Source organism: Capricornis sumatraensis, chromosome 23, assembly GCF_032405125.1.
Source record: "Capricornis sumatraensis isolate serow.1 chromosome 23, serow.2, whole genome shotgun sequence".
In the NCBI taxonomy this organism is placed as follows: Eukaryota; Metazoa; Chordata; class Mammalia; order Artiodactyla; family Bovidae; genus Capricornis; species Capricornis sumatraensis.
In genome coordinates this window covers 32,334,654-32,478,832 of record NC_091091.1, presented here as the reverse complement: position 1 = coordinate 32,478,832, position 144,179 = coordinate 32,334,654, and positions in this window count along the sequence as shown.

Sequence of the window (144,179 nt, the reverse complement as noted above, 5' to 3'; positions counted from 1 at the left end):
TCTGAAACCACAATGGAAACAAAGGGATCCGTGGTCAAATAAGTTTAGAAAACTGACTAAGCTCTGGGGGAGAGAAGGAATTCATCCTAGACGTACGTCCTGTTTCTGACTCTTCGGAACCAGAGCTGTTTCATTTTTGGTTCTCCAAAGCAAATCGAACACTTAATAAATGTTTTGTTCAGTCACTCAGTCCTGTCTGACTCTTTGTGACCCCATGGACTGCAGCACGCCAGGCTTCTTTGTCCTTCTCTATCTCCCAGAGTTTGCTCAAACTCATGTCCATTGAGTCAGTGATGTTTTTTAACCATCTCATCCTCTGTCGCTCCCTTCCCTTCTTGCCTTCAATCTTTCCCAGCATCAGGATCTTTTCCAATGAGTCAGTTGTTTTAAAATGTATGGAAACTGAAAGACAGATCTCGCCTTGGAACCAGCTTTCCTGTCATCAGTAGACTCAAGACCGTCCCTGGTACCTTGTATCTCTGTTTCCATCCCCTGGCCTGCCTTGACCATGAGGTATTCTCTCTCTGCATTACCTCTACCTGGCTGCAGCTCCCCTGCCGCCCCTCACACCCCTCTACCCCGCAATGTCTCCTGTTTAGTCTCCTCTCCTATACCTTCTTGCTTGAGTCTCTGTTAATAATCTGGCAGCAAGAAATCTTTACATTAGCTCCAGGCTCTCTGAATATCCAAGAGAGCTTTTGGCACTGTGCTGCTGCTGCTGCTGCTGGTAAATCACATCAGTCGTGTCCGACTCTGTGAGACCCCATAGATGGCAGCCCACCAGGCTCCCCCATCCCTGGGATTCTCCAGGCAAGAACACTGGAGTGAGTTGCCATTTCCTTCTCCAATGCATGAAAGTGAAAAGTGAAAGTGAAGTTGCTCAGTCGTGTCTGACTCTTCGTGACCCCATGGATTACAGCCTTCCAGGCTCCTCCATCCATGGGAGTTTCCAGGCAAGAGTACTGGACTGTGGCCCCCAGCAAATGATTCTTTTAGAGCCAACTGATCTGAAGCAGAAAAGGTTCTTTCTGGGAAGTTGCAAGTCTTTGGTGGCAGGAAGTACAGACATACAGGATAAAGTTTTTCCCATGAAATCTTGAAAGGATCCATGGAAGATCTGTGGAGGAGGAACTGTGTTCTAAATCAGCAACTTTCAAGCATATTCATTCTACGGCCTTCCATCATGTTTTTCCACCTCAAAATGTTTTTATTTTCTTTCATTTAAATAATCATGCACTTGTTTTAGATTTGTTGTTGTGGATCAGTCACTCACTTGTGTCCTTTGCAACCCCATGGACTGCAGCACCCCAGGCCTCCCTGTCCTTCAGTATCTCACGGAGTTTGCTCAGACTCATCATGTCCATCAAGTTGGTGGTGCCATCCAACCATCTCATCCTCTGCCGCCCCCTTCACCTTCCCTGAATCTTTCCCAGCATCAGGGTCTTTTCCAGTGAACTGACTCTTCACATCAAATGGCCAAAATATTGGAGCTTCAGCTTCAACATCAGTCCTTCCAATGAATATTCAGGGTAATCCAAACCCTTAATTAAAGATGACAGAACTCAAATTTGAGTAGTCTTAGCAAAACACAGTTGGTTTCTGTAGCTGGAAGGGATGGAGGAGAGGCTTGCTTGAGGTGTGACTGAATCTTGGAACCTAAACAATAAATATTCTCTGGGCCTCCCATCTCTTGGCTCTGCCTTTTCCTTTTGCTTCTCTTTATTGATTTCATTTTCTTCTTTTGCAGATGTATTCCCTCCCAGTAGATGTGACTTGGATGTTAGCATTTCTGGGGGTCACAACCTATCACCCAGGGTGGAGAAGGCTTCATGTCTGAACACTCAATTATAAAATCCCGGAGTCACCTGTCCATTCAGGATCAGAGAAGTGAAATAGGGTCATCATACTAGATCATGTGACACCCCACCCATCTTCCCCATCCCCCTTACAGCCAAGATTTGGGGGAATTGTAAACTAAGGCCCCACCAGAACTACTTGGAGTCAGAGAATATTCAGGTCCTCAAAGGAGGGAAGAGATGGTGGACTGAGTTATAGAACACACGTGTCTTACAGAATCCTGTAGGGGAGGGGGCAACGCTTAAGACAAAGACATAATAGAACTTCAAATAAAAATGAGGCAGCAAGTTTAGATTTTATTAACTAAGATCACTCGAATTACTCAGTATAAGCTAAATATCATGTTTGTCTAAGGAACTGACTGGTCTTGCTGATGAAAACCACTGTTTAAGTCACCTTGATCTAAGAGAAAAAGCGAATTCCCCACATTTTCAACACAAGGGTGCATTTTCTCATCACAAACTCGGCCTTGCTGATGAACCCAAGTCTCGTCTCTCTCTGTCATTTCTCATAATAAAATGTCTGCCATTTAATAAATGTTTAATGCATATTAGTTATTTCTGTCACTTTGACTTAGATTATTACAAGAACAGTCTCATTAAATATTTATAATCACCTTATATATATAATAACTTTATGTTATAATTGCTCCGAGTCTCACATGAGGAAACTGGGACTCAGAGACTTTGTGATCATAAGATCATACCATTAGTAACGGTGGAGCTGATATTATCCAGTTTTATCAGACTCCAAAGTCAGAGCTCTTGATATCTACATAATGAATTTGATCGCAGGTAGTTGGGAAATGAGAGGAGAAAACTGTCTTTCTTGACCTAACTCTAGTACAGGCCCAGAGCAGTAATTTGTACCACCCCAGCCTTTAGGCACTGTCTCATTGTAATTGCAAAGCATCCATTATACAAGCACTCTTTACTTAATTTTTAAGACTGTTGAGTAGAAGATGCTGTCTTGACATCCCAATCCAATAACATACAACAAAATCTCCCCACTGACATTTCTTGCTTATATATAGATGGCATATCCTATTTAATTCGAATGGCAGAAACATGATTGGGCTAGTTTTTAGCAGTTCCATTTGATCCTTTATTGGTACCCTTTTGTTAATAATCATCTCCTCCTGTGTTGTGGATAATTTCAGCATTACTGAAGCTCCAGGTTATCTCACTTCTGCTGATGCTGGTTGCCCATGCTTGTTCATTTTCTGCCCTCTGCCAAGATGTTCATCTTCATTTTGTATGAGTCAGCAGCTTGAGAGCCTTGAAAGATGTAACTAAGGTTCTTGAAAAAAAGAAATATATCAAATTCACTCTGGTTTAGGCAGTGACTGGGATTTTTCTTCCGATACTTACTTGCCTCTTAAATCCTTGCTGACCCACAGCTATATATGGAAATGGCATTAACACTTGTAAGAGAAAGCAGATTGTCTACTTAAAAATCTTGGATCAGATGTGTAGTTTAAATATCTTACAGTTTTATTAGTCAATGATATTTCAATAAAGTTGAAAAAAATCTTTGGATCAGAGAGTACCATGGAGTCCCCCATCCTGGGTCTCTTCTTTGGAACTTAATGGTTCTCTTCCCTCCTCCCTGAGTCCTTCTTAGTGTCTTTCCCCTGGCTTCTCTAGTCTCTGTCATTCCTCAGGTTCCTGTCTGGTGTATTAGGATGTTTCAATTGCAAATGACAGCTTACATTGTAAGGACATGTGTCTCTCATGTCAAGAAATCCCCATTTCAGTCAGTTTCAAGTGGGTTCATTCAGGAGCTCAGGTCACTTCCCTCTTTTGTTTTGTTCCGCTTGTTAGGTGCCTTGGTTCTCAGGCTTGTCCTCTTGTTGCTGCAATTGACTTCGAATTCCAGGTGTCACATGATACAATCTGGCTAGCTGAAAAGACACGTTTATGTCTTGCCCTCTTGTCGTCATTGAGGGATGCTCTCCCACAAGACCCCAGCTCTCACTTCAATGGAAGGAACTGCAGCCCAGGCTCGTGCCTGAACCTTGCAGTTTTAAACTAAAAAGGATTTATTTTCTGTGATGGGGAAGAGGCCTTGCTCTGAATACCTAACCATGTGGGGTGAGAAGAACAAAATAACTGGGTTCTATCACTAAAAGAAGTGAGATACAGAAGGTAGAGTCTGTTTCACTCTCTTGGGCAGACTAGATATGGCTAATGACCTTGGCTGTAACCAGCAGGGTGAGGATTTCTAGTTATTTATTGTTAGCCTGGGTTTCTTCTGAGAATCAGAGTGGAAATTCCAAATACCTGCTTAACTCTTCCATTTAGATACATAGTTCTTGCATTTGGGTAACCTACAAACCTCTAGTCATATACAACTCAGATCCCACAGGCTCTTTCCTTGAAAATGTCACATGACTTTTCAATTTGCCTCTTTAATTTTTTGGACTGTATCCAGGCTAGAACCCTAAGCAGAGGTTACTCAAATGAACAAAGGTCATGGCAGTGAATCTCATTCTCATTCCAGTGTGTGCTATGAGCAGATTTTATGAGGCATTGTTTTTCTATTGTGCCTTATGTGAGCAGAATTCCTTAGTGAAAGATCAGGGAAATACAGGAAGTCTTTACATGGTAGTGTGGGGCTGTAAAAATGGCCATGCAAACTCAATCCACACAAAATGGTCTTGATAATATATGAGAAATTATACTATTGTTTTGTGACCTTTAAAAACATCTATTGGAAGATTGGGATGACTTACATAACACTACTATGTATAATATAAAATAGATGACTAATAAGAACCTATTATATAACGCAGGGAACTCTACTCAATGCTCCTTGGTAACAAAGAGGGGAGAAGTGAAAGTCACTCAGTCACTTTTGACTCTTTGCAACTGTATAGTCCATGGAATTCTCCAGGCCAGAATACTGGAGTGGGTAGCCATTCCCTTCTCCAGGGGATCTTCCCAACCCAGGAACTGAACTGGGGTCCCCTGCGTTGCAGGTATGAGCTACCAGGGAAGCCCTCAAAGAGGGAACACACACACACACACACACGCACACACACACACACCTCTGATCCACTTTGCTGTGCAGCACAAACTGATATGACAGTGTAGAGCAAACAAACTCGAATAAAAATTTATCTATCTAAACATTAAAACCTCTCTTACTGTTACTTATAAAAATATATGGATATGGAAAATTAGTAGAACTGATATTCACTTAATGTTTTTTAAATTATAAGAAACGTTGAGAATCAAAATGTTGCGTTTCTTTAAAAAAAAGTTATAAAGAGTAGTGTGAACAGTGCCTGCCTTCTTCTCATCATATAATTCATAATACTGTGTCAAACTCTTTTCTGTCTTGCTTCTTTCTAAGTTTGAAGTAGCTTCCAACATTCTATCCTTTGCACTTTTAACATTGTGAAATAGCGCCAAGAGTTCTTTTCACGAGGTTTTAAAGGCACCAATTTCTTTAGGGTATTTTCATTGTTTTCTTCATTTATGTTGGTAAATTGCCTTCAGTAAGTTCCTCTGGCTGCCTTTCTAGAGTTTCTCCAGTTGCAGCAGTCAGCATTCCACTGTCAGCTATTGAGTTGGCCAAAACGTTCATTTGGGTTTTTATATAAGATGGTATGGGAAAATCCAAATAAACTTTTCAGCCAACCTAGTATTACTATGCTATTTGCATTCAATTGATGCTTTTGAACTGTGGTGTTGGAGAAGACTCTTGAGGGTCCCTTGGACTGCAAGGAGATCCAACCAGTCCATTCTGAAGATCAACCCTGGGATTTCTTTGGAAGGAATGCTGCTAAAGCTGAAGCTCCAGTACTTTGGCCACCTCATGTGAAGAGTTGACTCATTGGAAAAGACTCTGATGCTGGGAGGGATTGGGGGCAGGAGAAGAAGGGGACGACAGAGGATGAGATGGCTGGATGGCATCATTGACTCGATGGACGTGAGTCTGAGTGAACTCCGGGAGTTGGTGATGGACAGGGAGGCCTGGCATGCTGCCATTCATGGGGTCGCAAAGAGTCGGACACAACTGAGCGACTGAACTGAACTGAACTTGCATTCAATCTGAATTTTGCTCTTAGTGTTTTTATTTTTTCTTTGCTGCGCATTCCTCTTTGTTGGCCAGACTCCTCTTTTGATTACCCTTTTTTGTCAAATGTCCCACGGGTTTATCACTGAGAGACAAAGAGACAACACCACTCCAAGGTTTGCTGGCTGTGAATGAGCTGAACTACAAGTGCATTGATCAGTCACTGCTAGCCTTTGTAAGATGTGAGTTGATTGACCCCTGTCTTTGAGGCATATCTGTTATTGATATATTATAGTGATTTGTGGACAGATGAGTCGGCAGCACAGTTTCAACTTTGTTCAATGACTCAGAGTTAATATACCATGGTAACAGAAAATCGAACTGTGTTGTTCGGGGTCTGGTGTTACTGAATTAAACTGTCACATCTGAAATCTGCACACCAGATTTCAGACTCTGCAGAGTGAAGAGTGCCTCTGTTGTAATTCAAGACATTTCCACTCATTCACTGGCCACTCCCTGTGAGTGTTTCTTTCTGCTCTATACTTCTGAGACACCGCAGGTCAGCATCTTACTTCCAGGTGGCTATGACGTAGGCAGAGCATAGCTTTCATCAGATGCCCATCCCTTGATGGTATATCTCATCTCTAGCTTTAGCAAGGATGTGATTTTAGCCTTGAGTCTGTGTAGTAGGCATGGACTGGAAACAGCTGTTATTTAGGGGGGTGTTGTGCAATGTATCACTGCTGAGAAGCAAGAATGCCATTAGCAAGTTTAATAAGCCACATGACTGCCCATGTGTCAGCCAAAGATGGTAAAGGGAACAGTTATGCAGTCAACAGGTTTTCCTCTCTGTCTGTGGTCCTTTGGTAAAAGTGAAAATTCACCTTCTTGGTGGATAAGCTTTCAAACTCTAGTCTAATCCAATCAAATAAGCCAAGCCCTAGGAAAAGGCCTGGAAGACTAGCCCTGCCTTGCTGTGTGACCTTGCACAGAAATCTTAACCTTTTACCTGTATTATGTTCCTCCCTTGGCTTTCAAATCCTCTCTGTGCCTCAGATACATTATAGTTCCTTTGATACTCTTCAAGGTAAATTCTGCCGCAACCTCTGGTGGTTTGCAGTAGTGAGGAAAATCTGGAGCTTACTGACTTGGAACTCATTAAGATATCACTCTCTTAGTAAAAATAGAGGGTATATGCATCTCCTGTTTTTTTCTTGTATTTACTTAGTTATATGCTTCCTTTTATGTGACAAAGAGAACCATTAGGTTATGAAAAGAGCACAGATTTTGGAACCAGACAGGGCTGCATTGGAACCAGCCTTGTACCGAGTATACCTGAGATGTTTTATGTCATCTCACTGAGAATGAACTTGGTATGTAGTGGCTACTGTCATTAACTGGTCATAAGTTGATGTGTGGGTCATATAAGCTGATGTATATGAAATATTTCACATAATAACTGGAACATTAAATGTGTTCAAAATTCTATCTTCATAACTTCTCTATTCTTTCTACTTGAACTTTTAGTAAATTCAGAGACAAACCTCAGTTGTTCAGTTATAATGATTAACCAATCCTAAACATTTGATGTAGCTAGCTTTCTGCATTTGGAGAAGGAAATGGCAAACCACTCCACTGTTCTTGCCTGGAGAATCCCAGGGACGGGGGAGCCTGGTGGGCTGCCGTCTATGGGGTCGCACAGAATCGGACATGATTGAAGCGACTTAGCAGCAGCAGCAGCTTTCTGCATTCCATAACTACTACTTTTTTTGAGTGGGTTTTATTCTTAATTGTTTCCTTTTGAATGTACTTTAATATAATATTAGAACCCCCCTCAATTATTTGTGGATATAGATAGGAAAACAAAAAGGATGAATGAATAAATAGTTGGTGTAGGCATACCTTAGAGATACTGTGTGTTCAGCATTTCTATGGTAAAGTATCTCTACCACCACGGTAAAGTGAATATATTGCAATAAAGTAAGTTAGATTACTTTTTTGGTTTATCAGTGCATATAAAATTTATGTTTACACTACACTGTAGTCTATTAAGTGCAAAATAGCATTAGGTCTAAAAAAATGTACATACCTTAATTAAAAAATACTTCATTGTTAAAAAAAAAAATTGCCAAGCATCATGAGTCTTCAGTGAGCATTTTACCCACAGTAGAACTTCTTTAAAAATGGAGTCAGTCATCTCTAATCTTGTCATTGCTTTATCAATGAAGTTTATTTTATATTCTAAGTCCTTTGTTGTCATTTCAACAATCTTCACAGTGTCTTCACTAGGTTTATATTCTATCTGAAGAAACCACTTTCTTTGCTCATCCATAAGAAGAAACTCTGGTTCCTCTGCCTTTTCTAAATCCAGCTTAAACATCTGGAAGTTCATGGTTCACGTACTGTTGAAGCCTAACTTAAACAATTTTGAGTATTACTTTGCTAGCATGTGAGATGAGTGCAATTGTGCAGGAGTTTGAACACTCTTTGGCATTGCCTTTCTTTGGGATTGGAATGAAAACTGACCTTTTCCAGTCCTATGGCCACAGCTGAGTTTTCCAAATTTGCTGGCATATTGAGTGCAGCACTTTCACAGCATCATCTTTTAGGGTTTGAAATAGCTCAACTGGAATTCCATCACCTCCACTAGCTTTGTTCGTAGTGATGCTTCCTAAGGCCCACTTTGACTCTTGGATGTCTGGCTCTAGGTGAGTGATCACACCATCATTGTTATCTGGGTCGTGAAGATCTTTTTTGGATAGTTCTTGCCACCTCTTAATATCTTCTGCTTTGGTTAGGTCCACACCATTGTGCCCATTTTTGCATGAAATGTTTCCTTGGTATCTCTAATTTTCTTGAAGAGATCTCTAGTCTTTCTCATTCCATTGTTTTCCTCTCTTTCTTTGCAGTGATCATTGAATTTTTGAATTGATCACTGAATTGATCACCATGAACTTCCAGATGTTCAAGCTGGATTTAGAAAAGGCAGAGGAGCCAGAGATCAAATTGCCAGCATCTGCTGGATCATTGAAAAGGCAAGAGAGTTCCAGAAAAATATCTACTTCTGCTTTATTGACTATGCCAAAGCCTTTGACTGTGTGAATCACAACAAACTGTGGGAAATTCTTAAAGAGATGGGAATACCACCTGACCTGCCTCCTGAGAAATCTGTATGCAGGTCAAAAAGCAACAGTTAGAACTGGACATGGAATAACCAACTGGTTCCAAATCAGGAAAGGAGTACGTAAAGGCTGTATATTGTCACTCTGCTTACTTAACTTGTATGCAGAGTACATAGGCAAAATGCTGGGCTGGAATATCAATAACCTCAGATATTCAGAAGACACCACCCTAATAGCAGAAAGTGAAGAACTAAAGAACCTCTTGATGAAAGTGAAAGAGGAGAGTGAAAAAGTTGGCTTAAATCTCAACATTCAGAAAACTAAGATCATGGCATCTGGTCCCATCACTTCATGGCAAATAGATGGGGAAGCAATAGAAACTGAGAGACTTTATTTTGGGGGGCTCCAAAATCACTGTAGAAGGTGACTGCAGCCATGAAATTAAAAGATGCTTGCTCCTTGAAAGAAAAGTTATGACCAACCTAGACAGCATATTGAAAAGAAGAGAAATTACTTTGCCAACAAAGGTCCATCTAGTCAAAGCTATGGTTTTTCCAGTAGTCATGCATGAATGTGAGAGTTGGACTATAAATAAAAAAAGCTGAGCACTGAAGAATTGATGCTTTTGAATTGTGTTGGAGAATACTGTTGAGAGTCACTTGGACTGCAAGGAGATCCAACCAGTCAATCCCAAAGGAAATCAATCCTGAATATTTATTGGAAGGACTGATGTTGAAGCTGAAACTCCTATCCTTTGGCTACTTGATGCGAAGAACTGACTCATTGGAAAATACCCTGATGCTGGGAAAGATTGAAAGCAGGAGGAGAAGGGGACTATAGAGGATGAGATGGTTGTGTGGCATCACTGACTCGATAGACATGAGTTTGAGTAAGCTCTGGCAGTTGGTGATGGGCAGGGAGGCCTGGCGTGCTGCAGTCCATGGGGTTACAAAGAGTTGGGCATGACTGAGTGACTGAATGAACTGGACTGAAGAAGCAACTTAATTCCTTTAAGTTTTATAAAAATCCAGCACTTCAGTTACATCCTTGGGCTCCATTTCTAATTCTGGTTCTCTTCCTGTTTCTACCACATCTGTAGTTACTGCCTCTGCTGAAGTCTTGAACCCCTCAAAGTTATCCATGAGTTCTGAAATCAATGTCTTCCAAACTGTTGTTAAGGTTGATGTTTTGACCTCTTCTCATGAATCATGAATGCTCTTATTGGTATCCAGAATGATGAATCTGTTCCATAAGGTTTTCAGTTGACTTTGCCGAGAGCCATCAGAAAAATTACCATCTCTGGCGTCTATACCCTTACAAAATTATTCCTTGATCTGTGGACTACAGAATGGATGTTGTGTTAACAGGGATGAAAACAGCTTGTACATCTCATCTCCATCAGGGATTTTGGTAACCCAGTTGCATTGTCAATGAGCAGTAGTATTTTAAAAAGAATCTGCTTTTTTTTTTTTTTTTTTCTGAGCAGTAGGTCTCAACAGTGGGCTTAAAAGTTTTAGTAAACTATGTTGTAAACAGAAGTGTTGTCAGCCAGGCTTTGTTATTTCATTTATAGAGCAAAGGTAGTGTAGATTTAGCATAATTCTAAAGGATCCTAGGTTTTTCAGAATGGAATATGAGCATTGGTCTCAACTATTCACTAGCTGCATCAGCCCTTAACAAGAGAGTCAGCCTGTCCTTTGGCACTGATGTCTCTCTCGGTATTAAAATATTCAAGGCATCTTCTTCCAATGTAAGGCTGTTTTGTCTACATTGAAAATCTATTGTTTAGTGTTACCATGTCCCCCAATTATCTTAGCTACATCTTCTGGGTAACTTGCTACAGCTTCTACATCAGTATTTGCTGCTTCACCTTATACTTTTGTTATGGAGATGGCGTCTTTCCTCAAATCTGATGAATCAACCTCTTCTAGCTTCAAACCCTTCTTCCACAGCTTCCTCACCTCTCTCAGTCTTCATAAAATGGAAGAGAGGTAGGCCCCTGCTCTGGGTTAGACTTGGGCTTATGGGGATGTTGTGGCTGGTTTGGTCTTCTATCCAGACAGCTACAACTTTCTTATCAGCAGGAAGGCTGCTTTGCTTTATCATTCATGTGTTCACTGGAACAGCACCTTTAATTTCCTTCAGAATTTTTCTTTGCATTTACAACTTGGCTAACTGTTTGGTGCAAGAAGCTTAGCTTTTGGCCTGTCTTGGCTTTCAGCAGACATTTCTCACCAAGTTTAATCATTTCTAATTTTTTTTAAGTGAGAGATGTGAAACTCTTCCTTTCACTTGAACACTTAGAGCCATTGTAGGATTGTTAATTGGCCTTATTTCAATACTGTTGTGTCTCAGGGAATAGAGAGGCTCAGAGAGGGAGAAATTTGGGGGAATAGCTGATCTATGGAGCAGTCAGAACACACACATTTGTTTGAGTTCTTCTATGAGCACAGTTTGTGGCACCCCCAAACAATTATAATAGTATTTCAAAAGTCACTAATCGGAGATAGCCTTACAAATGTAATAATAATGAAAGAAACTTGAACTATGGTGAAAGCTACCAATGTGTGACACAGAGACATGAAGTGAACAAATGCTGTTGGAAAAATGGCACTGGTAGGCATATTTGATGCAGGGTTGGCACAAAGTTTCAATTAGTAAATAACACAAGATCTGTGAAGCACAGTAAAGCAAAGAGGAATAAAATGAGGTCTGCCTGCATTGCATGTCGGCCCCAGCGAGGTACAAATCATTTTTGCCCTCCTTACATTCTTCAGCTGGTGGAGGGCTTTACTTCTGAAATAGTTTAGTTTGCCCTACAGATATTCAGTTGCTGTTCTACAGCTGGCACAATATCAAGTCTGTGACCATGTTGTTTTATCTGCTAGCCCCTCATTGACAGCCTAGAATAAGAGCTGGTGCAGTTTGAAATGGCAGAAATAATGCTTTGTATTCAGCAATACCTATCACATTTATTCTTTCTGGCTCACAGGAAAACTACCTTTGTTTACAATTAGGTTGAAGTCGTGACTGGGTACACGCAAATAAGATGTGGGTAGAAGTGATGACCTGGCCAAGAAACTTTTCCAGAAATTGATATCATTATGTTCTGATTTCCTGGTGACTTTTAAGGCTGTGTGTGTGTTTGTGTGTGTTTAATGGAGACAGATAATATAGAAAGGTACTGGTTATCACTCAGGAAAACCACCTCAGAGACCCATATAAACCTGCATCAGAAAATAATATGACATAAAATCAATCTTTGTTGAGTTAAACTTCTGAGCTATCAGGGCTTGTTTGTTATTGAGGCATAGCCTAACCTATGCTGACTAAAACACTCCCCTATCTAATTCGCGAGATTTTCTGGGGAGAAAATGATACTATCCTCCTGTTAGTACTTTAAAAATGTATAAGAAAACAATATGTGAAAGTATCACATTGTTATTTGTAGAAAGTGCCCAGGTTTGGGAGGTAAGAGACCAAACTCTTATAAGGATGTCAAGTCCTCCCATCTCTCTTATCCTTTTAGCCCCTCAGCTGTGGAGTAACAGTCCTAATCCTTGTCACGACTACTTCTCCAGGTTGTTACAAGATGTAAAGGAAATCATGGACCTGTGAGAACCTGGTCAACTGTAAAGTTCTGTCAAATAAAAGGCCCTGGAATGATTTCTCTGGAACTTCGACTCTCTCTGAGGATTACCCTTTTCACACAGACGAGGGATGTCTCACTACCCCCAAAGCGTTACTGCTTTCTAGAATGCCAGCACAGACTCTTGTCCAGCAAAGTATGAGCCCAAACCTCCCGAATGTAATCCGAACCATTTGGCAGGCATTTTCCTGCCTGGAACATCTGCTTGGAGCTGAAAATAAAGGTGGCTGTAATTCTAAACACAGACTGTCTGGAGGGAAGAAAAAAGAACCTTGAACAGAGCTTTGATCTCTCCTAAAGACAAGGGTAGAGACAGAGAGGAGGGTGTGTGATCAGGGTATGGCATAGGAGAGGGAGAGGGGTCAAACTTTACTTGGAGGACAGCTCATAGAACCCAGAAAGACCAGGGTATGGTCATGGCTACATACTCAGCTGTCTACAGTAAGCATTTGCAGGAGCAGATGTCCCCAGGATTACATTCCCCTCTGTAGCTGGTCTCTGAAAATTCCAGGGTAAAGTGTCTATCTTTTTAGCTGGCAGCATTGCTTCCTATCAACCAACATTCAATTCAACTTGAACAGTCTTGTTGTGGGGGTATTGTGCCAGAAGTTAATATTGTCCTAAGGAGACTTTGGAGGAATGTGGAAGCTGAGATGTGGTTTTGATGGCATGGGGAGACAGAGTGATTCACAGATGAAACTTTGGAGCCAAGATCAACCAATAGTCCCTTAACCCGACTTTCCCATTTTAGGGCCCCTCCACTGCAAGGACCTCAGTGTTCACTTTTGTAGCTCTTGCTGCATGCCAGACACCCTCAAGTGCTTCACAAATATTAGCTATTATGACAAAAATTAGTCATAAAAAGACCCTGGGAAGTATGTACTATTATCATCCTCATTTTAGAAATGGGGAAACCAGAGCCCAGAGAAGTTGAGTTCTGGGACACAAAATAATAATAAGTGGCACAGCTGGGGTTCAAGCCCAGGCAGCAGGCTCTGCAGTCCTTGCTCCAAGCTCTGACTCTGCCAGCTCATCCAGAAAAGGAGCCGAGCTTGTTCCTGAACCTCAGAGCTTCCCTGGCCTTCTGCATCCTGGAATTTCTCTGGCTTACACCCATTAGAGGAGATTCAGTTAAAAACAAAATCAAGCACAAAAGCCACATCTTGACCAGTTCATGTTGTACAAATATGTGCTTTCAGCTAACAGAAATAAATTGCAAATCCTCTTTGCCAGTTCCTTGCTCCTGGATACAGCGCCTCACTCTTTGAGGCTCCGAAGCGAGTCAAACACATCCATTGGTGACCCCCCAGGACCCAGAGTATGGAAAGCCAGACCCGAGTGAGCTCATTACTCATGACTTGGTTGTTGGCTGAAATAAATATCAATCAATAAAAAGAAAACCCTCTGGAGTTATGCCTGCAGTTGGGCATGCTAACATTCATTAGCATATCTTCATAAAAATGCGTGTCTGCTGCACATGTTCATTGCTCATCACAATGGTTATTCGCACCTCATTAATTACCAGTTGCCTTTAGGCGTTTACTTGAAGGCAGTCAAGTACTATGTAATCGAGTAGAGCTAACAAATTACTTTTGTGAGGAATCTGGAAAAAGGAAAATGTGAGATTAGCAATTAGTATTTGTCTCCGACTTTGCCTGATGGCTGGTTGCTTACCTTGTAATGATTTGAGCATTGCACAACTGGGTTTCAGTGAGTCTTCTCTCTGGACTCTCCATCTCCATTTCCCAAATGAGTATTTCTCTGCCATCTTCTCTTCTTATGACTAAGTCAGCGTTGTTCAAAGTGTGGCCCAGACCACCTGCATCTGGTTTTGTTCAGGGGGTCTTGGTTAAAAGTGGGGAGTCCCTGGCTCCAGCACAGGCCACTGAATCAGAAAATCTTTACAAATGAAGCCTAGGCGGGCTGACAGCATGAACCAGTCTGTACCCATTAGTTCAGAGTTGCGTTCATTTTCAGGAGGGTTCTGATTTTGATAACAAACTCCATGGGTACCCCAGGCCTGAAGTTACGCATTGTCACATGAGGCCGGGTGATTCTTAAGCATATTAAAGTTTGAGAAGCACCATCCTAAGTGTGGTAGAGGGATTGGATGGGATAAAACTGCCAGTAGTAGTGAGTTTGATGGGAAAAAAACACTCTCAGTTGTCATTTGTAAGAATCATATTACAAATATCACTTGTTTGGGATAGAAGAAAGATTCTTCTATAGGGAGAAAACCATGCAAAATACACTATCTTGCATACTAACTATGAGACTGCTGCTCTGATTGGCCTCAAGTCAGGAAATGTGGCAAAACCCACATCAGGGAACACAGTAGAATTCATCCCTGCCTAGAAATTCTCTGAAGACAGATGTGGCCCGAACACAAACTCACCAGCTTCTTTAGAACTGGCTCCCAAGGAGTGGCCACCATAAAACAGCATCAGCCTTGTCCATGGGGCTAAGAAACTTTGCCGGCAACGGTCACAAACTAGCCACCCACAGCTATGTTCTGCTTTGCGCATCATGACTTACACATTTTATGTCATTTTCATATATTTAAAAATCATTGTCCAAACAATTATCCCATCTTCTCTTGAAATATCAGAGGGATTGGCAAACGTGTACTTTGTTCCCACGCGGCAGGAGTTGACTAGCTTAATAGCGACTGCCCTCTTTGGACAGAGCTTAGGTTTTTACTTCAGTGTGGTCCCCAGGCAGCTTGCTTCTTCCATTTCCATCTCCTGCCAAGCCCCATGGCTGGGATGTTGCTGCTTCTGCTCTGTGACCTGGGAGTTCTCAACCTTGGCTACATGTTGGAATGAACTTGAGAGCTTTAATTTCTTAAAGAAGGAGGAGGAAGCAGGAGAGGAGGGAGGAAGGAAGAAAAAAGAGGAAGAAGAAAGCAAAGCAAAAGGAAAACCATGGGCTTACCACAGATTACTGCCATAGAACCTCATGTGTAGGGCCTAGGAATCTGTATTTTTAAGCTCTCCAGGTGATTCTCTGCTGAGAGGGTTGAGAACTACAGCTTCACCCTTAGACCCTTTACAGAAGCTGCCTCAAGGGAGGATCCCAGCAGATTCTTGTGTACCTGATGGCCCATCTGTAACTAGTTTATTTAAGAATCACTTGGTGAATTTAACCTTGAGATAGTACCCCTAGAAGATTATATTTAAGTGGGTGGTGTGGGGTCAGAGTTTGAATTTTTCCAGGCACTTTTGAGGCAGGTAGTTCAGAGCCCACACTCTGAGTGGAGTACTTGCTCAGAACTTTTCTTCTCTTCCTCCTAACAGTGAACTTTAAAAGAATCTCACCCTTTTCTTCTCACCTGACTTCTGTGAACAGCTGGTCTCTGAGGATGAGGTGTTGATGTTTGAAACTTAAGTGCCAGGAACAGTTCTTGGCTAGAGCTAATTTATCCCTCTCTGCCTGTTTGGTGCCATTTGAACTTTCAGAAATGCTGTCTCTACTAAGATAAAATGGTGCAAATGGAAACTTATCAGAGGAAAGGCCACTCAGGTTTTCCCTGACTCCGATTCAATTTGCTTCACCTTGTCATTCTGCGTGTGGCTGAAAGTCTTGATAAGTTTTCATTCGATAGTTCCTTTCAAGGTCTAAGAAAGAAAGAGAAATGGGAAAACATAGGAGAAATCCTTGTGACATGGGATTAGGTAGAGATATCCTAGGTAAGCCACCAAAAGAGTAATCTATTTAAAAAAAAAAAAAGATAACTTGGACTTTATCACAACTAGGAATTTCTGGTCTTTGAAAGTTACCATTGACATGGAGAAACTATTTGCAAATCCCATGTTTGATAAGAACTATATCCAGCATGCATAAAGAATTCTATAATTCTCAAATATTGAGAAAACAGCCCAATTTTAAAAGTAGGCAAAAGATTTGACTGGACACTTCACCTTATAACAAGATGAAAACTAGTCATGTAAAAAGAACCTCATTATCTTTACTCATTGGTGAAATGCAAATTAGAACTTCATTGCAATGCCACTTTATATATTAGAATGTCCAAAATTAAAAAGACTGACCACATCAAATGCTGGTCAGGATGGTGAGGAACTGGAACTCTTATGTGCAGCTAATGAGAATTAAAATGGTACAAGAACTTTGACAAAGAACTTAGCAAAGTTTTGAGTGATTACTCCAGTGCAAGAGGATCCAACCATTCTACCTCTAGGTATTTACCCAAGGGTAATGAAAGTATATGTCCTTATAAAGACATACCTGAATATCCATAGCAGCTTTGTTTGTAATCACCTCAAACTAGAAACTATTCAAATGTTCGTTAACAGGTTAACACACACACAAACTGTGGCATATGCCAGTGGAGTACTACTCAGTAACAAAAATAAACTAAGGATACATGCAGCATATAGATGAATTTAAAAGTAAATATGCTCAGTGAGTGAAGTCAAGCCAAAATAACAGTATGTACTGTATCAGTTACAGTTATATAAAATTCTAGAAAATGCAATCTATGACAGAAAGCAGATGGGAAAAGGGTGAGAAAGAATAGGAGAGGGAGGGATTATGAAGGGAGAAGAATAAAGTTTTGAGGGAAATATGTTCATTATTTTAATTGTACAGATGGTTTCCTGGGTATGTGCATAAATCAAACCTTATCAAATTTTGTATTTTCATTATGTGCAGTTTATTGCTTTCAGTTTTACATACAACTGTTTAAAAAGAAAAGAAAAAACTGAACAACAAAAATCAGTTTTGTGATTGTTGTTCAGTTGCTCAGTCATGTCTGACCCTCTGCCACCCCATAGACTGCAGCACACCAGGCTTCTCTGTCCTTCATCATCTCCTGGAGCTTGCTCAAACTCATGTCAATTGAATCAGTGATGCATCCCCTTCTCTTCCTGACTTCAGTCTTTCCCAGAATCAGGGTCTTGCCTAATGAGTCGGCTCTTCTCATCAGGTGGCCAAAGTACTGAAGCTTCAGCTTCAGCATCAGTGAATGTTTAGGATTGATTTCCTTTAAGATTGACTGATTTGATCATATTGCAGTCCAAGGGACTCTCAAGAGTCTTCTCCAATACCCTATCAATTCTTTGGCATTCAGCCTTCTTTAACATATATTTTTTTTAAGTTTTTTATTTTATTAAGATTTTTCTGTTGTGGTAGAAAGTTGAAGGCAAGCTGGCATGGGTGAACCTGAGTCCTCTGGAAGATGTTTGCCTCATTAGAAGGAATAAAAGTGAAATTAAGGAAGCTAAAGCTCAGAAAATTTTCTGTTCAACTATTCTTTTCCTTCTGGCATGGTCAGCAATAAATGAAGTTAACTCGCCTTCCCATTTTCTTTATAAAAAGTATTGTCTTCTCAAAGACAGAATGAAGCAGAACTTCTTGGCTGGACATAAGATGAATAATCCTCCAGCAAGAGGGCATGACTGTGAAGCAAGGGAAAATGTCTTTTCTCCCTTTCATCAAGGTCTTTGGATAAGCTTTTTCTTTGTTCTTCCTTTTGCAGAAGGAAAGGTATAGGTCAATTACTTAGAAGGCAGGTCATACTGAAGAGCTGGAAATTATAAGGAAGCTTAAAGGATCTGTGAGAGCAAATTTCTTCCATGGCTCTGGATACCAGACTGTGGTGAAGAGACACCATGCCCTTTTACACCTGTCAGTGTGCCATTTGAAAGAAACCTTTCCTTTCAGTCATTAAAGACAAAGGACAGGGCAATGGAAATGTCCAGACAGCCCATGATGTAAGTGAGCAAGGAAATGCTCACTGCTAAAGAGAGGGGTGAGTTTTCAACTCATCTGGTCCCTGGGAAATGGGTGTTAAAAGATCCACTGCATTAATAAACAAGTCAAAACATTAAGAGAACTCAAATTTTTCAAATAAAACTTGAACTTCTAGGCAATTATTGCTCCCCCCAGAAATAGTTAGTATTATTATTTTTTTTTAATCATTATCTCCATTGTGTAACAGAAGAGATAGTGACTGCTCCGTCCAGCATCCCCCTAGAGAAGTTAATCCACCACAGCTCTGGAAAGGTTAGCCCTCCACACTGCATGACCTCGAACCTTGGCCACAATGATGGATGCTGTCACTCATTGGCTTAAGAATTGGTAAAACCTCAGGCACCAAGTCGGTGAATGCTACATGGCCTGAAAACTCAGACCAAGAGGGGAAATGCATGTAATTTCTGGTAGAGCTGAGGCTAGAATTCACATCCCTTCACTCCTGTGCTGTGCTTAGTCGCTCAGTCATATCCGATTCTTTGTCACCCCATGGACTGTAACCTCCCAGGCTCCTCTGTCCATGGGGATTCTCCAGGCAAGAATATTGAAGTGGGTTGCCATAACCTTCTCCAGGGGGTCTTCCTAACCCAGGGATCCAACCCAGATCTTCATTGCAGGCGGATTCTTCACCACCTGAGACACGAGAGAAGCCCAAGAATACTAGAGTGGGTAGCCTATTCCTTCTCCAGGGGATCTTCCCCACGCAGGAATCGAACCAGGGTCTCCAGCATTGCAGACAGATTCTTTACCAGCTGAGCTACCAGGGAAGCCCTTCCATGCTCCTAGGCCTATGCTTTCTGCCATACCAGCATCTTTTGTCCTTCTAGCCTCTATTATTGAGAATACTCTTTCCATCATTTATAGGAGTGACCTCAGAAGGACTAGCAAACATCTATATTACTCCCATTGTTAGATCTTCCCTTATCTGTAAAAAGAAGGTTCAGAGAATTCCAGCCCACCCACCCAGCACCACTCTGTGACTAGGGAGAAGTGGTGATGTGTGGATTTCCCAGGACGGGCCTGACCCTGGTGACTGAAGCAGCAGGAAGGCCCAGGGAGAGTGGCTCAGGATGGGACTGCATCTCTGCCTCACCCCTGAGGCCATCACTAATTCCAATCTGCTTTCTTGCATCCTTCCTAAGCCAGCATAAGGTCCACAAGCCAGAAACCCAGGAGTGGGTTTGGACTAATTGATTGGCCTGGGGAAGCCCCTGTGTTGACTTTTACAACCTCCAGAAATAAATACCACGTGAATGAGACATGATTAATGTGGCTGCAAATGCCAAAGAAAGTAATAAAGATTTGACACTTATTAGAAAGTGTTGCTAGAAAAGCATGAATGATTATTTTAATATATTCAGTAAATGCCGTGCAGTACATATCCCCTGCTTTCCCTTCATTTCCCCAGAGATAGGCTGCTGTGCTTGGCATCCCTTGTGAAGCAAATGAGAAATTATATTTGGAATTAAACTTTCCAAAGGAATTGCAATTGTTTTAGTTACAAGTCACCTAGGGTGGGTCCTGAGCTAGCCAGGAATTGGGGTGTCAATATTGGCAAGGAATTGAGCTCCAAAGCATGGGACTTGACTTTGCAGCAGACACTTAACGCCACTGCTCACCTCCCATGGGGAGGAGCATATCTGTTATTATTAAATGTAAAAGCAGGTTGAGAGCCTTTTTCATTCTAGCATCCTAGGCCTTCCAGCTATGTAAATCCTATTAAAACTAACAGGACTCCTCTAAAAAAAAAAAAAAAGAATTTGTGCTTTAAATCCAGAAGATGCTCTTCAGGGCATATCGTGAGGGTACCTCTTGATGTCTTTTGGCTAAATAATCTATATATTAAGAAGCTCTTAATTTACCATTAGAATTCAAAAAGTCTCCTCCAACATACGTACTGAATTACCACTAGAATAGGAATTCCAAAGTAAGTCATAACCCTTTCTTCAATTTTTATTGAAATATAGTTGATTTGCAATGTTAGTTTCAGGTGTACAGTACAGTGATTCAGTTATACATGTATATATATTCTCTTCTGTTACAATCAATATCTTTCAACAGCCTAACCCTTTCTAATTCAGCATAATTGAAATAACACACTCATTCTTCTTACCTTATGCTTACTTCTCCTCTTGTGCTTTTTTTAAATTATGATACATTTTTATCAGCTAGATAAAGTAATATGAAGAATAATGATAGCCAGATGAATTATTTTACTTATTAGTAAAGTCTTATTATAATGGCCCAGTATAATTAAAAAATAAACAGTTTGCAAAGTCATACAAAGTACTCATAAGCCACACCAAATATCACCCCCAAGGCACATGTTCTGACCTCTCCATCGGGAATCATTTTCTAGTACATTAAGAAACAAGTTTCTCAAATGTAATATCTTCTTCTTTTTTTTATTTTGATTTTTCTTCATGTATTTTTAAAAATATTTTATTTTTACTTTATTTTACTTTACAATACTGTATTGGTTTTGCCATACTTTGACATGAATCCACCACAGGTGTATACGAAAATCCTAAAGACTCCACCAGAAAATTACTAGAGCTAATCAATGAATATAGTAAAGTTGCAGGATATAAAATCAACACTCAGAAATCCCTTGCATTCCTATACACTAATAATGAGGAAGTAGAAAAAGAAATTAAGGAAACAATTCCATTCACCACTGCAACGAAAAGAATAAAATACTTAGGAATATACCTACCTAAAGAAACTAAAGACCTATATATCGAAAACTATAAAACACTGATGAAAGAAATCAAAGAGGACACTAATAGGTGGAGAAATATACCATGTTCACGGATTGGAAGAATCAATGTAATGAAAATGAGTATACTACCAAAAGCAATCTACAGATTCAATGCAATCCCTATCAAGCTACCAGCGGTATTTTTCACAGAACTAGAACAAATAATTTCAAGATTTGTATGGAAATACAAAAAACCTCAAATAGCCAAAGCAATCTTGAGAAAGAAGAATGGAACTGGAGGAATCAACCTGCCTGACTTCAGGCTCTACTACAAAGCCACAGTCATTAAGACAGTATGGTACTGGCACAAAGACAGAAACATAGATCAATGGAACAAAATAGAAAGCCCAGAGATAAATCCACACACATATGGACACCTTATCTTTGACAAAGGAGGCAAGAATATACAATGGAGTAGACAATCTCTTTAACAAGTGGTGCTAGGAAAACTGGTCAACTATTTGTAAAAGAATGAAACTAGATCACTTTCTAACATCACACACAAAAATAAACTCAAAATGGATTAAAGATCTAACATAAGACCAGAAACTATAAAACTCCTAGGGGAGAACATAGGCAAAACACTCTCCGACATAAATCACAGCAGGATCCTCTATGATCCACCTCCACTTGTGCTTTTAATATCATTAATGGCACCACCATCTACCCTGGTGGGCTCCCCTGGGGACTCAGGGGTTAAAGCGTCTGCCTGCAATGTGGGAGACCTGGGTTCGATCCCTGGGTTGGGAAGATCCCCTGGAGAAGGAAATGGCAATAGCCACTCCAGTATTCTTGCCTGGAAAACCCCATGGACGGAAGAGCCTGGTGGGCTACAGTCCACAGGGTTGCAAAGAGTCTGACATGACTGAGCGACTTTCACTTTTCTACCCTGATAGTCCTGTCTTTTCCCATTCTTAACTGAAGCAGACATCATGAATCATCTCAGCACCATTTCCTGCTGCCCTGAGATGCTTTTCATCTGGGACTCTAGCCCAACCCTGCCCAGGTACAGAATTGGCTCTCAGTGTGAAGACGTTTTCCAGTTCATCCTGATAGCTTCTCTCCTCATCCACATTTCTGACTGGTCGCTGAGTGCAATGGAGCCCACCTTCTACACAGCTCTTTCATTTGCACTTTCTTCCTACGTGCATTTTTACCACCCTCCAAAAAGACCCTCCAGAGTCTCCCATCACCTTCTGAGTAAGTTCCAAGCTCTGTAGTCTGGTAATTGAAGTCCTAAATGATCTCTCCTAATTCTCCAGCTTTTATTAACCTCATCTCTGCACTGTGTCCTTCTGAGCCATCCCAACTCACTGCAGTTCTGTAAGTTCAGGAGGTTGTTTCAAGCCACTGTGCCTTCGCTACTGCTGTGCCCTGTGCCTCCTGTATTGTGTCACAGCATTCTATTGCCACAGCCCAGGTCCCTTCCCTTAGTGATGCTATGTTTGATCCTCTACTTAAGTTGAGGACTTCCAGATCTCACCATTGTCTATTTCCCTTGGTCATTAGCGAGAAGTCTATGGGTAGCATTTTGTGACTGTGTGATGTCCTATTCTCCACCAGCAGTTTATACAAGGCACTGAAAAAAAGGTGATTTTTCCATTTCTGTCATTTGTTACATTTCTCATTTAGTTTTTCTGTAAAAAGAACTACTTTTCTTCTTTGTCGCTCTCTTACTCCAAATAACCAAATATTTTTTTAAAATAGCATTCGATGCATATAGTCCTTTACTATTACGATTTCTCTCTGATGTTTAAATTGTTCAAAATTTGACCAATGGGACCTGTTCAGAAGTCAGCTCTTACATCATTCTCACGTGCTTCTGTTATACTTGAGCACCTCTGGCACAAAATAAAATGCCAGGTTCTCTTTATTCTGTCCCAGCTCCAGACTCAGACCCAGGCACTTTTCCAGGGAACTCTGGTGATTTCCAGTGGGAATGAAAGTCAGAATCCAAGACATGAGTCCTACCAGGTATCACTGCTTCCAGGCCCCAAGTTTATGGAAGAATTTTCTATTCAATCTTAATATAATTGACATTACAAGGTCTGTTCTTACCTTCCTTTATTTTGTATGAACATTTATAACAAATATTCTACTTCTAAGAATGTGTTTACTTTATCTTATTTTCCATCATAAAAGAGTTTTAGGATTACTAAACTCATTTTAATACAATAAATGTATTTAAAGTTCCAGGATTCTTTGCAGTTCTTTTAGATTAAAAAAAAATCGTTATAGATTTATAGGGAGTAAAAAGAGGTCTTGTGTATGCTTCACCATATTTACCCCACTGGACACAACTTTCTTAACTTTAGCGGAGTATCAAGACCAGGAAATTAACATCAGTACCATCTACAGAGTTTATTCAGATTTTACCAGCTTCTCATGCATTCATTTGTGTGTGTGTGTGTGCATGTATGTATAGTGTGTTAATTTCTTAGTCATGTCAGACTCTTTGTGACCCCAGGACTCTAGACCACCAGGCTCCTCTGTCCATGGAATTCTCCATGCAGAAATGCTGGGGTGGATTGCCATTCCCTTCTTCGCTCTATGTAATTTTATCACATGTGTAGATTTTTATAATACATTCAAAATACAGAACTTTCCCATCACCACAGAACCCCCTCATTTGCAGGTTTATTTTTGTCTTAGAATTTATCCCTCTAAATTTTTATAACTAGAGAGCTATGTTTAGAAGTGACTTGAATTAACTCTTTTTCTATGGGCTGTGCTATTGACTTAACACAGTTTCATCAATTTCTATTTGACTTCAGTTTTAGAGTTTGCATTTTTTCATCTCTTTGATCTCAACTCATTTCAAAACCCAAACTACAACTAGGTATACTTGGAGAATTCCTGCTCCCATTCCTGTCTTCCTCAGCACATTCCCACCTAGCTCCTAGAGGTAATAGCCTTTAATAGTTTCTGATATATTTTCCCTATGATTCCTTTTGCCAAAACAAGATACATGCTTTCCTTTTATTCCTTACACAAAAGATAGCACACCATATTTTCTTTCTTGCAGCTTTGTAGCAGGAGCTCTCAGACCAGCTTCAGTCAGACCCATGGCTCCACAGTGTGCCCAGGGTACCTGGGGATGGGTGAGTGGGTGGGTGGTGAAGAGGGGAGGCAAGGCTGGGCTTCAAGCTTATTATCTCTGCTGCTACCTTAGCTGTTCACTTGGCCACTTGGCTTGTGTGATGAGATTTCTGTGGAATACTTTGTTTAAAATAAAAGATTGAAAATCACTGATAGAGATTGAAGAAAGAACAGTTTGCAAATACAAAAAGTTAGGAAATCAGGGCACATATTTGCTTTTTCTGGAGAAAACCCAATTTTGTCATAAAGGATAAGTTTAGATTGGCAGGAGCTGGCAACTGGCTATTTCTGACTATTCTTCATTGACCACACCACCCCCAGATCTTGTCTCTCTTCTCTGCTCACCCTGTGGCCCAGGTGAGGATGATCTCTGGAGACTATACCACAAGGATTCTCTTGCCCTTTGGTTTCTGTTTGAGTCTGAAAAACAGAAGGCACTGGCCAGAGTTTGGGGTGGCAGAGGGGGTAAGGGTGGATAATAAGAGGAGAGAGGTATAGAGTTGCTAAATTTTGCAAATAAAAATACAGGATCCCATAGAAGCTCCCGAGCTTGATACCCTTCTGCAGCTTGCTCTGTATTCCTCTTCATTTGGCTGTTCATCTCTGTCATTTACAGAGCCCTTTATAATTAACTGGTGTTTGTGCTCAGTTGCCTAGTTATATCTAACTCTTTGCAGCCCCATGGGCTATGGTCTTACAGGCTCCTTTGCCCATGGAATTTTGCCATTTCATACTCCAGGGGATCTTCCTGACCCAGGGATGGAATCCTCATCCCTTGAGTCTCCTGCATTCATAAGTGTATTCTTTACCACAAGTGCCGCAGTGGGAAGCCTATTGTTGTTTAGTAGCTAAGTCACGTCTGACTTTTTTGTGACCCCATGGACTGTAGACTGCCAGGCTCCTCTGTCCATGGGATTACCCAGGCAAGAATACTGGGATGGGTTGCCATTTCCTTTTTCAGAGGATCTTCCTGACCCAGGGATTGAACCTGTGTCTCCTGTATTGGCAGGCAGATACTTTACCACTGAGTAACCAGGGAATCTGGAAGCTCATAGTTAACTGATAACAGTAAGTGATGTTTTTCCCTGAGTTCTGTGAGCCATTATAGCAAATTATCAAACCCAAGGAGAGGGTTTTATGAACCCCTGATTTAATGTAGCCAAGTTGGACAGAACTGTATATACCTTAGGAACCAATACTTGTGGTTGAGTCTGAAGAGGGGGATTGAAACTTTAATCTGTGGGGTCTGTACTAACTCTGAGTAGTAAGTATCAGAAATGCTTGGTATGGAAATCCTACAGATTTGGTGTCAGAATTCTAGTGAGTTGAGGAATCTTGTCCTTTTATAATGGAATTATTATTAATTATTTTATGAGTGATAATTGTATGTGATTGTGTTATAGAAAGGGGGCTTCCCAGCTGGCTCAGTGGTAAAGAATCCGCCAGCCAGTGCAGGAGACTTGGGTTTGATCTCTGGGTTGGGAAGATCACCCTGAAGTAGGACATGGCAACCCAGCCCAGTATTCTTGCCTGGGAAATCTCATGGACAGAGGAGCCTGGTGCAACCTAAGCCAGGGGGTCATGAAAGTGTCCAGCACAACTCGGCAACTCAACAACAACAAATGTTAAAAAGAGTTCTTACTGCTAGCTATATACTGAAATATTTATGGATGAAATGCTATGATTCCTGAAGTTTATTTGAAAATAATACATGGGAGGAGGCAGGTAGGGATATGGATGAAGGCAATTTATGAGTTGGTAATTTATGACTTTGAGTGATGGGTACATGAGGGTCTATTATATTATCTTTTTCTACTTTTGGTGCACTTTTTCTACTTTTTAAAAATTTATGTAATAAAAGCATTACAAATATAAAAAATACAGTATCCTAGCATCTCCTGTTTCTACTCTGTTTCTGTAAACTCAACTTTTTAAATTTATCTTTTATGTAGTAGTGAGCTCACACAGTATGTCTTTCTCTGTTTAATTTTACGGCTTTATTCTGGTTAATTTTTTCCAGTTCATTCATGTTGTAGCAAATGGCAATACTTGTTTCTTCCTCATGGTTGAATAATATTCTGTTGTACAATATAGTATACAATAATGATGCATTATATACTTCAAATTTACTGAGAGTAGATCTAAAGCATTCTCATCACATGCACAAAGAAAAGGTGACTGTGAGGCGATGGGTGTGTTAATTACCCTGATCGTGGTCATCATTTCACAATGTATGCTGATAAGTCACTTCAGTCGTGTCTGACTCTGTGTGACCCCGTAGATGGCAGCCCACCAGGCTCCCCCATCCCTGGGATTCTCCAGGCAAGAACACTGGAGTGGGTTGCCATTTCCTTCTCCAATGCATGAAAGTAAAAAGTGAAAGTGAAGTTGCTCATTCATGTCCGACTCTTAGCGACCCCATGGACTGCAGCCTACCAGGCTCCTCCGTCCATGGACTCTCCCAGGCAAGAGTACTGGAGTGGGTGCCATTGCCTTCTCCTCACAATGTATACATGTATTAAATCATCACATTGTACACTTTAAATACATATAATTTTATTTGACAACTCTATCTCAGTAAAGTAAGGGGAAACATACAGGATCCTAGTGAAGTCTAAATTGTAGGTAACCAAAAACATTTTGTAATGTAACTATGTCCCATGAAGTATCTGGGACCTACTTATACTATAAAATTATTTGTTGCTTATCTGAAACTCATATTAGACTATGCACATCCTCTATTTTATCTGGTAATCCAAGAGATGCTGGACTGTTTATTCCTGTTCTTGCTGCTTCCTGGCTGAGGTTTTGATAATGACTCTGTTCTTCTGACAACAGCTCCTGGGGGGCCCCTTTCTGTGGCTTGAGTTTTCACTGGGCTCTGAAAATTCCATCTCGTTCCCTTCCCACTCCCCACTGTTTCCAGTCTCTGAGAGCCTCACCCTCCCTTGATGGAAATAGTGAAAGTGAAGTCGCTCAGTCGTGTCCGACTCTTTGGAACCCTGTGGACTGTAGCCCATCATGCTCCTTTGTCCATGGGATTTTCCGGGCAAGAGTACTGGAGTGGGTTGCCATTTCCTTCTCCAGAGGATCTTCCCGACCCAGGGATCGAACCCGGGTCTCCTGCATTGTAAGCAAGACGCTTTACCGTCTGAGCCACCAGGGAAGTCCCTGATGGAAATAAGCCCTCAGGAAAGAGTCCCTTCATAAAATTTAGTTCAATGAAATCCTTTGGAATAGATCATCTGCATCGTGTTTGACATAAGTGCCACCCCCATACAGGTCATTGTCTGGCCCCTGGTATGTGAGAAAGGGCGCCCCTAGCTTGCAGTTCACACTGTATCATTCTCCAGGGCAGCAAGTTGAAAGAGTAGGTCCAGTGATCAGTCACCAGCACACCCATAACTATTGTGAGGATTGGAATTAGAATATGGTATAAGTGTTAGTCACTCAGTCATGTCTGACTCTTTGCAACCCCATGGACTGTAGCTCACCAGGCTCCTATGTCCATGGAATTCTCCAAACAAGAATACTGGAGTGGGTAACCATTCCCTTCTCCAGGGGATCTTCCCAACCCAGGGGTTAAACTAGGTCTCCTGCATTGCGAGCAGATTCTTTACCATCTGAACCACTAGGGAAGAATATAGTATAAGCAGAAATAATCCAGGTTTTCTAGGCTAGCTATCAGACTGGATTCCAGAAACATAAGAAATGTCAGTCATTTGGTGTGTCTGTGTGTTTGCACACATAATGCGCCTACATATGGATGTATACATACACATACATATATATGTGTACTACATATACAATGTGTGTTCTATTTTATTTTGGAAGTTCATTTTAAAAGCAAAAATTTCTTAAAGTGAATTTCTAAGAAAAAGAAACTTAAAAAAAAAAAAACCTGTAAATCTATTCCTTTTCTTTAATAATCTGCCTTATCTGCTATGAAGGAAAAGTAAAGCACACCAATGGAGTTGGATGTGATCCCCTGCAGGAGGAGGGGCCACAGCTCCATCAGCTCATAATGAGCAGGCCAGTTTCAGGAACCCCCGAGGTGATGTATATCATCTATTGGGTCATCAGTATTCTTTATCTTGTCTCTTGATTTATAATTTCAGAACATATTTGTGAGATACTATTCTTCATGTTTCTAATAAAATGAAAAGCATTTGGTTTCTTCAATTTATCATTTTTTAGTTAACCATAAAATTTGAACAGGAATGAAAGATAATTTCCACAATTCCTTGCAGCAATTCATTGGTGAGATCATTTCTTGATGTCTATCTTAATCTAAGCACTCATTATATCTCCCAAGGCCCAGTGGTATCCCATCAACAATGCTTTATCACAGAAAGCACATCCTTGATGAACTAAATCGGGAAAAAGCTGATGGAACGCAGCCTCAACACTTTAGTGCTCTGGGTGATCTACGAGTCACAAGCTATGTTCAGGGCCTCTCATTCCCATTATGGGCCCCACTATCCTTTGAGGCTGGCAGAATTGTATCAAGGAATGGAGACATCCCCTTTTCTGCCCTTCTAAGCAGCTCCACAACCCACTCTCAGAGGCTTTCTCTCCAAAACCCCGCCCTCAGTTCTCTTCACTCCTGTGTTCCCTTCCAGAGACATCTCTGTCATCTTTTCCTCTGCCTTCACATTTACCCACTCAGGATTGTTGAGTCTTCAAAGAAATTAGGAGATACTCCTCCCTGAAAACTAAAAACCACACATTGGAGATCCCTGATTTTGGAGTAAGGGTCCTTGACTCAGAAGGAGTTTGGAGACCTGGATGGCACCCTAGCTGTCTCCTAAATGTTGCTTTCAGGCAAAATTTACCTTCATGATAGTCAGTTCTCATGTGAAATGGACATAGTATCTGTCTGACTAACTCACAGTCCTTTGGCTGTTACTCAGGGAAGTGATGGATCTGAAATGAAGTGCTATAAAGCTGATATAAATTCACAGTAGGATTACAGAAAATGGATCACCTTGACTAACTTGAGCATACAATTCAGGAAAACAACCAACTGTTTTTTTTTTTTCCTACAGAGCAAGTCATGGATTTGAGTCTTCTGGTTATTTTGGCCTTGTGGGAGGGAATTCAATTTTTCTTTCATTTTAACAAAACTGAATCGAGTACCTGCAATGTGACAGACAGTATTCATAGAAATAAAATAAAAAGTTAGTTCATAAACTATAAACCTTGCCATCCAAGAGGTCACAATGAAAATACTTAAAGAGGATGCATAAAAGGAAAAAAACAAAGAAATCAAAGCATATCAGTAATAAAGTAATCACAAAATCAAAAAGGAAAAGAGCCAAAGATAAAAAAATGAACAAAAGAACTATAAAACAGAAGAAAATTCTTCAGCTCCAGAATTTGTTTGGTTCTGTTTTATGATTTCTATCTCATTTTAAACTTCTCTTTTTGTTCATGTATTTTCCTGTATTTTGTTTAGAAACTGCTTATGTTTTCTTGTAGCTCACTTAGCTTAAGACAATTATTTTGAATTTTTAAGACAACTAAAAATGTACTGTGTGCGTAGTCACTCAGTTGTGTCCCACTCTTTGCGACCCCATGGACTGTAGCCCACCAGCCTCCTCTGTCTGTCTGTCTGAGAATCCCCATTCTCCAGGCAAGAATACTGGAGTGGGTTGCCATGCCCTCCTCCAGGGGATATTCCTCAAAAAAGGGATGGAACCCAGGTTTCCTGCATTGCAGGTGGATTCTTTACCATCTGAGCTACCAGGGAAGACAATTCATTGGTCTCCATATCTTTGCAGTCAGTTACTGAAAATTACTTCACTCCCCTGGAGTGTAACATTTCCCTGGTTGTTCTTGTTCTTTGCATTCTTGTATTAGTATCTGCACATTTCACAAAGCAGTCACATCTTCTGCTCTTTATGGCAGTGGTCCCCAACCTTTTTGGTACCAGGGACTGGTTTTGTGGAAGACAGTTTTTCCACAGACTGACAGGGAGCAGGCGGTGGGGAGAATTATTTGGGGATGATTCAAGCACATTACATTTTCTGTGTACTTTATTTCTATTATCGCATCATTTGCACCTCAGATCATCAGGCATTAGGGACTCCTGCTTGGAAGGACCTTCACCTGTCAGCCCAGTAGAGAGTCTAAGGGTATCTTAAAGCTTTTCTGTGGATGTACACACTCTACCCCTCTAACTTATTCCTGGAGAGGAAGTCTTAGGATTTTATGACTTATCTCAAGCCACAGATCTGTCTTGAGTCCTGAGAGTCGCTTAACTCCGTCTTCCAAGGGCAGTGCCATGAAATTCTGGAGCACTGGGCTCAGTCTCCATGTCTCTCCCTTCCTGCTACAGGAGATACATTGGGACTATACATTTTCACCCTGTCCTGCATAGTCATGCTAAGTACTGAAAGTTGCCTACTCCTTTCCCTAAGGCAGTGTATAAAAATGCTGGGACATGGTGTGTAAGCTCCGCTCCTCTCCCCAACTTCTGAAGGAGCAGTCTCAGGGTATTGTGCCTCCTGCCAATCCCAAGTGGTTGATTGGATTACTGAAGTCCATCCTGGCTCCTGAGATCTGCATGTCACCTGTAGGGACACATTTGTGGCATGTGTAGGGGCATATGGAATGCCAGGTGTGCAGGGGAGCACAGGACAGTTGGCGGGGTGTGCAGTCAGCCATCTGGCGGGGTCCATGCACAGACAGACATGCTGGACAGTAGGGTTTGTGTGTGGGCTGGCTGACTGGTGGGATCTGTGGGTGGGCTGGCTGACAGGGTCCACAGGCCAGCTGGCCGGGCCTGTGAGATGGTTGTTAAGATCCCTGTCCCAATTGCTGTGAGTCCTGTCCCTTTTCTTTGTTCTTTGTTGCCCCCAAACTATCTAGTTATGCTAGTTGCCTCTGTATTCTGGGTGAGAGGGGATAGAAGCGGGCTTATCAGGCAATGCCCTGAAAGACTAGGGAAGCTGCGCACTCAACTCTCTCTCTCTTTATCCTGCAGGAGAAATCACAACCTAAGGAGATCTCTCTTGTGCTGAGTGGTCTGGCTTGTGGGACAAATGATTCAGGTAAAGTGAAACTGTACTTTTTATCCTTTTCTATGCAACTGTTCTCAGATGTTGTGCTCCACTGGGGTGTTGGAACCTTTCTACTCAACTCCAGAGCTTTCATAAAGGTATTGATTGTTAAATCAGTGTTTGCATCAGGGGATGAGGACTGAGGCCTCCTATCCTGCCATTTTGCTTACAGATGTTTATATCAGTTTTAGTAATAACAGGCGAAGACTAATGAACAACTTGAGTGTCCTTTAGTGGGTCATTTGTTAAACACATTGTGGTACATCCATACAATGAACTCTACTTAGCAATAAAGCAGAATGAAATATTGAGAGATCCAACAACTTGGTTGAATGGCAAAGTCATTCTGATGAACAAAAGAATCTAGTGTCCGAAGGTTAAATGCTATGAGATTCCATTCATATGACATTCTCCAAAAGAAAACATCAAAATGATGAAGACTTAGTGGTTGTCAGGGTTTGAGGGTGAGCAGGGTGTGACTCCAAAGCCAGAATGTGAGGTTGTTTTATTGGCCTAATGGAACTACTTTATGCCCTGATTATGGTGGACATCAAAGTTATCTCATGTTCTGGACTATGGTGTCATTTATGAACCTTGGTGATACAGGAGGGAGAGCTTCTTAATTTGGTGGAAGAAAGCTGCTGTTGTTTGATAAATTTTAACTTGTTTATACATATAAACGTATCCAAGTTTGCATATGGTCTTTTTCAGTATGATTGCTAAGGAGGTTTTTATTCCCCATGACATGCTTGACAAAACGTTCCGCTTGTCACCCCAGGGATATCGTCTCTGCTGTTTACAGGGCACTGGGGACTCTGACTGTCTCCCTTCTGCTGAGAACCTTCTGAGTCCTCTGAGGGGAGGTTTACCTTCTCACTTCAGTGCTTGCTGCAAAGCTGGAGTAGAGGCACGTGTGGTTCCAATGTCATTTTCCTGAAAAGTAGCTTGCCAATTTCCATCTGAAATAGACTACTCCATGGAGCAGAATCATCAAATTGCAGTAGCATCTCTAGTATGCCAATATGTTTTAAACACCTTCCTCAATCCATAGCATTCTTATATCATTCTTATTCCTCAGTTTTATATCCAATGTGATGAAGTTGCAAATACAAGCACTCAAATGTTCTTATTCTAAGTAAACAGTCCAAGGGGCTTGTGTGTTTTTGTTTTTGTTTTTTTCCTCTCTCTGCTGCCTTCTAGTCTTCCAGAATATTTAGGGAATCTCTGCCATAGCTGGGAAAATAATCTCAGTACTCAAATATCTATTAGGTTACATTTCCTCTCAGATTAATTTGTACATTACAGCTATTTAATGACATATATAATCCTAATAAGAAAGGAAGTTACATAAAGGATGAGATAGCATTAACAAACTCATTGTGGGGTGTCAGTTGCAATTTAAAAGAAGCCCTGTATACATTTTCTATCTATCTCTTTCTATTCTTCTACTTTTCTTGCTTCCCTTCCTTCTCACTTTCCTTCCATCCTACTTTTATGAATGAATATGTTAAAAATGAGTTCTACCCTAAACTAAAAGCATTCCTGAGAAGTAATTGTTGATGTCATTTTAACAGCTTGTCAAGATTCAGGATTCCTCTTTTCACTATGATGGGGTTTAGGACAAGTAATCCTTGGACATGAGCTTGTTCTTTGGTGCTTTAGAGAAACATCAGGAAATTTGGGGAGAAGAAGTTTCTGCTTTTTCTAAAGCTAGATACTTCTAGACTCTCCAGTGCAGATTCTATCTAAGACATCTTTATCCTAATAGAGGATTCATATCCATGTGAAAGTTGCCAAAAAGGAAAGATAACTCAGGAATTGAATCATACTCTGGAGACTGAGCAGAACAACATTGTGTCCGTTCTTTTAGAAGTGCAGATGGTCTATTTACTCAATTTAATAACCATGGCCATAATCTTGACGCGAACTCTATTCCATGCATGAAGAAGTCTTTAGAAGCAATGCCATGAAAGAGGGTGAACCACATGTTCTCTGCTGAGTTGCCAAGCTGAGTCCCAGCCTGTGGCAGTGGTGCCCTCTCACTTCTTTTTGCCTATGGCTCTGAGGCTCAGATGTCCTCTAAAATAATTTGTTTGAAAGTTTTCTTTTCTGCTGTTTATTAAGCTATGTTATTTTATCATCAGAAAGGAAACAGCAATTATTTTCAGGTGTGTTTCTCCTCGTACTTCTTATTGTTGAACAGATTTTTTTAAATTGCAATCGTTATGCACTATTGTGTGCATATCGGCATTGTCGCCTCTGAAAGTCCATTCTCATAAGAACATCAAATGCTGTTGTAAAAGTGTACCTCATGCAAAAAAGTACAAAGAAGAAAGTGAAAATAATCACAGAAGATCACACCACCTAGAAAAAACAGTTTTCAACTTTTTCAAGAATAACTGATTGCGTTTAAAAGGCCTTCTTGGATTAGGTGTAGTTGGGTTATGGTGTGTGGGCATGTGGGAGGGGAGGAGGAACAGGCTGGAATTACCATGAAGAGTTTTCTCCATTAAGAATTACCAAGGAAACCAGAGGAGGAGGGAGGGAAATTGGGAGGACAGTCCAGGTGTGTGTGTGCATATGTGTGTGTACATGTGTGTCTATGGTCATGTAAAGAAAGGAAGGAGCATGGGGGATGCTCAAAATGGATGAAAGTAGGTAAATCCAGATAACAAATACAGTTAGAACCAGCTTGTAAAGAGAAGAGCTTTCTCTTTGATGTGGTTTCCTGGGGTTGGTACAGTATCATCCACAGGGCTAACCTGTGTCTACTCAATAATGATTTGAACACTTTTGGAATGAACTTCCAAAATGAAATTAAGTCTATGTGTTGAAACTACTGGGTTTCCCTGGTAGCTCAGCTGGTAAAGAATCCACCTGCAATGGAGGAAACCCCACTTTCATTCCTGGGTCTGGAAGATCCGCTAGAAAAGGGATAGGCTACCCACTCCAGTAGTCTTGGGTTTCCTAATTCAAGTCATCTGAAAATGTCCAAGTGGGCTTGTCTGTGAGTCTACATGTGTGTGTATTTGTGTGTATTTTCCATAGCTAAACAAAGAGAGACACAGATCCATTGCTTAGGTCTTAATAAGAGAAATAGAGAGTTCACACAATTTGTCAGCTTCTTCCTGGTGAGCAGGGTTTAGAAACCCTTCACTGTTAGCCAAGTCTCAGGTCGACCTATGCTGGTTTTATTCTTTAGTCCAGAGAAAGGCCACAGCTTCCTTTGCAACTGAACCCAGATCCCAGGTTGTAGAGGTATTGGCCCACGATGGTTCATTGAAATCCAGAGAAGCCAAGAAGCAGAAACCAGCACTTTGAATGCCACATAGTTTTGTTTAGCTTTTCCTCTCCATTCCCTTCCCCTAGGAGGCCCTGGCTGCTGAGTCTCAAGGAACATAATAACACATCTTAGATTTAATCAATTCTAGACTCTCAGCTCTGTTTGCTGACTAGTTTGGGTGTATTGAATTTCCTCAGCAGGTTGGGAAGGGGAGCAGTGGCTTACAGCCCAGGATGGAGCTTGACTTTTTGCCTGAATGTTTCATCCTTTGTTTGTGACAAATCCAGTAAAGATTGGTTTTGTAACTGCTGAGTGGCTTCTTGCCTGCTAGCTACCCCCAGACAATAGAGTTTTATCACGCTGAATCACCATAATAAGAATCATTACCAATATGTCCCCTGGATAAATAGCTGCTTTTTGACTAAGCTTGCCCATTAGGGTTAAATAGTGAAAGACCCATACATCTCCTGTCATTAACAAGTTAGCAGATAAATAGTTCTATTTAGTAATTTTCTTTGCTGGTTTAGACAGTTATAAATTCCCATACATGGAGACAGTTTTCATTTGGAGCCCCCATTTAGCATTCTGTATTATTGATACTTGCCAGATAAAATACAACTTCTCCCTTTGCTTGGCAAGCAGCTAGAAGAGTTTATTGGGAACCCTCCCGCTCCAATATTCTTTCCTGGTTCTGATGCTGGAGTCACTCTAGAGTCAGAGCCTTTTCACTCAGGAGCAAGCTGATCTCACAGGATTGACCTCGTAGGAACGCACTCCTTGAGTGCAGAGAACTATAACAGAGAAAGATCAGCATTCAGCAGTCTATCTGTGGTTCTACAGCAATAATTAGATTTGAAATTAGAAAGAATAAGAACCACTGGACACCAGGAGAAGGAAGGACTGTAAAGAATGTGCAAGCTTGTCTTGTTATAGATGAGGAAATTTGGTCGAAGAGAGGGAACTGCTTTATCCAGGCTCACACAATTAATCTAAATTGGGAAAAAAGTAAAGGCCCACATACCAGCCCTCTAAGAGATGTGATTCTCTCTAACGCCGTTTGCATGAGTTCTTTTGGGTTAGGGTGACAGTTTCCACAATGGATCTGTTAAAAAGAAAAAGCTGCTTGGGAGAGAGCAAACCTATCTAAAAGTCTTGTCCTTCCACTCAAGCAATTAACAAGAGCTCCTTTATTTGGGAAATTGCCAATGATGACTCAGCCAAAAAGATAACATAGAACTTCTCTAACTCCTGTTGAAGCTGGACTCATCCCAAACTTCTGATAGTAATGTCAAGAGCATGAAAACAATCCTGGGAGCGCTGCCCTTGCAGAATACCTCTTCTGCTCATCAGGGAGGCCCCTTCATTCCTACAGCACTTGGGGCTTTTGACCAACCCCCCTCATTTTGGATTTTTCTATGTAATGATCCTTTAAACTCCCTGATCCCCTCTTTCTGATTTCTCTTCTCTGGAAATCAGGTCTTCCCCTAACTTGAACTTGCGTTCTTGATAAAGGACATTTGGGAGGGTCATAGCAGCTTAGCACCCAGTAAGCCAGGCTGCCAGACTCATACTGACCTTGTGCCCAGCTTTAATGATACACACGGTGACCAGGTCTCTGACAGATGGGTGGAGAACAGTGAGATGGTTGCAACTAATTTTTTAAAGGTTCCAAACCACCACTCCATATCGATACAGGATGCTGTCTCATTCAGGATTTCCCTCCACAGGGAATTCTGTGGCTTGAGAACTGGGCATGCCTGTCCACCTGGCCAAGTCCACCCACAGCTTGAGAGCCAGATGGCTGAGGTGGATGGAGCTGGAGGAGGCAAATGGTTGAGCAGCCAGGAAGTTGCCTGCAGGGAGTCAGAAGACAGATGATAATGCCAAATGTCCTTGGCTGTCCAAGGCCAAGAAACCCAGAACATGCTGGGCAACTACTGAAGGGAAATACATCTTTGAAATATACTCTGAAGGATGCAGGACCCAGAGGTTGCCGTTAGGCAGAGAACTGCAGGATCGATTCCAGCCATCTCCTCTATTTCTAGGACTAACAATTAGGCTGCTTTATGAGAGGTCCATGACCTACCATGTAGAGGGGGTATATTAAAAAACCAAGAAAAGACTGTGAAATCAGCCTTGAACCACCTGATTGTAGCTTATTCTGTAGAAATGCATTTTCTTTTGACACTGCATTTCCTACCTGAAGCTAGACTTCATGCTGACAGGAAAGGCCATCTGTTTGGGGAGGATATTGTTATTATTTGTTTAATGCTGAGAGCTAAATGGCTCACTTTGACAAGCTCCAGAGGTTGGTATAATTCAGCTTGCAATCTGAACTTAGAAGTGGCCACCTGAGGGCCTTGAGACAAAACACAAAGCAAGCAAGAAACACAGTCATTTCTCCATGCCTGACCTTTTCAGTGAGGCCTTTTGTATTTCATGAAGGAAAGAAAAGGGGTGTCTTACTTTGGGCTGCTTTGAAAAAATTCCATTGACTGGATGGCTTAAACAAGAAACATTTGTCACAGTTCTGAAGGCCGAGAAGTCTAAGATCAAGGCACAGGCAGATTTTGTGTCTTTTGAGGGCACGCTTCCTGGTTTGCAGAAGACTGCTTTTTTGCTATGTGTTCACATGGTTAAAAAAAAAGAAAGCTCTGGTTTTCTTCTCTGCTAGTAAGGGCACTGAGTGCATTAGGGGCTCTACCCTTGTGACCTCATCTAAATCTAATTATCTCCCAAAGACCCCAGCTCCAAATATCACATTGGGAATTAGGGTTTCAACATATGAACATTCAGCACATAGCAAAGGATTCAGAGGTTGAATCCAAAAAAACATGAGAGAGGAAAGCAGGCAGTAACTTAAAAAAATAATTCTTTGTTTATGGCTACATTGAGTCTTCATTATGGTGCACAGCCTTGTCATTGTGATGGCTTCTCTTGGTGCAGGGTACATGCTGTATGGCATATGGGCTCAATAGTTGTGGTACAAGAGCGTAGTTGCCTCATGGCATGTAGAATCTTCCCAGATGAGGGGTGGAACCCATGTGCCTTGCATTGGCAGGTGGATTCTTAACCACTGGACCACAAGGGAAATCCAGGAGTAGCTTTTTGAATGCTAAATGCTAGTGGTATTTTTCAAAGTATCTTATTTCAGAGTTGGCCTAATTAAAGAATCTGTTTTAATTCTCACATATCAAATAAGGTAAATTGAATATCTCTATATTGACAATAAACCACTCTAAGACTCGAGGGCTTAAAACAATACTCATCTGTTGGTTATATGTGTAGAAATCAAGGGAGGTTAAGGTGAGTTCACTGGGTAGTAATTTAGGCTCTGCTTGCTTGGAGTTTTCCTGCTCTTATCTGGGCTCCCTCATGGTTCTGGGCTTGACTGGCTGTGTTGATTTAGGATGGCCTTGATGCATAGAGATATCTGGGGTGATTGGGGTCTCTCTCCCAAGTATCTTTCACATCCTTCCAGCAAGGCTGACTCAGGCATGTTCTCATAGCAATGGTGGAGAAACCAGAGGGAAAGCAAAAAATCTGTGAGTGCTTCCACAAATTTCTGCTGACATTGTTTGCTTACTGACTCGTTGGTCATAGCAAGTGACACAGCCAAACTGAGAGTCAGTGCATGAGGACAATTTTAAAGACATAATACAGTGAAGCTATTAATCAGGGTCATTCATGCAGTCATTCTATAATATTATAGAGAAATTTAGCTTGCTCAGTAGTGGTTCTACCAAATCCTTACCATCTTTAGGATAGTGATGACATTTAGACAGATTGCACCCATGGGCAATTTTGGTCTCTACTGCATTGCACATCTTAAGGCTGGATTCCCTAGAAGAGCTTTGGTTCCTGCCTCTCTTTCCTCCCAATCTGACTCTAATTGACTTTCAGCCCTAGCAGCAGCCCTGGATTGCTGGGCATTCATTCTACCATCAGAACCCAAAGCAAGAGCCCATTATCTCCTTGTTCAGCTTTTGCCTCCTTTCCTTGTGTGTTTGAGGGAGACAGGGTATGTGCAGAGAAGCCCAGAGTATCAAAGGAACTTTGTTAGGCAGGGTTCCAGAGAAACAGAACCAGTAGGATATGTGTGTATGTGCCTATATACAGAGAAAGAGAGGATATATACATCCCTATAATAAAATTATTTTATATATAAAATGTTTTATTATGAGAATTGACTAGTGTGATAATGGAGCCTAGGAAATCCCACAGTCTGCCATCTGCCACCTGGAGGCCCTAGAAAGCTGGTGGTGTCCTTTTAGTCTGACTCACAAGGCCTGAGAGTCAGGGGAGTTGATGGTATAAGTCCTAGTCTGAGAACAGAAGAGCCAACTCAACAGCAAATTCTCCTGTCCTCCTAGCTTGATTCAGGCCCTCAGTGGATTAGATGACGCCCACCCTCCCTGGAGAGGGCCATCAGCTTTAGTCAGTCTACTGAGTCATATGCTAATCTCATCCAGAAACACCCTCAAAGACACATTCAGAAATAACGTTTTTAACTGAATATCTGAGTGCCTTGTAGGCCAGTCAAGTTGACACATGAAATTAACCATCACAGGAACAGTCAGTGGAGACTGGAGAATGAGGACAAGATTCCCTGGAGATTGTGTGTGTGAGTCATAGATTCCCAGAGAAGGGAGGAAGACTGGGAGTCACACCCCCAGCAGCAGTGATCTCCATTGTGTGTCCATAATATACTTAGGGAATCTCAGGTTATAGATTTCAACCCCTTAGAGCTTGTGTTGTGCTCGGTCACTCAGTCATGTCCATCCGACCCTTTGTGACCCAATAGACTGCAACCTACCAGGCTCCTCTGTCCTTGGAGAGTCTCCAGGAAAGAATACTGGAGTGGGTTGCCATGCCCTCATAGAGGGCAACCAAGGATTGAACTCAGCTCTCCTGCATTGCAGGCATATTCTTTACTGACTGAGTCACTGGAGAAGCCAGATCCTGTTCCACATATTTGGATTTTCTGGATTCATTTCCTAGTGTTTGCTGCTTTTATTTCGGCCTTCATGTTATATAGCGTCAAAGATTGGGGAAAGTGTCTGGGTCTAGAATATTCAGGAAGAGACTTGATTACATGTTTCAACTCGTCTCTCTCATTCTCCTTCCCCCACTCAATACAGGGATCTTGACCCTTGACACACTCAAGGTGCAGCTTTCTTAACCCCTTTCCATTTCCTATTTCTTAATCTAGACATTGAGTTGAGTTCATCATCCTGTCTTAACTTGCTATTCTTCTTCCAGCTAGTGCAGAGTCCATTCTGTCTGTTTCTCTTACTTGATCCTCTTTCCCTAATTTTTTCTTTCAAGGCTTAGGCTTCACCTCTATATTCCCAGAAGAGTACCAGTTGGCTATTTTTCCACTTAAGGTCAGTGTCAGAGTGACATAAAAGTTATATTCTCTGACACAATCCTGAGAAAGAGGGTACAGGGGGAAGAAAGAAAGAAATATTCTTTGAATATTAGAGTCTTGATGTCACTGGAATTTCATAAATGCTGTATTAAGATGGATAACGTGATGGCTCAGAGGGTAAAGAGTCTGCCTGCAATGTGGGAGACCTGAGTTTGATCCCTGGGTTGGGCAGATCCCCTGGAGAAGAAAATGGCAACTCACTCTAGTGTTCTTGCCTAGAAAATCCCATGGATGGAGGAGGAGCTTGGCAGGCTACAGTTTATATGGTCGCAAAGAGTTGGACACGACTGAGTGACTTCACTTTCACCTTCCTTGCTTTATGAAACAGGAGCTGGGAAACTCAGTAGGGTAAAGGATTCTATACCTAGATACATAGTCAATTGTTTCATGGAGGCTGGACTCAAGTCTTTTGACTCCTAGCTCTGAGTTCTTCATCCAGTGATGATATTTAGAGATTGGGAATGTCTTGTCATACCTGAAAATGTTCAAGCAAAAGACTTAATAACCTTTGTATCAAGGAAGGATTTGTATTAATTGGCCTCAGAGGTCTTTACTAACTCTGAGATTCAGAGACACTGAATCTAATCCCTCAATATACAGATGAGGCAACCAAGAGAAGTCAAACAGCCCACACCCTGTTGGCCACAGGGTTATGATGTAAATTGTGACCTTCTGTCCTTGACTGGCATTCTTTTCTTACACTCTCCATCTTAAGTGTCTCTTGCATAGATGAGAACTGCAGTCTTGGGTGTTTCTCACCCTAGTGAAAGTGAAGTGAAAGTGAAAGTCACTCAGTCATGTCTGACTCTTTGCGATCCCATGGACTATACACTCCATGGAATTCTCCAGGCCAGAATACTGGAGTGGGTAGCCTTTCCCTTCTCCAGGGGATCTTCCCAAGCCAGGGATCAAACCCAGGTCTCCCACATTGCACGTGGATTCTTTCCCAGCTAAGCCACAAGGGAAGCTCTCACCCTAGAGTAGCTTCATATTTCCTCAATCTCAGTGCTCTAGAGCATGAAAGAAGATCCTGTTCCTTGTATTTGCATTTGCTGGATTTATTTCAGTTGCTCCTAGGCCAGGAATGCATTTTTTAACATTTACTGTAAAGTTGCACAGCAATTATTTGGATCATTTAAAGTAATTGATTTTTTTTGTTGCATTTTTTTTCTCAATTCCTCTGGAAGAATTGGAACGAACACACGAAGAAGAAAGAGGCAATTTTTGAAAGAAACACCTTGAATTCCTTTCTCATATGATGGTTTTCTCATCCCTAATGGTTTTTCTCTTCCTGAAATTAATACAACTGAATTTCCCCACCAAATACTCTTAATAAGGAAGAAGATGGAGCTGGTATTTATGGAGTCTGGAAACAGAACTCTACTACTACTTACCTTGACATTTCTTTGAAGCCTTTAGTCTTTGTTTTAACAGAATTTCACATCCTACTCTCCAACCTATGCATTTTGCCTGTCGGTTGGTTTTTAAGTGTTTCAACTTCCATACCAGGAACTAAATGGATTCTGTAGGAAAGGCTGCCATGTTTATCCTACAACATCATCTATCTCAGCAATATTGCCAGCTATTTTTTTGGGCATTCATCATCTTCTTCTTTTTTTACATAGGTAAGGAATAGATTTATCAATATTCTTTGTAAAGAGATTGCAGGAAAATGGGGCACAAGAGATCTCAGGTGAGTTCCTGGAATGAGCCACCAGGTGAAGGTCTTTGGTTTCACAAAGGAAAGAATTAAAGAGTGAGCCATGGTCAAGCACAAGCAGACATACACATTCCACAAGCAGAATGTGGGCCTTTTCAGATGCGTGCCTGCAGGCTAAATCACTACAGTCTTGTCCGACTCTTTGCAGCCCTATGGACAGTGGCTGTAGGAAACATATGAGGAAACATAATGAGACTTGAGTTCAATCCCTGAGTCAGGACAATCCCCTGGAGGAGGGCATGGCAGCCCACTCCAGTATTCTTGCCTGGGGAATCCCATGGACAGAGGAGCCTGGCAGGCTGCAGTCCATAAGGTTGCAAAGAGTTGGCTATGACTGCAATGATTTAGCATGCAAAGATATTAAAATTACATTCTATTTCTTTAAGGGAAACACCGTCCCCAATATATTTTATATATAGTGTCTTGCAATACTAAGAGCTAACCTTTGAATCTTTTGTACATAGTCTCTCTTCATTCTCAGAACTCTGTAGAGTAAAAACAACATCATCAGCTCCATTTTCAAAGATGAATTGCAGCCGCAAAGGAGTGAAGTAACCTGCCCAAGGTCACATAACAAGTGAAGGAGTGGAGATGGGTTTCTGATGAGACTCAGACAGTGCAGTCCAGAACCACCATTCCTTGTGGCTCCTCTGCATGAGTTTCATCCCATTCCCAGTCAATGGTGCTGCTCCAGCTGACAGGCTACTTTTCCCAAGAATGATTGTTCTAGAAGCAGATCCCAGTGTCTTGTGTATCACAGGATAGTTTGTTTCTCGTCTGTTCCTCCAGTGAAGGAGAGAACAAAAGAGCCCCTTGGCCATTTTCAGATATCCTCTGTCTTTTCAAGAAAAACAGGCCATTTGTATCAAAAGTAAAAACCATATCAAATCAAAACAAAAATGCAATGACTTAGGTACCACAGGGAACTAATCCTGGAGATACTTAGACCAGCAAGGATGAAGTCTTTAGCTCAGGGGGTGTTACACTATAAACCTGCAGGGAGAAGACTCTATCATGATGGAAAATGTTTCTGGGAAGACAGTCCCCCAGAGCTGAGTTCTGTCGCTCCCTTGCTTTTGTGCTGTGCATTGTCTATCTGCCTGCATTCTCTTCTGTTCTTCCTTTTACCCCTTGCTCAGCCATTTCCCCTGGCTTGTATCATCAAAGGATAGTCTGTCTTTGGGAACAAGGGTACCACTGTTACCTTGATCCGCTTTGTTTCAGAGACAATTACAATTTCTTCCAGCACTATACCCTTAAACTTGGGGATGTCTGGCACTATGCCACCAGCACCCCAAGAAAGGGAGCGTTGACTGTCTCAGCTCTGGTTCTCTAGAGTCATGGAGCACCTCACCATCCTACCTGATTTACTCTTCATTCAACAGTATTTATTAAGCATCTACTTTGTGTAAACCCTGGGCTAGAAACTGTCGATAAAACAATAAAACACAGATGCTCCCAATATCTGGAAGACTCAGATAACAAGACTCAGGGGGGACTCAGTTAATAAACAGTGCAAATCTATGCAAACTTGCACCAGGTAAAAGGAGATGTGTATGATGATACTGTGAGAACATTTAGCAGGCACCCCTGACATTGCTTGAGAGAGTTTAAAAGGAAAAGAAAGACTTCTGCAAAAAATAAAAGACGAACAAATATAAGTCAGGTAAATTAGATGAAGGGCAGAGCATCCCAGGCAAAGAGAGCATCGCAGAACACCTTTGAGGCCAGAAGGCAGATACCACAAATAAAAGCGACATAATATGAGGCTGTAGAGCTGAGTGAGATTATGCCAAGTTTCTAGGTCATGTGCATGACCTTATCGCAAGAGCATAGGAAGCCACTGAAGTGTTTAGTGAGGGAAGGGCTGGGGATCTCAACATAATCAGAGTTATGGTCTGGAAAAGATTGCTCTGGCTTCAGCATGGAAAATGGATTAGAAGGAAGGAAGAGGGGATTAGAGAAATCAATTAAGAAGCTATTAAAGATGTTCAGGCAGAAAGGCTTAGAGAAGAACATTGACACTGGAGCTAGAGATAAATGTCTAGATAAGAAAGACATAGGAATACAAATTCAGTAGGAATTGCTGATAGATAGATATGGAGGAAGTAAAGAATGACTTCTACTTTCTGGGTTGCAAAACTAGATGAGTTGCATGACATTCAGTGATATAGGGCACTGAAAGAGGGCCAGGTTTGGGGATAAAAATCATGTTTGGTTTTCAATCTTTTTTTTTTTTTTTCACTTAGACCCTTCTAGGTTTGAAATAAAGGTATTAGTAGGCAACCAGATATATGAGTCTCTGGTTTAGAAGAGAAGTCTGAATCAGAAGTATAAATTTGAGAGTCACTGGCATAAAGAAGATAATTAAAACCATAAATAAAGAGATGACTTAGGGAGGGAATTTCAAGCGAGAGAAGACAAATTAGAACTAAGCCTTCAGTTCAGTTCAGTTCAGTCCCTCAGTCGTGCCGACTCTTTGCAACTTCACGGACTGCAGCACACCAGGCCTCCCTGTCCATCACCAACTCCCAGAGTTTACTCAAACTCATGTCCATTGAGTCAGTGATGCCATACAACCATTTCATCCTCTGTCATCCCCTTTTCCTCCTGCCTTCAATCTTTCCCAGCATCAGGGTCTTTTCAATGAGTCAGTTCTTCACATCACATGGCCAAAGGATTGGAGTTTCAGCTTCAGTATCAGTCCTTCCAATGAATATTCAGGACTGAATATGACCCTCTTTCTGCCATAAGGGTGGTGTCATCTGCATATCTGAGATTATTGATATTTCTCTGGGCAGTCTTGATTCCAGCTTGTGCTTTATCCAGCCTGGCATTTCTCATGATGTCCTTTGCATATAAGTTAACCAGGATCGACTGATTGGATCTCCTTGCAGTCCAAAGGACTCTCAAGAGTCTTCTCCATCACCACAGTTCAAAAGTATCAATTCTTTAGCACTCAGCTTTCTTTATGATCCAACTCTCACATCCATACATGACCACTGGAAAAACCATAGCTTTGACTAGATGGACCTTTGTTGGCAAAGTCATGTATGCTTTTTAATATGCTATCTAGGTTGATCATAACTTTTCTTCCAAGGAGTAAGCGTCTTTTAATTTCATGGCTGCAGTCACCATCTGCAGTGATTCTGAAGCCCCCCCCCCCAAAAAAAAAAAAAGTCTGTCACTGTTTCCATTGTTTCCCCATCTATTTGCCATGAAGTGATGGGAACCAGCTGCCATGATCTTCGTTTTCTGAATGTTGAGTTTTAAGCCTGATATTTCACTCTCCTTTTTCACTTTTATCAAGAGGCTCTTTAGTTCTTCTCTTTCTGCCATAAGGGTGGTGTCATCTGCATATCTGAGATTATTGATATTTCTCTGGGCAGTCTTGATTCCAGCTTGTGCTTTATCCAGCCTGGCATTTCTCATGATGTCCTTTGCATATAAGTTAAATAAACAGGGTGACAATATACAGCTTTGACATATTCCTCTCCTGATTTGGAACCAAATCTGTTGTTCCATGTCCAGCCAGAAATCCTGGAATGAGAAGTCAAGTGGTCCTTAGGAAGCATCACACTGCAAACAAAGCTAATGAAGGTGATAGAATTCCAGTTGAGCTCTTTCAAATCCTAAAAGCTGATGCTGTGAAAGTGCTGCACTCAATATGCCAACAAATTTGGAAAACTCAGCAGTGGCCACAGGACTGGAAAATGTCAGTTTTCATTCCAATCCCAAAGAAAAGCAATGCCAAAGAGTGTTCAAACTGCTGCACAAGTGCACTCATCTCACACGCTAGCAAAGTAATGCTCAAAATTCTCCAAGCCAGGCTTCAACAGTACACGAATGATGAACTTCTAGATATTCAAGCTGAATTTAGAAAAGGCAGGAGAACCAAAGATCAAATTGCCAACATGTGCTGGATCATCAAGAAAGCAAGAGAGTTCAAAAAAAAAAAAAATCTACTTCTGCTTTATTGACTACACCAAAGCCTTCGTGTGGATCACAACAAACTGTGGAAAATTCTTCAAGAGATGGGAATACAAGACCACCAGCCTACCTCCTGAGAAATCTGTATGCAGGTTAAGAAGCAACAGTTAGAAATAGACATGGAACTAAGCCTTACCAAACTCAAATACTTAATGGCCACAAAGGTGGGAAGATTTGCAAAGAAGGCTGAAAGCAAGTGGACAGGAAGTCAGAGGAAACTCAAGAGACCAGGACACTATGGAAAACAGAAAGGGAATTCTTTAAAAAGGGAGGCATTATCTGAACACTGTTGAGTCATCAAGTAAAATGCTAGAGTTAGTTTGTTTGGGCTTCTGTCACAAAATACCATAAACTGGATGTCTCAGAAACAATACAAATTTTTTCCTGATAATTATAGGCAAGGAAGTCAAGCTCAAGTCGATAGCAGATTTGGTGTCTGATAAGGAAGTGAAGAGGAGCTAAAAAGCCTCTTTATGAAAGTGAAAGAGGAGAGTGAAAAAGTTGGCTTAAAACTGAACATTCAGAAAACAAAGATCATGGCATCTGGTTCCGTCACTTCATGGGAAACAGTGGAAACACTGTCAGACTTTATTTTGGGGGGCTCCAAAATCACTGCAGATGGTGACTGCAGCCATGAAATTAAAACACACTTACTCCTTGGAAGAAAAGTTATGACCAACCTAGACAGCATATTCAAAAGCAGAGACATTACTTTGACGACTAAGGTCCATCTAGTCAAGGCTATGGTTTTTCTAGTAGTCATGTATGGATGTGAGAGTTGGACTGTGAAGAAAGCTGAATGCCAAAGAATTGATGCTTTTGAACTGTGGTGTTGGAAAAGACTCTTGAGAGTCCCTTGGACTGCAAGGAGATCCAACCAGTCCATCCTAGAGGAGATTAGCCCTGGGTGTTCTTTGGAAGGAATGATGCTAAAGCTGAAACTCCAGTACTTTGGCCACCTCATGCGAAGAGGTGACTCATTGGAAAAGACTGTGATGCTGGGAGGGATTGGGGGCAGGAGGAGAAGGGGATGACAGAGGATGAGATGGCTAGATGGCATCACTGACTCGATGGCCATGAGTTTGAGTGAACTCCAGGAGTTGGTGATGGACAGGGAGGCCTGGCGTGCTGCGATTGATGGGGTCGCAAAGAGTCGGACATGACTGAGCGACTGACCTGAACTGAACTAAAGGAACTATTTCCTAGATGGCCAAAGCGTAACCTCAAGTGGAAGAAAGAAGACATGAGCTTGGTTTCTGGCTGCTGCTGCTGCTGCTGCTAAGTCGTGTCTGACTCCGTGCAACCCCATAGATGGCAGCCCACCAGACTCCCCTGTCCCTGGGATTCTTCAGGCAAGAATACAAGAGTGGGTTGCCATTTCCTCCTCCAGTGCATGAAAGTGAAAAGTGAACGTGAAGTCGCTCAGTCGTGTCCAACTCTTAGAGACCCCATGGACCGCAACCTACCAGGCTCCTCCGTCCATGGGATTTTCCAGGCAAGAGTACTGGAGTGGGGTGCCATTGCCTTCTCAATGGTCTCTGGCATCTGTTTCATAAGGGAATGAATCCCAGTCTTAAGGGCTCTGTCCTTTGACCCAATCATCTCCTAAAGGTCCCACCCCTAATCACTCCTTGTGGGATTAGGATTCCAACATATGAAATTTGGAGGAACACAAACATTCAGAGCATGGCATTTGGGTACCAAAAAAAATGCACACTGAAATATCAGCAACTTGGAATTCATTAGTGACCTCATCACCATTTTGTTAATTAATGATACAGGCCAGATTGGATATAGACCCGGTTGAGGAGTGGCTAAGAAATAAAGACAGCAAATGCAGGTAACAATGGGAAGTGTGACTGAGAAAAGCAGATGGGAGACCAGGTGATGGCTAGGAGACTATGAGAAGTGTCTTCCCCACCTTGGATGTAGCTCCCATCTGACTTCTTGATTTTTGGATGATTCCTTAACTTCTTCAGCCCAGACGTGTGTGTGCGTGTGTGTGTGTGTGTGTGTGTGTGTGTGTGTGTGTGTGGTCATTTCTAGTCACCGTTGGCTCTCTGTATTCCTTGCCAATACTCTAGGTGACTGAATGTCATGGTCCCACCCTCAGCCATGACCCTTGCTGCCCAGCCAGAAGGGTTGTGCTTAGCTTGAGACCCCTTAAAAATAAAAAGTGAGAGCTATCTGACCTGAAATTGAATATACAAGTTTTATTTTTTTTTAAAGTGTGTGTGTGCCTTGAGTGGAGGGCTGAAAGGGGAAGAGTGGGGTTGATCCCAACCTCTTAGTGTTCTGAGGAATCAGTTGAAGTCAGTCACTACCCTCATTCCACAGCTGGAATATGTTGGAAATCATAGCTTTGATGATCATGGTGGATAGCATTTACTGAGTTATTACTATATACCAGGCCATGTGCTAAGTGTTTTATGTAGATCTTTTAATCTTCACAACTATAAGGTGAATACTATTATTATTATCATCCCCATTTTACAGAAAAAAGCCTCAAAGTCCACGAGACTTAGAGACGTCAAGCACTTTGCTCAACAGAATACATAGTAAAGTCGTGGTGGAGCTCCTGAGTCCACTCAAACTCTAGAACTTGCGCTCATCATCACCAGACTGCCTCCTCTCCAACCTCCAACCCTCTCATCTGAGAGCATTTGGCTAGATTATCTCCCTCAGGATTAAGGCCCTTGAAATGGCTGCATCTCTGTGCCCCGTCACAGAAGAAAGCAAGCTTCCATGAGATATTCTGACACTTCCTGTTCTCAGCTAGATAGAGGGAATGAGGTTCAGTGAAAAGGGTGGTGGTCAACTCGGAAGAACTGGGTTCCTTTTTGATGCTGCAACTTCTTAGCTGTGATTCTGGGGAACTCAATTCACGTTTTTGAGCCTCTCTTTGCCACTTGCTAATATCTATTAGGTGCTGAAGGAAGGCATTTTCATACAATTATCTCATTAAATCCTTACCCTCCCTCCAAAACTCCTTTTAAGGTTGTTGTTAGTATTCCTCCTTTTTTATAGTTGAGAAAATATTCTTAATGAGGTAAATACACAGTACATGTATCTGGACATCGCCTCCACCTTTGTGCAGAGCTGGCCCCTCTTCCTGCCTGCATAACCACCCTACTAACCCCTTTCAAGCACCCTCTGAGAGATGATCTAACTTCTGAGCTCTTCCTCATCTCAGCCAGGTACCTCTCTCATCTCTTCAGTCAACAGGCAATAACTGGGCATCTACTCAGTGGGGAAAAAGAGACTTTTTCTGTACCTTTTGTAGCTGGCATGATGGGCAGCTGCCAGCAGCTTGGTAGAGCTGCCATCTTTTTAGGAAGTTGAGTCCCTTTATTAATTCCTCTCTTCCTCAGTGTGCATCCCTAGTTGTGTCAGTTGTGTCTAACTCTTTGTGACCCTAAGAACTATAGCCTGCCAGGCTCCTCTGTCCATGGGCTTCTTCAGGCAAGAATACTGGAGTGGGTTGCCATGCCCTCCTCCAGAGGATCTTTCTGACTCAGGGATCAAACCCTTGTCTTTTCTGTCTCCTGCATTGGCAGGCAAGTTCTTCATGGACAGCGCCACCTGGGAAGTAGCCCACATCTTAATTGTATGTCTTCTGACTCTCCAGCAGAAGCGGAGGGAGGAGGATGTGGCGGTTGATGTGTATCAGGGAAGGGTCATTGGCACATGCTGATGTTCTCTGCACAGTGGGCCTGGAGTCTTTGGTGTCCACTCAGGACATCCAGCTGGCCAGAAATCCCACTGAGTGAGCAGAATGAGTCTGATGCTCATCATTATAAGAGGCTAAGAGTGAATGTGGTCATTAAAAATATCAGTCTCCAGAAAGCATGACTTTTAAGTGGTAAGAAAACAGGAGGCTGCTTCTTGTTTCACATTATGTTGACCTTGAAAAGCACTGTCATGACCACAGGCAACCCCCATCCTTAGAAAAGTCCATGTGTCCTTCAATATCCCTCGGTTAGTTTTTCCCTCCTGAGGCCCTGGATATAGAGAGCTTTCCTCCTCATGGGGTGGGGGGTGGGGGCAGCTTACTGGAAGGAGATTGCACTCCAAGTAGGAAGCCTGAATGTGGTGTCCTCTCCATCACAGTTGACCTTGACTAGCATCTCTCACTTCCCTGCACTAGTTCTCTTCAACAACTGATGTTGCCTCCCAAGTCTTTCCTGACATCTTGCAAAACCAACTGCAGGAGGAAATGGGCTTTTTTTGTTGTTGTTCTTTCTCAGGTTTTTAATTGTACAAATTCCATTTGACAGTGTATCTCAGCCAATACCCTAAGGGAATTTTAAAGATTTCTCAGTAAGATGAAAATAGGTGTTTAGTTTGTGTCTATAGTCTTATACTGACAGCAATGACTTGCTTTGAAAAAGTCTGACTTTGGCAGGACTCTCTAGTTCAGACTAAGAACATTAAAGTTCACATCAATGCCAAGCCTTTAATGGTAATGCAAGTTCAACTGTAAACAAAGTTAGGTGAAGATTACCTAAAAACAAATGATGGGGGTAAAGTGCTATTTTTCTTTTGTATTTAGGCAGGATTTTCTGGGCATTTACAAACTAGTAGGAGTCAAATCAGTTAAAGACATGTCATCATTAGAGAGCAGCTACCTTACTTGGGCCTCCCAGGCAGTCCTAGTGGTAAAGAACCTGCCTGTCAGTGCAGGAGGCATGAGAGGTGCAGGTTCGATCCCTGGGTCCAGAAAATATCTTGGAGAAGGAAACGGCAACCGACTCCAGTAGTCTTGCCTGGAGAACCCCATTAAGGAGCCTGGAGGACTCTAGTCCATAGGATCACAAAGAGTTGGATAGGACTGAAGCAACTTAGCACAGCACACTACTAGCCCAGACTAGCCCTACTAGCCCAGACTTTTCTTACTGGAAAAGCGTTGGTTTGCCGCTGAAGGCTTTGGGTGTTGTCCTCCAAAAAGTCTTCCAGCCAGGAGGTGGCGCTGCAGGCTATATCCAGTAGAGCTTTCCAGCTATCTTTCTGTTCTTCACTTTAATGCACACATTTACATGTGTAATTGTTCAATCGCTGGGTTGGGAAGAGTCCCTGGAGAAGGTAATGGCTACCCACTCCAGTATTCTTGCCTGGGGAATTCCATGGACAGAGGAACCCTACAGTCCATTGGGTTCAGAGTCAGACAAGACTGACTATTTATCTCTTTCACTTTTTGCATATGTAATACTTGAAATTTAACTTGGTAATTACTTACCTTTATCTTCTCTTTTTGCCCCCGTTCTATGCTTTTGTTTTCTTTCTTTTCCTCTCTCATACTATGGCAAATTTTATTGTAATTTAGTCCTATGTAGCAAAAGTCTTACAAGACCATAGGTTGATTCTACTAAAAATATTTGTGTGTTTGCATGTATACATGTATTTGATGTTGCTTTTCTAGTATTTTCCACCTCTATTCCACAATTCTATCTGTGTCAACTGCACATAAGAGGTTTTATATACTAACAAAGTTACAATTTTGGATTCTACCCTAAGATTACACTTTCACTTTTCACTTTCATGCATTGGAGAAGGAAATGGCAACCCACTCCAGTGTTCTTGCCTGGAGAATCCCAGGGATGGGGGAGCCTGGTGGTCTGCTGTCTATGGGGTCGCACAGAGTTGGACACGACTGAAGTGACTTAGCAGCAGCAGCAGCAGCAGCAGATAAATATTATTCTTGTCCTTTAGAATAGGCCTTCTGGTCTGTTTTCTTGTAGAATTATACTTTAGCTTCCCCTACACTGCTGTTGTGCACACGTGCCCCTATGCTGCATTTGCCATACTCCTGTTTTTCTTGCAGATTGTTTCTTCCTTTTAATCTTTTCCCTTTTATCTGCGGACACAGGCTAGATATCATATTGGCAGCTTGAGTCACTGTGAATGAACAGACAAAGAATTAATGGACACTTGGTTGAAATCCTTCATGTTGTGGCTTTAGGAAGTAAACTGTTTTGTCAATCTAGTTCTCATAAAACAATCTAGTTCCCCTATGTTCCCAGAAAACATATGCCAACCAGTGGAGCCTTGCAGTCTCGGTATCATCCATCCTGCTGTCTTTTCATGATGTATTTTGGTCCCTGTTGTATATGTATTTGTAGTTTATTTTATACCAAGGACAAACTTATCAGATAGAAGATTCCCCAGGTCCCAGCAGCAAGTGCACAAACTTTGTGCAAAGGTCTTGGAGACTCCTCTTGCAAGATCTTCAATCAAATTCATGAGAATTGTACCCTTCCTATTTCTCTCTGACTCCTTTGTCTCAGCAGAGTGGGAGAACCATACATTTTCAAACTTGAAAAATTGTAAAATTTGGCAGGAAGTTATCCTGAAAGCCATGGCATTATGCTCACCTAGAAGCCATCCCAATGCCAGAAACCTGATCCCTGTCTAAGACAGCTGTTCAATAGAACCAGCCTGGACAAATCTCATCCTTAGTCTTGGCTTGGTACTCTGTGCCATTCAGACATCTGTACAAGCATCACTTCTTCAGAGGAGCCATTACTGACTAGGCAGCATTAAGCAGTTTTTTGGATTCTTGCTATCACATTGTCCCATTTCACTTCTCTGTATCATCGAATCTGATATTGCCTTTCTTTCATATGTATATTGGTATGTGTTTATTATTGTTCTTCTGCAAAGGAAAGATAATTCCAGAAAATAAAGGCACTAACCTTTATATTCAATTAGCCCCAGCTGTGTAACAAGCCATCCCTGAAAGTTAGTGGCCTAAAACAACAAATCATTTCTTTGTGTGCTTATGGTTCTGTGACTCAGCAATTTGGGAGGCACTCTGCTGAGACTGTTTTTCTCTTCTCATCATGGTGTCAGCGGGATTCACTCATGTATTTGCAGTAAACAAATGGTCAATACGTTCCTTTCATCAGGCAGGGAATCCTGGACTTGTTCCTTTAGTGATGGTCACAGGGTTCCCATGAGCAACAAGGAAGGGTAAACCCCAATGATCAAGAACATTTTTGTTAGAGCCTGATTGCATGATACATGCTAATATCCCTATTGGCCAAAGCAGGTCACGTGGTCAAGCTCAGCCTAAAGGAGGAGAGATATACACTCTTTTCTTGGAGGAAATGTCAAAGTCACATTGCAAACAGGCTACAGAATCGGAAACCAGATACAGAGATGGGAGAAATCGATGACCGTCTGCAATTTATAAGTGCATGGTGCATGACAGTCACTCAGTAAATGCTTATTGAGTGGATAAATACATGAGCAAATGAAAAATCAGTTATCCAAATCTACCAAGTGGAATCTCAGGTCCCTCATTAAGTTCTAGCTTATGATACTTAGTATCATGTTTACAGGTTTTGGATCTGTCTTTAAAGAATTGACCTAAAGAAGCATAAAGATCGGCTAGAGTTAACAGTAGTGATGGTCATGTGGGAGTGTGTGCTTATTAGAGCTCTTGTATCCAAGGTGGTGGAGGCACTTCAAAGAGAAAGCTAGAAAAGTGTGCCATAGCCCACATCACCAGAGGCACAAATCTATCAATTTAGAAAATGAACAACAGTAAATTCAAACATCAGATACCAATGGGCTAGGTTTTTGCAATCAGCCATAATTTTTATTTATGTCCTAAAAGCCATTTATTAACTTCTCTACATAATCAGTTCAATTCAGTTCAGTCACTCAGTCATGTTCAACCCTTTGCGACCCCAGGGACTGCAGCACTCCAGGCTTCCCTGTCCATCACCAACTCCCAGAGCTTGCTCAAATTCATGTCCATGGTGTTGATGATGCCATCCCATTATTTCATCCTCTGTCAAACCTTCTTTTCATGCTTTCAATCTTTCCCAGAATCAAGGTCATTTCCAATGAGTGAGTTCTTCGCATCAGGAGGCCAAAGTATTGGAGCATCAGCTTCAGCATCAGCCCTTCCAGTGAATATTCAGGACTGATTTCCTCTAGGATGGACTGATTGGATCTCCTTGCAGTCCAAGGGACTCTCAAGAGTCTTCTCCAACACCACACTTCAAAAGCATCAACTCTTCAGTGCTCAGCTTTCTTCACAGTCCAACTCTCACATCCATACATGACTACTGGAAAAACCATAGCCTTGACTAGATGGACCTTTGCTGGCAAAGTCATGTCTCTGCATTTTAATATACTGTCCAGGCTGGTCATAGCTTTCCTTCCAAGGAGCAAGCGTCTTTTAACTTCATGGCTGCAATCACCATCTGCAGTGATTTTGGAGCCCCTCAAAATAAAGTCTCTCACTGTTTCCATTGTTTCCCCATCTATTTGCCATGAAATGATGGGGCTGGATACCATGATCTTACTTTTCTGAATACTGAGTTTTAAGCCAACTTTTTCACTCTCCTCTCTCACTTTCATCAAGAGGCTATTTAGTTCTTCACTTTCTGCCATAAGGGTGGTGTCGTCTGCATATCTGAGATTATTGATGTTTCTCCCAGGAATCTTGATTCCAGCTTGTGCTTCTTCCAGCCTGGCCTTTCACATGATATACTCTGCATATAAGTTAAATAAGCAGGGTGACAATATACAACCTTAACATACTCCTTTCCTGATTTGGAACCAGTCTGTTGTTCCATATCCAGTCTAAATGTTGCTTCTTGACCTGCATACAGATTTCTCAGGAGGCAGGTCAGATGGTCTGATATTCCCATCTCTTGAAGAATTTTCCAGAGATTGTTGTGATATACACAGTCAAAGACCTTGGCGTAGTTAATAAAGCAGAAGTAGGTGTTTTTCTGGAATTTTCTTGCTTTTTCGATGATCCAGCAGATGTTGGCATTTTGATCTCTGGTTCCTCTGTCTTTTCTAAGTCCAGCTTGAACATCTGGAAGTTCACAGTTTACGTACTGTTGAAGACTGGCTTAGAAAATTTTGAACATTACTTTGCTAGTGTGTGAGATGAGTGTAATTGTGTGTTAGTTTGAGCATTCTTTGGCATTGCCTTTCTTTGGAACTGGAATGAAAACTGACCTTTTCCAGTCCTGTGGCCACTGCTGCGTTTTCCAAATTTGCTGACATATTGAGTGCAGCACTTTAACAGCATCACCTTTTAGGATTTGAAATAGCTCAACTAGAATTCTGTCATCTCCACTAGCTTTCTTCATAGTGATGCTTTCTAAGGCCCACTTGACTTGGCATTCTAGGATGTCTGGCTCAAGGTGGGTGTCACAACACTGTGATTATCTGGGTCGTGAAGATCTTTTTTGGTATAGTTCTTCTGTGTATTCTTGCCGCCGCTTCTTAATATCTTCTGCTTCTGTTAGGTCCATACCACTTCTGTCCTTTATTGAGCCCATCTTTGCATGAAATGTTCCCTTGGAATCTCTAATTTTCTTGAAGAGATCTCTAGTCTTTCCCATTCTGTTGTTTCCCTCTACTTCTTTGCACTGATCACTGAGGAAGGCTTTCCGATCCCTCCTTGCTATTCTTTGGAACTCTGCATTGAAATGGGTATATCTTTCCTTTTCTCCTTTGCTTTTTACTTCTCTTCTTTTCTCAGCTATTTGTAAGGTCTCCTCAGACAACCATTTTGCCTTTTTGCATTTATTTTTCTTGGTGATGGCCTTGATCCCTGCCTCCTGAACAATGTCATGAACCTCTGTCCATAGTTCTTCAGGCACTCTGTCTATCAGATCTAATCCCTTGAATCTATTTGTCACTTTCACTGTATAGTCATAAGGTATTTGATTTAGGTCATACCTGAATGGTCTAGTGGTTTTCCCTACTTTCTTCAATTTAAGTCTGAATTTGGCAATAAGGAGTTCATGATCTGAGCCACAGTCAGCTCCTGGTCTTGTTTTTGCTGACTGTATAGAGCTTCTCCATCTTTGGCTGCAAAGAATATAATCAATCTGATTTCAGTATTGACCATCTGGTGATGTCCATGTGTAGAGTCTTCTCTTGTGTTGTTGGAAGAGGGTGTTTGCTATGACCAGTGTGTTCTTTTGCCAAAACTCTGTTAGCCTTTACCCTGCATTATTTTGTACTCCAAGGCCAAATTTTCCTGTTATGCCATAATATTATGGAGTAATATTAGTAATATCGACTAATATTACTAACAATGTAGTATGTTACTCTACATAATAGTTTTTCTTAATGCTCATTTATTAGGCCAAATCAGCTCTTAGTTGCTGCCCATCTGATCTTCATTGCATCACATGAATCTTTCACTGAGGTTCAGGGACTCTGTATTTGTGGTGGGCAGGTTTAGTTGCTTCACAGCCTGTGGGATCTTAGTTCCTCTACCAGTGATCGAACCCACATCTCTTGAGTTGTTAGGCAGATTCTTAAGCACTGGATCACCAGGGAAGTTCCAGAACAGAGATTCAAATCAGAGGAATCCCCACTTTGTTATAACAAGCCCAAGTCCATCATGTTCTACATTTTGTTGCTGAAGACTCATGCTAGCTCAAGTCAAGTTTTAAGACATCTGCCACACTCTTGCACTACAAAGATAGGGAACATTTATATAAATATATAGATGGGGTGGGGGAAAGCCTTTCAGTACTTGACATTTCAAATTTCTCCCTCTCTCCTCCCAGTCTAATTTTATTTACATCTCTTATACTGCAATTTGGTGATAACTATATCCTCTCCAAATTCTGATAAAAGTGATCCTTGGACCAGCCACATTTACCTCTTAATATGATTCTATGCACATATTCTTATTTGGAGATTTTAGGGACCCCTTTTCTCTGCCAGATTGAGAGGCAACAGAGTCAAAAATCTGAAGAGCCAACTATTAGCTTTATTGTCAATGAAGCTGTTTTGGAGGATGTGGCTTAGATATGCAGAAACACAAGATTGCTGATGCTGAACCCCAGAATCGGGCTCCCTGCCTCGTCAGAGGCTCACAGCATAACCACGGTCCTTTCCTCACAGGGACTTGTTCTAAACATGAAGACCAGGAGGAGCAAACTGGAATTCTAATTTCCAAATTTGGAAATAAGAAAGAAGAAAGAAGCTAAACCAAGAATTTCCCTGAACAACTGTGAACAACTACTTATCCTTCTAGAGAGAGAAGTGAGGTTGAGGGTGGAAAATTCAGGGAAAGAAACCAAAAGAGGTTTCTCCATGCCAGTGCCTTGAACCCATTATATATTTTCTTATTTGCATTGAGAGATCCAAGTTTCTTATCCCAAGTTCCCTAGAATAAAGGTTAGGACCATGTATGTATTCCCAGATTACTGCTGCTGCTGCTGCTGCTGCTAAGTCCCTTCAGTTGTGTCTGACTCTGTGCGACCCCATAGACAGCAGCCCACCAGGCTCCCCCATCTCTGGGATTCTCCAGGCAAAACACTGGAGTGAGTTGCCATTTCCTTCTCCTCCCAGATCCCTAGATATATCCATATATGAGCTGAGTGTCACTGTCTTAGGTTTGGGATTAAGAAAAAATGGTTTGAGACTTTCTCATACTGTATCATCTTAACTGTCGCATCCTATATTGCTCAAGTCTTTCTCCTGCCAAGTTGCAGCAGGAGTGAAGACAAGAACTCCTTGACTTGCTGGAGTTTTGAAATATGTTTTGAAATAAGGGCTTCATCTCTCTGAGGTGCTGAGCTAGACTGATCCATCAATACAGGCTTCACTGAGAGGTGCTTCTGTACAAGTGATATAGTAGCACAAAGAAGTGTCACTAAGTAGGTAGGAATGGCCTGGGTCGTGCTCTCCTATGCTGCATAATTTACTGTGGGAGGGTGCAGACATGCCCAACCCCCATCTCACCTGCTGAATTGCCAAGGATATTATTTCCAATGTGTGGTAAATAAGAATATTTTTGAATAATTGTTAGCTTCTTAAGTGTATCTAGAGGAATCTAAACACTTGAGCAATGTGACATTCACTGTCTCTAGTTTGAAACACACAAGTTTTAAACAGTACATGAGTTCCTTTTCTTTCTGAACTCAAATTTCCATTCCACTTCCCACACATAATTTTATCCTAATGTAATGTATTTTAAGCTTGAAACTGTTTTATACAAAACCCTATTATGTTTTTCTAAATGAGAAGTATTATATATAAATGGATTTGTCACTTTTTATTGCCTGTTAGCATAAGGCTCTAAGAATTACCTTTTTTTCTGTATGAGATATTAAAATTATTATTTTGTATTTAAGCAAATATATTTTAAATTCTGAACAATATTGATTAAAAAATAAGATTTTATAGTAAATATTTCTTAATGAGAGGAAAGAGATTTTAGATTAGATGGTGTATTTTGAACAAGTGTCAATTATTGTTAGAATGAGGTGGGATTAACCATCAGTTTTACTTCTCTCTTTTTGTCTTTAAAATGTAAATAATGGCCAGCTATATTTAAGATTTGTTGTAACAAGGCCACTCAATTCTTTGAATGCTTTCTGAATTACACACTGAAAAAAAATAGGGATTTATCATTAAAAATTATTGCTAGTCATCTATTGACAGCTCAGATTACATTGCCCTTCAATTTTATTGAAAACAAGTTAGAAACTACATGTCTTACAAAGGATTGATTTCTAAATCATTAGTCATTCACTTTATCGAAACCAATAACAGCATTTCAAATCCGTTACTTTATTTAATGCCTTGATGATTTTTACTCCCTAAGGTGATGGTTCTTAGTGAGAATTAGAATAGTGTGAGATGTGCTTTCCTTTCGTAAAGCTGGGAGAAAAAGGAACACCATCACCACCTTAGCCACTTATCAGGTAATCTTTAATCTGAAGATTGATTTCCATAAAACTATACCTGCCTGGTAACCAAGGTTGTTGTGATAAGGCTACTCTCTGAAATAGAAAAGCTCAGATTTATAGTATTTGCTGAGTTCCCTGTTGTAAATATACCCATGATATGCATCTGATATCACTGAACTGCAGAGCTGGAAAAGAAGAGGTACAGTCAGCTCTCCGGAGCCAGTAGAAGCTGAACATCCACTCCTCTGTATCCCTTAGAAAGTCGTCATCTGGGCTAATTTGAATACTGCTGCTCTAGATCACTGTAAGTCTCCGTTTCAATCTTAGCATTTTTTAAAAAAATCAAAAGGCAATTTAAATAATAATTATCTCTTACAACCCAGAAGGTGCATTTTGCAGATAAAGGAACTGCAGTTCATAAAGAACAACTAACTTGTTCAAGGTCATACAGCTAGTTTGTGAGAAGAACTAAACCAAGAATTCAGATTTTCTACTTTCAAAGTTGTTGTCGAGTCCACAGGTTAGTTTTTTTTCTGGAATCCTACAGTCTCAGAGTTGGAAGGAACCATGTGGACGTTTCATTCTCTGTCTACTACTTGCTGGCTTCCCAGGAGGTGCTATTGGTAAAGAACCCATAGATTTGCGATCCCTGGGTCAAGAAGATTCCCTGGAGGAGGGCATGGCAACCCACTCCAGAATTCTTGCCTGGAGAATCCCATGGACAGAGGGGCCTGGTGGTGGGTTAGTCCACAGGGTTGGACATGATTGAAGCGACTTAGCATGCTACTACTTGCAGGAGTCGCCCTCCCTAATATCCTCTAGAGATAAGCATCTAGTTTCTGGTGAAATATTCCCAGAAATGTTGATTCTTACCTTTACGGTGAGTTCAGTTTCATTTTTTGACCAGCATTATTACCCCACTCCCTTCTTTTTTTACATTGACCAAATTCCTTTTCATGTTAATTTCAGTAAGCTATTTCTGACCTGACTTCTGAAGACTCTGGGTTAAATCTAACTGTTCTTTCATGGGACTGACTTCAGCTATTGAAGGATTTTAATTGTAATTTCAGTCCCCTGTTTGATCTGTCAGTGCAAGAAGTAAATGGAGTCAGTGCAGCCGGTGGTTTATATTGGGGTGTATGGGCTATGAAAATCCTTGGCCATCTAGTGAAGCCTCTCTGATATTATTTGAGGTATACTATCTCACCCTTGGCATTGAAGCACCAACATTCTACTCACAGAAATTTGAGTCTGCAAGCTAAGATAAAACACTTCTCCCCTCATGTACTCCATCCCTTTCCACAGTCAACGTCAGCTCTTCATCTTACTTCCAAACTGTATGTTTATTTAGCCAAATTCATTTTCTCTGCCTAAGATGGTGAAGAAGTTTATATGTTATTCAAAGTGCATGGTTGAAGAGCAAACTAAAGCTTATATCACTGATTGATTTTTTTCTAATTGTGTCACTTTCCCTAGCTAAGCATGCAAATGGCTTCAGTGTTTTTCATGAAGCATTTTACTAGACTATGATGTGAGCTAGAACAATATAATTGATGACTAAAAGTTAATCTTTTTGCTCTAAGTTCAGGAAGAAGAGATATTCATTCGGAACACGTCTGTTCAACATTGTACTAAGAAATTAGGCAAGAAAGAGAAATAAAAGTCATATATATTGGAAAGGAAGAAGTAATTACTTCTATTTGAAGATGGCATGATCTTACATGTAAGAAGTCCTATCAGTTTAGTTCAGTTCAGTCACTCAGTTGTGCCTGACTCTTTGAGACCCCATGGACTGCAGCACTCCAGGCCTCCCTGTCTATCACCAACTCCCAGAACTTCCTGAAACCCATGTCCATTGAGTCGGTGATGCCATCCAACCATCTCATCTTCTGTCATCCCCTTCTCCTCCCTCCTTCAATTTTTCCCAACATCAAGATCTTTTCCAATGAGTCAATTCTTTGCATCAGGTAGCAAAAGCATTGGAGTTTCAGCTTCAGCATCAGTCCTTCCAGTGAATATTCGGGACTGATTTCCTTTAGGATTGGCTGGTTGGGTCTCCTTGCAGTCCAAGGGACTCTCAAGAGTCTTCTCTAACACAGTTCAAGAGCATCAGTTCTTCAGTGCTCAGCTTTCTTTATAGTCCAAATCTCACTTCCATACATGACTACTGGAAAAACCATAGCTTTGACTAAATGGACTTTGTTTGCAAAGTAATGTCTCTGCTTTTTAATATGCTGTCTAGGCTGGTTATAGCTTTTCTTCCAAGGAGCAAGCATCTTTTAATTTCATGGCTGCAGTCACCATCTGCAGTGATTTTGTAGCCCCCTCCAAACTAAAGTCTCTCACTGTTCCCGTTGTTTCCCCATTTATTTGCTGTGAAGTGATGGGACCAAATGCCACGATCTTAGTTTTCTGAATACTGAGTTTTAAGCCAACATTTTCACTCTCCTCTTTCACTTTCATCAAGAGGCTCTTTAGTTCTTCTTTGCTTACTGCCATAAGGGTGATGTCATCTTTATATCTGAGGTTATTGATATTTCTCCCAGCAATCTTGATTCCAGCTTGTGCTTCATTCAGCCCAGCATGTCACATGATATACTCTGCATATAAGTTAAATAAGCAGGGTACAGCCTTGATGTACTCCTTTCCTGATTTGGAACCAGTTCATTGTTCCATGTCCAGTTCTAATTCTTACTTCTTGACCTGCATACAGATTTCTCAGGAGGCAGGTCAGGTGGTCTGGTATTCCCATCTCTTGAGGAATTTTCCACAGTGTGTTGTGATCTACACAGTCAAAGGCTTTGGCATAGTCAATAAAGCAGAAGTAGATGTTTTTCTGGAACTCTTTTGCTTTTCGATGATCCAAAGGATGTTGGCAATTTGATCTCTGGTTCTTCTGCCTTTTCTAAATCCAGATTTAGAAAAAGAAGTCCTATCGAATGCACTAAAAAACAAAACTAATAAATTCAGCAAGATACAAAATCAATGTATGAGTCAATTGTACTTCTGTGCACTAGCAAGGAACAACTGAAAGAAATCAGAAAAACAATTTCGTTTGCAATAGAATCAAAAAGAATACAGTACTTAGGGATAAAGAGCTGTAAAAGTTCACTGAAAACTTAAAAATATTGTTGAAATTAATTGAAAAAAGATTAGAAATAAGTGAAAAGGCAGTCTATGTTCATGGATAGGAAAATAATATTGTTAAGATGACAATATCCCATAAATTGATCTACATATTTAATGCAGCTCTTACTAAGAATCCAAGTGCCTAGTTCTGCAGAAACTGACAAGCTGATCTTAGCTTTTATATTGAAACTCAAGGGACTGAGAATAACCAAAAGTCTTCAAAAAGAAAAAGTTGGAAGACTCATATTTCCCAATAAGTTATGCGAAGCCTATTGCTTCTGTTTCAGGAGAACCGTAACTAATGCACACATACGAAGCAATCTGATACTTGATCTGAGGCTCTTTGGAAAGCTCTCCTCCTTCATGACAGACTTCCTTCCTTAAGCTTGTTTCTAGAGAATCTGCCATTAGATTAGTAGAATACATTTTCAAAGAGATAGAAATCAGAAAATCAATTCCCTAGCATTTTAATGCAGTGTTTGTTATTAACACTACCCAATAAGGCAGTAAAGTTCTGGATATTTCCAGTCAAGAGTAGGGTCTGAACAACATGAGGGATCATGTCACTAAATGGAGAGTGAAAGTATTAGTCTATCAGTTGTGTCCAGCTCTTTGTGACTCCATGGACTATAGCCTGCCAGGCTCTTCTGTTCATAGAATTTTGCAGGCAAGAATACTGGAGTGCCATTCACTGGAGTTGCCATTCCCTTCTCCAGGGGCTCTTCCCACCCCAGATATCAAACCTGCGTCTCTTATGTCTCCTGCATTGGCAGGCAGATTCTTTCACCATCTGAGCCAGCAGTTAGCAGAGACCACAGTTAAATTTGTGGCTACTGGCACTGAACACAAGTTAAGAAGGGGGGAGGTGGGTGGAGAATTTTGCTGGCTGTTGAAGAGGCTCTAATAACTTATAAATGCCTAATTAGCATATGTCACCAAAGAATTCTTTAAGTTGTCTGCTGGTAATTGGCCCAGGAAAGTCACAGATGGCTTACAATCTTTGAGAAGAAACAGCCTTTCCATTTTGCATTATGTCATAGCCTAGACGATGTACTTCAGTATGACAAAGTTGAAGATAATCCTTAGAGATTTGTGTCCCTGAAATGCTAATGCTGTCAGCAAATGAAGGGAATCAATTCTTTAATTGTACATTCTGTTACATTCTGGAAATGTAACATGTTATTTAAGAACAGAGTCCTGGGTGATTAGGATGCTTCTAAAGCTATGGTTAAATAATTGTAAGAAGTAAGAGGGTATTTTGTAAACCATTGGGGCAAACTGTCGATCTATATTATTCATTTTCCCAAGTAAATGCAAATAGATACTACAAGTCTATGTGCAAGTGTATACTAAGAAATTTGTTGTTCTTTAGTTGCTAAGTCATGTGTGACTGTGAGACCCCATGAACTGCAGCACAGAGCTTTCCCAATGAGTCTGCTCTTTGCATCAGGTGGCCAAAGTATTGGGGTTTCAGCATCAATCCTTCCAATGAATACTCAGAGTTGATTTCCTTTAGGATTGACTGGTTTGATCTCCTTGCAGTCTGAGAGACTCTCAAGAGTCTCCTCCAACACCACAATTTGAAAGCATCAATTCTTCAGTGCTCAGCCTTCTTTATGGTCTAACTCTCACATCCATACATGACTACTGGAAAAATTATAGCTTTGAGTATACGGAACTTTGTTGGCAAAGTGATGTCTCTGCTTTTTATTATGCTGCCCAATACAAGGCATAGCTATACTCATGTAAATAAGCAGCTATTTTGAGTATTGATAACAGGATGGTATTAGGGTTTGGGGTTGCAGAGAGTGGAAGAGACACAGTCTTGTTAATGATCCTTAAATCCTAAACAGAGCCTCTCTCTGTCCTTAGAACAGATATGCTACAGGCAGGTAGAAGGGATAATGAATCCTTTCAGGAAGTATGCAAACACAGTGGCCTGCATTATCCTTTCATACCCTCCCTTTTGAGTGACTCTACACATGGACATCACCAGATGGTCAACACTGAAATCAGATTGATTATATTCTTTGCAACCAAAGATGGAGAAGCTCTATACAGTCAACAAAAACAAGACCAGGAGCTGACTGTGGCTCAGATCATGAACTCCTTATTGCCAAATTCAGACTCAAATTGAAGAAAGTAGGGAAAACCGCTAGACCATTCAGGTATGACCTAAATCAAATCCCTTATGATTATACAGTGGAAGTGAGAAATAGATTTAAGGGCCTAGATCTGATAGATAGAGTACCTGATGAACTATGGAATGAGGTTTGCAACACCGTACAGGAGACAGGGATCAAGACCATCCCCATGGAAAAGAAATGCAAAAAAGCAAAATGGCTGTCTGGGGAGGCCTTACAAATAGCTGTGAAAAGAAGAGAGGTGAAAAGCAAAGGAGAAAAGGAAAGATATAAGCATCTGAATGCAGAGTTCCAAGGAATAGCAAGAAGAGATAAGAAAGCCTTCTTCAGTGATCAATACAAAGAAACAGAGGAAAAGAACAGAATGGGAAAGACTAGAGATCTTTTCAAGAAAATTAGAGATACCAAGGGAACATTTCATACAAAGATGGGCTCGATAAAGGACAGAAATGGTATGGACCTAACAGAAGCAGAAGATATTAAGAAGAGGTGGCAAGAATACACAGAAGAACTGTACAAAAAACATCTTCATGACCCAGATAATCATGATGGTGTGATCACTAATCTAGAGCCAGACATCCTGGAATGTGAAGTGAAGTGGGCCTTAAAAAGCATCACTACGAACAAACCTAGTGGAGGTGATGGAATTCCAGTTGAGCTATTTTAAATCCTGAAAGATGATGCTGTGAAAGTGCTGCACTCAATATGCCAGCAAGTTTGGAAAACTCAGCAGTGGCCACAGGACTGGAAAAGGCCAGTTTTCATTCCAATCCCAAAGAAAGGCAATGCCACAGAATGCTCAAACTACCGCACAATTGCACTCATCTCACATGCTAGTAAAGTAATGCTCAAAATTCTCCAAGCCAGGCTTCAGCAGCACGTGAACCGTGAACTTCCTGATGTTCAAGCTTGTTTTAGAAAAAGCAGAGGAACCAGAGATCAAATTGCCAACATCCACTGGATCATTGAGGAAGCAAGAGAGTTCCAGAAAAACATCCATTTCTGCTTTATTGAATATGCCAAAGCCTTTGACTGTGTGGATCTCAATAAACTGTGAAAATTCTGAAAGAGATGGGAATTCCAGACCACCTGACCTGCCTCTTGAGAAATCTGTATGCAGGTCAGGAAGCAACAGTAAGAACTGGACATGGAATAACAGACTGCTTCCAAATAGGAAAAGGATACTTCAAGGCTATAGATTGTCACCCTGCTTATTTAACTTCTATGCAGAGTACATCATGAGAAATGCTGGACCGGAAGAAACACAAGCTGGAATCAAGATTGCTGGGAGAAATATCAATCACCTCAGATATGCAGATGACACCACCCTTATGGCAGAAAGTAAAGAGGAACTAAAAGCCTCTTGATGAAAGTGAAAGTGGAGAGTGAAAAAGTTGGCTTAAAGCTCAACATTCAGAAAATGAAGATCATGACACCCGGTCCCATCACTTAATGGGAAATAGATGGGGAAACAGTGGAAACAGTGGCAGACTTTATTTTTTTGAGCTCCAAAATCACTGCAGATGGTGATTGCAGCCATGAAATTAAAAGACGCTTACTCCTTGTAAGAAAAGTTATCACCAACCTAGATAGTATATTCAAACGCAGAGACATTACTTTGCCGACTAAGGTCCGTCTAGTCAAGGCTATGGTTTTTCCTGTGGTCATGTATGGATATGAGAGTTGGACTGTGAAGAAGGCTGAGAGCCAAAGAATTGATGCTTTTGAACTGTGGTGTTGGAGAAGACTCTTGAGAGTCCCTTGGACTGCAAGGAGATCCAACCAGTCCATTCTGAAGGAGATCAGCCCTGGGATTTCTTCGGAAGGAATGATGCTAAAGCTGAAGCTCCAGTACTTTGGCCACCTCATGTGAAGAGTTGAGTCGTTGGAAAAGACTCTGATGCTGGGAGGGATTGGGGGCAGGAGAAGAAGGGGACGAGAGAGGATGAGATGGCTGGATGGCATCACAGACTCGATGGACATGAGTCTGAGTGAACTCCGGGAGTTGGTGATGGACAGGGAGGCCTGGTGTGCTGTGATTCATGGGGTCGCAAAGAGTCAGACACGACTGAGCGACTGAACCGAACTGAACTGGGACAATTTTGATAAGAGCATTGCTGAATTGAGAGTTTAAAGTCTCAGCCTCCCTAATGTGTCACACTTCTTATCAGTTCTAAACCTAGAAGCTCTTGGGGAAAGATTTAAGATCAGAGGTATTGATAGTGAGTAATCAATCTGTGAAATTAATAAATTACATACTGGGGATTCTTCTTGGTGTTATAGAAAGAGGCCAGTGATCCGTATTTAATAGTAGCATCCCTTTTAGAAAGAAAGTCTCATTCCAGCTGATTCACTGGGGTGGGTTCACTAGGCAGAAAGGATGTTGACTGGCAAAAGGAACCAGAGGAACAAGAGTCAGTGAGACAAAGGTCATCTAAGGGGTATTTGAGATTTCAACTGTTGGAACTTTTTTGTTATTCTGAGTAAGAAATGATTGAATGGCAGAAAGGTTTGTAGTAAAGAGTGTAGCTTAGAATCATCTAGAAATAGAAGCCTCTGCTTTTGAAAATGCATGGAAATTTTTCCTTTCCTTGTTAAGAGTAGAGAGGCTACTTTTTCAGAGGGCTGTCATTCTGTCAAAGTTTTGAGATTTTTATCTTTCAAGCTAAGCTAAGGAATTAATTCTTCCAGAGCCTCCTTTCCTTACTGTGTTGGCCAGTGTCTCGGTATATATCAGGTGCAGAGGTGCCCTTGTTCTTGGGTTTACCTAATCACTTAATATAAAAAGCTATTATTTTGGTCTGAAATTTTTTCTTTCTGAGTCAAAATACCATCAAAATGTTCAGCAAGCCCTGTTAATTTAGGAGGTGGGCAGACAGTCTTTCTGTCCTCTACCTAAATGTGCCACCTCTGGTTTAAGAACATGAACAGTGAGTAATGGCATAATTAGGATATATTTTAGTTAGTTAAATCGCTCAGTCATGTCCGACTCTTTGCGACCCCGTGGACTGTAGCCCACCGGACTCCTCTGTCCATGGGATTCTCCAGGCAAGAATACTGGAATGGGTTGCCATTTCCTTCTCCAGGGGATCTTCCCGAGCCAGGGATCAAACCCAGGTCTCCCACATTGCAGGCAGATGCTTTAACCTCTGAGTTACCAGGGAAGCCCTAGTGTAGGATATCTTTGTCCCTGTCAAAACTACTGTATTTCCTGTGAGATTTCTTTAAGCAGTTTCTGAAATCAGAGATTGATTTATTCATTTTCTGTTCATAAGGCTGGATTGTTAATGAGTCAGTTTTAACAGGAAAGACCTCAGGGATAGCTGTTAATTATTCTATAATCAATACACTGAAGTTTCTAACCCAGGTTCAAATTTTTAGGTCTCACAAGACAGTGAACCAATTGATAGTGATCAGGCAATCCAGGATTATAAGATCATAGGGCAGTTCTAAATACTTCATTGAACTGTTTTCCATTATGTGTATGTGTGTATATATATAACTATATATATATATATATATATATAGTTGAAGTATAGCTGATTTACTGTGTAGTGTTAATTTCTGATGTATAGCAAAGCAATCCATATTCTTTTTCTGATTCTTCTCCATTGTAGATTATTATAAGGCATTGAATATAGATTCCTGAGCTATACAGTAGGACTTTATTGTTTATTTTATATGTAGTAGTATGTGTCTGTTAATCCTAAGCTCCTAATTTATCCCTTCCCTCCCCCTCCCACGTTTCCCCTTTGGGAACCATGGCCTTGTTTTCTGTCTGTAGGTAGGTTTATATTTTGTAAATAAGTTCATTTTTATAATGTTTTAGGTTATATATAAGTGATGTCATATGATATTTGTCTTTCTTTGACTTACTTGGTATAATAACCTCTAGGTCTATTCATTTAGCTGTAAATGGCATTATTTCATTGGTTATGTAGAAAAATAATAGTTTTGTATGTCACTTGTAACTAATCATTTTATTAAGCTCTTTTACTAATCTCGATCATTTTTCAGAGTTCTCTTGAGTTTTCCAAACAGATAAAAATAGGTGAAAGGAAGTGAAACTCCAGCCCCTCCTTCCCATACCACAAAACTTCATTCTTCTTGCTTTTGTATTCACCCATTATCTTCCCCCAGAAGTTGTGGTGAGCTAATCTTATTACCAGTCAGAGTTCTTGGACTCTTTGATCAATCGGAATTGATGAGACTAGATGAGAAATTCAGGCAAGGCTTTATTGGATCTAGCATTGTAGCAGGAGGGAGCAAAGACAAGTAACTGACTCCCTTGCTCGCCCATGGGGTGGGGTGAGCTGATCCCTCGAGTGGGATGTGGGTAAGGGCAGGTCTAGGGTCTGGCCAGAGGGGTGATTTGGGTGGTGTGCCCGCCCATTTTGTGGTTCTATGTACAGGGTGCATAGATTTTTATTTTTCTCTCTCTTCCTCAGAGGTAGCAGTTAGGTTTTTGGTCTTTTTTATCTTATTGTTCATAAGTCACCCAACTGGGCATGCATACAGTTATTTTTAGTCCCTTATAGTGTCTTTGTATTTTATTGCTGGAGGAGACAGCAAGGGGTCTCAGATCCCAGCCTGTATCAATCTGATTGATCATAATCTAGGATGGTTGATGGGAACACCTCTATTATTGATACAACAGCAATAGAAATAGTTACCTTTTTGTGTTTATTTCTATAAGATTTTGGTTATTGGGGTTGTGAAAGTGAAAGTGTTAGTCACTCAGCATTTCCCAGTCTTCACAGCTCCATGGACTGTAGCTTTCTAGGCTCCTCTGTCCATGAGATTATCCAAGCAAGAATACTGGAGTGGTTGCCATTCCCTTCTCCAGGGGATCTTCCTGATGCAGGGATTAAACCCTGGTCTCCTGCATAGGAGGCAGATTCTTTACTGTCTGAGCCCCCTATACCAGCTTCAAAAAAAAAAAAAAAAATGGGACTCTTTCTCCTTTCATGGAAGAGTTAAAACAATATGGGTATTGTCTGCTCCTTGAAGGATTCATATAATATTCATCTGGGTCTATTATACATCATAAAAATTATTTTTTGAAATTCAACTTCTATGGAGGAAGGAGAGAGGCATTCTTGATTATCATCCAATATTCTTTATAATTCTTAAGTGCATTTTGATCATTTACATTATTAACAAAGTTTATCAATTTTATTCAATTTAAAAAACTTCGGTTTTCCTTTTGTCATAAACTCTTATTCATTTCTAATAGAAGATAGCTCCCTCACCCCCAACACATGCTCTTATTTTCTTTTTTCCCCAGATACACACATTTCTAGATGTATGATTAGTTTCTAGAACCACTCTGCTTTGTAAATAATTTTTCTTTACCTTCTAATTCATTCATTTATGCTTTCATCTATCATTCTTCTCTCCTACTGAAGTATATTTTGTCTCTTTCCTAACTTCTTGATTTTAATGATTATGTCCTTGTATTTATTTTTTGCATTTAAAAATGAAAGCATTTATGATGATATAATTTCCTTTGGAGGCAGCTTTGAGCATATTTCATAAATTTGATTTGTAGAGGTTTTTATAGTAGCTATTCTCTAAAAATCTGTAACTGCAATGCTCTTTTCCTCTGTGATCTAAAGCTCCTTTAGAATGTTTTGGAATTTCTAATTTTTTTTTTCTAGATTTAAATGTTTCTTACTAATTTTAATTTTCATTGCTTTGTTTACCCATCATCCAGTTTAAGAACGTTTGCTTCCTAAGAAGGTAGAATTGAGCTGTACTTTCTATAGTGTTTCCAATTACTTGGAATAGTCCTTGGTTTCTCTAATTCCCTAATAATATTTAGTTTAGTTTGTTTGGTGTCATAGTTTTGTTGTTTCATTTATTTATTCTTTGACTGTGCCTTGCAGAATGCAGAATATTAGTTCCCTGACAAGCAATCAAACCTGTGCCCCTCTGCATTGGGCTTTCAGTGTCTTAACCACTAGACCTCTAGGGAAATCCCTGTTTGGGGCTTGGGGTGAGGAGTTATGTCTATTTCTGTACCTATCTCAGTTGTAAAAACAACTTAAAGACAGAGCCCATATTTTATAATTCTTTCTGTTTCCCCATATTACTTATTATTAGTTGATCAGTAAATAAATGTGTACTTCTTTATATCTCAGAGATGGTGAGACTGATACAGAATGTAAACAGATCAAAGCCCTTGTTAAGAGTTGTTGATGTGATTAACCTTTTTACTAAAATCTATTTACATGATGCATTCTTCTTCTGATTGTGAAAAATCCTGCTTTCCTGCCAATGACCATGAGCATGAAAACTCATATGATTGTTAACACTGACCATTTGTGGAGCACATCTACATTCCAGGCACTGCTTTAAGAACTTTCTATGTTATTTCATATTTCTTCACAATAGCTCTCTCAGGTAGATATGGTAATTATCTTCAGTGCCCAGATGAGGGAAAGGAAGCTCAAGCTCAAGACCATGTTCAGGCTCTTACAGGTGTACAGATGATGCCTTGATTGGATTCCGCATTTGTCTATCCCTTCTCCTGCTCCACATTAGATTCTGTTAATTTACTCTCCTACTTACTTACTCATTCTCTCTTTCATTCTGTCCAGCATTCAAACAGCTAAATGTTGGCTGATTTATTTTGCCAGATACAGGACTAAAAGGCAAGGAATGTGAATGTGCATAAAACATGGCTCCTGCTTTTGGTGACCTTCCAGAGTCCAATGGGGCCTTTTCTCTGACATGTACCAAATTGTATGCTGTTCCAGAATGTGCTCATTGTATCTAGGCTTCATATAGTCCCTTCACTTCAGTGTTCTCTGCTCCCATGCTGTTCAGGTGTTAACCGTTTGCCCAGACTGATTCAGATCCCTTGCTGTGAAAGGCAGGGCATATAGAGTCATTGTATGCTCTTCATATGTGCAGAAAGAACCCAGGGTTTTAATAGCCTTTCTCTACCCACCTTCAACTTTGTTTCCCTCAGGACAATAACATAAGCTTAAAGCCAGAGAGAATTATAACAGTGTTATTTCTTACGGGGAAAATTGATGTTGCCAATTTGCAATACATGCCAGACTCCTGAAACTTACACAGAAATCACTCTTGAGGGGCAGGGAAGACTAGCTTCAGAAATATGTTTTATATGAAGGAAAACCACCAGAGTATTTCTTTACCTAGACTGTGTAATCATCTGCGCTCAGAATAGGCTTAGAGAAATCTCAACCATAAGCTCTTTTCTTCTGCATGTCAGCCTCCAGGCACCCAACTCAGAGCCTACATAAATGCCACAGCTCCACACGTGTTCCACTGTGTACCACCTAGAGTGACAAAGACTGGACCAGGGAAGAAACATGCAGAGGGGCCCCCGTAACCTGTCTCCCTGAACTGAATGGGCTCTTCCACAGGCTTTGGATGTTGCTAGGAGATTTCAGCTGGTAAAATATCACTCTCACTATGGTCATCACTGCCTCCCATCATTTCCTGTCACTTCACTCTACTTTTCTTCTTGCTAGCCTAACCTTTAATAATTTACATGACTATCCATCTATTTCTAGTGTTCCTCCCCATAAAAAACAATGCAGCAACATTGTTTTGTCTATTTTTGTACACATGATGCTAAAGCAGTGCCTCACAGATGGTCAGCTCTCAGCAAAGATTTGTTCGGCGATTGAATGAACCATGATGAATCGTTATGATGATCCACACTGTTTCCGTCTTATTTACCACCATCTTCTCCAGCTACTCGATCATCATGCATGTCAACATCTCCCTCATTTTCTCACAATCTTTTGTGTCATTGGTACTTTACAATTCTCCTGGGGCCTTCGCATCTTTGCCTCCTCTCAATATTTTCAGCTCTCGTTTCTGCTGTCAGATGAGGTAGGCAGGGAAAAATGAATATCCCCAGCTCACTGATGAGGAAGCTGAGCCCCAGAGAGGTAAAGTAACTTGCTTTGGTTGGTCTGGGGCAGAAATGTAACCACCACATTGTTTATTCCTCTGCTGTGGTGCTAATGACCCACTCGCCTGGGCAAGGATTATTTGTAAATGGCGTTTGAACCAAAGTCCTTTCCTTCTTTGTTCTCTTAAGAGTACTTCTTACAGTGCCTGGCACCCAGTAGTAACTTAAGAATATTTATTGAAGGACCAGATGACTTGAGAGGCTTCCAGGACTGAGCCTCCAACTTCGTTTTCAGCCTTGGCACCCCTGCACCCCAGCACAGGTCTAGACATTGTCCTTTAACACAATGATCTGCTGCCTGACGTTCCTTTTCTTGTACTTCGCTCTCACTGCCCAATCTGCCTGCTTCATAAAGCTTTTCAGGCTCTTCCAGCTTAAGTTGACCATTGTTCCCTTGGATGAAAACCATAGCCTATAACATTCCTCTGTTATAGTTTTGGAGAAAATACCAACCCACTCCAGTATTCCTGCCTGGGAAAGCCCATGGACAGAGGAACCTGGTGGGCTACAGTCCATGGGGTTTCAAAGAGTCTGACATGACTTAGCGCACGCACTGCTAGTACTGCTACAGAAGTGTGGTGGACTTTAAGCCCCAAACGGGCAGCATGCATGTCAATATAGCCCATCAGTGTATCACAGCATCTATCAGTCCGTCAGCATCCATCAGCCTGTCACAGGCACACAGTGGCTGCTGTGTGTGCTCAGTATCTCCGTCATGTCTGATCCTTTTCAACCCCATGGACTATAGTCCTTGTCTCCTCTGTCCATGGGGTTCTCCAGGCAAGCATACTGGAGTGGGCTGCCATTTCCTCCTCCAGGGGATCTTTCTGACCCAAGGATCGAACACATCTCCTGTGTCTCCTTCTTTGGCAGGTGGACTCTTTACCACTGAGTCCCCTTGGAATCTCTGCAGTGACTGCTAGTAGCACGTAACGCTGTTGGCCAACCACTAGATTTGTTGATACATGTGTGTGTGTGTGTGTGTGTGTGTGTGTGCGCACGTGCACATGCATGAGTACACACACACTTGCTCAGTTGTATCCAACTCTGTGGTCTCATGGACTGTGGCCTGCCAGGCTCCTCTGCCCATAGAATTTTCCAGGCAAGAATATTGGAGTGGGTTGCCATTCCTACTCCAGTGGATCTTCTTGACCCAGGGATCAAGCCCATGTCTCTTATGTCTCCTGCACTGACAGGTGGATTCTTTACCACTGAGCCACCTGAGAAGCCATATATATATATACACACATATATAGTTTAATCCTCATGATAGCCCTATTAAGTAGTGTCATTATTATCCACATTTTATAAGTGAGACGTAAGGTTCAGAATTGTTAAATAAGAAGCCAAGGCCACCTCTCTTCTAGTATCAGTAAACAAGGAACACATTAAATTTTGCTATATGTGAATCTGTCCTTGAATCTCAAGCAAAAATCCAGAATCATAAAAAAATCACTTAAGCAATGTGAACTTAATAATTTTTAAAATTACATGGAATGATTTCTGATCTCTACACCCTTGTGCTTTCCTTGAGACAGGTGTCTTCCACGCATCTTGCTGAGTGATGTACTTCCTCAAATGGAGGCCCGTTTCACATCCAAGACCTCCTCCTTTTCTTATGCTCAAAAAATAGATGGGAGTGGCTTCCATGTTGACAAGCTCTCTCTGTGCCTGTTCTGGTGGGTGGTGTTTGCCACAAGGTAACATGGCTAAGTTGGCATTCTTTTCTTATTGTGTTTCCCTTCTACAAAAGATAGCTCAGTAGCAAGTCTCAGTGGCAGGGATTGTGCGCCATTCCCTAGCTCCTCCCCAGGCTACCTTCTCGTATATATAATCTAATAAGGTAGTATTACCCACCTAGGATGACTACTTCAGTATACTTCCCCAAGGCATGAAGCCTCTTACCTGTCTTCTTAGAGTCTCACCTAAAAAAAGTTACTTCTTACCAGACTCTTCAAAACCATAGTTTTAGTGATATGCTTGTGCCCTTGGCACTATTTTCATGGTAGCAGAATAAAACAAATGTGTACAGTGATCATTCTTTTCCCCTTGAGTACTGGGGAAAAAAAAGAAGACTTAAGAACTTGAGTTGAAGAGAAAGAATAAACATACTTTGTTCATTTTTGCTTCTTTCAAGTGTGGCCCTTGCCAAACACATGGAGGGAACTCATCCTTAATGTGAGCAGGGCCCTGTCTCTCTCTAATATTCCTAGAGTCGCGTCAACCTTATTTAAAGGAGCAGTGGGAATCTCTTTGAGACTCTCTAGTCTAATTAGCCACCAATAGTGAATGAATAAATTAGTCAACAAAACTACCATATGTTTAGCTGCCGATAGTGAATGAATAAAATAATCAACAAAACTACCTTATGTTAAGAGAAGATTCAATATCCTTATTTTATTAGAATAAACCACTGCAACTCAGGAAAGGTGAGTTACCTGTACCCTACTCGAGTAGCTTGGTGTTGGTTCAGTTCAGTTCATTTCAGCTACTCAGTTGTGTCCGACTCTCTGTGACCCCATGAACTGCAGCACATTAGGCTTCCCTGTCCATCACCACCTCCCAGAGTTGCTCAAACTCACGTCCATCGAGTCAGTGATGCCATCCAACAATCTCATCCTCTATTGTCCCCTTCTCCTCTTACCTTCAATCTTTCCCAGCATCAGGTTCTTTTCCAGTGAGTCAGTTCTTTGCATCAGGTGGCCAAAGGATTGGAGTTTCAGTTTCAGCATCAGTTCTTCCAATGAATATTCAGGACTGATTTCCTTTAGGATAGACTGGTTACATCTCCTTGCAGTCCAAGGGACTCTCAAGAGTATTCTCCAACACCACAGCTCGAAAACATCAATTCTTCAGTGCTCAGCTTTCTTTATGATCCAACTTCACATCCATAGTTGACTACTGGAAAAACCATAACTGACTAAACAGACCTTTGTTAGGCAAAATAATGTCTCTGCTTTTTAATAAGCTGTCTAGGTTTGTCATAGTTTTTCTACCAAGGAACTAGCATCTTTTAACTTTATGGTTGCAGTCACCATCTGCAATGATTTTGGAGCATAAGAGAATAAAGCCTTTCACTGTTTCCATTGTTTCCCCATCTGTTTGCCATGAAGTGATGGGACCAGCACCCTGCTCTGGTAGCCTGGGGTTGGTGCCTGCTTCTATTTTATTTTGCTCTTTTGGCTGTGCTGTGCAGCAAGTGGGATTTTAGTTGCCTGACCAAGGATTGGACCTGCATCCTCTGCACTGAAAGCATGGAGTCTTAACCACTGGATCATCAAGGAAGTTCCTGCTGCTGCTGCTGCTAAGTCGCTTCAGTCGTGTCCGACTCTGTGCGACCCCATAGACGGCAGCCCACCAGGCTTCCCTGTCCCTGGGATTCTCCAGGCAAGAACACTGGAGTGGGTTGCCAGTTCCCTCTCCAATGCATGAAAGTGAAAAGGGAAAGTGAAGTCGCTCAGTCGTGTCCAACTCTTAGCGACCCCATGGGCTGTAGCCCACCAGGCTCCTCTGCCCATGGGATTTTCCAGGCAAGAGTACTGGAGTGGGGTGCCATTGCCTTCTCCGAAGGAAGTTCCTGGTACCATAGATTTTTAGAATCCAGAGACTCACAGCTCTGCCACTTATCTTTTATATGACTTTTGATGGTTACTTAACCTTCTGAAACTTGGATCTTTACCTGCAGAATGGTGACAATAATGATTTTTTTTGTCTCATAGAATTAAGAACAGAACAGGCTATTTTCTGTCTTATGTAGCTATATCTTTAATGCCTAAAATGATGCTTGACATGTAGAAAACACTCTGAACGTACCTGTGCAATGAATGAATGACTAACACAGGGCATGACATATAGTAAGTATTCACCTGGCCTGGTGAATGATAAAAGCAGGATTCAAAACCAGGTCTTGCTGATCCTGAGAGCAAGTCCAGACAGTTCTTTCTTCATTGTTGCCCATCTGCCCACACATCATTTTCTCTCCTTCTCCTACCCACAAAGAGCTTCATCCTTCAGCCACTAAAATCGCTTTGTAAATAAAGTCTTCCACTTAATTCATTCTGTACCCAATTGTCTGAATTCAACCAAAAACAAAAACAAAAAAACCTGAAGCTTTCCAGGTGTCTATAAGAAAAAACATAGATTCTGTCAGCTTACTTTCAAAGTGTCTCTTTTTTCCTAGACCCACTAGCACCTCTAAACTTCTCCAGAATTCTTAATACAAACTCTGTCTACCAGACTGAGCAACTCAGTGTGCCCCTAAGCTTTCCCTCTGCTCTGCCTTCTTCACCCCCGTCCACTCTAAGGTTCTTATCCTTTTTGTCAGTCAGAACATACTCTGTCTCAGCTCAATGAAACACGCTCTGACCACGCTAACTGTAGTTTTCTTTTTCTTCTTTTGAATTTGACATTTTGATCGATGACACGCCTATGGTTTTTTCCTTTGTTTTAAAACATACTTATGATAAAATCCCCCATGCTACTTGCATTTTTGATTTTCAAGCAAGAATAACTTGCTGTATCCCCTGGATCGGCATATGCTAGTTTCAGCTCTAGTAAAATGGCAAGGCATTTCCTCAACTATCAAATGGGAATAATAGGATCTACATTTCTGAATTGCTGTGATACCTACAGTAAAGGCATTGTGTTCCATCGAACACTTTGCACGCAAAATGTAGTTACTGTTGTTAAATATTACTTGTTTGCTAAATCTGAGTAAAGATGCTGGGCAGAGCATGTTCTGAAAATACCGAGTAATGTTGGTAAATGTTCTTCAGTTTATAAAGCCAGCCCTCCATTCTCTCTTGTCTTTGGTGGAACCTAGTTTCCCCCATATCAAGTTTCCCTCTGAGCCACCAGGGAATCCCCCCTAAATTAATATTACTCAGTTTGGTGTGAAGGACCCAAAGATTCTCATGAGTCTCATTAGTATAATTTTTTACTCCCATCCCTAGTGCTGCCTCCTGATGTCTATACTGTTCACCTAGGCAAGGACTGGTGTGTGTAGGAAGCAAACCAGATATTGTCTGCAGATTGGAAAACTCAGAGACACTTTACCTTACCTCACCTCCTTCTATAGAGGGTGCATCCCAGAAGGTTGGCCTGTTTTGATAAGATTAGTTTTTAGTTAAGCCTGGAAGCGGAAGGGCTGGGATAATGTCAGGAGGACCAGCCCTCATGCTATTTCCTACTGTGACTAGCAGCAGAACGGAGAGATTTCTCATTCCCAAAGGTCAACAAGGAATAGTTAGGAGGTGGAGAAGAGGTTCTGATGAAGTTCCAATCTTTGAAGAAATCACAGTGTCTCTGGCTTGGCCCCATGCTTCCTGGAGTTCCTGTTTCCTGGAGGACAGGGGAAACTTGGAGACCTCTCACACCCGTGTATGTACTAGAGCAGGGGTCCCCAACCTCCAGGATCCAAGGCCTGACCATCAGAGGTGGAGCTGACATAATAATAGAAATAAAATGCACAATAAATGTAATAGCCTTGAATCATCCTGAAACCATCCCCCAACTCCTACCCCTGGGTCCATTGAAAAATTGTCTTTTCCCAAAACCAGTCCCTGGTACCAAAAAGTCTGGGGGCCACTGCACTCAAAGCAACTTGAACAGAACACTGGCTCACTGGCTCGGGCGGTTAACTCTTCAAGAGCTTTACAACTTCCCCTACCCTATTCAACAGTCAGCATCTTTACAACAGGGCTTGACAACTCTGAACGGTGTTTATGACCTCTCTTAAGTCATAAAAGGAGAAAATGTATGTTTACTTCAAAGCTAAGCATGTTTATAGTAATTCTAGTAGGTACCTGGGTGTTGGTTTGGATCAAGCTTTTCTTTTTTCAGTGGAGGAACAATTATGAGTCACAGTCTTAAGCTCTTGGAATTGTCTATGTGAGAACCACACAAAGCTTTTGTTTTATATGTGGCTTTCTGGACCCCCACTGCAGACATTCAGAATTAGACTCTCTGAGGGACTGGCCTAGGAATTTACATTTTACAAACTCCTCAGAACTAAAGTTTGAGGGTCACTGAGGAGATCAGCCCTGGGATTTCTTTGGAAGGAATGATGCTGAAGCTGAAACTCCAGTATTTTGGCTACCTCATGCGAAGGGTTGACTCATTGGAAAAGACTCTGATGCTGGGAGGGATTGGGGGCAGGAGGAGAAGGGGATGACCGAGGATGAGATGGCTGGATAGCATCACTGATTCGATGGATGTGAGTCTGAGTGAACTCCAGGAGTCGGTGATGGACAGGGAGGCCTGGCGTGCTGCGATTCATGGGGTCGCAAAGAGTCGGACACGACTGAGCGACTAAACTGAACTGAGGTACCCCACACTTCTGAGAACTGAGTTCTCATGACCTTCTGTGTTATGAAACTAAGACTTTGTTTTTCTTCATTACTCATTGGCTAGAGGAAATTGACTCCCTCTGAGTTTTCATCTGACTTGGAAGAATACACAGATTTCTTAAACTGCATCACTTTTGCGTTCCTTCTTTAACACGTACATTTCTTGAGCACTCTCTGTGGGCCAGCAACAGTGCTAGATGTGTGGCTCCAAAGAAGAATAAGGCATGGAATCTGAATTCAAGGAACTTCTAATCTCTTAAGAAAGCACATACGTGCCATTAGGTGTGAGGGGAGCTCTGACAGAGGTCCACAAGGACAGAATGAAGCCAGGAGAGAGAAATCAATTGTTCCTCCAGAATATGGTGGCCATCATAAGTGTTTTCACACAGTGAATGATGTAGAGGTGTTCATTGAGCAGACAAGCTGGAAGAAAGGTAGCTTTCAAGGCTGATGGAGCAAAGACATAAATTCTAAAATAGCAAGACAGGTTTGGGGACCTGAAAGTGGTTCAGCATAGCTGGATGATATGCTAATGGGTAGAGGAGGATTGCACAAGAAATGTTCTCTGGGAGATAAGGAGTCCATTAAATATCCATGATAAGGAATTTAAACATTATCTGCTAGGATTGTTTTCTCAAAGTGTGGACCTCAGGGTTTCTACAATAGACTTGCCCAACTGACTCAGGATTTCCAGAGATAGGGCCTCATACTGGATATTTTAACAAGCAGCCTTAATGGCCAGTACACCAAGTTTGGAACCCACTATTTGGTAGGGTGGAGTCATTGGAGGACTTTGTGCAAAGGAGAGAAATAATCAGAAAGAACTATTCATTGGAATGAACAATGGATTAGCTGGACTGAGGTTGAAAGCAAGGAAGGTCTAAGAGGCTAATTAGTAAGCCACAGCAATTCTCCAGGTGAGAGATAATGAGGAATTCATCTAAGGTAGTATGTACCTTGGATGAAGGAAGAGGGATAGATTGGAAGGTGTGTAAAGAAAAAGGATTTATAGGGTAGAGTTCAAGTAGAAACAGATTTCCGAGAAGGTAGTGCAGCCAAGTACAAAGCTTAGTAATTGTTGAAAGTTTTAGCCACTTTTCTGAGATCATTTCTATTTTATATGGCAAAAGAAATGCTCTTTCATCAGGACTTTCTTTGTACAGGTAGACACCTTTATTCATTCTTATGCATACATGTGAAGGGGCATGAAAAGTCACACTAGTTTGAGAACCATTGAAGGCAATATTTTGGATGGTGCCGAAAGCAACTGTCTCCTCTCAGAGACATAATTCTGCATGGTACTCCCAGTAGTGGCTGTGGTTATCCTAGTTTTCTTGGGCTGCCATGACAAAATACAAGACTGGGTGTGTTAAACAATAGAAATGCCAAGTTCTGGAGGTTAAATTTTCATGGGCAAGGTGCCAGGAAGTCTGACTGCTGGTGAAATCTCTTCCTTTGGGTTGCAGGTGGCTGCCTCCTCATTGTGTGATCACGTGGCCTTTCCTTGGCTAGTGTGCTGAGAGGAGGGTGGGCAGGGAGTGAAGTGATTTCTCTGGTGTCTCTTATTAGAACAGTGACTTATTAGATCAGGACCCTACCCCTACCACCTCACTTTAAATACTTCCATAGAGATCCCATGTCCAAATACAGCCACACTGGGGATTCAGTTCAGTTCAGTTGCTCAGTCGTGTCCGACTCTTTGCGACTGCATGAATTGCAGCACGCCAGGCCTCCCTGTCCATCACCAACTCTCGGAGTTCACTCAGACTCACGTATATCGAGTCTGTGATGCCATCCAGCCATCTCATCCTCTGTTGTCCCCTTCTCCTCCTGCCCCCAATCCCTCCCAGCATCAGAGTATTTTCCAATGAGTCACCTCTTCGCATGAGGTGGCCAAAGTACTGGAGTTTCAGCCTTAGCATCATTCCTTTCAAAGAAATCCCAGGGCTGATCTCCTTCAGAATGGACTGGTTGGGTCTCCTTGCAGTCCAAGGGACTCTCAAGAGTCTTCTCCAACACCACAGTTCAAAAGCATCAATTCTTCGGCGCTCAGCCTTCTTCACAGTCCAACTCTCACATCCATACATGACCACAGGAAAAACCATAGCCTTGACTAGACGGACCTTAGTTGGCAAAGTAATGTCTCTGCTTTTGAATATTCTATCTAGGTTGATCATAACTTTTCTTCCAAGGAGTAAGTGTCTTTTAATTTCATGGCTGCAGTCACCATCTGCAGTGACAAGGGCTTCACATATGATTTTTAATGACACAAGCATTCAGTCGATAACATTCCACCCCTGGTCCTTCTTTTATGCAGAATAAACTCATGTAATGCCAGCAGATGCAGGTGTCTTAGTTCATTCCATTAAAAACTCCAAAGTTCAACATGTTATCTAAATGTCATCTAGATCAGGGTGACACTTGAGGCTTGATTTATGCTGGGGCAAAATTCCTCTCCAGTTGTGAATCTGTGAAGCCAGATAAGTTCTGTGCTTCCAACATACAATGGTGGAAGAGACATAGGATAGACATTCACATTCTAAAAGGGAAACATTCCCACTGCAAAAGGGAGAAACAAAAAAGAGGTAGCAGGTCCCAAGCAAGTCCCAAGCTTAGCAAAGCAAACTTTCTTATACCTGCATCTTGAGAATAATCCTCTTTGGCAACGTTCCTGTAGAGAAAGACTCTAGAGGCCTTTCCTTTAAGGTATCAGAAACAGTCTGTTTGGATTTTTGAAACCAAGATGGTGGCCCCACCCTTTGGGTGATTGATGGCCTCTCCAATTGTGCATGGTCTCTAGTTACAAAGGGAAGGCTCTTCCCCTAGTGGATTGTGTCATTGTAAATTTTTTTATTTGGCAAAGATCAGGTGAGGGAAGACTTGAAAAGAGTCCCTGTACTTTGGAACCAGGGGATGCATCACTAGGAATGTTTGCTAAGTCATCATGGATGTTCTCCTTGACCCAAAGAACAGGAGCTTCTTGTCTTCAGAGAGAAGGCAAACCCTGTTGCCTCCTCCTCATGACCATCTCTCACATCTCTATCCTTTTGTTAGCTTTAAAGCAGACCAAATCTTATCCAGAAAAATGATAAAGATTGTTTAGCTTCTTACATTGCAGGAGAAGACAGCAAAGAAAGGAGAGGTGCCATTGGCCTTTTCTGACTATACAAAGTGTGGTAAAACTGTCACTGGATCCAAGTTTATGCTGCATACCACAAGACAGATCAGTAAACCTAGAGATGAGGTATTGGGGCAAGGAGTAGTGACTTTATTCAGAGAGCCAGAAGACTGAGAAAATAGTGGATGAGTGTCCCCAAAAAAGCATCTTACCTGAGTTAGAATTCAGGCATCTTTGGAAAGTGGTTGTTGCAACCCTTCTTGGTGCAGAAATTCTTTGTTCTTGCAGCTGTGCATGTTAAGTCTGGTCACAATGTTGCTGTAAACCTCTGACAAGATAATGTTACTCTCTGTTCCACAATCTTTTCTCTCCATATGGATGAAAAGTGTTACACCCTTAAAGGTCCAGCCTGGCAGGTAGAGTCCTAAGAAGGGACTGGAATGTCTATTTCAGGCTATAGGCAAGATTCTTTTACAGAGGTGCAGATCCAGCATGACTAAGTACAGGGGGCAGAGCATAAGGGTGGAATATACGATATGGAGTCAGGTTTGTTTTTCTCTGTTGCAAAATGGTGTTTCTATAGCTAAGGTTCTACAGCAGGAATCCAAAGCTTTCTTGGGCTTCCCATTGAGTGCAATAGCTCAAGACTGTGCAGGATGGAGAGTTCCCTTTTATGCAACCATGTTTTGTTCGCTGTCTTTTTCGCTCCTTTGTGCCGGCTTGTCCCAGGCTTCAGTCTTCTAACAGAAGTACCTGGGATGCAGATCAGCTCCCACAGAACTGGGAGGCCAGCAAGGCTGGGTAATGTGAATACATGTTCTGTTTGTTCCAAGTTGTTGCAGGTCTCCTGCGAAACTGGGCTCTGCATAGGTGGAGATATTTACTATATCTCTCTTGTCTCCACATTTTTCTCTCCCAGCACTATAGCTGCGGAATCTAAGACACAAGGGCAAGGTCATTTCCTTCCCAGAGTGGGCTGTTCTTCTCCCTGCCTATTTAGAGCACTGTGGCAGATTTTAGTATTCCATGTATTGACAAAATGTTCGTTTTAAAAATGTTGTTATTGTTTTATATACAATACAATAGTGTGAACTCGAGAATAGTTTTTATAACTGATAATTCAGAAGTACCTCGAAAGCTTCCTCTTCTTACTGAACAACAATAACTAATGTTTTTAGAGATTTTTTTCCCCTGACAATAGAAACAATAGCTAAAAGAATAACTGTTCTAACAGAATGCTCTCCAAATTAAAATGCTATGTGCTGCTAAGTAAATAAGATGTCCTTACAGACTCACATTTTGTTGAGCTACGAGAGTGTTTGGACTTTTATCACCATGTTAATTAGGAATGGGAAATTTAAAATAACAACAGTGGCTTCTCTTTGGGACGAGGTATGAAAATATTTGGAAACTAAGACAAGCTCCTACTATTGCAGGAGGGGGAAAAAGTATAGAACTGCCTACTTGTGAAGACTAGAAACATAAATGAATGAAGGACAAACTGCCTAATAACAGGCTTCACCCCAGTCCTGCGAAAGTAGGGATCCATCCTGTGGGTCAAACAGTGTTATTTCTCTAGTTGCAAGCAGGTCCTTAGTTCAGATTCAACACTCAAGAAATATTTATAGATTAAATGAATAAAAGTTAGCTTGGCCCTGTAAGATTAGATGGGATAAAAGCTGACTGAGATTCAGAGTGAAAATGTTTTTTATTTTGATCATGGTCTAAGGTAAGAGTCAAGGTTTGTATTAGCACAAAGAATGAAGCTGGAAAAATCTCTCACAGATCTACTCCAAGTCCTAAGAAAGCCAGATCAAATCCCATTTTTGAGGGTAGTGTTACAGCAGAGTATGACATGAACTGTTTATTTTCCATTCAGTTTCTTAGACATAAACCAACCCTATTGACTATACACAGATTTTTTTTTTCAGTTTTCCAGCTCATAAATGCACTTTTGGTCAAAAGGTAGAAGATTTATGCTACCCAACAGATGATTTGTTGGCAGTTTAGTGAAAGCTCATGCTTACTACTGGAGAACATATCAGGGCAATCATCCTGGTGATGGGAAAATAAGTCAAAACTGCCATCTTGTTGTTGAGCTGTGCAGCAGAAAGATTGTTGCTGAGTCACTCTTCCTAAGGTAAATATGTTTAACTCTTCCTATTCAGCTGTAGAAATGGGCTATCCACACCTTTTGCCAGTTTGTGCTTATTATTTGATTCAAGCAAACTTGTTTAGTCGCTAAGTCATGTCCAACTCTTTGCCACCCCATGAACTGCCGCATGCCAGGCTCCTCTGTCCTTCACTATCTCCCAAAGTTTGCTCAAATACATGTCAATTGAGTTGGTAATGTTATCTAAGCATATCATCCTCTGCCCTCCCTTCTCCTTTTGCCTTCAGTCTTTCCCAGTGTCAAGGTTTTTTCCAATGAGGCAGCTCTTCTCATTAGGTGGCCAAAGGATTGGAGCTTCAGCATCAGTCCTTCCAGTGAATATTCGGGGTAGATTCCCTTTGGGATTGATTGATTTGTTCTCCTTCCAGTCCAAGGAACTGTCAATTCTTCTGCACCACAATTCAAAGGCATCTGTTCTTCGGCCCTCAGCCTTCTTTATGGCCCAACTCTCACATCCATACCTGACTACTGGAAAAACCATAGCTTTGACTATACAGACCTTTGTCAGCAAAGTAATGTCTCTGCTTTTTAAAACACTGTCTAAGTTTGTCATGACCTTTCTTCCAAGAAGCAAGTGTCTTTTAATTTCATGGCTGCAATCACCATCTGTAATGATTTTGGAACCCAAGAAAAGAAAATCTGTCACTGCTTCCACTTTTTTCCCTTCTATTCGGCATGAAGTGATGAGACTAGATGCCATAATCTGAGTTTTTTGAATGTTGAGTTTTAAGCCAGCTTTTTCACTCTCATCTTTAACCCTCATCAAGAAATTATTTGGTTCCTCTTCACTTTCTGCCCTTAGAATGGTATCATCTGCATATCTCAGGCTGTTGATATTTCTCCTGGCAATCTTGATTCCAGCTTGTGATTTCATCCAGCTTGGCATTTTGCATGATCTACTCTGCACAGAAGTTAAATAAGCAAAGTGACAATATGTAGCCTTATTGTACTCCTTTACCAATTTTGAACCAGTCAAGTGTTCTGTGCCAGGTTCTAACTGTTGCTTCTTTTTTTTTTTGGATTCTTTTTTTTTTTTTTTTTATTAAATTTTAAAATCTTTAATTCTTACATGTGTTCCCAAACATGAAACCCCCTCCCACCTCCCTCCCCATAACATCTCTGTGGGTGATCCCCATGCACCAGCCCCAAGCATGCTGTATCCTGCGTCAGACATAGACTGGCGATTCAATTCTTACATGATAGTATACATGATAGAATGCCATTCTCCCAAATCATCCCGCCCTCTCCCTCTCTCTCTGAGTCCAAAAGTCCGTTATACACAGCTGTGTCTTTTTTCCTGTCTTGCATACAGGGTCATCATTGCCATCTTTCTAAATTCCATATATATGTGTTAGTATACTGTATTGGTGTTTTTCTTTCTGGCTTACTTCACTCTGTATAATCGGCTCCAGTTTCATCCATCTCATCAGAACTGATTCAAATGAATTCTTTTTAACGGCTGAGTAATACTCCATTGTGTACATGTACCAAAGCTTTCTTATCCATTCATCTGCTGATGGACATCTAGGTTGTTTCCATGTCCTGGCTATTATAAACAGTGCTCCGATGAACATTGGGGTACATGTGTCTCTTTCAATTCTGGTTTCCTCGGTGTGTATACCCAGCAGTGGGATTGCTGGGTCATAAGGTAGTTCTATTTGCAATTTTTTAAGGAATCTCCACACTGTTCTCCATAGTGGCTGTACTAGTTTGCATTCCCACCAACAGTGTAGGAGGGTTCCCTTTTCTCCACATCCTCTCCAGCATTTATTGCTTGCAGATTTTTGGATCGCAGCCATTCTGACTGGTGTGAAGTGGTACCTCATTGTGGTTTTGATTTGCATTTCTCTGATAATGAGTGATGTTGAGCATCTTTTCATGTGTTTGTTAGCCATCCGTATGTCTTCTTTGGAGAAATGTCTATTTAGTTCTTTGGCCCATTTTTTGATTGGGTCGTTTACTTTTCTGGAATTGAGCTGCATAAGTTGCTTGTATATTTTTGAGATTAGTTGTTTGTCAGTTGCTTCATTTGCTATTATTTTCTCCCATTCAGAAGGCTGTCTTTTCACCTTGCGTATATTTTCCTTTGTTGTGCAGAAGCTTTTAATTTTAATTAGATCCCATTTGTTTATTTTTGCTTTTATTTCCAGAATTCTGGGAGGTGGATCATAGAGGATCCTGCTGTGATTTATGTCTGAGAGTGTTTTGCCTATATTCTCCTCTAGGAGTTTTATAGTTTCTGGTCTTACATTTAGATCTTTAATCCATTTTGAGTTTATTTTTGTGTGCGGTGTTAGAAAGTGATCTAGTTTCATTCTTTTACAAGTGGTTGACCAGTTTTCCCAGCACCACTTGTTAAAGAGATTGACTTTACTCCATTGTATATTCTTGCCTCCTTTGTCAAAGATAAGGTGTCCATATGTGTGTGGATTTATCTCTGGGCTTTCTATTTTGTTCCATTGATCTATATGTCTGTCTTTGTGCCAGTACCATACTGTTTTGATGACTGTGGCTTTGTAGTAGAGCCTGAAGTCAGGCAAGTTGATTCCTCCAGTTCCATTCTTCTTTCTCAAGATTGCTTTGGCTATTCGAGGTTTTTTGTATTTCCATACAAATCTTGAAATTATTTGTTCTAGTTCTGTGAATAACTGTTGCTTCTTGACCCACATATGTGTCTCAGGAAACAGGTAAGGTCTGGTAGTCCCATCTCCTTAAAAAATTGCCACCGTTTGTTGCGATTTACAGTCAAAGACAGTTGTATGATACTTTGAGCATTGTTTGGCATTGCCCTTCTTTGGGATTGGAATGAAAACTGACCTTTTCCAGTCCTGTGGCCAATGTTGAGTTTTCCAAACTGGTGACCTCTTTTTCACCTCCTTTTCAGTGTAGGTCAATAAGACTATACTCCTTAAGCAAACACTGCTATAGGACGTGATTAGGGAAAGTACAGTTCTATTTCACACTTCTCTCTTCAGTCCCGGTAGGATTGGTTTGAGAAAGAACACTAAGCATCTGATAATCAGTTTTAAATCTCTATTTATTTGATTTCAATTTTACTGCCTGGAGTTGAATCCTTTACAGGATAAGAACTCCAAAACTGACAGAAAAAATAATTTGATATTGATTCTGAGTCAGTGAGAAAATATCCTTGAGATAACAATGTATATGCTCAACCAGAACAAAACCCTAGGGAAAAAAAAAAAAAGCAGAGCATCCTCACTGGAGAGAAAAAAAGGACATTATTGTCCTTCCTCCATGCTCTTTACTTTTCATGTCTGAACTTTTGCAGATAGAAACTTTTTGCCTTATTCCCTGCCTTTCTGACCTATACTTAATCCATTCTGATGATATAGCCAAATTAATCTTCACAAAGAGTTAACGCGATCATTTACAGTCTCCCCTTTAGCAATTCTCATCCCCAAGAATTCTAATACCTTGGTCTTTGGCTGGGCATTGATAACTGAGAATCAGTCCCATCTCTAAGACTAGCACCAACATCATAAACACACGTTGAGTATGTAGCATGTGGCAAGCATACTTTATCTTATTTCATCCTTATTACAACACTATGAAAATAATTATTATCCTTATATTAAAGATGACAAAACAGGCTTTGAGAGTTTAAGTCACTTTGCAAAGGTCATGAAGCTAGTAACCTTGTTGGAACTCAAATTTTGCCCTTCTTTACCCCCATCCATACACTGTCTTAGGACATACCCACTTCCTATGTCCCCTGAATTGACCACAGCATTCTTACATCTATGCTTCTGCTATTATGACCCAGAATGTTTGCCACTTTCCTTTTTAGTTGTGTATATAAACATTTTATTTATTCATATAATCTAGAAACATGATTTTTAATATTTAAAATAATTTTGTTCCCTATTATTAAATTTGTGTGTGTTAGTCACTCAGTCATGTCTGACTCTTTGCAACCCCATGGACTGTAGCCCGCCAGGCTTCTCTGTCTATGGGATTCTCCAGGCAAGAATACTGGAGTGGATTGTCATTCCCTTCTCCAGAGGAACTTCCCAACCCAGGGATCAAACCCTGGTCTCCTGCATCGCAGGCAGATTCTTTACCATTCGAGCTACAGGAAAGTCTGTATTATTAAATTTAATGTCTATCAATCATATTCCTTAGTTTCCATCCTATAGTATTTTCAAGGATCACTTTGGTCATCTTCCCCTACCCGCAGTCCCCGCTGAACACCAAGTCCAGTAAGTAGACTTTCTTATGCTCTTTGAGTCAGTAAATTCTACCCTCTTCAGTGTATCTCTATCACTACAGCCCAAGTTCCCTCTCTTGCCTTTAAAGTCAACATGCTTATTATCTCATTGCTACTTAACAGGCTCTATTACTCCTAGAATACATGTCCTAAATTATATACCATGAAGGCAGAGGTTCTGACTGATAATACTCATTATATGTCATTATATCAGTTCTTGGCACATGAAATAATGTCAGTGAATGTTTGTTGATTGAATGAGTGAATGTAAACCTATAAGGTCGGTGAAAAATTGTGTGCACAATCATAGTTGTGAAGTTAACCTAGACTCTTTGCCACTGCCTTGACTTACACTGATATTCTTATGTGAAGCAAAGATACAATGTATTAAAGAGAAAAAACAGTCATTGCTGTCTGAAAGACTCTGTTGCTACCTAGTCTGGAAGCTTAGGTGAGTTGGCTTATTTTACTTCATCTCTAAAATAGGACTAATATTGTCACAAAATTTATTTTTAAAAAGTGTTCGTAATAACATATGTAAAGTGCTTAGTCTAGAGTAGACAGTCAGAAAATGGGAGCCATTTTATTGGAATTAAGGGACAATAAAAAGTAACTATAGTTGTTGGAAAAAGAGCAGCAGTCATATAACTTTTCAGTTCTCCCTGAATCCCTCCATTACATGAACAGGATAGCTATAAGAACCAATCTGAAGAACTACAGACATCCACAGCAAAATTGGATAATTTGGCTTCTTCCATGAGCCCTGGATATAAACAGATGGAGATAAACCCCTGAAAAGAATCACACAGCATCAGCATCTGTAAAGGAGGAAGTGTAGGGGCAAGGAAATTAGGCTTATCATGACCCTGAGGAGAGAAGAACCTCAACATTTTTAGTAGGAACTCAGTTGGAGAAGGAAATGGCAACCCACTCGTGTTCTTGCCTGGAGAATCCCAGGGACGGGGGAGCCTGGTGGGCTGCCGTCTATGGGGTTGCACAGAGTCAGACACGACAAAAGTGACTTAGCAGCAGCAGCAGTGGGAAATATTACCAGCCAGTGTAAGAACAGCAACAGAAACTGGGGAGATGTTCTGAAACACATAATTTGTGAGTGAATGAAAGGGAATTGAAACGCAGTTAGATCTGAAGGCCTTGGGAGCACTCTGAGTACTATAAATTCTTTGAATTAACAACTAAAATTTCTTTTCAAAAGTAAGACCTGCATTTTAAAAATTCCACCTCGGATAGAAAAAGCTGGAAAGAGTCACATTCCCAAACAATAAGAAAAACCCAGATAATAAAGTCAGCAACAAGAAAAAAATAACAATAAGGAGAAGCTAGATAACCTAAAAAAATCACAGAAGCAGAACTTTTCTTGACCTTATCAGAGATCTGAGGTTACAAACCCAACTATTCCAAAGTCTAAGGAAAGATGGGCAGTAATGGAATTGAGAAACAAAAATGATAAAAGCTGTGTATAAACAGTACAAGGCTAGAAGTAAATTCTTCCTTACTAGTAATTGCTTAAAATGGTTCTGTAATAATAGTTGGTAACTCTAACACACCACTTTCAATAAGGGAAAGAACAACTAGATCGTACATCAGTAAAGAAATGAAGTATTTAAACAGCATTATAAAAGTTAGAGCTGACTTATATGGAGCACAGTTCCCAACAACTTTTTTTAAAGCGCACACGAGAGTTTCTCCTGGATAGACAGTATAACTGTTAGATCAAAAGACAGGTCTCAGTAAAATTTAAAATCTTACAAAGTTTCTTCTCTGAGCACAATAAGATGAAAATAAAAAGCAATAATAAAAGGAAGACTAGAAAACTCATAAGTATGTGGAAATTAAGCAATACACTCAAACAGTTGTCAAAAAAGAAACTGCAAGTGAAATGAGAAAACAGAGATGAATGGAAATTAAAATACCTACAAGTTAAAATTAACATACCTACAAATCCATTCTCTGTCTGCATCTCCATTGCTGCCCTGCAGATAGCTTTATCAGTAGCGTATTTCTAGATTCCATATATATGCATTAATAATGATGCTTGTCTTTCTCTTTCTGACTTAATTCACTCTGTATAATAGGCTCTAGGTTCATCCACCTCATTAAAACTGGCTCACATGGGTTCCTTTTTACGACTGAGTAATATTCCATTGTGTATATATGCCACAACTTCTTTATCCCTTTGAAACTGATACATTACCATATGTGAAACTAGATAGCTGCTGGAAATTTGCTGAATGATGCAGGGAAATCAAATCCAACATTCTGTGAAAATCTAGAGGGATGGGGCAGTTGGAAGGAGGGTTAGGAGGACGGGGACATACATATGCCTATGGCTGATTCGTGTTGATGTATGGCAGGAAACAGCACAGTACTGTGGGGCAGTTGTCCTCCAAGTAAAAATAAATGATTGAAAAAATACAATTTACTAAATCTTGTGGAATGCAGCAAAAGCAGTGTGTGATGGGAAAAATGCATAGCTGTAGGTACCTACACTAAAAAGCAAGGAAGAGTCAAATCAATAATATAACTTTGTACTTTAAGAAACCAGAAAAGTAAGAGCATGCTAAATCCAAAGCTAACAGAGGAAAGAAATAATAAAAATTTGATCAGAGAACAGAAAAACAATTTTTAAAAATCCATTCAAATTTTGATTCTTTGGAAAGATTAACAAAATTCACAATGGTAAGGAGACACAAATCACGATTATCAGGTATGAAAGAAGAGACAGCACTGCAATTTCTATGGGCATTAAAAGCTAAGAATGGGAGAGTAAAGCTATTATAGGTCCACAATCTCCACAACTTAAAAGAAACACATTTCTTGGCACATACAAATGACAAAAGACCTAATTAAAAAAGAATTAGATAACCTGAATTGTTTTTTATATAATAAAGAAATTATATTTGTAGCTAAAATTCTCTCCAGAATAGAAAACTTTAGGGCCAGAGAGCTTCATTGGAAATTCTGTAATATGTTCAAGGGAAGAAATAATTCAAATTCTGCACAAACTCTCATGGCAAAAAGAAAATAGAAGAAAGCACCTCTGAATTCATTTTATGAGATCACAATTACCCTTATATCAAAACAGAGAAATTAGAAGGAAAGAAAGCTTCAGGGCAATACATTTCATGAATATTGATGCAAAGGATTCAATAGAATATTTGCAAATAAAAAGTACACTATGGAAAATAATAATATATCATGCCAATTATAGTTTACCTGGAAATGCAATGTTAGATCAAGCATTCAAAAATCAATCAATAGAGCTTATGATACTAATAAAATTTAAAAAACCTGTAATCATCTCTGTAGATGCAGAAAAAGCATTTAAAAATCAGCCTCCAGAAATGATAAATACATAGACATAGAAGGGATATGGGAATAGAAGGGAATTCTTTTAATATGATGAAGGGCATCTTCAAAAGTCTATAGTTAACATCATACTCAATGATGACAGATTGAACAGTTTTTCCCAAAGATTATAAACAAATCAAGACTGTCCATTGTAATCACTCCCATTTACATTGTACTTCAGCTACAATAACAAAAAGCATACACTATGGAATATCTAAGAAAGAGGGTGAACACACACTTGTTAAAGAAATGAAAAACTAACTCATAGAAACTTTAAAAAAAATTTTTGATGTATAGTGAAAAGAATAGGCATAGAAAGAAGTTAGACTTCTTTCACATCTTTATTTGTAGATTTTATAGATGTTTTGGTGATGGTGGTTTAGATGCTAAATTGTGCCCGACTCTTGCAACCCCATGGACTGGAGCCTGCCAAGCTCCTCTGTCCATGGAGATTCTCCAGGCAAGAATACTGGAGTGGATTGCCATTTCCTTCTCCAATGCATGCATGCATGCTAAGTCACTTCAGTCGTGTCCGACTCTGTATGACCCCATGGACTGCAGCCCACCAGGTTCCCCTCCATGGGATTTTCCAGGCAAGAATACTGGAGTGGGTTGCCATTGCCTTCTCCATCTCATTATATAGTTTATCTTTAAATTCATGCTTTTCTTTTTCTTAGTTATGTCAAATGAAATTACTAGGAATCTTGACCAACTTAGTAGGAATAAGTACCTCAAGTGCCCAGATTGTGATTTGTAAGTACTATTTCCCATTAAAAGTACTAGAAATACTTGAAGAAGTAGCTGTTTTCTAGGTTCCCAGCAAAAAATATTCAGAATGATCTTGGAGTATTTTATCTTTAAGAAGACAGAGCAAGCATCAGAGTTAAGTTAAAGACATGACAAAAGGACTTACAAGTCAAGCTAAATAAACTTCTACTGACTAAAGAAGGAAAAATGTGTCCTTCCAAAGAGTAATAACTGAAGGGCTAAATGACATTAAATATATTTGAATCCATGAGTTTATAAAGATATTAATGATAATGACAATGATAAAATCGATAAACTAGTTGATCTTTTCAAGATGGCAGAGAACTATCCATTATTTTGAAAATTGATAATTAAAGAAGAAACTTTGTCTTGTCTTTCCAGTAAGAGTTCCAAATTCCTCAAGATAACAAAATCGCTAATGAGAAAATTTTTCTTTGAAATTTTCAGCTAACTAATGAAGAAGGCATAATAAAATTATAATATCACCATTTTGTAACCCCTAATTAAAAGACGTTTACTCCTTGGAAGGAAAGTAATGACCAACCTAGATAGCATATTCAAAAGCAGAGTCCATCTAGTCAAGGCTATGGTTTTTCCAGTAGTCATGTATGGATGTGAGAGTTGGACTGTGGAGAAAGCTGAGTGCCGAAGAACTGATGCTTTTGAACTGTGGTGTTGGAGAAGACTCTTGAGAGTCCCCTGGACTGCAAGGAGATCCAACCAGTCCATTCTAAAGGAGATCAGTCCTGGGTGTTCTTTGGAAGGAATGATGCTAAAGCTGAAACTCCAGTACTTTGGCCACCTCATGCGAAGAGCTGACTCATTGGAAAAGACTGTGATGCTGGGAGGGATTGGGGGCAGGAGGAGAAGGGGATGACAGAGGATGAGATGGCTAGATGGCATCACCAACTCGATGAATGTGAGTCTGAGTGAACTCCGGGAGTTGGTGATGGACAGGGAGGCCTGGCATGCTGCGATTCATGGGGTCGCAAAGAGTCAGACACGACTGAGCGACTGAACTGAACTGAATGAATGAATGGTTTCAGGCATTGACCATCAGTGACTGCTACCTCCAAAAAAGGTAACTGTCCATTATGTGCTTCCTGGTGGAAGTTCACAATCACTTGCAGACCAACAGCCACAAACACGATAAACTCAAACCCAAATCTGATCAAACCTCTAGGTCTATTTAATAATTAATAGGAAGACAGAACTGTAATAGAATGACTATTTCAGTAAGTTTAGTAGTCAGTTTAACTCAGAAAGTGTTAGTTGCTTGGTCCTGTCCGATTCTACAATGCGGGACTGTTGCCTGCCAGGCTCCTCTGTGCGTGGTATTCTCCAGGCAAGAATACTGGAGTGGGCTAACATTTCCTCCTCCAGGGGGATCTTCCTGACTCAGAGATTGAACCCAGGTCTTCTGCATTGCAGACAGATTCTTTACCATCTGAGCCACCAGGGAAGCCCGTAGTCTGAAAATGGCATTAACATATAATTGGAGGATAAATACAGAAAACATAGATCTTCTTGCCTTCAAGATTTCCAAAACATTTGTGAGTGGGGTGTGTGAATGATAGACACACACAGAGAGACAGAAAACTATCACTGAATTAGTAATTTGCAATTTTCCAGGTATTCTAATAAATACCTTATGTATTTTTTGAATTATTTAATCCTTGCAACAATTCTGTGAATTACTTTACTGATTGTACTTTAAAAAGCTAAGAAATTTGCTTCAGGTGATAATTACTCAGTTCCAAAGCCTGTGCTCTTATCTGTTACAATATAATTACTTCTTTTTCTAAATGACTTTAAAAAGAGTTTAAAAACTGATGACCTGTGAGATCAATATGGCATGCAGATGTGTTTCATTTGGTTTCCACAATATAGACTCAGATAGGATTATTTATTCTTTTGTTTAATTTTTATATTTTTCCAGATATTTTGATAATCCAGATCATTGGATCTTTCTGAAAAATAATAAGATTGTCAGAAGATGGCCCCTAATGTTGCCTGAAAGCTTAACAGCTCAAATGAGTAGAAGCTTCCCACTTTAAGCAGTGTAAGTACTCCCTAATTTGCCATAATCCCCACCAATTGCTTCTTTCACAGACCAACTTTACCTAGACTTCATTTTCTGTTGGATTCCCTAGGCATCTGTGTTTGTAATTTCTGATCTATATCATACTAAATCATTCATTAACTCATACTCTTTTCTGTCTTTATTCTGTGTGTCTTGTGTCTTTAATTGCACTGTAAACTTTTAAAAAGCAGAATTTCCATCTTATTATTATTTTGTATTTTCCATAGCATAAGATTTGTATAAGTTCATCAAATAAATAAGTTTAATCAGTTCAGTGAAAATTAGAGTATAACATACCCTATGTTATTGTACTTTGTTTTATTAAACTTCAGAGATACTGCATATTTTACAAATTGAAGGTTTATGGCAACCCTCTGTTTAAGATGATGGCTAGCATTTTTTAGCAATGAAGTGCTTTTAAATTAAGGTATGTACATTGTTATCTTATACATAATGCTATTGCACATTTCATAGACTACAACATAGTATAAGCATGACTTTAACATGCACTGGGAAACCAAAAAAAATTGTGTAACTCACTTTTGGGGAAATATTTTCTTTATCTAGGGATCTTTAAACAACCCTGCCGTATCTCCAAGGTAAGCCTGTAGTTGTTATTTTAGCTTGTGGTTACAGTATTAGTTGATTTAAGAAGACTTCCAAACGCTCAGGCAAAATGAATGGTCATGTGTGCTACCAGGAAAAGTAACTTGCTAAAAACATGATTTAGATAATGAGTTTTTCCTTTGTCGCAGAGTGGAAAAAGTTAGACCAAAAATACAGACTTTTTATCTTTGAAAACACCATCTTACTCTCAAAATCATCACTCTGCACGGAACTTGTATTTTACAGCTGAAATAATCAGTTTCTGTGGGGTGTTATTACTCACACTATCTTTTCTGTTGAGAGAAAACATGTTTTCAAAGCACAGTTTCCCAATCTTTCAAAATAAGTCACCTTGCAAGAAAATGAAATGTAGCTTTAGTATGCAGCCCACCAGGCTCCCCCATCCCTGGGATTCTCCAGGCAAGAACACTGGAGTGGGTTGCCGTTTCCTTCTCCAATGCACGAAAGTGAAAAGTGAAAGTGAAGTCGTGTCCGACTCTTAGCAACCCCATGGACTGCAGCCTACCAGGCTCCTCCATCCATAGGATTTTCCAGGCAAGAGTACTGGAGTGGGATGCCATTGCCTTCTCCCTTAGTATGTCCAGATGCTGCCATATGAAAGGTACCTTCTCCAACCATAGCCAACTATGGGGAGCAGTTGTGGATATTTCTGTAGACTGGCAGCCCATAGGGATTGTAAAAGAGACAAAAGCTTTGAATAACAGAACACTAAGGAGTGATATAACTAGAAAAAGAAAGAAAGAAAGAAACCAACCCAGTAAAGGAATCTTTCCACTTGTCTACATTCTGTTCTTCTTTCCCTCCCTGCAACATACAGAAAATTTAATTTGTTTTTCTACCTTTCAAAAAACTTTATAAACATTCCCTTCTTCATAATATACTGTAGTTGTAAAAATACTGGAATTAGAAATCCAGTGTATCTTCTGGGTAGAAGTGTTTAAGGCCTCCCCTCCCTCTTGCAGGAATGTTTTAGATTCAGCTTTTGCAGCTCAATTCTGAGATCCCAATAGAGTAGGGAACTAAGGGGCTAACCTTAGGTCATCCTCAGTGTTCAGAGTCAGAGGTAAGAGGGGACAGACCAGCTGTACAGCCCCAGACCTGGCTAGGAATGAGATAGTCATGAAACACAGGGCCAAGAGCCCAGCTTTGGCTTAGAGTGACTATACTTTTTCAATAAACCAGGAGGGTCTCATGATTACAGGCTTGGACAGTATAGTCTTCTTTGTTAAAATCACTTGTATTGGGAGGTGGGACCCTGAGGAAACAGTGCCCCAGAAAGCAAGCAGGCATTTCCTAGGGACCAGTGGATGAGTTAGATAGCATCACTGCCTCAGTGGACATGAATTTGAGCAAACTCTGGGAGATAGTGAAGGAGAGGGAAGCCAGGCATGCTGCTGTCCATGGGGTCACAAAGAGTCAGACACAACTTAGCAACTCAGCAACAGTGAGATTCATGGAACATTTTCACAATAGAAAATGGTACAAGGAGTTAGCCAATTTTGAGTTGTCCTTTTGACTGTATCTTCTTCTCATCCTTGTACTGTACCTCATTTTCCATGGCATTCAGGACCATTTATGATCTGACTCCAAGCTGCCCTTCTTGGTTTATTACTGATTTCTTCAGTCCACCACCTATGCATGTGAAGCCATATGCACAAGTTACATACACTTGCCCATATTTTTGTTTATGCTTTCTCTTTGGGAAGGTCCTTCTCCCCATGGAGCATTCTGGAATTTATCTTTCCCTTTTGTATGTCTGTACTCTCCTATTTTTTTCCCCCTTATCTCCTGGCTCCTTTAAGGAAAGCTAAGCTTGATTTCATGTTCCCTACAAGGCCAGGCATGTATGTCGAGTGCAATAGCCACTCAAGAGAGAGAGGTCTAGTCAGAATCAGGCTGCCTCTGTGGATCACTTTGCTTAAATACAATAGTCTGAAATCAAATGAGTCTGAAGAAATCTTCCACTATTTCAGTTCCCACTGTTCTTATATATTAAACAGGTTAGGTTCTTTTGCCTTCACCTTTTTCTTGGGTCTCTAGTTTTCATGCTGTGGTCACAGAGCTCTCAACAGTCTAACGTAGTCTCCAGAAGCCAGCAAAGAAGGTATGATATGATAAAACTTCCATTGTGGTATCAAGGTGTTGTTTAGACCTCTCTCATATCCAATGTCAATAAAATCAGACAGATGCAAGAATTATATGAATCCTCCATATTCAGAAAATGGTTTTCAGGGCTCATCTTTAAATTTATGGAACACTTTATTAAAATCATACAAAATGTGAAAGCTCGACATATGGAAAAGACAAATGTGGGCCTCTATGTAAGATTTGCTGAATGTTCTTATTGGGATTATGAGAGAACTCGGACCTCTATTACTGATGAATCTAGAACTGCTTGTCAATGGGCATGAGTTATTAAGGTGATGGATCAAAGAAGTCAACCTGGGAAGAAATCATTTAATAAAAAGAGGGAAATAAGCCTTTGTAAAAGTACTCATCATTAAGTAGGACATCAGACTCTAACGTCTGCTTTAGTTTAAGAGAAACAATCTTAATCTGATAAATTGCTTTATCACTTCGCTTAACCTTATCCTTGCTTTAAGATGTTTAATGTTTTAACATGTTCCTGTGGGCTATATCTTAATAATAATCTGTACAAATGAGAACTTTATACATTCATTTTTGCCTAGCTCCATTTAGAAATAAATAGAAACAATACAAGGCTTATGTAAAGAAGAAAGTAACAAAATTTAAAAAAGCACAGACCTCAAAGTTCTGCAGATCTGGATATTGCCTACAGACCTACCACTTGAGATGTGTGATGGTTTAGTTGCTAAGTCACGACCAAATCTTTTGCAAGCCCGTGGACTGTAGCCAGGCTTTTCTCTCTGTGGGATTTCCCAGGCAAGAGTACTGGAGTGGGTTGCCATTTCCTTCTCCAGGGGATCTTCCCAACCCAGAGACTGAACCCAGGTCTCCTGCATTGCAGGCAGATTCTTTACCAAATGAGCCCACGGAAGCCCTACACTTTGAAAGAGGAATGTCAAATCAGCACAGTTACTAAATCAAAAGCAATGTGAAGTGAGAACTGTCCATTTTTGTTTTAGATTTTAATTAAAAATATCAATAAATCACCTTTGTTTCATCTCATGCATTAGTTTATTATTGTGGAAAGAAAAAAATCCATTTAACTTTCCCTCCATTCCCATTTCCAGTCCATGGGTCTCCCCTGGTCCAACCTGCTGTGAAATTCTGGGCTCTGCATTCTCGTCTCAGCAAGGTGAATTCAGGTGACCAAGTGAGAGTCTGCACAGCAGCTTCAGCGATCCCAGGAACTGAAATGCTTTGGATTCTGGGAAAACTTTGGCCCAACAAAATATGAATCTGGGGTTGACAGAGAGATATCCCCAGTGTTCTTAGTTGTCAAGAAGCTAAAGGGAAGTTGAGGAACTGGGTGAGCCATCTGCACTCCTGAGGCTGGGATAGGTCAAGGAGACGGAAGACATAACAGTCCACAGAGCACAAAATATTTTACATCCCATCCCTTTCTAGATTGCTACCACAACTTGAGACCCAACAGTAAAAATAGTACCTCAGCTATGAGGACTCAGGAGTCAGAGAAAGGCAGATCAAGCAAAGAGGTGTCCAGCAATATAGAACTATTGAACAATAAGAACAAAACCAGAATTAGAATATTTAAGAAGTGTCAGGTACAGCAAAATATAGTGGATTCATGATTATTAAACTAAATCATTGCCGGGAGAAATATCAATCACCTCACATATGCAGATGACACCACCCTTATGGCAGAAAGTGAAGAGGAGCTAAAAAGCCTCTTGGTGAAAGTGAAAGAGGAGAGTGAAAAAGCTGGCTTAAAGCTCAATATTCGGAAAACAAAGATCGTGGCATCTGGTCCCATCACTTCATGGGAAATAGATGGGAAAACAGTAGAAACAGTGTCAGACTTTATTTTTTTGGGCTCCAAAATCACTGCAGATGGTGATTGCAGCCATGAAATTAAAAGACGCTTAATCCTTGGAAGAAAAGTTATGACCAACCTAGATAGTATATTCAAAAGCAGAGACATTATTTTGCCAACTAAGGTCCATCTGGTCAAGGCTATGGTTTTTCCAGTGGTCATGTATGGATGTGAGAGTTGGACTGTGAAGAAGGCTGAGCGCTGAAGAATTGATCCTTTTGAACTGTGGTGTTGGAGAAGACTCTTGAGAGTCCCTTGGACTGCAAGGAGATCCAACCAGTCCATTCTGAAGGAGATCAGCCCTGGGATTTCTTCGGAAGGAATGATGCTAAAGCTGAAACTCCAGTACTTTGGCCACCTCAAGCGAAGAGTTGACTCATTGGAAAAGACTCTGATGCTGGGAGAGATTGAGGGCAGGAGGAGAAGGGGACGAGAGAGGATGAGATGGCTGGATGGCATCACAGACTCGATGGACGTGAGTCTGAGTGAACTCCGGGAGTTGGTGATGGACAGGGAGGCCTGGCGTGCTGCGATTCATGGGGTCGCAAAGAGTCGGACACGACTGAGCGACTGAACTGAACTGAAACTAAAACTTTCAAAATATGAACTGAATTACTGACAATAACAAAGAAGTAGAAAACTTGTGGATCAGTCATCACTGAGATTGCTAAGGTATGCAAAGATCTACCATTTAAAAGGTACCAAGACCAGCACATTCAAAAGTGAGCATTCTCTAATTTAAAAAAGAAGTAATTCCAGTGTTATTTAAGCTATTATTTTATTAAAATGTATAAAGTTTCCCATTTTATTTCATATAACTGACATATTCAACCTGTTGGATGTTAGTACAAAAGAAAACTACAGACCAATCTCAACCATGATTTAAAATGTAACAATTCTAAATAAGCTATTAGCAATTGGAATCCAAAAATATATCAAAAGAATACTATGATATGACTAAGAAGGTTTATTTGGAGAAATGTGTGAATAGTTCAAGCCAGAAAAGTCTCTCAATATATTCCAGAATATCAGTTAATAAAGGAGAAAATACATATGAACTTACCAATATGAGATGCAGACAACATATTTGGTAAAATACATAGTCATTTTAAAAAATTGCCAAGTAAAATAGAAACTACTTAATGAAGTTACTTAAATATAATATTTCCCAAAATCTGATCACATATAAAAGTTTAAAGAGTAAAACAATAGAACATTTATAATAATAACAGAAAAATAATAGAATGCCTGCTATTAAGATTATTAATCAACGTTGTCTTGGCAATGTAGTGAAATAAGAAAGGACTTCCCAGGTGGCTCAGTGGTAAAGAATCCACTTTGCAATATCAGAGCTACAGAGACACCGTTTCAATCCCTGGGTCTTGAAGATCCCCTGGAACAGGAAATGGCAACCCATTCCAATATTCTTGCCAGGACAGAGGAGCCTGATGGGCTACAGTCCATGAGGTCACAAAGAGTTGGACACAACTGAGCATACACACAAGTAAGATAAGAAAATAAGGTAATTACTATAAACAGTGGAAGGAGGTATAGCTATACTTTTTACTGATAACATGGTTTGTATATCCAGAAAACCCCAGAGACTAAAATACTCAAACTCAAATTAACAAATCATATGGTAGATTCCTGGATACAAGATAATTATATTTATAATAATACACTCAAACTTACACACCGATATGTGAATATGTATATATTTTTATATATTCATATATATACATATATACTTATAACCCTCATGAAATATTTTATAGAGCAACACTAGCTGATGTAACAGATAAACCTAGGAACTAAGTGGCCCATCGTAGCTGAAGTCAACGTTTCCCATGAATTGAGGCGGTGGGTGTTGTGGGGTGAAAAAGCAGTTTATTCCAGAGTCATCCAAGGAATGCAGCTGACAGAGGCTCTGTCGTCTTTATCTCAAGGCTCCTAAGGTTGCCCTAAGTATTAATAGCCAACTGATAATTAGAGAAAGACTTGCATATTTTTAATTCAGATCTAAAGCTAGTAAACAGCACTTCTGCCACATTCTGTTGCTCTAAATTCAGACATTGAGAACCTTGTAGATAAAAGGGAACCTGGGAAATACAGTTTTGAGGATACTGGACAGCCATTTCCCAGGAGTAACACTTCACTATGAAGCCAGAAAGTAAATTTTTGGTGGATGACTTGTCTCTATGTTGTAGGTGGGCATTATTACCACCATTTTACAGGTGACAAAACTGAGGCAAAGAAGTTTAAATGGCATATCCAAGGTTACCCACATAATAGTAGTAGATCCAAGATTTGAACCAAACCAGGATTTGAATCTTGTTCCAGAATCCATGGTTTTAACCATTGTACTACACTACACCATATCAAATGTCTTTTGTCTCTTCTAGAAACAATCACCAAAAAATAGAGATAGCAAAAAAATAAAAAATTGTCTGCAATATTCAATTCAGTTCAGTCACTCAGTCGTGTCTGACTCTTTGTGACCCCATGAACTGCAGCGCACCAGGCCTCCCTGTCCATCACCAACTCCCAGAGTCCACCCAGACCCATGTCCATTGAGTCAGTGATGCCATCCAACCGTCTCATCCTCTGTCGTCCCCTTCTCCTCCTGCCCCCAATCCCTCCCAGCATCAGGGTCTTTTCCAATGAGTCAGCTCTTCACATGAGGTGGCCAAAGTATTGGAGTTTCAGCTTCAGCATCAGTCCTTCCAATGAACACCCAGGACTGATCTCCTTTAGGATGGACTGGTTGGATCTCCTTGCAATCCAAGGGACTCTCAAGAGTCTTCTCTAACACCACAGTTCAAAAGCATCAATTCTTCGGCACTTAGCTTTCTTCACAGTCCAACTCCCACATCCATACATGACCACTGGAAAAACCGTAGCCTTGACTATAAATTTATTAGGTGTAGATGAATGAGAAAGATATAGATCCTATGTGAAGAAATCTTGAAGGACATAAAAATAAATATTCACAAATGAAAAAGCACTGCTTATTCTTGGATAAAACTTAAAGCATAAAAGTGTTGGATTCTTCAAAAATTAGTAACCTGAAAGAGTTCATTTTTTAGAATTTGACAGTTATGTGAGATGTCTTTTTAAGCTGTCCAACATTCATCTGTAAAAACACAATATTAGGGGGATTGCCCTACTGGATATTGGCATATGTTACAACCAAATTAAATGGAAACATTAAAAAAATAGAGAATAAAAAAATCCCAGCATACATTAAAATTTAAAAGATTAAAAATGCTCTTTTAATTCAGTCAGAAAAGGGTAAGTTATTAAACAAATGGTGATAGTACTATCATGCTTATCCATGGTGGAGAAAGTTAACATTGGACCTTTATATTGCATCACCTACAAAAATACATTCCAAATGGATGAAAGACTTAAATACAAATAACAAAAATGTAAAGTAATCTTGGCAAAAATCAAGATTACACATACAATCTAAAGCCAAGAGAAACCTTATTAACCAAGACAGGGAGACCAGAAACCATTTCAAAAACAGCACACTTGGTTCTATAAAAGTAATTTTTAAAATATTTCCTGAATAGTAAAAAGTAAATCAATAAGCTAGATATTGGGAGAAAATTGCAGTACAGCCAACAAAAAATTAACAATTTTAATTATATGCAAAGAGGTCTTATAAATTGACAAGAGTAACAACTGAACAGAAAAATGAGCTCCCCCCCCCAAATATGAATAAGCAGCTAAAAAAAAATCCAAATGGCAAGCATACATATTTAAAACTTCTCCAACTCACTAGTGGTCAGGGAAATACAAATTAAGGTAACAATGAAATATCACATGCCTATCAAACTAACAAAAGTTATAAAAGCTTCTATTACTTATTCCTGGTGGAGAATTTAAGTATGCATTCACACATTGCTAGTAGAAATCTGAATTGTTATGTGTTTTGGAGAAAGCAATCTGGAAATATGTATTTAAAACCATACCATTTGACCCAGCAATCTCAAAGAAATAAGCAAACCACGTCTCAGGCTATAAGTGGTTCAATCCATCATGAAAACAAAGTAGACTTGCAATCTATGATATTCTTCAAGAATAAAAAATAAAAGATCTGCAGCTCATCAGTGCTACCCTGATTTGACTTTGAAATATCAAAAGCAGAATGTCTCTATGGTTTCAGTGGTTGATGCTCAGTTAAGAATAATTTAGGAAGAACTTCCATGTTTGACTTAATGTCAAGGTATCTGAAAGAAAGTGTTAGTCACTCAGTCATGTCTGACTCTTTGCAACTCCTTGGACTGTAGCCTTCCAGGCTCTTCTGACCATGGAATTCTCCAGGCAAGAATACTGGAGTGGGTTACTATTCCCTCTGCAGGGGATCTTCCTGACCCAGGGATCAAACCTGAGTCTCCTGCCTTTCAGTCAGATTCTTTACTATCTGAGACACTTAGGCTCAAATAATGAGAGAAAGAGGCTTTATTCAGTTTGGGGCAGAATGGAAGGGTGTGTGTAAGAACTTTCTTCTGAAATTTCTCCAAGGAAGGTGCGACAAAGGGGTGCATTCAAGAGGAAAGAACGATGTAGGAATGTTGCTTGGGCCAGGTGGTTTAAATGATAGCCCACAGTTTATAGACATCTCCCCTAGGCAGTCTTCTCCCACACTGAATCGGAGTTTGCTCATGAGGCTTATTTTTGTCAAGTAAGGAGAGACTTGAAAAATGCGTACGCATCTGAACTTGCTTTCTCTTGGTGCCATTGGGAACCTGGAGATTATCACAGTGTGAACAAGCTTGATCTAGCCTACTGGATGATGAGTTTTATTTGGCCCAGTTATCCTATCAGCCAGCCAGCTAACTGCCGAACATATGAACGAGGGCATTAACCACTAGCCGATGGAAGATGCCTGAGTGAGCCCAGCTGAGGTGGTCAGAACCACCCAGCCCAAAATGTCAATTCACTAAATCTTGAGCTACTGATATGCCTATTACTTTAAGATTCAAAATTTTGGGATGGTTTCTTACACAGCTAAAGCTGCTATACTACTAAAAGACCAGGGGACCAAAATGTCATAAAACTTTAGAATCTTTTGAACATTCATGCTTTAAAGCAGGGAGCTTATATGAATATAGTTAACTGTCAATTTATAAAAATGCATATGAATAGAGATGTGTTATATGAGGACAAGCATTGAAAAGAAAGGCAATAAGAATACCTAATCAAGTTGATTCAGCCCTTAAAAGAAAACAAACTGAAGTATGAAATAAAAGCATTGAAAAGTGTGAATGCTTAAATCGTATGAATAATGCAGTTTGATTATAAGCATATCTAATTCCTCTAATATTAAATTAAAGTAATTCTAAAGACACATGGTACACTAAATATAAAAACAGGAGACTCAGAGAACTGAATCATTCTTTGTTAAAAAAAAAAAAAGAAATATCTAGTTAGTTTGAACTAGTGCTTATGATGTATAGCTTGAGAAGAATTATTGTTTTAGTTATGGGAAAAACAGTAAAGCACTGATAATTATGGTCAATGTAGATTAGTTCAAATAAAAACCCACTGCCTAGTAAAATTCATAGAAATTATGAACTTGTCCTGAGCTTTGTTTTCCATTACTATCATCAATGAGAAATAATTTACTTCTTTGCCCAACTCCTCATCTTGTTCCCAAAGGATCACTTCAGCAAGCCTTATTAAGTGCTTTAGGGTCAACTGAGAAAAATGTGAACTTTAGTTGAAAGAATGGTGTCCAACACGTGGTGTATGGGGAGTTGCATTCTGTCCCTGTGGTATTTCTCAGGGACAATGCCACTGTACATGGATTGTTAGGTATTACAAAGTGCCTTCAAGTGAGATTTCTCTTGAAATCTCATCACTGTCCTTGGAAATTTGGTGTTAACCCCTTTGTGCAGATGAGATAGTTTAGATAAGGCAAGTTGGACAGCAGCCAGGCTCTTGTCTCCTAGGTATGGGTAGTTTAGATTCTACAGCCAATTACCTTGTACTCCTAAATGGCTAGAAAAGTCTCTCTACTACTTTTTTTAAAATTTATTTATTTGTGGCTATGCTGCATCTTCGTTGCTGTGTACAGGCTTTCTCTAGTTGCCGTGAGCAGTGGCTACTCTCTAGGGGTGGTGCAAGGCCTTCTCATTGTGGTGACTTCTCCTGTTGCGAAGCATGGACCATAGGGCGAGTGGGCTTCAGTAGTTGTGGTGCACGGGCTTAGTTGCCTATGGCATCTTCCTAGACCAGGGATCAAACTTGTGCATTGGCAGGTGGATTCTTAACCACTGGACCACCAGAGAAATACTCTCCTGCTACTTCTTGATTCTTCACTAAAGCATTAGTTTGAAAAGCTCAGGTACAAACCCTGCAGTACTACTAGAAATTACTCATCCAGGATGTCACCTTTCAAGCCCTTTGGTCAATGTATCACAGCCCTTTTACCTGTGTCTCGAGTACTGTCTCCAGGGTGGAGATGCCCCCGCTTGCCCTCACTGTTAACTGACAGTCACTTCCATTTTAATCCAGCGTCTTGTCCTTGGGGTCCTGCACTTCTTATAGCTCTAGAACAATTAAGTCAAACATGAAGTGTTGTAAATACAGGAGCACTCATTTTGCTAAATTAATTTGCTCTGCATTTGCAAACCTAAAAGTTTCTCTGAAGGAAAATGAAAGAGCACAAAGAGTTGGATTTCAATTTTTGGGCACACAGACCATGTTTGCCCAGAAGTCTAATTTTCTAGATTAATGAATCATATCGGATATTGTAAATTAAAAATTACTTTTAGAGAATGGGAACAATGCAAATAAATGGAAGCCACTTATTGAAGAAGACATTGTGGTACCCACGTGTCATACACATTGAAACACAACTTTGTGGTTGTTAAGCTCAGTTGAATGGGTTCTTTGCAATCAGAAATCCACTCTTTGGTTTTCCTTTAGATGGGTTTCTCTAAAAGGACAAGGGTTTCCTCTATTCCTTCCATTTTTCTTGGACTTTTGAAAAGGATCTGAACTATATGGAATTGCTAAAATATCAAAACTTTCAGTCCAGCAGCCCATTTATGCAGTAACACTAGTATTTTTCATTTATTATCACATCATTATTTCCAGAGTATGACTATACATGTGATTTCATTTGATTCACATAGATTTCTAAAGCATTTACAGGGAACAAGTCTGTTTAATAGGGAGAAATTGGTAATTTTATTTCTATTTTGTGACCAGAGGCCTTCAAGAAAGCCTGGGGAGGCAAGGGAATTTGCTGGCTGCTAATGAAGGAAATACTGGAGCAGCCTGCTTGCTCTAAACCAGTTCTCTCTCCTGCTCAATCTGCAAATAGGGCTTATTAGAGTTATTGTTCCACTGCGGGAAGAAGAACCTTCTCTGCCCCTTGAAAAGCCACTACTGCTCCATCTTGGAGAGATGGTGGGAAGAGTCAATGGTAGGATTTCAGCAGATCTGGTTCCTCCGTCATGCTGCCCAGAACTACCTACATTCATTTCTTAGACCCCAGTGTCTTAAAATGGGAAAAAAGACATCCACTGTATTCACTGGCTTGTGATGATGATAAAATTAAATAATGAATATAAGACTATGTTTTTGAAATATAATCACTCCATAAATGTCAAGGGGCGATAAGAAATCTGAAAGCACAGGAGCTTCTTTGAGGCCTGAGTCTAGCCTCTGGAACTAGGCATTGGGCAAGATGGATTAGACATACTATTTCATTTAATTCTCAAATCAGCCCAGGGAGCTGAATATTACTATTATTAGACCCCCTTAGTTTTTTCCAACTATTATAAGTGATAAAGTAAGTTGAATATTTTATAGCAGGAAACACACTAATACAGAAAATAATAAAACACAAGCATCTTTCATCACTAAATATTCTGCAGAAGTCTCTTTTTCCCCCAAGAAATAAAATGTCACACTTAAGCCAAAGCCCTACACTGACTTCACCCCACCTTTCTCATTTCCCTGCACTTCATGTGCATTCCTCCAAAGGATGTGTTTATAATTTTATTATGTCTATGGACATTCATAAAAGTCAGTTCAGTTGCTCAGTCATGTCTAATCTTTGAGACTCCATGGACTGCAGCACGCCAGGCTTCCTTGTCCATCACCAACTCCCAGAGCTTGCTCAACTCATGTCCATCAAGTCAGTGATGCCATCCAGCCATCTCATCCTCTCTCATCCCCTTCTCCTCCTGCCTTCAATCTTTCGCAGCATCAGGGTCTTTTCCAATGAGTCAGTTCTATGCATCACGTGGCCAAAGTATTGAAGGTTCAGCTTCAGCATCAGTCCTTCCAATGAATATTAAGGACTGATCTCCTTTAGGATGGACTGGTTTAATCTCCTTGTAGTCCAAGGGGCTCTCAAGAGTCTTCTCCAATATCACAGTTCAAAAGCATCAATTCTTCAAGGCTTAGCTTTCTTCATGATCCAACTCTCATATCCATACATGACTACTGGAAAAACCATATCTTTGACTAGACAGATAAAAAGGAAAAAGATGTCCTTTTCACTATAGGGAACTGGAATGCAAAAGTTGGAAGACAAGGAATACCTGGAGTAACAGGCAAATTTGGCCTTGGAACATGGAATGAAGCAGGGCAAAGGCTAATAGAGTTCTGCCAAGAGAATGCACTGGTCATAGCAAACACCCTCTTCCAAAAACACAAGCGAAGACTCTACAGATGGACATCACCAATGGTCGACACTGAAATCAGATTGATTATATTGTTTGCAACCAAAGATGAAGAAACTCTATACAGTCAGCAAAAACAAGACCAGGAGCTGACTGTGGCTCAGATCATGAACTCTTTATTGCCAAATTCAGACTGAAATTGAAGAAAGTGAAGAAAACCATTAGACCATTCAGGTATGACCTAAATCAAATCCCTTATGACTATAAAGTAGAAGAGAGAAATAGATTTAAGGGACTAGATCTGATAGAGTGCCTTGCTGGGAGCCAGCACGGGAGATCCCACCCACGACAAGGTCATGTGGCGGGCAAGGCGCAGGTCTCAAGGGGTCCTCTGCCCAAGCATCTACCCCGTAACCAGAATCTGTCTGTTTTATTATTTCATGTCTCTCACCAACACCTCTGACATTAACGGGGGGCTGTCCCCGACCACCTTTCTCTGAAGAAAATCAACTTAGAGCTTTGGTTAATAAGTCTCCTGGGCATAATAAGAGTGTTTCAATTCAAACCCCTCTGATAGCTTTCTAACCTTGCCTGACAGCTTTATCTGGATTTTACAGCTACGCGTAGAGTTGTTTACAGCCTCCCAACTGTGAGAGGCACAGGAAGCTTAAAACATTCTAGGAATGTAGAGCCTTTTGAGGAGTTAAAAATCATTAGAATAGAACTGGTTAAGGGTTTCATCATTGAGCCAATACTTGCTGCCAAGTCTTCCTATCCTTTATTTGTTGTGTACCTGGGAATGCATTAATTAATATAGTTGGTATATAGAAAAAACAAGTGGCAACATAGATCTTTGAGTTAAGTACTTTCTTTGTTGTAACCCACTGCACCTTTGTTCTATAAGGATGTAACTTTATTTAGGACTTTGAGGGTGATGCAAATTAAAGAAAAACACTTCAAGGGAAAATGAGTTTTTTGGTTGATTAACATTCATCAAGGAAAAGAGCCATAAAATGTTAACAGGCCTCTTGGCTAGAAGATAATGTAAATCACCTGAGACCTTTTACATATGGAAAAGTATGCAGAAAGAAAGCCTGGTATCGATAAGGGTCAGGACTGCTACCCCTGTGTGACTCTGCATCTTCCATTATGTAAAACTTAGGGTATATAAACACCTTTTGAAAATAAAGTTATGGGGTTTTTATACAAGCTTGGCCTCCCTCATGTCAATTCTTTCCCTCTCTCTTTCTCCCTCTCCCTCCCTCTCTTTTTCAGGCTGATCCCTTGGAATACAGCGGCTCTCTGCATTCACGGGCTTCTAAGACCCACACGAGAAGGAGCCCAAGGCGGGGCACCCTCTGCTGTTCAAGTGGGCACCTGTGGCCTACATGAACAGAGCAAGTCTCTTGTCTTGAGACTTTATTGGCTTTTTGTGTAAACCAAGGAATATCAGCCTCTATCTCTCCTCTATTTTCTTAACTGTTTTCTTATCTCTGTATATCTCTAAGTCTATAAATCTATATCTATATACCTCTCTCGCCTCGCCGTCCATGCTTCGGATACCCTGGATCCAACCGGGGCTGGACCCTAGTAGTGCCTGATGAACTATGGTTGGAGGTTCTTGACATTGTACAGGAGACAGGAATCAAGACCATCCCCAAGAAAAAGAAATGCAAGAAAGCAAAATGGCTGTCTGAGGAGGCCTTACAAATACCTGTGAAAGGAGAAAAGGAAAGATATACCCATTTGAATGCAGAGTTCCAAAGAATAGCAAGGAGAGATAAGAAAGTCCTCCTCAGCAATCAATGCAAAGAAATAGAGGGAAACAATAGAATGGGAAAGGCTAGAGATCTTGTCAAGAAAATTAGAGATATCAAGGGAACATTTCATGCAAAGATGGGCTCAATAAAGGACAGAAATCATATGGACCTAACAGAAGCAGAAGATATTAAGAAGAGGTGGCAAGAATACACAGAAGAACTGTACGAAAAAGATCTTCATGACCCAGATAATCACAATGATGGGATCACTCACCTGGAGCCAGACATCCTGAATGTGAAGTCAAGTGGGCCTTAGAAAGCATCACTATGAACAAAGCTAGTGGAGGTGATGGAATTCCATTTGAGCTATTTCAAATCCTGAAAGATGATGCTGTGAAAGTGCTGCACTCAATATGCCAGCAAATTTGGAAAACTCAGCAGGGGCCACAGGACTAGAAAAGGTCAGTTTTCATTCCAATCCCAAAGAAAGGCAATGCCGAAGAATTCTCAAACTACCGCACAGTTGCACTCATCTCACATGCTAGTAAAGTAATGCTCAATATGCTCCAAGCCAGGCTTTAGCAATACGTGAACTGCGAACTTCCAGATGTTCAAACTGGTTTTAGAAAAGGCAGAGGAACCAGAGATCAAATTGCCAACATCCGGTGGATCATCAAGAAAGCAAGAGAGTTCCAGAAAAACATCTATTTCTGCTTTATTGACTATGCCAAAGCCTTTGACTGTGTAGATCACAATAAACTGTGGAAAATTCTGAGAGAGATGGGCATACCAGACCATCTGACCTGCCTCTTGAGAAACCTATATGCAGGTCAGGAAGCAACAGTTAGAACTGGACATGGAAAAACAGACTTGTTCCAAATAGGAAAAGGAGTACGTCAAGGCTGTACATTGCTACTCTGCTTATTTAACTTATAGGAAGAGTACATCATGAGAAACACTGGGCTGGAGGAAACAAGCTGGAATCAAGGCTGCTGGGAGAAATATCAATAACCTCAGATATGCAGATGATACCACCCTTGTGGCAGAAAGTGAAGAAGAACTAAAAAGCCTCTTGATGAAAGTGAAAGAGGAGAGTGAAAAAGTTGGCTTAAAGCTCAACATTCAGAAAATGAAGATCATGGTATCTGGTCCCATCACTTCATGGGAAATAGATGGGGAAACAGTGGAAACAGTGTCAGACTTTATTTTGGGGGGCTCCAAAATCACTGCAGATGGTAATTGCAACCATGGAATTAAAAGAGGATTACTCCTTGGAAGGAAAATTATAACCAACCTACACAGCATATTAAAAAGCAGAGACATTACTTTGTCAACAAAGGTCTGTCTTGTCAAGGCTATGGTTTTTCTAGTGGTCATGTATGGATGTGAGAGTTGGACTATAAAGAAAGCTGAGCAGTGAAGAATTGATGCTTTTAAACTGTGGTGTTGGAGAAGACTCTTGGGAGTCCCTTGGACTGCAAGGAGATCCAACCAGTCCATTCTAAAGGAGATCAGTTCTGGGTGTTCATTGGAAGGACAGATGTTGAAGCTGAAACTCCAATACTTTGGCCACCTCATGTGAAGAGGTGACTCAATCTTTCCCTGATGCTGGGAAAGATTGAGGGCAGGAGAAGAAGGGGACAACAGAGGATTAGATGGCTGGATGGCATCATTGACTTGATGAACATGCATTTTGGCAGACTCTGGGAGTTGGTGATGGACAGGGAGGCCTGGCGTGCTGTGGTTCATGGGGTTTCAAACAGTCAGTCACAATTGAGTGACTGCACTGAACTGAACTGACTAGACAGAACTTTTTCACCAAAGTCATGTCTCTGCTTTTTAATATGCTGTCTAGTTTTCTCATAGCTTTTCTTCCAAGGAAAAATCATCTTTTAATTTCCTGGCTTCAGTCATCATCTGCACTGTTTTGGAGCCCATGAATATAAAGTCTGTCACTGTTTGCATTCTTTCCCCATCTATTTGCCATGAAGTGATGGACCAGATGCCATGATCCTAGTTTTTTTGAATGTTGAGTTTTAAGCCAACTTTTTTCACTCTCCTCTTTCACTTTCATTTAGAGGCTCTTTGTTCCTCTTCACTTTCTGCCATAAGGATGGTGTCATCTGCATATCTGAGGTTATTGATATTTCTCCTGGCAATCTTGATTCCAGCTTGGGCTTTATGCAGCCAGCATTTCACATGATGTACTCTGCATATAAGTTAAATAAGCAGGGTGACAATATACAGCCTTGATGTACTCCTTTCCCAACTTGGAACCAGTCCTTTGTTCCATGTCCAGTTCTAACTGTTGTTTCTTTAACCTGCATACAGATTTCTCAAGAGGCAGGGCAGGTGGTCTGGTATTTCTGTTGAAGAATTTTCCACAGTTTGTTGTGATCCACACAAAGACTTGGTGTAGTCAATAAAGCAGAAGTAGATGTTTTTCTGGAACTCTGTTGCTTTTTCTATGATGCAACAGATGTTTGCAATTTGTTCTCTGGTTCGTCTGCCTTTTATAAATCCAACCTGAACATCTGGAAGGTCTTGGTTCACGTACCGTTGAAACCTCACTTGGAGAATTTGAGCATTACTTTGCTAGCATGTGAGATGAATGCAATTGTGCAGTAGTTTGAACAAATTTTGGCATTTCATTTCATTTCATTGGGATTCGAATGAAAACTGACCTTTTCCAGTCATGTGGCCACTGCTGCATTTTCCAAATTTGCTGGCATTTTGAGTGCAGCCCTTTAGCAGCAGCATCTTTTAGAAATTGAAATAGTTCAGCTGGAAATCTACTAGTTTGGTTGGCAGTGATGCTTCCTAAGGCTCACTTGACTTCAGGCTCTAAGATTTCTGGCTCTAGGTGAGTGATCACACCATTACAGTTATCTGGGTCATGAAGATCTTTTTTGTATAGTTACTCTGTGTATTCTTGCCTTCTCTTCTTAATATCTTCTGCTTCTGTTAGGTCTATGCTGTTTCTGTCCTTTTTTGTACCCACTTTTGCATGAAATGTTCCCATGGTATCTCTAATTTTCTTGAAGAGATCTCAAGTCTTTCCCATTCTATTTTTTCCTCTATTTCTTTCCATTGATCACTGAGGAAGGCTTTCTTATTTCTCCTTGCCATTCTTGGAACTTTGCATTCAGATGGATATATCTTTCCTTTTCTCCTTTGCCTTTTGCTTCTCTTCTTTTCTCATATATTTGTAAGGCCTCCTCAGACAACCATTTTGTCTTTTTGCATTTCTTTTTCTTGGAGATGGTCTTGACCACTGCCTCCTATAAAATGTCATGAACCTCTGTCCATAGTTCTTCAGGCACTTTGTCTATCAGATCTAATCCCTTGACTCTATTTGTCACTTCCACCGTATAATCAGAAGGGATTTGATTTAGGTCATACTTGAATGGTCAGTGGTTTTCCCTACTTTCTTCAATTTAAGTCTAAATTTGGCAATAAGGAGTTCATGATCTGAGCCACAGTCAGCTCCTGGTCTTGTTTTTTGTTTTTGCTGACTGTATAGAGCTTCTCCATCTTTGGCTGCGAAGAACATAATCAATCTGATATTGGTATTGACCATCTGGTGATTTCCATGTGTAGAGCTGTTTCTTGTGTTGTTGGAAGAGGGTGTTTGCTATGACCAGTGCATTCTCTTGGCAAAACTCTATTAGCCTTTGCCCTGCTTCATTTTGTACACCAAGGCCAAACTTGCCTGTTATTTGAGGTAACTGTTGACTTTCTACTTTTGTATTCCAGTCCCCTATGATGAAAAGGACATCATTTTTTTTTTTTTTTGGTGTTTGTTTAGAAGGTATTGTAAGTGTTCATAGAACCAGTCAATGTCAGCTTCTTATGCATTAGTGGTTGGGGCATAGACTTGGATTACTGTGATAGTGAATGGTTTGTCTTGGAAATGAACAGAGATTATTCTGTAGATTGCACCCAAGTACTGCATTTCAGACTCCTTTGCTGCCTATGAGGGCTACTCCATTCTTTTCTAAGGAATCTTGCCATAAGTAGTAGATATAATAGTCATCTGAGTTAAACTCACCCATTCCAGTCCATTTTAGTTCGCTGATTCCTAAAATGTCGATGTTCATTCTTGCCATCCATAGAAAATACATACTGATTTTTGGTGTTTTTAAAATTTACATGCATTTTAGCCAATATAGTGTGCCTTGCTTTACATTTTTCATTCAGCATTATGGTTTTGAAATTTATCTGTGTTGACAGATGTTATTATTGTTTATTCACTCAGTCATGTACAAGTTTTCGTGACCCCCTGGACTGTAGCCTGCTAGGCTCCTCTGTCCATGGGATCCTCCAGGCAAGAATACTGGAGTGGATTGCCATTTCCCTTTCCAGGTGTTGACAGATGAGTTCCAGTTTATTCTTTTTAGCTGTTGAATGCTATTCTAGTGTTGGACAAAACCATCAATTATTTATCTGCCTCTCTACTAATTGGCAGCTTGCTTGTTTTCACTGTTTCCACAGCAAAATATATTTACAATAAACACATTCATAAGTGTCTTCCTATACAATTGGAACTGAGTTCTTCTGTTAATGTATTACGAAGTGGAACTGCCAGTTTTGGGATATATAAGCATCTTCACCTTTGCAAGGCATTGCCAATTTGTTCTCCATGATGTAGCAATTACTCTCCTCTCACCAGGTAGAAGTTTCCATGTATCCTATCAGCCCCACAGTTGGTGTTATCAGAGGTTTATTATTATTATTATTACTATTAAATCTGGTTTACTGTACTGACTGATTTTTCATTTACTTTTTGTCCATGCCTCTTGGGATGTGGAGGCCTTCCCAGATGGTCTAGAAGTAAAGAATCCACCTGCAGTGCAGGAGATGCAGGAGACATGGGTTTGATCCCTGGGTCAGGAAGATCTCCTGGAAGAGGAAGTGGCAACCCACTCCAGTATTCTTGCCTGGAGAATCCCATGGACAGAGGAGCCTGACAGGCTATAGTCCATGAGATCACAAAGACTTAGACATGGTGGAGAGGCTAAACACGCAGGCATTCCTGGTTTGCTTTTGCTTTGCCCAATATTACCCTGCTTCTTTGGTTTCCGCTTTTGTCTTTGAGCTCTTGACCTTTGAAATTCCCCAGTTATGGCTTATATTTGTCCCATGGGTTCCTCCAGCTTTGAGAAACTCTGACCCTCACCAATATTACGAGATCCAAGGCTGGGCAATTAGAGGAGAGGGACTGGACTTTGGTTTCCATGGAGTCTGTTTCCACTCATAATTCCTAATTAGCATGTATTCACAGCGTGTGGGATCTTTGTTTCCCAGCCAGGAATCAAACCCAGTCTGCCTACACTGGGCGTGTGGAGTCTTAACCACTGGACCACCAGGAAAGTCCCGATCAGAGTTTTATATGTGCAGTCATCTGATGGTAATAAAATGACACTTCATTTCTTTTTCTGTTCTTGAAAATGGCAAGTTAACATTTCCAAAGTTTGTCTGTGGGGATTTTAATATATGGAAGCATTTGAGGAGGCCAGTTCTGGCCTCATCTAGGTTCTCCTATGGATTGGGCACTCACTTAGAGGGGGTACTATGGACTGAAAAGTGTTGCTCCACAGATTCATGTGTGGATCTCTAGTTTGATGGTATTTGGAGACAAGGCCTCTGGAAGACAATAAGTTTTAGATGAGGACATGAGGATGGGACCCTCATGATGGAATTAGTGCCCTTATAAGAGATGCCAGAGAGCTCTCTCCTGCCGTATGAGGATGCAGTGAAAAGACCCATCTGCAAACCAGGAAGAGAGCTCTCACCAGAAGCCAAATCAGCCAGAACCTTATTCTTGGACTTTCCATCCTCCAGAACGATGAGGATGAATCCATTTCTCTTGTTTAAGTCACCCAAGCTATGGTATTGGTTATGGCAATCCACGCAGATTAAGACAGGGTTAAGAACTCAGACTCCAGAGTCAGATTAGTTGGCAGGTCCCTGACTTAGCAAACAAATGGCCTTGGGAAAGGTTCTAAGCTCTTGGCCTCACTTTCCTCACTGCAAAATGGAAATCTTAGTGGGTCCCATCTCACAGGATTGTCATGTAGGTTAATGAGCTATAGAACATGAAATATTTAACCCAATGCATAGCAGTTGAAAGTCAATCTCAGCTATTGTCATTATTTACATGGTTAAACAGAAGTCTTTCTTTTACATCATTCCCTTCTTCAATAACCTTTCAAGTTTTCCCATTAACTACAACATTAACTACAAAATCGATGCTTTCCAGCACCTGGGCCACACCTGCCTTTCTAGACTGATGTTTTACAATGGCCCTAATGAGCCATTTGCCAGTCACAGCCATTTGTACACTGTCCTCCACCAGACTGTGTGCTTCCCAGCCACTGTGCCTTTGCACTTGTCAATTCCCAAGCCTAGAATATTCTGCTGTTCATACTCTTCTCTACTCATCTCAATCCTATGCATCCTTTGAGAATCTGGTACAAATCTCTTGTTATATGTGGAATAATGGCCCTTCTACGTGTACACCCTCATTCCTGAAACCTGTGAATATGTTACCATACCTGGTAAAATGGATACATTTTATATCATCCACCTCCAGAACTGTAAGAGAATGCATTGTATTGTTTTCAGCCACTAAGTTTACGATTATCTGTTGCAGCAGCAACAGGAAACTACTACATCTCTCCTTGACCATACAGTCTGTCTTAATTGCTTCTCTAAGTTCCCTTGGCAAGTGCTGTCCTAACTGCGCTATGGAATCCATGCCAGCCATTTGCCTTTAACCCTCCTCCTACCCTCTAGGCTGGACCTTTATGAATAGCAAACAACTGTTCCTATCCCTGACTCCCTTGTTTCTGCCAGTGGGGGCCATAGGTAGGAGGTTGGAAGGGGGCATTTGGCAGTGTCTTGAAGCAGCTTCAGGAATCACAGTGGTAACAGAAGGTGTGCTGATGGCAGTGATAGTAATAGCAGTGGTTCTGGCACTGGCGGCTATAGCAGAAGCAGTAGGAACCTGGGGGTATAGACTTCTGGGTCACGCTTAGGCAGCTGGGCTTCGGCAACAGGATCTTTAGCAGCACAGAACACTGGCTTACAGGTAGATTTTTGCTCTGAGATCCAGAACCAGTACTGGTTTGCTACACTACTTTAACTCTGTTTTCCTCTCTGTTAATAACTTCAGCCCTTTCAATACTCTTATAACCAATTCCTGTATTAAATATCCTCTGTTTAATATACCTAGAGTGGTAAATTTTTTCCAACTAGATTCTGAATGATATATACTCCCAGGATATTTTTCAGAATTAAAGATATATCTTCATGGGTTCTGGCTTATATCCCAAAACACTTGGTAAATTCTTTGAGATCAGGTCCAGTATCTTAAGTATAATGGGAAGAGCATGATGTTTTCTGATAATCATTCCAAGATGCCATGACAAGTCACAAAATCCTAGTGACTTAGTGTAATAAAAGCTACTACTTTACTTAATGATTCAAGTGAGGGTATTGTTCCACTTAGTGACTCAGGGATTCAGCCTCCCTCAATCTATGACACATCATATTGGCATACACACTTTCCAGTTATGCCATGGTAGGGAAGAAAGGAATGAGAGAATCTCACCAAAGCATACGTGTTCTGGTCCAGAAATGACTCATTTTTTTCAATTTACCAGACTCCTTCATTTCACCCAACCCAATGACAGGGATGTTGGGTAACATAGGGATCCTATGGATTTTTAAGAAAACGTAATGTCTCAGTTATCTGGAGATGATGTCAGATAGAATTGAGTTTTGTGTGGTCTCAGACAAATTGGCTAATCCCTCTGAGCCTTAATTTTCCATCCATAATAATTCTCAACTTGCAGGATTGTTTTGAATATTCATTGAGATGATGGCTGTGGTGATAAAAATGACGATGATGATAGCAGTTGATGTTTAAGAGTGCTTACAACATGCAGGCAAACACAGTGCTAAGAGCCTTACAAACATAACCTTATCTTGTTCGGTTCTCAAAATATTTCTACAAGGTACTAAGATATTCCCATTTTACAGAGGAGAAAATGAGGTACAGAAGTAATCTTTCTCAAGAGTACACAGCTGTAAAATGACAGCTAATATTGGGAACCATGGCTGTCTGACTTTAAAGCTTATTCTCTTTCCACTATGTTTAAAATATACTTCATAAACTCTTAATCCACAGCAATCCAGGATGCTGCAACAAAGATCATAACAACAGCAATACTAACTTATTGCTTATATAGTACTTACTATACTATGGCGGGAAGAACAGGGAAGCCTAATGTGCTTCAGTCCGTAAGATCACAAAGAGTCGGATACGACTTGGCAACTGAACAGCCTCAGTGTTTGCATTATTCTTAGTTCTTTATGTATATTAACTTATTTAATCAGTTTAACTTTTCCAGTTTGAAAATAGAGAATACCATTAAGTAACTTGCCTTAAGGTCACACAGCTAGTAAATGACTCTTCTAAAAGAGCAAGATGGTCAACTATGTTTGAGAGTTGCTGTGTATTGTATCCCCTCTTTCAGAGATCCCCAATTTAAATTTCCTATTTGGGGCTCTCAGAAACATTGCATTAATGAAACCCAATTATTTCCTAAACATGTTTTCCCATGAAAGTCTTTGTCTTTTCTTCTGGAATAGGAAGAGACTACTTGCTTGCCCCCCTAGGTGAGAATATCTGGACCACATTGTCCAAGGCAGTCCTTCCAGTGCTTCAGGAAAGAGACTGGAGTTTGCTCTTCCACAAAGGCCTCAGCCACAGTGGACCATGGAACTGTGGACTGGGTACCATTCACTCTGACTGCCCTTTCTTCTGTACAAAACATTTACCTTCCCCTCTTTTCCAATGGCCATATCCCTGCCATCCTGCAAAAACTTGATCAATCTCCCTGTCAGGAAAATTCCCTGAAACAAGCATGCAGGAAGATGCTATTAAGAGGAGCTTTCTCGGTGAAGTGGAGATTTGGGGCAGATCCTGGCAGGGTGCATCATCCTTCTAGGCGTCCTGCAGAGCACTCGTGACTCCTAGGTTCTGTTCTGGATGAGGTGAGGCATGAACTACCAGTGATTTCTTACTGGGCCCTTCAACCAGCTGAGAATGAGGCTAAGGAAGAGAAAGTTTGTTCAGGATCTTGATCAAGTGGAAGGGGAGGAACTGTGGAAATTAATAAATACCCACTCATTATTTATCACTATTATTGCTTGGCATAAACAGCTTCATTTCACTGACTTCTCACTTTGAAATGAGCTGGAAAGAGGGCCAAGTTGTCTTTGTTTTTAAACTTCCCTGAGAGAATATGAGTGAGTCCGTGGCATTCGTGTGTTATTGACTCATAGAGTTTTTTGTTGTTGTTGTTTGTTTCTTCTAAATGATACAGGGTGAAATGGGACTCTATCTTAAGTTGAGTGAAGATTTTCCAGCAGACTCTTAACTATCCACTATTTCTTTCAATACAGAAACATAGGATCCCTTGAAATCAAATATTCAGAGCAATGGGACAGCAGAAAATAAAATATTACCTTCCAAATGCCCACTGGAAGCCAAACCAAATAAGTAAAGATAGTAGCATTAAACATTGAAGGGAAATTTGTCCTCAGAGTGGACACAATTCTATTGTTTCTAGGTATCTTTTGAGGGAAAGGATGCCAAAGAGCAGATTATTTATACAACTCCAATATTGTCTTATGATTATTATCTGAATCTACAAAATATAGATTTTGAATATACACTAGAGATATCTTTTGTGTATTCTGATAGCCAGGCTAATATGTATAAAGCAGATCAGCCTAATGCTCAAAGAGGTTACTCATAATTAGCTGAGAAATAAACCAAGCCTGCAGTTTGCAAGGTAGCTATTTGCAGATCAGACAAAGAAGAAGGCTTGTGGCCTAAAAGAATGCCCTGTGTACATTAGACTTGGTCCAATCAGTGGGACAAGATTAATGGAGTGGGAGTCTCATAACACACATGGAAGAAGGTCAGAAATATACATGATAAATGAGATGGGAGAGAGAGGGAAAGAAAGAGAACTGAGAGAGTTGTGATAGATAAAAATGACAAATTTCTCATCAGTTTCAGGGTATCTCATTCTCTTGGCACACTCAAAAGTGTCGTCATGCTTTCTTATTCACTCAGTGCCTACTTTCAGCAACCAAACTGCAAGGATGCTGTTGACAGTGTACACATCTTTCCACCACCAAATCAAGAGCCATCTAGGGCACCTTGACATGTGAGGATCAGGGGCCTCCAGAAGGCTCATGGACCAGCATCTCAAGTAAGGCTACACTTTGAACCCCTTTACTCCTGATTGTATTCTAACCACACCAGACAGGCTGAGAATGTGGGGAAACATGTGAAAAGAACTAAATTTCCTTAGTTGTTAAAAAAGAAACTCCGTACTGTTCTGCATAGTGGTTGTAGCCGTATATATTCACACCAGCAGTGTAGGAGAGTTCCCTTTTCTCCACACTCTCTCCAACATTTATCATTTGTAGACTTAGTTTTGATTTGCATTTCTCTGATAATTAGTGATGTTGAATATCTTTTCATGTGTTTTTTGACCATCTATAGGACTTCTTCAGACATTTCTTTGGAAAAATATCTATTTAGATCTTCTGTCCATTTTTTGATTGGGTTGTTTTATTTTTTTGACATAGAGCTGCATGAGATTGTATAGTTTTGAGATTAATCCCTTGTTAGTTTCTTCATTTGCAAATATTTTCCCCCATTATATGGGTTGTCTTTTCATTTTGTTTTTAGTTTTGTTTGCTGGGCAGAAGTTTTTAAGTTTCATTAGGTCCCATTTTTTTTGTTTTCATTATGCTAGAACATGGATCAAAAAAGATATTGCTGCAATATAAGTCAAAGAGTGTTCTGCCTATGTTTTCCTCTAAGAGTTTTACAGTGTCAGGCCTTACATTAAGGTCTTTGGTCTATTTTGAGTTTATTTTCATGTATGATGTTAGAGAATGTTATAATTTATTTATTTATTTATTTTACATGTAGCTGCCCGTTCCAGCACCACTTCTGGAAGAAACTGTCTTTTCTCCATTGTATAGCCTTGACTCCTTTGTTATAGATTAATTGACCACAAGTACATGGGTTTATTTCTGGGCCTTCTATCCTATTCCATTGATCTACATTTCTGTGTTTGTGCCAGCACCATGCTGTTTTAATTAGTGTAGTTTTGTAGTCTGAAGTCAGGGTGTCTGATTCCTCCAGCTCTGTTTTTCCTTAACGGGATAGCTTTGGCTATTCAAGGTCTTTGATTTCTCCATATAAATTTAAGTGTTTTTCCTCTGGTTCTGTTGGAAAGATTTAGATAAATCTGATTTAGGGTTGAATAGCCTTTTACCATCTTTGTAAATCCTAGGAGTTGCCTTGTCTGTAATGTGGAGGTTAATAATAATGCCTAGTTCATAATGTTGTTACAATGATTTAACTCAGATTGTTCCTGCCATGTAGTACATGTTTGACAACTGATAATCATCAGTGTGGATTCCTTGCCATAACCTACCTCCATCTACATCAAATATCATTGCCCAGCAATTTTTATGTAAAAATCAGGCTTCAAGGTGAATGCCTGTTGCCTTCCTCATAAACTAAACTTCTACTCCCTCCCAGATACATCAAGGGCTGTGCTGAAATGAACTATTACCATCCTTCCTGTAGAATCTCTGCAAATTTCCTGAAACAGTGGATCAGAAGCTTCATATATTGAAACATTCAGACTCTAAATCTCCATACTATTACATGAAACACAAAATCCTGTAAAAACAGGAAATAGAGCAGCAAATTTTCTTCTAGCAAAAGATCCCATGGCTCTCTAGAGATATTAACATGGTAGACAATAGGAGGTAGTGCTTTTGCCTCTTCCTAGCCCAGAGAAAAGAGAAGCATCAGTGAGCCAACAGGGCATAAAAGCAGTTTTGCTCCAAGCCTATGTTCAGCAGATGGGAACATAACCCAGCGGTGTAGGCGGGTATCTCATAAAGGCTCACAGAAGCAAACTGTAAATCTTCCCAAATGTTTGTTCAGTGACACAATGCAGGGTCTTTTGATAGAGTGACATTTGTCCTTCTATGTTTCAAATAAAAGTTCTTATAGGATTTCTTTACTCATTTAACAAAATGGAGATTACAAATTCTATTTTTTTCCAGTACATGAGGTATCATGTTCTGTGACATGACATCAGTAGCTTGAAATTGGCCATCGAGGGAGTGTCTACATCATCAGTCAGGAAGTCAGTTCAGTCGTGTCCGATTCTTTGTGACCCCATGGACTGCAACACTCCAGGCTTCCCTGTCCATCACCAACTCCCAGAGCTTACTCAAACTCTGTGCATCAAGTTGGTGATGCCATTCAACCATCTCACCCTCTCTCGTCCCCTTCTCCTGCCTTCAATCTTTCCCAGCATCAGGGTCTTTTCCAGTGAGTCAGTTCTTCACATCAGGTGACCAAAGTATCAGAGGTTCAGCTTCAGCATCAGTCCTTCCAATGAATATTCAGGACTGATTTCCTTTAGGATTGACTGGTTGGATCTCCTTTTAGTCCAAGGGACTCTCAAGAGTCTTCTCCAACACCACAGTTCAAAAGCATCAATTCTTCAAGGCTCAGCCTTCTTTATGGTCCAACTCTCACATCCACATATGACTACTGGAAAAACCATAGCTTTGACTAGATGGAGTATATCAAGCTGTATATTGTCACCCTGCTTATTTAACTTATATGCAGAGTACATCATGAGAAACGCTGGGCTGGAGGAAGCACAAGCTGGAATCAATATTGCTGGGACAAATATCAATAACCTTAGATATGCAGATGACACCACCCTTATGGCAGAAAGAGAAGAACTAAAGAGCCTCTTGATGAAAATGAAAGTGGAGAATGAAAAAGTTGGCTTAAATCTCAACATTCAGAAAATGAAGATCATGGCATCTGGTCCCATCACTTCATGGGAAATAGATGGGGAAACAGTGGAAACTGGCTGACTTTGTTTTTCTGGGCTCCAGAATCACTGCAGATGGTGATTGCAGCCATGAAATTAAAAGACACTTACTCCTTGTAAGGAGAGTTATGACCAACCTAGACAACATATTAAAAAGCAGAGACATTACTTTGCCAACAAAGGTCTGTTTGGTCAGTTCAGTTCAGTTCAGTCTCTCAGTCGTGTCTGACTCTTTGCGATCCCATGAATCACAGCATGCCAGGCCTCCCTGTCCATCACCATCTCCCGGAGTTCACTCAGATTCACGTCCATCGAGTCCGTGATGCCATCCAGCCATCTCATCCTCGGTCATCCCCTTCTCCTCATGCCCCCAATCCCTCCCAGCATCAGAGTCTTTTCCAATGAGTCAACTCTTTGCACGAGGTGGCCAAAATACTGGAGCTTCAGCTTTATCATCATTCCTTCCAAAGAAATCCCAGGGCTGATCTCCTTCAGAATGGACTGGTTGGATCTCCTTGCAGTCCAAGGGACTCTCAAGAGTCTTCTCCAACACCACAGTTCAAAAGCATCAATACTTGGGCACTCAGCCTTCTTCACAGTCCAACTCTAACATCCATACATGACCACAGGGAAAACCATAGCCTTGACTAAACGGACCTTAGTTGGCGAAGTAATGCCTCTGCTTTTGAATATGCTATCTAGGTTGGTCATAACTTTTCTTCCAAGGAGTAAGTGTCTTTTAATTTCATGGCTGCAATCACCATCTGCAGTGATTTTGGAGCCCCAAAAAATAAAGTCTGACACTGTTTCTACTGTTTCCCCATCTATTTCCCATGAAGTAATGGGACCAGATGCCATGATCTTCGTTTTCTGAATGTTGAGCTTTAAGCCAACTTTTTCACTCTCCTCTTTCACTTTCATCAAGAGGCTTTTTAGCTCCTCTTCACTTTCTGCCATAAGGGTGGTGTCATCTGCATATCTGAGGTTATTGATATTTCTCCCGGCAATCTTGATTCCAGCTTGTGTTTCTTCCAGTCCAGCGCTTCTCATGATGTACTCTGCATAGAAGTTAAATAAGCAGGGTGACAGTATACACCCTTGACGTACTCCTTTTCCTATTTGGAACCAGTCTGTTTTTCCATGTCCAGTTCTAACTGGTGCTTCCTGACCTGCATACAGATTTCTCAAGAGGCAGGTTAGGCGGTCTGGTATTCCCATCTCTTTCAGAACCCCATGAACAGTATGAAAAGGCAAAATGATAGGATACAGAAAGAGGAACTCCCCAGGTATTAGGTGCCCAATATGCTACTGGAGATCAGTGGAGAAATAACTCCAGAAAGAATGAAGGGATGGAGCCAAAGCAAAAACATTACAGATTTGTGGATGTGACTGGTGATAGAAGCAAGATCCAATGCTGTAAAGAGCAATATTGCATAGGAACCTGGAATTTCAGGTCCATGAATCAAGGCAAATAGGAAGTGGTCAAACAAGAGATGGCAAGGGTGAACGTCGATATTCTAGGAATCAGCAAACTAAAATGGACTGGAATGGGTGAATTTAACTCAGATGACCATTATATCTACTACTGCAGGCAGGAATCCCTCAGAAGAAATGGAGTAGCCATCATGGTCCACAAAAGAGTCCGAAATGCAGTACTTGGATGCAATCTGAAAAATGACAGAATGATCTCTGTTCGTCTCCAAGGCAAACCATTCAATATCACAGTTATCCAAGTCTATGCCCCAACCAGTAATGCTGAAGAAACTGAAGTTGAACGGTTTTATGAAGACCTACAAGATCTTTTAGAACTAACACCCTAAAAAGTTGTCCTTCTCATTATAGGGGACTGGAATACAAAAGTAGGAAGTCAAGAAACACCTGGAGTAACAGGCAAATTTGGCCTTGAAATGCAGAATGAAGTAGGGCAAAGGCTAATAGAGTTTTGCCAAGAAAATGCACTGGTCATAGCAAACACCCTCTTCCAACAACACAAGAGAAGACTTTACACATGGACATCACCAGATGGTCAACACTGAAATCAGATTGATTTATTCTTTGCAACCAAAGATGGAGAAGCTCTATACAGTCAACAAAAACAAGATTGGGAGCTGACTGTGGCTCAGATCATGAACTCCTTATTGCCAAATTCAGACTTAAATTGAAGAAAGTAGGGAAAACCGCTAGACCATTCAGGTATGACCTAAATCAAATCCCTTATGATTATACAGTAGAAGTGAGAAATAGATTTAAGGGCCTAGATCTGAAAGACAGAGTGTCTGATGAACTATGGAATGAGGTTCGTGACATTCTAGAGGAGACAGGGATCAAGACCATCCCCATGGAAAAGAAATGCAAAAGAGCAAAATGGCTGGTGGGGAGGCCTTACAAATAGCTGTGAAAAGAAGACAGGCAAAAAGCAAAGGAGAAAAGGAAAGATATAAGCATCTGAATGCAGAGTTCCAAAGAATAGCAAGAAGAGATAAGAAAGCCTTCTTCAGTGAATGCCAAGAAATAGAGGAAAAGAACAGAATGAGAATGACTAGAGATCTCTTCAAGAAAATTGAGATACCAAGGGAACATTTCATGCAAAGATGGGCTCAATAAAGGACAGAAATGGTCTAGACCTAACAGAAGCAGAAGATATTAAGAAGAGGTGGCAAGAATAAATGGAAGAACTGTACAAAAAAGATCTTCACAACCCAGATAATCATGATGATGTGATCACTAATCTAGAGCAGACATCTTGGAATGTGAAGTCAAGTGGGCCTTAGAAAGCATCACAGAACAAAGCTAGTGGAGGTGATGGAATTGCAGTTGAGTTGTTTCAAATCCTGAAAGATGATGCTGTGAAAGTGCTGCACTCAATATGCCAGCAAGTTTGGAAAACTCAGCAGTGTCCACAGGACTGGAAAATGTCAGTTTTCATTCCAATCCCAATGAAAGGCAATGCCAAAGAATTCTCAAGCTACCACACAATTGCACTCATCTCACATGCTAGTAAATTAATGCTCAAAATTCTCCAAGCCAGACTTCAGCAATACATGAACCGTGAACTCCCTGATATTCAAGCTGGTTTTAGAAAAGGCAGAGGAACCAGAGATCAAATTGCCAACATCCGCTGGATCATGGAAAAAGCAAGAGAGTTCCTTTTGGTCAAGGCTATGGTTTTTCCAGTGGTTATGTATGGATGTGAGAGTTGGACTGTGAAGAAAGCTGAGTGCTACAGAATTGATGTTTTGAACTGTGGTGTTGGAGAAGACTCTTGAGAATCTAGGAATCAGCGAACTTAACTGGACTGGAATGGGTGAATTTAACTCAAATGACCATTACATCTACTACTGCAGGCAGAAATCCCTCAGAAGAAATGGAGAAGCCATCATGGTCCACAAAAGAGTCCGAAATGCAGTACTTGGATGCAATATCAAAAACGACAGAATGATCTCTGTTCGTCTCCAAGGCAAACCATTCAGTATCACAGTTATCCAAGTCTATGACCCAACCAGCAATGCTGAAGAAACTGAAATTGAACGGTTTTATGAAGACCTACAAGATCTTTTAGAACTAACACGAACACCGCAAGGAGATCCAACCAGTCCATCTTAGAGGAAATCAGTCCTGAATATTCACTGGAAGGGCTGATGCTGAAGCTGATGCTCTAATACTTCGACCACTTGATGCAAAGAGCTGACTCATTTGAAAAGACTCTGATGCTGGGAAAGATTGAGGGCAGGAGAAGAAGGGGACAACAGAGTATGAGATGGTTAGATGGCATCACCGACTCAATGGACATGGGTTTGAGTGGACACCGGGAGTTGGTGATGGACAGGGAGGCCTGGCATGCTGTGGTTCATGGGGTCTCAAAGAGTCAGACACGACTGAGGGACTGAACTGAGCTGAACTGACTAGACAGACCTTTGTCAGCAAAGTAATGTCTCTGCCTTTTGATATGCTGCCTGAGGTGGTCATCACTTTTCTTCATAGGAGCACCGTCTTTTAATTTCATGGCAGCAGTCACCATCTGCAGTGATTTTGGAGCCCCCCCAAAATAATCTGTCACTGTTTCCATTGTTTCCCCCACTATTTGCCATGCAGTGATGGGACTGGATGCTATGATCTTAATTTTCTGAATGTTGAGTTTTAAACCAGCTTTTTCACTCTCCTCTTTCACTTTCATCAAGAGGCTCTTTAATTCCTCTTTGCTTTCTGCCATAAGGGTGGTGTTATCTGCATATCTGAGGTTAGTGACATTTCTCCCGGTAACTGGCAAACACTAAACATTTGGGCTTTGTGGTGGGGTGGGGATAGGGAAGCAGGTTAGAAGGCCACTTATTAATTAACATATAACCCATGTAATGTTCTATGAAAACTGTACACATGTAATGAGGATACTGCCCAATAGTCAAAGGGATTTCATAATTTTTGGTGAGAACAAGGCTGATATATCTATGGATAATTAGTTATTTTTTACTATGTGTGAACTGTAAATTTTATTGTTCATATATTCTTTTGTACAAAAAACTCCATCTTTATTGTATTAAAAGAAGAAAATAAGAATCACCATAAGTCTACCACCCAGAGATAACCTCTGTTTATATTTTGATTTCTTTTATTTATATGTCAACAATATAAAAATAGTATCATAACACATGCTTTAATCATTTTTAAATAATTACATATTCTTCTATAACACTATTTTTAGTGGTTGTTTGGCATCATTAGTTTTTTCTGAAAGGGGCTTCGCTGGTTGCTCAGGTGGTAAAGAATCTGCCTGCAGTGCAGGAGACCCGAGTTCGATCCCTGGGTTGGGAAGATCTCCTGGAGAAGGGAATGGCTACCCACTCCAATATTCTTGCCTGGAGAATTTCATGGCATCATTAGGGCATGAGTTAATTACAAGCATTATGCATCGTGTCATCTTTTCATTGGATGAGGTGTCCCCATTAAGTACTGGGTGGAGGAAAATTTCCCATGAGCTCTGCCACCTGCATATGGGCAGGTCAGTGTTAATACTTACCATAGTGCTACTTTAGCCATCTGGCTGTGCTCTCTCCTCTAATTCTTGGCTGATAATTTTGAGGTTTCTCACAGTTATTTTCAACCCATTCTGCTCACCAGGAGAGAATAAGTGGGAAGATATTTCTAAGTAAAGAGATTGGCTCATGATTACATGGAAGACTTACCTTGCATCCAGACGAGAGACATGAATAATGGAAAACCCATTTCAATAAATGAAAGTGAACATCCCTGAGCACAGACACACCTTCCTATCCGCCAAGTAAGTTCATTGCCTCTCTGATACTCAAACATCAATTAAAATAATTATTCATGAATTATGATTTTAATCCACTTTTCACACAAAACAGCACTAATCATCTGCAGATTCAGCTCAGAGCTATTTTCTCTGAGGTGATATTTATTAAATGCCAGATGGGTGAGGCTTTCTGGAAACCAGTTTAAAAGCTGTCACAATCTATCCCATCCCCCACGTTCCCAATCAGATTTTGCTTTTGTTTCTTTTTTTTTTTTTTGTATAGCACTTCGATTATTTTCTCACATACCATATAATTTATTCATTTATTCTATTTCTTATCTTTCACCCTGCTAAATAAGCTTCCTGTGCAGAGATCTTTATCTGTCTCATTTACTGATGTGAACTCACACTTAAAAGAGTGCCTGGCACATAGTTGGTGCTCCCTGAAAATGCTTTGTAATGAATCTCATGGCCCTGATGTAAACTTAGAGGCTTTATATCATGACTTCTTTTTTTCTTTCAATACCTGCAAGAACAGCTGTGAGTTGGACATGAACAGCAGTCATTACCTAGGAAGGCAGGAGAATTGAACTGAAGGCTCTTATTCTTTCAGGAATAACTCTGCAATTTATCTGCTTTAAGGGGATTGAAGGCAGGGGAGCAGGAGCTGATATCAGAATTTTCACAGAAGCCCATCCAGGCCAATATTGTTTCCCTGAGTCTGTGTCTAGATCCTGGTGTTTTCAGTGGACCTTTGTCATCTGACCCATTTTGACATCAGATTGTGGTCTGTGTCCTCATAGGTGCCATTTACACAATCCGCTAAGTGCCAGGATCTAATGTGGACACAACACACAGTAGTTCTTTTATTTTAGGACTGAAAGGTATGTGTTGTTATCCCCCTTTTACAGATGAGAACACTCAGATTGAGAGGTGCTGAGCAGCTTATTTAAGGCAGCCCTGGCCAGGACACATCTCAGTTGAGTTGATCTGAATCCAAGCCTGTGTTCTTACTACCAAGTGACTCTGCCTTGCTACAAAACTCTGGATACCAGATTCCATTATATTCAGTTCCATGACCTGTAAATGAAGATAAAACTGGGTTCTTCAGAGATCTGGGATAAAGATTAAATGAGATGGTATATACAGAATGTGTTTATCACTGTGCCTGACATTCAGTAAGTGGAAATTTCTTCCCATCTTTCCCATTTGATAAATGGCAAAACGGAGACTTAGCCAAATGAAGTAACTTTTAAAGTACCACTTACAACGGTGAGCAAAATGGACATGAATTCAGGTGTCCACACTCTCCATCTGTGCTGCTTCCTGGCTCATTCATAAGAGCTCCCTTTCACAGCTACATTTGCTCATGAATTCACCCAAGGTAGGAGACACATTTTCACTGTGAATATTCCTTCATGATGAAGGAGGGCAAATACAACAAAATATAAAAATGGTAGTAAAAAACAAATTTGAAGATGCCTGTTTCATTTTTCTAGTGCTGATTTAAATTGGAAAAGGGAGTAGCTTCCATTTATGGTGTTCCTACTCCTGGACAGGCTCTGCTAAAGCCTCACAGGCACATATGTATTATTCATCCTATTTTATAGATTTGGAAACTGAGGCAAAAGGAAGTTGAGCTAAGTACTCGACATCACACAGTGAGTATTAGAGGTCGAAACTGAGCCTAAATCTGTCAGACCTGGACACTTCACTTTTTAAAAAGAAATTTTAATTATTTATTCATTTATTTTAGCATTTATTTTTGGCTGCACTGGGTCTTCCTTGCTGTGCATGAGCCTTCTTCATTTGTGGCAAGTGGGAAGCTAGTCTTCGTGGCAGTGCTTGGGCTACTCATTGCGGTTGCTTCTCCTGATGCAGAGCACATGCTCTAGGGTTTGGGCTTCAGCAGTTGCAGCTTGTGGGCTCTGTAGTTATGGTGTATAGGCTTAGCTGCTCCGCAGCGTGTGGAATCTTCCTGGACCGGGGATCGAACCCATGTCCCCTGCATTGGCTAAAGAATTCTTAACTGCTGGACCATAAAGGAAGTCCTGAAAATCTCATTTTTAAACTGTATGTTGAGTTGCTGATGGGATGACTTCTGGTCTCAGGACACTGATTCTCTTGTGACACTTTGCTTCCTTGTGAGGTTAGTCATCTTAGTCAGGAAGATCACTTTGAGGATTACCTCCCAGCAAAAATAGAAGCCTTTTAAAGACAAGGGCAGACAGAGAAAGACAAATATGATATTGCTTGTATGTGGAATTTTAAAAAATGAAACAAATGGACTTATTCACAAAACAGAAACAGACTCACAGAGAAAGCAAACTTATAATTACCACATGAGAAGGCAGTGTGCAATAAATTGGGAGTTTGGGATTAACATATATGTTGTTGTTCAGTCGCTAAGTCGTGTCTGACTCTTTGTGATCCCGTCAACTGCAGCACATCAGTCCTCCCTGTTCTTCACCATTTCCTGGAGCTTATATATTCTGTAGCACAAGGAACTATGTTTAGCATCTTGTAATAATCTATAAGGGAAAAATCTGAAAAAGGACTTATATATATATATATATATATGGATATATATGAAAGGATTTATATATATACACACATATACATGGATATATATGAAAGGATTTATATATATACACACATATACATGTATGCATAACTGAATCACTTTGCTATACAGTTGGAAATAACATTGTAAACCAACTGTAATTCAATTTTTAAAGTGAAAAAAATGCTAAGATACTGATTATGTCACAGATATGTTCTGGACATTACTAGTAAATAATAAAAAAAAAGACAAGGGCTTAAACATATTACTACACATATCACTTATTATATTTAGCAAAAGCTTTTACTATTTATAAATATTGAATAAATATTTTTGGTTGATCCATCCATAGAAGACCATGATTTGAATTCCTTGGGGAAAACTTGATTTTCACCGCCACCCCCCCCCGCCACCACCCCAGGGCTAACTCCACAGGATATGAAACTCTCTATTATGAGATGAATAGAGATGAAAAGCTTTGGATCACATGTGAAATATCCTTGCATTTTGGAGTTGATTCTCAGTAGCAGTTGTCTCTTACTCTGCACAAGTTTATTCTAACATTTACCCACTCATTTACTCTCTCTCCAGCCAGTGTCCCTCTGATGTTTACACAAAGACTCAAACTGTTCTCTAAGCTGTGGCCACCTCAGGAACGTGCTGTGGTGTTATTTGTACCCACAACTTGGGAGCATGTGCGTAGGCAGTGACTTTCTGCTTCTGATGGAGATGCATTTGTCTTTGTTCTACACCTTTATCTAATAACTGATCCTTCTTAATCATGTTAGAAGACAGACAAGGTTTAATCACACTTTTCATCATGATCAGGACACGATGTGCTAAGAAAGGCACTTTATTTATTGCATTGTCCGAACTGAGTTTTAATACAAATTATTTTGACAATGAAGAGATGCTATTATTTATCCAATCAAGACATTGCTACAAGTACAATTTTTGTTGTTGTTGTTGTTCTGAATTGAGAGCATCAAAATGAGTCCTACTTAGTCTCACGATGGCTTTCTTGAGCCTTTGAGAAGTTTCTTAGTTTTGACAGCCAGGACTGTATATGAATTCCTTTCTTGTCTTTTTAAGCTCACCCTAGATGGAAAACGGAGCACAAGCTGTGTCTATATTGTTCACCCAGGGAAGCTGTTGGCAGGCTGTTGTTATATAATGAATCACCTTGTCTCACCTATTTTATTGCAAAAGAGATTGATACTAGGGAAATTCTTGTCTACTCCCCTCTCCATTCTTGGACTGTGGTTCCCAGTAATTCACCCAATGGGGGAATGGATACTTGCTCTGTTCTTTTCTGTCTCCACAAATCAGGGAGCATTAAGAAAAAGTAACTTTATGTATGGGCCCCAGTATTGACTTTTAGAGGGGTTTGACATCCAGTTGAACTTAGTAATCATTTCCTGATTATGTAGATTTTAAGCAGGGGGAAAATTCTGGGTAGAATAACTCTGGGATAACACAGAACAGCTTGTCAGAACTACTAGTTTCTTGGCTTTTATTTGATTCCAGTATATTCCCTTTGATCATGATGATGGTGATGATGTTGATAATACCATCATACATCGTGTTGAGACATGAAAGAATTAAAGTTGCAGGGACCGAATACTAGACATTAAGATTAGACTTATTTCCTACTGTTCACACATCCTACAGGGGAAAAAATGTCACCTCCACCTCTTCCTCTCCACTCCTGACTCACTATTCACTTCCAAGGTATTGGAAGGGGTGCATTCAATCAGCAAAACTGGGAAGCAGGATTGAGCAGCCCAGCAGAAACGATTCTCTTTTTCAGAGCTGACTATTGGGGGACTTTGCATCTAACTTTGCTCCTGACTTCTCTGCACCAAGGCCAAGTCAGGGTCTAGGCTGCCCTTGACAGAGAGATCCTATGACCTTTCTCCTTTTCTCTCTCCTGTGGAAATAAACAAAGACTGACTAAATGAGAATGATAAAGGCTACTTATTCAGAACTTGCCACAGAAAGGAAGTCAGCCCCCATCAGCTGGTGTTTTGGCAGAGGTGTGAAGTAGAAAAAAGAGAAGACTTCAGGTGTGCCCTAACTCGAGGCTGTTGGCCTAGGGAAGCTGTGAGCAAATCAAGAAGTAGAGCATCCAAGGGACTGATTAGGGCTGCAGGTTTGGCTTTCTCCCTAGTGGCTCTGACAGTAAAAAATCTGCAATGCAGGAGACCAGAGTTTGATCCCTGGTTCAGGAAGATCGCGTGGAGAAGGGAATGGGCTTCCCAGGTGGTGCTGGTGGTAAAGAACCCAGCTGCCGATGCAGGAGAAATAAGAGACTTGGGTTTGATCCTTGGGTCAGGAAGATCCCCTGGAGGAGGAAATGGCAACCCACTCCAGTATTCTTGCCTGGAGAATCCCATGGACAGAGGAGCCTGGCAGGTTACAGTCCATAGAATCACAAAGTGTTAGACATGACTGTACGCACACACAGTAGGTCCTACACTGGAAGTAGGAATAAACATTAGGGAAACCGTCAACTGTTAAACAAGTTGAGGCCACTTTGAGCTGATCATTGCAGGCATTATTGTTTAGCTTCCTGGACTGGTTACTAGAGAGCATTCTGACTTCATGAAGTCTGCCTTGCAGATAGTAGGCTGGCCTCCTGGGCTAGGTGCTGCAGGTTCGGAATCAGAGTTCTGTCTTTACATATGGTCTGCCTATTATCCATTTGTATATTCGATCCTTCACTCTATACTGCAGAAGTGAGGAACTTTGATATAGAATGCATCATATTTTTTGTTTGTTTTTTTAATTTATTTTTAATTGAAGGATAGTTACAATAGTGTGTTGGTTTCTGCCATACATCAGCATGGATCAGCCATAGTTATACACATGTCCCTTCCTTTGAACCTCCCTCCCACCTCTCACCCAATCCCACCCCTCTAGGTTGTCACAGAGTCCCTGGTTCGAGTTCCCTGAGTCATACAGCAGATTCCTACTGCCTATCTATTTTACATATATTAGTGTACATGTTTCCATGCTACTCTCTCCATTTGTCCCATCCTCTCCTTCCTACCCACCCTTTATGCCTATAAGTCTGTTCTCTTTGTCTGCATCTCTACTGCTGCCCTGCAAATAGGTTCATCAATACCATATTTCTAGATTCCATATATATGTATTCAGTTCAGTTCAGTTCAGTCGCTCAGCCTTTGCAACCCCATGGACTGCAGCACACCAGGCCTCCCTGTCCATCACTAACTCCCAAAGCTTACTCAAACTCATGTCCATTGAGTTGGTGATGCCATCCAACCATCTCATCCTCTGTCGTCCCTTTCTCTTCCTGGCTTCAATCTTTCCCAGCATCAGGGTCTTTTCAAATTAATCAGTTAGTCACATCAGGTAGCCAAAGTATTGGAACTTCAGCTTCAGCATCAGTCCTTCCAATGAATATTTAGGATTGATTTGACTTCCCTGGTGGCTCACACAGTAAAGCGTTTGTCTACAATGTGGGAGACCTGGGTTCGATCCCTGACTTGGGAAGATCCCCTGGAAAAGGAAATGGCAATCCACTCCAGGACTATTGCCTGGAAAATCCCATGGACAGAAGAGCCTGGTAGGCTACAGTCCATGGGGTCACAAAGAGTCGGACACGACTGAGTGACTTCACTTCCCTTAGGATGGACTGATTGGATCTCCTTGCAGTCCAAGGGACTCTCAAGAGTCTTCTCCAACACCACAGTTCAAAAGCACAGAGATGTTATGGGGAGGGAGGTGGGAGGGGGGTTCATGTTTTGGAACACATGTAAGAATTAAAGATTTTAAAATTAAAAAAGATAAATAAATAAAATAAAATTTAAAGAAAAAAAAAAAAGCATCAATTCTTCACCGCTCAGCTTTCTTTATAGTTCAACTCTCACATCCATACATGACTACTGGAAAAACCATAGCTTTGACTAGACAGACCTTTGTTGGCAAAGTAATGCATTATTACATGCCTTGATATATATATATATATATATACATACATACATATATATATATACATACATACATACATATTTATATATATACATGCAAAATATATGCATTAATATATGATATTTGTTTTTATCTTTCTGACTTATTTCACTCTGTATGATAGGCTCTAGGTTCATCCACCTCTTTAGCACTGACTCAGATACATAGAATACATCATCTTTTATGGCCACACTCTCCCTCAGCAGATTAGAAGGACAAACATTAGAAAACACATCCGAGCCACATCTTGCAATCAGCTTTGTCAGTAATAAGGCTGATATGTTGATTTCTGTCTGTCTGGCCCCTGAGCTTTTCAATGTTGATACTGAACTCAGGGGTATAGATTGGGTGAAGTCAGTTATCACACCATTAGGCCCTAACAGATGAAGGCTAATATTCAGACAGAATTAAGGAATCATCTTAACAGGCAAAATACTTTAAAATCAGATCCCTCTCCTTTTTTTAATATCTAAATTGTATATCTAACACCCTTTATTTCAAATTTAAGTCCCTTTGTATTTATATAACAGCTTTCCTTTTGTTCCCTTTATGGTTCCAAATTATCTTAGAGTGCTTTAGATTTCCATTTTCCCCATTTTATATCCCTCTTGATGGGGGGCTGTGGTTCTTTTCAATCTAGTATATAAAATATATGTTACTTGGTGGATGCAGACGTAAAGAAAATATATGTGCTTAGTTGCTCAGTCATGTCCGACTCTTTGCAACCCCATGGACTCTAGCCCACCAGGCTCCTCGGTCCATGGGGATTCTTTAGGCAAGAATACTGGAGTGGATTTTATCCTCTCCTCCAGGGAATCTTCCCAACCCAGGGATAGAACCCAGGTCTACTGCATTCTTTACCATCTGGGCCACCAGGGAAGCCCAGGGTATAAAATATTATGGGCACAAAGGAAACCGGGTGGGGTAATGAGTCTGAGCTCTCTCTTTGCATTTTTCCTAGTTTAACCGACATAAAAATATGACATATGTAAGTTTAAGGTGTACAATGTAATGATTTGATTTGACAAGGTATATATTGCAAAATGAAGGAGGATATGGCAACCCACTCTAGTGTTTATGCCTGGACCGAGAAGCCTGGCAGGCTATAGTCCATAGGTTCATAAGGTTGCAAAGAGTTGGACACGGCAGTACTCTTGCCTGGAAAATCCCATGGACGGAGGAGCCTGGTAGGCTGCAGTCCATGGGGTCGCGAAGAGTCAGACACGACTGAGTGACTTCACTTTCACTTTTCACTTTCATGCATTGGAGAAGGAAATGGCAACCCACTCCTGTGTTCTTGCCTGGAGAATCCCAGGGATGGGGGAGCCTGGTGGGCTGCCATCTATGGGGTCGCACAGAGTCGGACACGACTGAAGCGACTTAGCAGCAGCAGCAGCAGCAAAGCGACTTAGCACATATCGCAAAATGAGTACAATAAAATTAGCTAACACTTCTATCTTCTCCTATAAGGCCCATTTGTGTGTGGTGATAACATTTAAGATTTACTCTTTTAATGGCTTTCAAGTATACAACACAGTACTGTTAAGTATTTTAATAGTCAATATGCTCTGCATTAGATACCCAGAACTTATTCATCTTACAGCTGGAAGTTTGTACCCTTTAACCAGTATGCTAGTGAATTTATCTATTTCTCCTCACAGCTTTATCAATTTTTCCTTTATTTTGATGTTCTGTTGTTAAGTCTATACATTTGTAAGATTATGATGTCTTCTTGGAGAATTGATCCTTATGTCAAAGTCCTCTTTATTTCTGGTAAGTTTTCTTGTTCTGTAGACTGCTTTGTCTGAAATTAATACAACTATTTCAGTTTTCTTTTGATTGTTTGGAGAAGGCAATGGCACCCCACTCCAGTACTCTTGCCTGGAAAATCCCATGGACGGAGGAGCCTGGTAGGCTGCAGTCCAAGGGGTCGCCAAGAGTCGGACACGACTGAGCGACTTCACTTTCACTTTCACTTTGATTGTTAGCATGGTATATCTTTCACCATCCCTTTTTCATTTACCTATTTTCATTTCAACAGTGATTTTCTTTATATCATTTTCTTTTTTTTTAAACACGCTTTGAAACTCTGCCTTTTAATTGCTATAGTTAGGCCATTCACATTTAAAGTGGTTATTTATAGTGAGGTTGTATTTACTGTATGTGTACAACTGCTTTTTATTTATTGCATTTGTTCTTTGTTTCTTTTTACTCCTTTTTTGGCCTTTTTGTTTTTAATTGAGAATGTTGAATAATTCCAATACCTCTCTTGGTTAACACTTTTGAATAACGCTATATCACTTCACTTGCAATGCAGTTAATGCATTACAGAAGATTCCCGTTTCCTGTGACATTGCTGTCATTCATTTTACTTATTCATATGCTGATATCACCCAAGACAAGATTACTGTTATTGCTTTAAACAGTGGTTATTGTTTATACAAACTAAGAATAGAAAAATAGGGAATTTCCTGGCAGTCCAGTGGTTAGGACTCTGCATTCTCACTACCAAAGACCTGGGTTCAATCCCTGGTCAGGGAATTAAAATCTCATAAGCTGTGATACCTATATATATATATATATATATATGATGTATATATATGTATGTATATATATATAGAAAAATAAAATAATTTTTTCATTATTTATTTTTCTTCCAATACTCTTCCTTTTTCTGTAGATTCAAGCTTCTGATCTATACAACTTTCCTACTCCCTAAAAAATGTCTTTTAATATTTCTTGTATGGGAAGACTACTGGTGATGAATTCCCTCAATTTTTGTTCTGAGAAAGTCTATCCTTCACCTTTGAAGGTTAATCTCACTTTATACAGGATTCTAGATTGGTGGATTTTTTTTTCTTTTAATACTTGAAAATGGAATGAAATATTTATGTGATTTCTGATGAGACATCTGCTATAATTCTTACTCTTGTTCTTCTACAGGAAAGGTGTTTTTATTCTCTATATCTTTCATGATCTTCTTGATATCTTTTGTTTTTTGCAGTTCAAATATGATATGCCTAGATGTAGATATTTTGATCTTTATCCTGCTTAGTATTATCTGTGATTATCTGGCTTCCTGGATCTGTGGTTTGGTGTCAGTCATCATTTTAGAAAATTCTTCACCATTATTACTTCAGTATTTCTTCTTTTCTCTCTCTCTTACTTTTGGTATTCTAATTATGCATATGTTACAGCTTTTGAAATTGTTTCACAGCTCTTATAGATTCTGCTTTTTCCCCCACCTATTATTTCTTCCCTTTGTATTTCAGTGTGGAAAATTTATATTTACATCTTCACATTCATTGATTTGCTTTCCTTGGCCATGTCCAGTTAACTGATAAGCTCATCAAAGGCATTTTTAATTTTTATTACAACATTTTTTATTTTTAGCATTTCCTTTGAACCTTCCTTAAAGTTTCCATCTCTTTATTTATATTACCCATCTATCCTTATGTGTTGTCTATTTTTTGCCATGGGTTCTTCGTATATTGATCATAGTTATTTCACATTTATTATCTGAGCATTCCAAAGTTTGTGTTATATATGAATCTGGTCCTCTTGCTTGCTCTATATCTTCAGATTGTCTTCCTGTGTATTAGCATGTCTTTTATTTTTCTTTGAAGAAACCTGAACATGATGTATCAAGTAATAGGAACTGAGATAAAGGGAAGAAGAATCTGACACTGATACCTAAAACTGACACAATATTGTAAATAAACTATAGTTCAATAAAGTAAACACAGAGGGAAAGAGAGGGGCAGCCATCCGCATTTGAGTCCTGCTCCTAGCCACTCTCCAGCTGCCTTCAGCCACATGAATGAACCCAGGGAAACCATTGGAAAATCAGCTAGGGAAGCCACAATAACTGTGAGAACAGGTATTGTTTTAAGCCACTTGTTTGGAGACTGTTGATTACGTATAAATAGATAGCTGAGTTCGTCCCTGGTGTCTCAGTCGGTTAAGAGTCTGCCCACAATGAGGGAGACCCAGGTTCAATCCCTGGGTCAGGAATATATCCTGGAGAAGCAAATGGCAACCCACTCTAGTATTCTTGCCTGGAGAATTCCATGAACAGAGGAGCCTGGGAGGTTACAGTCCATGGGGTCCCAAAGAGTTGGACAAGACTGAGTGACTAACACTTTCACTTTCACTTTCATTGTGACTTTGGACTAATTCCATAAGTTCAAAAGCCTGAATTCTCTCTTCTATAAAGCAGGAATAATGGCATTCACACTCCCAGGATACTATGAAGATTGAATATAAGGATGAATTTGTTGTTGTTCAGTTGCTAAGTCACATCCACTCTTTGTGACCCCATGAATGGTAGCACACCAGCTTCCTTCCTTCAAATGATGAATTTCAGTTCAGTTCAGTTCAATCGCTCAGTCGTGTCTGACTCTTTGCGACCCCATGAATCACAGCACGCCAGGCCTCTCTGTCCATCAGCAACTCCCAGAGTTCACTTAGACTCATGTCCATCAAGTCAGTGATGCCATCCAGCCATCTCATCCTCTGTCGTCCCCTTCTCCTCCTGCCCCCAATCTCTCCCAGCATCAGAGTCTTTTCCAATGAGTCAACACTTTGCATGAGGTGGCCAAAGTACTGGAGTTTCAGCTTTAGCATCATTGCTTCCAAAGAAATCCCAGGGTTGATCTCTTTCAGAATGGACTGGTTGGATCTCCTTGCAGTCTAAGGGACTCTCAAGAGTCTTCTCCAACACCACAGTTCAAAAGCATCAATTCTTCAGCGCTCAGCCTTCTTCACAGTCAAACTCTCACATCCATACATGACCACTGGAAAAACCATAGCCTTGACTAGACGGACCTTAGTTGGCAAAGTAATGTCTCTGCTTTTGAATATGCTGTCTAGGTTGGTCATAACTTTTCTCCCAAGGAGTAAGTGTCTTAATTTCATGGTTGCAGTGGCCATCTGCAATGATTTTGGAGACCAAAAATATAAAGTCTGACACTGTTTCCACTGTTTCCCCATCTATTTCCCATGAAGTGATGGGACCAGATGCCATGATCTTCGTTTTCTGAATGTTGAGCTTTAAGCCAACTTTTTCACTCTCCACTTTCACTTTCATCAAGAGGCTTTTTAGTTCCTCTTCACTTTCTGCCATAAGGGTGGTGTCATCTGCATATCTGAAGTGATTGATATTGCTCCCGGCAATCTTGATTCCAGCTTGTGTTTCTTCCAGTCCAGCATTTCTCATGATGTACTCTGCATAGAAGTTAAATAAGCAGGGTGACAATATACAGCCGTAACGTACTCCTTTTCCTATTTGAAACCAGTCTGTTGTTCCATGTCCAGTTCTAACTGTTGCTTCCTAACCTGCATACAGATTTCTCAAGAGGCAGGTCAGGTGGTCTGGTATTCCCATCTCTCTCAGAATTTTCCACAGTTTATTGTGATCCACATAGTCAAAGGCTTTGGCATAGTCAACAAAGCAGAAGTAGATGTTTTTCTGGAACTCTCTTGCTTTTCCCATGATCCAGCAGATGTTGGCAATTTGATCTCTGGTTCCTCTGCCTTTTCTAAAACCAGCTTGAACATCAGGGAGTTCATGGTTCACGTGTTGCTAAAGCCTCGCTTGGAGAATTTTGAGCATTACTTTACTAGCATGTGAGATGAGTGCAATTGTGCCGTAGTTTGAACATTCTTTGGCATTGCCTTTCTTTGGGATTGGAATGAAAATTGGCCTTTTCCAGTCCTGTGGCCACTGCTGAGTTTTCCAAATTAACTGGCATATTGAGTGCAGCACTTTCACAGCATCATCTTTCAGGATTTGAAATAGCTCAACTGGAATTCCATCACTTCCATTAGCTTTGTTTGTAGTGATGCTTTCTAAGGCCCACTTGACTTTACATTCCAGGATGTCTGGCTCTAGATGAGTGATCACACCATCGTGATTATCTGGGTCATGAAGATCTTTTTCGTACAGTTCTTCTGTGTATTCCTGCCACCTCTTCTTAATATCTTCTGATTCTGTTAGGTCTAGACCATTTCTGTCCTTTATCGAGCCCATCTTTGCATGAAATGTTCCCTTGGAATCTCTAATTTTTTTGAAGAGATCTCTAGTCTTTCCCATTCTGTTCTTGTCCTCTATTTCTTTGCATTGATCGCTGAAGAAAGCTTTCTTATCTCTTCTTGCTTTTCTTTGGAACTCTGCATTCAGATACTTATATCTTTCCTTTTCTCCTTTGTTTTTCGCCTCTCTTCTTTTCACAGCTATTTGTAAGGCCTCCTCAGACAGCCATTTTGCTTTTTTGCATTTCTTTTCCCAATTCTGAGCCTGGTCCATAGTAGATTCTTGGATTTTAATAAGTTACATATTTTTACTACTATTTTTGCTGCCTCTGCATGTATGGGGGAAAAAAAAGAAGTGAATCTGTTTTTGTCATGGAAATCTAGTGGATTGTTTTATAGGGATGAGTAATCAGGATGTGAAAAGCTTTCTTTCTCATGGGATACTTTTGGAAATTGTTCCATATAATAAAAAAATTACATTTGTGAGAGCAATAATATTTGCCTAACTAACATTAGCTTGTTTTCAAGTAATTCAATGGACTATGCATTTTGACTAGACAGTGACTACAAGGAGCGAGCCTATAATGATGCTAGCTTAAAAAGGCAGGTAACAAAGGGAGGACATAATTGAGAACACAGCGTACTCATTTTTGAGACCCAAACATCACCCTTCACATATCTCAATGCTGACTCAAGCCAAAATATGGCACAAATGATTTACTACAAATATACATTTGTATAAAATTATGTCTAATGCTGTAATTATGGAGAAAATCCAGTCCTGTTTACCAGGCATTCTAAAAAGAAGTGCAATGGTAGATCAGTGTATTTGAAACTATAATGTACTTTGAAGTAACTGAAAGATCCAGAGTGGTTCAGTCCATTGAAAACAGATTTGCTGAGTAGCAGACATCATTATGCTCACTGCACATTCAAGATGAGATAAATGAAATGGGACAAATATAGGATGATGAAATTACTTTGGCCTTTTTCAATATATTGTGTAATGGCATTCTTAAGCAATTATTGACTAAATTGGTAAAAGCTAGAAAATGTACAAAAAACAGGAGAAACTATCAGTATAAAAATACAAAGCCATCCAGAAGCTAATTTGGTACAGACTTCCAGAGAGGTTAAAAATGATTTTAACTATTTTTTTGATTTAAAGTTTATTTGGCTAAGTTTGGCAAAATTTTGTAACTTTCTTATATGTACAAAAATAAAAATGTATGGTAATTTGGATTATGGATTATACTTTAAATTGCAACAGGAACATGGCAGACTATCAGGGGTCCATATCTTGGACTCAAAAGGTCTTATTTCTAGTTATGGCTATGTGACCTTGAATAAGTCACCTCATCAGGTCTTTGTCTCTACATCTTCAAAATGAAGGTATTGGAGATTTTCAGATATATTTAAGATCTTAAATGTGCCTGATTTTCCATTTGCCCTACAAGGGGTTAATATCCAAAATATATGTGGAATTCATATATCTCAACAACAACAACAATTTGAAAATAGGCAGAAGATCTGAAGAGACATCTTTCTAAAGACATACAGATGTCTAACAGGCACATGAAAAGATGTTCAGCATCACTAATTATTCAGTTCAGTTCAGTCGCTCAGTCGTGTCCGACTTTTTGTGACCCCATGAATCACAGCACACCAGGCCTTGATGCCGGGAGCCAGCGTAAGGAATCCCACCCGTGACAAGGTCATGCAGCAGAGGCCTGATGGGCAAGGCGAATCAGGCCTCAGGGTTTCCCCCTGGTATTTCCTGAGCATGTACCCCCAAAATAAGATTATGCCTGCCTTATTGTACTGTACTTTTCCACTCTTCTGACACACTCTGGAAAAAGTTGACTCAGGGCTTTAGTCTTCTGCCTTTGAAAGGGATGTTTCAGTTCAAACCCCATCTGATAACTCTCTAGCTTGCCTAACAGGTTCCCCCGGACTTTTTACAGCTTGTGAATTGTTTACAGTCTCCCAACCTTGAGAGGCACAAGAAGCTTAAAACATCCTAGGAATGCAGGGGCTTCCGAGGTGTCAAGATCATTAGAATAAAACTGATTAAGCATTTCATTCTTGAGCCAATACTTGCTGCCAAATTTTCATATCTTTTATTTGTTGATATAGTTGGTATATAGAAAAAACAAGTAGCAACATTAGATCTTTGAGTTAAGTACCTTCTTTGTTATAACCCACTGAGCCTTTGTTCTATAGAGATGTAACTTTAGTGCTTTAAGGAGATGCAGATTAAAGAAAAACACTTCAGGGGAAATGAGATTAACATTTATTAAGAAAGAGAGCCAAAAAGTATTAACAAGCCTCTTGGCCAGAAGACAATATAAATCACCTGAGACCTTTGGTATACAAAAAGATATACTGAAAGGGTCAGGACTGCTGCCCCTGCATGACTCTGTATCTTCCATTATGTAAAATTTAGGGTATATAAACACCTTTTGAATAATAAAGTTGGAGGGGTTTTTGCACAAGCCTGGCCTCCCCCTTGTCGATTCTTTCTCTTGCTCCCTCTCCCTCCGTCTCCTTTTCAGGCTGATCCCTTGGAACACAGAGGCTCACCGTGTCTACTTACTTGTCCGGGCTTCTGAGACCCACGCGAGAGGGAGCCCAAGGCTGGGCACCCTCCGCTATTCAAGCTGGCGCCTGTGGCCCAGGGTAGATGGTGCAAGTTCCTTGTCTGGAACTTTATTGGTTTTCCACGTAAACCAAGTTATTCAGCCTCTTTTCTACACTCATTTTCCTACTACACTATTTTTTTCCTAATCTAATCTTATATTTATAAATAAATAAGTTTTTTCCTCACCTATCCATCTCCCCTTCGAATCACCCTGGATCCACAGGGGCAGGACCTCGGCTCATCCCTGTTCATCACCATCTCCCGAAGTTCACTCAGACTCACGTCCATCGAGCTGGTGATGCCATCCAGCCATCTCATCCTCTGTTGTCCCCTTTTCCTCCTGCCCCCAATCCCTCCCAGCATCAGAGTCTTTTCCAATGAGTTAACTCTTCGCATGAGGTGGTGAAAGTACTGGAGTTTCAGCTTTAGCATCAGTCCTTCCAAAGAACACCCAAGGCTGATCTCCTTTAGAATGGACTGGTTGGATCTCCTTGCAGTCCAAAGGGCTCTCAAGAGTCTTCTCCAACACCACACTTCAAAAGCATCAATTCTTCAGCACTCAGCTTTCTTCACAGTCCTACTCTCACATCCATACATGACCACTGGAAAAACCATAGCCTTGAATAGACGGACTTTTGTTGGTAAAGTAATGTCTCTGCTTTTGAATATGCTATCTAGGTTGGTCATAACTTTTCTTCCAAGGAGTAAGCGTCTTTTAATTTCTTGGCTGCAATCACCATCTGCAGTGATTTTGGAGCCCCCCAAAAATAAAGTCTGACACTGTTTCCCCATCTATTTCCCGTGAAGTGATGAGACCAGATGCCATGATCTTCGTTTTCTGAATGTTGAGCTTTAAGCCAACTTTTTCACTCTCCTCTTTCACTTTCATCACTAATTATTAGGGAAATGCAAATCAAAACTACAATGAGTTATCACCTCACACTTGTTAGAATAGCTGTTGTCACAAATATAAAAGAAAAAGGTTGGAGAAGATATGGACCAAGAGAAATTCTTCGACACTGATGGTGAGGCGGTACATTGTTGCAGCCACGATGGAGATCCCTCAAAAAAGTAAGGGTAGAACTGAAATATGATCCAGTTACTTCACTTCTGAATGTTTATCCAGAGAATGTGAAAAGACCATGTGTACTGCAGCGTTATTTACAATAGCCAAGATATGGAAACAACCCAAGGGCCCATTGATGGGTTAATAGATAAAGAAGATCTGGTGCATATATGGAATGGAACACTACTCAACCATAAAAAATAATGAAACACTGTCATTTCTGACAACAGGGACAGAACTTGAAGGTATTATGCTGCACGAAATAAGTCAAATAGAGAAAGTCAAATGCTGTGGGAATTCACTTATGTATGGAATAAAAACAACCAAATAAAAAATTTTAATGCCTGATTTTCACTAATTTTTTCACATTTAAAGTCAGGCAATTATGAGAGGTTAAACAATGACCCCCAGAGATATCGAAGTCCTAATCCTTGGAACCCCTGAATACTATCTTAAGTGGATATGAGGGTTTTGCTGATGTCATCAGGGCAAGGGTCTTGAGAAGGGATGATTATTCTGGATTATCTGCTCTCCTGAGTGCATGTGCTCAGTCGCTAAGTTGTGCAACCCCATGGGCTGTAGCCTTCCAGGCTCCTCTGTCCATGGGATTTCCCAGGCAAGAATACTGGAGTGAGTTGTCATGTCCTTCTCCAGGGGATCTTCCCAACTCAGGGATCGAATCCCCATCTCCTACATTAGCAGACAGATTCTTTACCACTGGGCCATCAGGGAAGTTCCCTGGATTATCCAGGTGAGCCCTAAATGTAATCACAGACATACTCATAAGAGAGAATCAGGGGATATTTGACTAGAGAAGAAGTAGGAAATGTGACAAAAGGAGCAAGAGTTTACAGGGATCATAAATCAAGGAATGCAGGCAGCT